Source organism: Taudactylus pleione, unplaced genomic scaffold, assembly GCF_031769625.1.
Source record: "Taudactylus pleione unplaced genomic scaffold, aTauple2 ptg000384l, whole genome shotgun sequence".
Lineage (NCBI taxonomy): Eukaryota > Metazoa > Chordata > Amphibia > Anura > Myobatrachidae > Taudactylus > Taudactylus pleione.
In genome coordinates this window covers 1,134,602-1,278,780 of record NW_028284785.1, presented here as the reverse complement: position 1 = coordinate 1,278,780, position 144,179 = coordinate 1,134,602, and the positions used below count along the sequence as shown (strand labels likewise).

General features: G+C 42.3%; 1 protein-coding gene across 1 annotated transcript; it reads left to right on the top strand.

The window, feature by feature from the left end:
- Positions 1–83,303: 83,303 nt before the first annotated feature.
- On the top strand, positions 83,304–140,683 carry LOC148507789 (cell adhesion molecule CEACAM1-like). The gene is made up of 9 exons (XM_088445583.1): positions 83,304–83,367; positions 84,902–85,204; positions 105,245–105,529; positions 125,671–125,946; positions 126,924–127,166; positions 129,332–129,670; positions 133,550–133,553; positions 133,838–133,962; positions 140,625–140,683. The coding sequence occupies exons 1-9, from the start codon at positions 83,304–83,306 to the stop codon at positions 140,681–140,683; spliced, it is 1,698 nt and encodes a 565-aa protein (XP_088301709.1).
- The last annotated feature ends 3,496 nt before the right edge of the window (positions 140,684–144,179 follow it).

The window sequence follows — 144,179 nt, the reverse complement described above, 5'->3', positions numbered from 1 at the left end:
GCCATTGTACCCACTGTTGACTTAACCACAGATGTGGACAAGCTGAACAGAGCAAACGCAAGATTTAAGGTTTAAGTAATACATTGTATCTTTCTTCCCAATGGACACAGATCTGAAGAGATGCAAAGAGCTGTTGGTAAGCAAATTGTCAGCTCAAGTGACACATGATGCAGCGATGGCTTCTCCTTCAGTTTCTCCAGCAAGTGCATCTGCTGAGGAAAAACTAAACTTTCCCAAAAGACCCACTGGTGGTGCAGATGAGTCAACACAACTAAGTTTTGACATCAGGTCAGGGCTAAAGGAATTGCCTACAATTAAATTGAATTAATGAGACCTCTACCATGACTCCATCTGATACGGTCACCATTCAAAGAATGATTGAGGATTATTTTACATTTTTTAATGATAGCATCCAAATGGGCATGTCAGACAGTCCTCAAAGTGTGGAACAGATGATATCCATCAAAATGAACTACAAATTCTATGCCAATTACATCCAAAAATTACAGAGGCACCTGTAATGATGGATTCCATTGGGGACTAATTAATATTGTAATATTGTGTGAAGATGATGTACACACTGATGAGGGTGAGGAATTGGATGATGATGACGACAACATCTTGCCTCTGCAAAGCCAGTTTGTGCATGTAGAGATCATTGCCAGCAATGTTAGCTGCCAATTGGTAGCTTGTTTTGTGGTGCCTAAACAAACCAATCACCTCATGATTGATATTGTTGAGGAAGAAGTTGCTGGTAAAGATGGCAGGTGCTTGGAACTAGCAGAGAGAGGGAGCTAGCTGACTCTGGACTGCTTGTTGGTACTTTTTTTTAGCCAAAGTTTCTGAATTTTGAAAAACTTTTTGGATGGATGCGCTGCAGATGACATAACGCGGAGGAGATTCCTAGATGGTTAAGGTTCCTACCTCTACTTACTCTGTCTTTACAAACGGTACAGATGTCTTGACAATTGTTGTATGGATTTGGTTAGAAATAATTCCACACATAAGAAGTGGATTTTTTTGTCTTGTGCCCAGGTATGACAATGGGCTTTTCATTATCATGGGCAACAACTGTTTCTTCCACTGGTGCCTGATTTACACAAACAACATCCTCATCAACAACATCCTTATTAGCGTCAGCTACACAAATATCCTGCTCATCCTGGTGCACTTCCACAGAAGCATCCTCAATTTCTATATCAGCATGTTCACTTGTGCTTACATCATCAGAAGAGGCAGAAACACCAGTCATAAATAAAGGCCAAGGCCATAGCCATAGCCTTTCCTTGCCACTTCATGCGGTGAAAGGCATATTGTCAATTGTATGTCTTTCTGCAGCTAACTTTCCCTTTGATGTTTTTTTCTTTACCACTATAAAAGATTAGTTCTTGATATCCTGACTTAAGCCATGTTTGCCCTTGGGCATCGGCTTTAGTAGATGATGCACTGGCAGCAGCTCCAGCACTAGTATGTGGTTCCTGTTCTCCTCTCAACTGCTAGTTCTCCATATCAACAAACACAAATAAAGTGGGGTATGGCACACACATCAATTTGTACCAATTTTAAATATTACACTGCCGTGTCAATGACCTACAGTGTCACACGATTTTTTATGAATAAGAAAAGAATAAACACACTGTGCTGCCACTTACAGCATCACAAGATTATTTATGAATAAGAATAACACACTGTGCTACTACACTTACAGTGTTACAAGATTATTTATGAATAAAAAAAGAATAACACACTGCGCTGCCACTTACAGTGTCATTAGATTATGGGGTCTATTTACTAAGCAGTGTTAGAAGAAGTGAAAAGCGAAGAGTGAAAAGTGATAAGGTGCCAGCCAATCAGCTCCTAACTGCCATCTCACAGGCTATGTTTGAAAAATGACAGTTGGGAGCTGATTGGCTGGCACCTTATCACTTTTCACTCTTCACTTTTCACTTCTCCTAACACTGCTTAGTAAATAGACCCCTATATATGAATAAAAATAACACACTGCACTACCACTTACAGTGTCACAAGATTATTTATGAATAAGAAAAGAATAACACACTGCCCTGCCACTTACAGTGTCATAAGATTAAATATGAATAAAAATAACGCATTGTGCTACCACTTACAGTGTCACAAGATATTTTTTATGAATAAGAAAAGAATAATACACTGCGCTGCTACTTATAGTGTCACAAGATTATTTTATGAATAAGAAAAGAATAACACACTGCGCTGCCACTTACAGTGATGTCATTATGTTTTATAAATAACACATGTTATTTAGCACTTTGTTGTGGTCTTGCAGTCAGCATGTAGACTAATAATTTATTCACGATTGAGGAAAGAAGTGAAAAGTTGAATATTAGACTGCTACCACTTACAGTGCCACAAGATTATTTATGAGTAAAACACTGCACTACCACTTACAGTGTCACAATATTTTTTATGAATAAGAATAACACACTGCGCTATGACTTATAGTGTCACAATATGTGGACAATAAACTGCTTCTGGAGGGCACACACACAAAAAAACAGCACTTTTATTTTTTTTGACACTGGGGGAAGAGCAACACAACACAGTTCCCTTGAGGAACAACACAGACAGCACCCCTTCTTTATGGACAACAAAGCACCCCTGCCGAGTGCGGACAGACCACCTGCAGTGCAGAGTCACAAATGCATGGACAATAAACTGCGGTCTGGCCAGCAGTGTCACTAAACAATAATAGTGCAGCTAAGTTGCTGATGCACACACACAAAAAACACTGGGGAAGAGCGCCCCTAATTGACAGAGCACCCCCCTGGACAACACAGCACCCCTTTATAGACTTCAGCCCTAGCCTGATGGACAGGACAACAACACAGCAGCAGACACAGTTCATTGACAGGACAAGTGACACAGCAGCTGCAGCACCCACTGAAGGAAGACCCATTTTATATAGTGCAGCCTAAGCCCCTTTAGGGACAACACAGCAGCAGCCTTCAGCTCGAGACCCCGACTGGACACACACACTGAGTGACTGGCAGTGACTGACCACATCTGCTAGCTTCTCTCTCTGCAGCCAGAGTGAAAATGGTGCTGATCGCAGGGACCTTTACATAATCCAAAACCCACAACAATCTGACAGCGGGAGGAGGACATTTTGCCTCATTTTGAGACCTGGGTCACGCGGGAAACCTCGGGTGGGTCCCAGTGTATACGGATGGCAATGTTAATAAAACACAGGCAACGCTAGTATTGTATTAGCCAACGTTTCAGAGCTAGAAGCTCTTTTATCAAGACATGGACACATATAACTGACAAAGCATATAAATACCTGAGTGAGCAACTACGGTGTCTGTCCAATTCCCACCCTCACTCCCACCTGCAGCCCGGTGATGTCATCAGCCTTAGCGAAACTAAGCACACAGGACTTTTCAATGGGGGACATGGTCACGGTGGTGTAACCCATCACCATAGTGACTGTAAACAGCAATATACATAGGAAGCAAGGCAAAATACAATAAGCAGTATATAGAATAAAATATCAAAATTACATGGCAATGTATGTTGGACTGAACTGCATGTAATCTGAAGCTAATGAGGCACATTCATTGCCAACTATACCAAGCAGCAACACAGCTGAGACCCCGAGTGCAAAACACGATCCTGCACAGAAATCGATACCAAAACACTCAAATACATGTCAATAGACAATCGAACCAACCCGTGAGTACTTTCAATAGACAGGTATACAACTCATGTATTACTAAGAATCGTGTTTCAAAACACAATAGAACATGGAGCAGAATAGAATAAATCAATAGACATGTGTGTGACTATGTAAATAAAGGGGTAAAACTTTGAAAAAAATTGGCGTGGGGTCCCCCCTCCCCCAAATACATAACCAGCCCTGGACCTCTGAGCCTGTTCTGGTACTGGAAATTCAGGGGAAAATTGGCATTGGGTTCCCGCATGTTTCCAGTAATAGCAAGGGCTAGCTGGCAACTTTTAGTCTGGGGGCAGACACAAGTAAGTGGTCTGAATTTTCTACCAGCACATTGCAATGGAGAAAGACACGTGATAGTAACCTCTGTAGGTGTAGTTTGTCTAATGTTGGTGTGCTTTAAATAGCCAATGAAATATATAAAAAATTGTTATGTCAAAGAGTTATAAACAAATACACCTACCAGCCCCATCTGATAAAACTGAGACTATTCTAGTGACCCCTACAAAATGCACACAGCACTCTAGTGACGGATATACAGTACAATGCAGGAACTATTGTAGGTACCAATATACAATACACATGGATCATTCTCGTGACCCATATACAGTATGTAGACAAAAGTGATTGAACATCCCCATGCAAGCAAAATGGTGCTGTGGGTCTGTTTCAGCTGGTTTGAAGTTCTGAGAAGTATATAGATAGTCTCAATAACTCTGTGTTCCCTACATTATGGCAGTTCTATAGAAATAAATGTTTTTATCAGAACGACAATGCCACCTGTCATGTTTCCAGGGCGATGCTGGACTGGTATACAGGAAATTAGGTAACCCGGATAGACTGGCCAGCTCAGAGTCCAGATCTTAATCCCATTGAGAACCTCTGGGGCAAATTGGACCAACAGGTGCGTTCTAGGCTGACTCAACCTTTTTCAGTGCCACAGTTGGTCACTGTACTTAAGGCAGAATGGCAAAACATACCTCATGGAACTTGTGGACAGTTACCAAGAAGGGTGTCTGCAGTAATCACTGCACCTACAAGTACTGACGTTATTAAAATCTCATTGACCTATTTGCTGTCAGTGGTCCTGATTCAGCAAGGAACACAAAGGAGAGAACGCATGCAATCGATTAATTCGCACTGCGCATGCATATGCATTGCACTGTGCGTGTGCAAACTAGCCTGTGTGATCGGGTTATGGTACCCAGACTACACGCAGTGTGCATGCAGACTCTTCCAAAATAGATTGACATTTAGTGTCGTTTGTGGGTGGTGACGTGGGGGTGGTCAGGCGAACGCAGGCATTATAAAGCCATTATAGGGGGCGTGCATAATTAAGGCAGTATGGCGACGTACGCAGACATACCGTAAGCTGTACACAGGAATCGGACAAAATCCTACGGCAGGTCAGGTCAACCACTATTGTGTGTATGAGTCCGATGGTTCTCGATGTTATGCTATCTTGCATAATGATCAGGCTGTGAGTAAAGGGAGATGGGCGGCTTAACATGGGGCCGGGCATGTGCATCTTGTGTTGCGGTCTCCATGCGTATGCATTGATTAGCATATTCTCGCAGTGGATGAGTGTGTGCGTCTGCATCCGTGCGTTCCTTGCTGAATCAGGCCCAGTGTCCAATCACTGTTGTCCAATCACATAGTGTACAATACAGGGACCATTCCCATGATCGATATACAATACAGGGACCATTCTAGTCACTGATATGCAATATAGGGGACATTCTAGTGACCGGTATAGAATACAGGAACCATTTTAGTGACCAATTTATAATACAGGGATGATTCTAGGGAATCAGTATGTAATACGGCCGGCCGCTGCCTAAACCTAAGTCCCCCGGGGGGTGCCTAACCCTAAGTCCCCCCCGGGAGTGCCTAACCCTAACCCTCCCTTCCCCTAGCCTAACTCTAACCTCCCGGGGGGGTGCCTAACCGTAAGTCCCCCCCCCGGGAGCCCTAAACCTAAACGGCTGTCCGCTCGCGGCACCCGGCGTCGGTGAAATGAGCAGCATCTACATCTAGACGCTGGTCATTTCACCCTCGCCGGGATATGACAGTCGGGAAGCCGGCTGTCGGTATAATGTCAGCCGGCTTCCCGATTGCATCCCGATTCTAGTGACCAATATATAATACAGAGACTATTAACAGTAACAGCTATATAATACAGAGACTATTCTAGTAACAGGTATATAATACAGAGATTATTCTAGTGACTGGTATACAATACAGGGACTATTCCAGTAATCAGTATACAAGGAGTTAGCAGCAGTCACCCAACTCCGCCAGCCAGTAAGCAGTGTAATTACTCTCACCATATATGGCAGGTGACGTGGGAGAGGATCGGATACCGAGGTTCAGGCAGGGGTGAAGCTAGGCTTTCCCTCACCCAGGGCAAAGACTTGGCTTGGTGTGCCCCTTCTTTGTAGATAGAAGTCACTCTTGGCTAGTTTTGATACAACTGTCAATATACTGAAATGTATGTAGGACTAAGGAAAAAAAAACATTTTTAGTCCCATTATATTAAGATGCAATGACAGTCATACCATACAGAGAGTATCGGAGTGATCGCTTTATAATACAGAGACCATCAGTGACCGCCATATAATGTAGAAGGAATTGCATTGCTAGCCATATAATACAAAGACCATCTCAATGACTGCCATATAATACAGAGAGCATTGCAGTTACTGCAACATAAAACAGAGAGCGTTGCAGTGATTTCCATATAATGCAAAGCATTGCAGTGACTGCCATATAATGAAGAGACCCTCAGGGCCATTGATAAAATACATGGAGCATCGGAGTGACCTCCATATAACGCAGAGAGCATTGCAGTGACCACCATATAATGCTGAAAGCATCACAAAGACCACCATATAATGCAGGCAGTGTCGCAGTTCCCACCATATAATGCAGAGACCATCAGTGACCACTATAAAATACAGAGATCATTGCACTAACCACCATATAATGCAGAGACATCAGTGCCCTCCATATAGAACTGGTTCTAGACCAAGTAGAGCCCTGGGGGGAAAGTTCCTTTTCTGCCCCTCTTGAAAGAAAAAACTCCATATTGTTTTTTAGTGTGTATGAAATAAAAATACCATACCTATATGGTGGTTTCTATGCAAAGGGGGAATCTCTGAAGAATTGATCCTCCCTGGGCAGATGGTGTTTTCAATCGGTATTCACTATTCATGTAGGAAATCCCATAGTCTGCAAGATGAATGTTTGTGTAGAAATATAACAAATTTTATCATCATAGAACAGAGGTTCAACCACACCTCCTGTGCCCCCTCCAGCCTTATGCTCCCTGTGTCTCTCCACTCTCATGCTCCATGTGTTACTTCCAGCCTCATGCTTCCTGTTTTACTTACAGCCGTGTGCCCCCTGCATCGCCTACTGACCTCTGTGTCATTTCAGCTACATGCCCCCTGTGTCACCTCCTGCCCCCTGTGTCTTTCCATCTACATCCTCGCCTGGTGTATCTTTAGTAGCCTCACTCCCCATCTGTTTTTCCAGTAGCCTCATCCCCCTCTCCAGCAGCCTCATCACTCCCCCTGTGTAACAACAGCAGCTTCATCTCCATTGTGACTCTATAGCAGACTCCATACACTCCCCACTCTCCCTACATTTCTACAGCAAGCCTCATCCCCCTCCCCATGTCTCTCTGGATCCAGCTTCCCACATGTCACTCCAGCCTCCCATGTGTCAATCCAGCTCCCTACTGTGTCACTACAATTCCTCACTGCCAGTCCAGTCCCCCATGTGTCACTCCAGCTCCCCCTGTCACTCTGCTCCCCAATGTAACTCCAGCTTTCCATTGTCACTCCAGCCCCACATGTATCACTCCAGTTCCCCAATGTGGCTTCAGCATTCCATGTGGGACTTCAGCTCCCCCTGTGTCACTCTAGCTCCCCCTGTGTCACTCTAGCTCCCCCTGTGCCACTCCAGCTCCCCAATGTCACTCCAGCTCCCCTCTGTGTCATTCCAACTCCCTTCATGTCACTCCAGCTACCCATTGTCACTCCAGCCCCCCAGGTGTTGCTCCTGCTCCCACCTTTGCAACGCCAGCTCCCCAATGTCACTCCAGCCTCCCATGTGTCACTCCAGCTCCCCAAAGTAACTCTAACCCCCATGTGTTACTCCAGTTCCCCAATGTCACTCCAGTGCTACATCTTTACAGTAAAACTAGTTGCTTGTATAGGATGATTCTCATTACTTATTGTTTTACAATGTGTAACAAAGAACCATTGAGCACTAAAGAGAGTGCCTACATTCTGAGGGGGTAGTCTAGTTGTTCTATTTGGTAAAACAAGATATAATGCACAGCTATTGTATATTGTACAACAGCATATAAAAGCATGAGGTCACAAGCAGAGTGTTTTGGTTCCCAAAATTCTGAGCATTATATTGTAATTTGTGATGTAATAATTCCAAGTATGTTGTTCTTTGTGCAATGTGATCTTTGTGTTGTCATTACCAGTGCCGATTTCTGAGGTGATCTTGACCAGTAACACATTGCTGGTCTAGCCAGGAATGGATTCAGTTGCCCTATACTGTTCAACTCGTGGTACAAATGTCAGCTTCTCCTGGAGCCTACATGGGGCAGCACTGTCTCTTGACACTCGATACCATCTCAACAAGAATAACTCCACCCTCATTATCAGCCCTGTCTCAGCTAATGAAAAATCTAGAATTTTGCCTTGTACAGTGATTTATGGATTCTCTGAACTGTATTACTACAGTGTTTGCTGTTTGGTAACTGCATACTTATATGCACACACTACTCTATACAATTATGCATTAATTATAAAAAAAAAGGATTCTCCGCTGAAAGATGGTTAGATCCATATATTTTACTTTAAATTAATCATGTATATGACACTATACTGTGATTAGACCTACCCTTACTCACCCTTACAGGGAGAGATAATGTGTAGATTGGGAGATTGGGAGAGGTTAAGGTAATTATCACAGCTATTATACAATTGGGTAACACCTTAGAACCATTAATAAAGGATTTAGGCCCTCATTCAGAGCCGTACGCTCTGAGCAGAGCGCACGCTCTGAATGAGGGCCGGGCACCATTTTCATGGAGCGTCCTCCTGGACGCTCGTATAGCTGTGGGTCACCACCCACAGGCTATACGAGCGTGCATTTTGATGGCCGCGATGGTCGAGACCATCGCGACCATCGAAATTGCGAGCCGGAGCCTGCGGTTGAGGTTTTCAACCGCAAGCTCCGGAGTGATTTTGGCTCTATCAGAGCCAAAATCACTCCCACTGACATCACTAGTGATGTCAGTGGGCCGGCTTCTGACGGGAGGCGTTCCCGTGGGAACGCCCCCGTCAGGGAGGCACGCCCCCGGCACGCCCACCAAAGGGGGCGTGCTGTCAATCAACATTGACAGCACGCCCCCTTTGATCGGACACAACGAGCGAAGGACTTTCCTTCGCTCGTCGCGTCTGGCGCATGCGCACGACGGAGCTCCCTCCGTCGTGCGCATGCTCAGTGCATAACATCGACCCACTTGCGAGCGGACAGCCGCTCGCGAGTGGGTCTGAATCAGGCCCTTAATTCAGTAATAGAGGATATCCCTTTTGGTGCAAATAACATTTATAATAAATTTATAAGTGGAATTAAAAGTACAAAACAATTCCTGTCATGGACAAACGTAATATTAAAACATAAAACTTTGTCATTGTTTACAGACAGTAAATTGATAATATATAAAAAAATTAATATTTAAAAAATGCAGCATCAGAAAAATAACATCAGGCATACAATCAAAATAATTAAAACAATTAACCATAAAATGAACAAAATAGATCACTTCTAGGAGTATACTGGACACGTTTCCTGGCACCTGGCAGCTTCCTAAAGCAACAATGGGAAAAAAAGGGGGGAGAGAAGGGAAATCACCGCACTGTTCAAATTTAAGAGAGGTAAGTGGAGTCAAAATAGATGTCTGATTTGCAAAATGTAGGTACCTAAATTGTATGCCTGAACATCGAAATTTGGTGGTGCTACCTAGAGTAAAATATAATCTAGAAAAAGAAATGTTTGGTTGTAAAGCAACCAAACGAAAGTACTCTATTATGGTGCACTCCTATGTATAATCTAAAGAAGACAATTAAAACCTAACTTTTAATAAGTCAAATAATAAAATAAATTGTATATCAGACAAATATATAAAGTGAACACAAGAGATACGGCATTGAGTACCAGGCCGTATGAAGTGAACACACTAATATTCAAAATTCTGAGTTATCTCCACCATGGGTTAAATCAGACGAAAGTATTAATATACACATAACACAATAACAACATGAAACATGTAAAATATTAAAAGATACCAGGATAATATAGGCGCTTGTAGTACACTTGATGCAAATGTCCCTGCCCTAGGGAGATAAGTGCATCAGGGCAAAATGCAAAAGTTTATAGGTGTACCTAATAAAACGTATAGGATTATCTTGTCCAATATGTAAATATATATTTTAGATTTTTCTGAGTAATGTTCAATTCCTAGTATACTTAGATTACCCTGTGTTTTTTTCCCTATCTGATCTATACTCTCCCTGGGGTTTTCATACTAGCCTATTAATCCTCTCATTATTTTGTCCTATACCACAGGGTAAGACAAATAACAGCAGAGATTAAGGCTTATGAAGGGAACCTCAGTTGGCTGTTGTTTCTAGGGTTGAATGCTATATCAGATCTCTCACTTTTTCTCCAATACTAATAGCAAGAGAATAAGAAGCAGAGTCTGTCAGCAACTTAATATCACTCCCGACATTTTTCTTTGCACTTATCTCCCTAGGGCAGGTACATTTGCATCAAGTGGACTACAAGCGCCTATATTATCCTGGTGTCTTTTAATATTTTACATGTTTCATGTTGTTATTATGTTATGTGTATATTAATACTTTTGTCTGATTTAACCCATGGTGGAGATAACTCAGAGTTTTGAATATTAGTGTGTTCACTTCATACGGCCTGGTACTCAATGTCGTATCTCTTGTGTTCACTTTATATATTTGTCTGATATACAATTTATTTTATTATTTGACTTATTAAAAGTTAGGTTTTAATTGTCTTCTTTAGATTATACATAGAAGTGGCCCATAATAGAGTACTTTCGTTTGGTTGCTTTACAACCAAACATTTCTTTTTCTAGCTTCCTAAAGCAGTAAGAAAATAATGAGTTCAGTCCTCAGGATATAAAGGCTTAGGGGTAAATTTACTAGGAATCTATCCATCCAAGTTGCCATTCACGGCGAGTTTGCCCTGCTTTAAAAAACACGGGTGAAAACACAATTGTAAATGGAGCAAACTTGGGTCAAAATAAAAGTTAAAAATAGACCCCCTCCTGAGATGAGTGTTTAGCAGAAGCATGCACAGATAAGTGTGATCTGTGTATGCTTCTGAATGTAATAAAGGTATTAAATGGTTACATTTAAAATAAAGTTAAGTGGGGTTAATCCTCCCTAAGCATAACCAGCAAGGGCTCCCTGTGCCAGTCCTGGCTCAGGAAATACAGGAAATAATATATGGGGGGTCCCCTGTATTTTCATGAACCAGCACCTGGCTCTTTGAGTTGGTCTTGTTTCAGAAAATATGGGGCAAAAAATGTGAAAGGGATCCCCCATATTTCCATGAACCAGCATCAGACTCAACTCGCTGGGGGACAATGCTACAGCCAGCCAGGGGATATGCACGGATCTCACCGATATATGCATATGCTAAACATGTTACAGACAGGCAGATCTATTCAGTTCAGTAAAATACGACTGAACTCTCATATGATCAAACACAATTGCATACATCATCGGAAAAACATGATTTAATAAAACACGATTCTTAGTAAATTAGAGTGTTTGATTGGAAAAAAATGTCCCATGTCCATGTGATGTCGGTCGTGTTTCATCTCAGACCAGGCATGATTCTTAGTAAATTTACCCCTTAGAGTTATATGAATAATTGAAACATTCAGAGTAGGAGAAAACGGATAGCCAAACTTTATGAAATGTTAAAAAAGTTATGCAGAACTCATATAGTGATGCAGAATAAATTATAATTCATAGGATATTAAAGTTAAAATATTACTTATAAATTGAAATGAGAATAAATGGGTTTATTGAAGTATCATGAAAGCTAGTGAATGATGACACATACTACTAGAACTGCTAAGCAACTGCCAAATGAACCAAAGTCATGTGTTTTTAATCACCCCATTAGCAGGAAAAAGTGACTATGCACTATTATAAGCCCTCTCACAGGCGTTTCAATCAAAAGATGGTCGTCTTAGTGATGAAAAGTAATGTGTTATCTCATGTAGAAATGTGCGCAGACCCCTGTTTTTTATTTGTGGTTTTGACAAAACCACCCTCAAGTGTATTGGTTCGGTTTTGGAGTTCTTTAAAAATTTGATAAAAACTGTTAAAATGTTGTAACTTGGACTTGTTTTTGTTCCTATATTATTATTAACATCAATAACATTCATTTCCAGTCAATTTTGACCAATTGTGGCACCTGAAATCACAAGGTAGTGACTTACATGCAAACAAAAACACACAAGAACCGGTTTTTAGATCTGAGATCCAACTTGCAGGAAGACCAAGCCGGGACTCAGTTCTACTTGAAACCCTCAAAGTGATCCAAGCTGGGACTCAGTACGACTCAAAACCCACAAAGTTCAGCTGTGTTCGGTTTTCAGAAAAACCGAACTGCTCATCTCTACTATCATGCTTTCACAAACGGCACTAAGGAATTTATGAACATTTTGCATAAATTAGATAAACACAGATAAATTGGATAATAAAGGGATATAAAAAGTGAATAAGAATTTATATTAGGTAAAAGGTGAAACTTAGAAAAAAAAGATATGATTCTTGAGAAGAAACATAAAATAGATATAAAAAATACAGATAAAAAATAATCACAGAAAATTAGTGTGACAGTGTAAAAAAAAATAATTAATTAGACGTAGACATAAGTAAAAAAACCAGAATAAATATAGATGTCATCAGACCTTAAATTCAGAAGTGAAGTAATATATAGATATATATTTTTAGAATATTATATTATATATTACTAAAATATAATATTTTAAAAAGTCGGACGCAACTTGGCCAGATCTGTCTTTCCATGAAATAGGATGTTTCAGGGCAGGAACTGGACGGTGGCAAAGCAATCACGTGGAACTACCCTGACTTGTGGGAGTGCCATGGGCATGAACCAAACTCTCTGTGTAAGTTAGAGTTGTGCGTACGGGGAAGGGAAGTCGGTTTCAGACAGATTTGTTGCATTTAGTATGGGCCTGGAGATGATGGTTGAGGCTACTGGTGTAAAATCAAAGGACAACACTGGTTTCCACATGAACCTCCTCAGTTGAACAGATACTGGCATTAGCATAAAGCAGTAAAACGGCTGCCGGCAACTCCTACCACTTTGTGTGCAACTCAGAATCAGCCCTGTAATGCATTTACTAAAGAGCTGCAATTGCATGTACAGTATACAGTATATATAACGTTACATCTGTTACAAGAAACATGTAATATACTGTATATGCCCGGTCCACTCCAGGCATAGGTCACATACAATTACCTATATTTTTAACCTTTGTTTTGTTTGTGAAATACCCATTCACTATAAGGCTTCAAAAAACATTTTAAAAAACTTCTCTAATACAGAAAGTACGGCTCTCCAGTTTGTGTATAAGAACAACATCTACAAAAATAGCTAAAATACACACAAAAGCTTAATGACTGCACAAACGGGCACTCAGAATGCCGAGGCTGGAATCACGACTCCTGTCAGAATCCCGGCGATAGCATCCCAACCGCCGACATCCCGACAGTAAGTATTGGTGTTAGAGTTAGGGGTTAGGGTTAGGCACTAGGGGGAGGGTTAGGGTTTGGCACCGGGAGGAGGGTTAGGTTTAAGCTGCATGGGAGGGAGATTAGGTTTAGACACTGGGATAGAGTGTTAGTCTGTGGAGAGGGAGGGTTAGGGTTCGGGGTAGAAGAAGGAGTGTATACTTACCTTCTTCTGTTGGGATTGTGACCCTGTCTGAACGCCAGGATCTCAAGCACCGGCATCCGGTATCCAACTCGCACAAACAATTAAGAGTGCAACTGTGGGCATTGTATTTGCAATCATCCAATCAGAAGTGGTGCGCTAGTGCTGGTGGCCATTATCCTTATCATCATAATGTTGAATCTTATCTCAACCCACAAATGATGCAGCTTTCCAAGGCTCATATGTGTCTCTGTGCTGGTATGCATTTGTTAGCCACTGAATGGACATGCCCTTACTGCTCATCCTACTGGACATGCCCTTACTGTACTCTGCTCACACTACTTCGGAATGCCCCTTCCCTCCCCCGTCCATCCTCTAAAGACACAGCCAGGAATAATTGCCATGCTCACACAATTCTGCATTGAAATTTTACCTGTTTTGCAAACTGGCCCAGGTCTCAGTTTGGGTGATCCCCAAAGTGGCAAAATAAAATCATAATAAGATTTCCAGTCCCAAAAAGAAAATAACAAATTCAGAGATAAATCCATCATTCATAGGATATGATTTTTCAAGAAATGTTTATTTTTCATCAAAATTGCACAAACAAGGATTGCAGATTTCATTGTTCGAATTGTTGCTTCTTTCAGCAGAATAAGTAATTTTGTCTTAATTATAAAATGCTGTCAAATAAATATTAATTCCTGTTTTAATTAAAAACAAAATGAAAAATAATTTTTTGACTTACTGTTCTCATTCTCATATTTATTTTATAATACAGTGGCTGCTCCTGGTGGACTGAATTGTGGTGAGATAGCCGGTATCGCGATAGGAGTGCTCGCTGGGGTCACCATCATTGGAATCGTTGTGTTCTTCATAGTAAAGAAAAGTATGTATATGTGGCTTTGTGGATTGTTTATAATATACCTCTGCTTCTTCATGCTATTATTATATACACTGTGACAAGATCTCCTGAAGTCAATGGCTGCATTGTCATGCAGCAGCCAAGTAGTAGTACACCAGTCCGGGACCTTAGTACCAGTAACGGCTGCTGGCTTTATTAGCAGCACGTAAAAGGAAATCCTGGCATGTCCGGCTGTAACTATACAAAAGTATTCTCTCTCTCAGAGTGGAAATACCTAATTTCCCTCTCGCACAACAGTAACCTTACATTCAATAATCACAGTGGTTCTCAAGAGGTCTCTGATCTGTTTCCCAAGCAGTGAGAGACTGACCACAGAGACTGAAACACCTTTTATCAGTCTATCAAAGGTGGCAGGTGGTCTGGCAATCAAGACTGCTAATCTACCAGACAGAAGCTAAAAACCTTTGGCATATATTTCTCTCCTTGACAATCTTTGCAGTGTTTTTGTCACAATATATATATATATAGGCACACACACACACACATAAGTAAGCCACACGGCACCGGCTGGTATATACAGTAACTATGCACAAATATCCTTAATGTGTTTCCCCACTTTAAAACAGTCTCAACAGCTTCTACCTTCTGATGAAGCTGCTGAGACTGTTCTAAGGTTGGGAAACACGTTAACGATATTTGTCCCTGGGCAATAAGCATAGGAGGGCCTTATGGACATATGTTTGGACTCCCCAGAGTAAGCTGCAGAGCAGGATTTTACCAGCAGCCAGGACGTGCCCATTTCATCTCATGCCTGTAAACCATATCTGGACAGATATCAGGACAGATAAGTAATATACAGCTGTTTCTTATTCAGTTTTATAATAGATTACCAGGCCAGGAATGTCTAAGAAAGACATACAGAAATCTGTGAGCTAACAATAAGTCTAATGACTGCATGCATCCATTCTCAGGTTTCTCAGGACAGCCTAACTAACATTTGCACATGTTGCTGGTGATCAATGTAATCAACTACAAACTAGGGATGTGCAGGCTCGGTTCTACTCGGTTCCGTTCGGTACAAACATAAAGCTGCCACTGATTCTACTGCCACTGTCTCCCACATCTCATGTGTTTGCAATTGTGTTGGCTGCTTTTTGTGCTCTTGTGGCTGTATCTAAAATGTAGTGTAAGATTTAAGGAGTTGTTCCAAGTCACTGAAGTCTGTTCCATAAAGAAAGATAGCTGTGTTAAGGTGGCCATACACGTCACGATATATGTGCTATATCATGCAGTGTGTGGGCAGGATATCGTACCTGATATCGTTTGGTGCGCTCATGGGGGATCGTAAATCGCATCCCCAGATCTTCCTGCAGGTTCATATGATCTGGGATGCAATGTATGATCCCATTCAGATGGTGGAGGGGGGAGCCGGCATATCGTGCGGTCAGCGGGGACCACGCGATTGTCAGTGGGGACAGCACGATCCATCTGCCGATGGATTGGCAGTCGCCCTATACGGTGCACCACCATTAAAGTTGTCTCTATCACTCACATGAAATTCCTTATGTTGGGGGCTGCACCTTATTTAAAAACTAGCTGTCTGGGACTGTTCTCATGGGTATTTTGCCAACCAATGATGTTTGCAATAATCTTACTTAACTTTGGGCCTGATTCAGAGCCGCTCGTAAGCGGCCGCTCGTTCACACTGAGCGATGTTCGCACAACTGTGCATGCGTACGGTTTGTAATATGCATGCGCGAACCAGTCAGTGCGGCCGAAAATCGTTTGTTCGCTATATAGCGAATGCCTGCTACTTTGAGTGACAGGATGAGGCGTATGTTGGTGGTAACAGGGGAAGGTGCTTGAAAACGGGGAGTGGAATTCAGAACACAGGCGTGCTTAAAGGTCAAAACAGGCGTTTTAAGGGTGTGCATAATTAAAACAGCAGCGTCATTGACCACGTCACCTGGTTGTTTTATAGTCAGAACTGCTCGCAATATAGTGGTAGGAAAAACCAACCACAAGAATAGCGAGCAGTTCATACGCTGTTCGATGTACTCGATTAATCTAATAAATAGCGGACATGACGTATGGTGCGAGCGGCAAGGGGGCGTATTTTTCAAAATTTCGACCGCAAGTTTTGTTCGCTCGTTCAGACTTAGAGGCGTGAACAGACCGCAATGAGCGAACGGTTCATTTGAATAGCCACCCCTTGTTTTTGAACGAACGACCGCAAATAGCGAGCGGCTCTGAATGAGGTCCTTTGTCTTTCTTAAAAGCAAGTAAGTTGTTCCTGTGATTTGCAACTTGCTAATTGAATTTAGTCTGCCAGTCCTGGAATTGGTCAATAACCTTTGTGGCAGCAATTTTGCTGGTCTATTTTACTTCCCAGTTCTATTCCTCAAAAACAATGAGCAGATCCATTAAACATTCATTAAGGATAGCGGGCCATTTTTGACAAAAATCTGGGTTTAGGAGACCAACAGTTAGAATATTGGAAATCCTAAAGCCTCTAGGTATAAACCGTGTCTTATAATGGTCAGACAGAGAAATGGCATGTATATCAAAGTCAATTTTGTGTTTCTTCAAGTGAGTTAGGTCTAAATACAGATGATTCTTGCCAGCAGAAGAAAGAGAACAGGGGTTGATGATATGCCGAGTTTATAGTTGAAAGGTATAATAAGGACTATGATCTAAATGTATTTGTTTCATTTATATTATGGCATATGTAGCAGTTTTTAACCTATTTTTTTCTTTATAATTTTTCAGATACAGTATTTTACTTGATCATGTAGTGAATGTGGTTATATAACAATTTTTTGTTGTTGCTTGTTTTGATGACATTATGATGGATTCCATGGTAATAATTATTTTGAATTACTTATATTTACATATTCAGTTGCCCTTAAAGTATTTTATTTATACAGGAAACAATATACTATTCTATGTTCTCAATATGTCTCCATCATAAAAAAATACAGTACAGTATGTAAATATGTAATGTATTTTATTTTATTACTTAAACATTCATGAACTTGATATGTTCTTTTTATGTTTGTTACAAAATGTTGTATAATGTTTGGCTCAATAATGGGTGCACTATAAACATTGCCATTAGTGCTAGAATTTCAAGAGTCAGACATTGAGATAGACTGTAAAGATGACGTATGATTCATCTAATAATTTTCAGTATATACCAGAATAAAACAATGTTCTATTCTCACTGCATTTGTTATTTTGCTTGGTAATACGAAGCTACAGTACTAAAATAAAAGGAACTATTGAAACTAAGAAGTCTGGTGACATCTCCTAAGGAAGTGAATGATACATTTAAGAATGAATTAAAGTAACTTTAGTGGCAGGCCAAATGTCTCCCTTTCACAGAATTATACTGTTAATAATAATATATTGATCCAATAATCCACTCATTACAGAACTGAAGGTGTCATGTAAAAAGTTTGGGTTGAATCAATGCAGAGATCCTACTCTAGCTCAGCCAGAGAAAATATAAAGATTGTAAATGGAAAGCAAAGTCCAAGCTGATAAATCATTTTATAATATGGCTGTGTATGTTGTATATAGTTAATTACATAGAGACAAAATCATTACAGAACTTTCTGTACCTCAGTCCTATAGCTATATGGTTCTTGTAAAGGTGTATAAGGATGTACTTGGTAGGCATTTAGGTCATGTTAAAACCAAAGAACGAATCCTATAAACGATTTAGTGTTATACAGGAATATACAAAATTATATTAATACCATTCATATTGGCAATTTACAGCCAATGCCCCACACTTTTATAGCCTGTTGGTTCTCTTACCTATTGTAGAGTGAATTTAGCTTGTCTGCACAATCACAATTTCCAATGTCCCAAGTGTGAGATGTACGGTACACAGTGATTGTTTTACTTTATTACTATCGTATCAGAGACTTTATACAGTAGTGTCTCTACACTCCTAATTAGTAGACACTTTTTCAATACTTGAGATATAGAGTGTTACTGTTTACAGTCAGATATACTTATATTATGATATAGAACTATATTACTGATAATTAGAACAGATTTATCTCTGATACATAATGACTTCAAATATGATATGTATTAGAGGTTTTTTAATTACAGCTATCCTTAGCTAAATACAAACACTACATGTGCATTTTGTTATTATCCCCATCTTAATTACCCCTTATGGATATTTTATATATGATTTATCTATATTCAATAAAAGAGTATTTATTATTATTATTATTATTATTATTATTATTATTACTACTACTATTAATAATAATAATAATAATTATTATTATTATTATTATTATTATTATTGTTATTATTATAATACTAATTAATAAGTGTTTTCCATACATTCTTTCTATGGTTCTAGTATTGCACCACTAAGTAATTAATTATAATTATAGAACATAAACAGTGAGTTTAATTCCAATCAGGGTTATAATTATTGAACCATGTAGGGAAACCCATGGGAAAGCGATCTCTGAGATGGTCAAGAGGATATTTGAACTTCAATATATCTTATTGTGAATGGTTTAGCCCTAAGGTATTAATTCCAAAGCCTGATAGATCGTTGCCATTTTGCAATAATTTCTGTATGTTAAATGACGTCTCTAAATTTGATGCCTATTAGGTATACAACCACAAATTATAAAAACATACAGAACACATGACTCTTAGTTTTTTTTTTTAATTATACTTTTGCTTTTTTATAGATGTCCCAAAAATTACTCCTTCTGAGAATAAAGATATCCCACCTGGACACATATATGAAAATACTTTCAAAGGAGCAAAGGTACAATGTACTGTACAGTATGCATGTAACATAAGATAATAATTAAATAGTTTAGTAGCATCAGCTGAGTACAGTAAGAGCATCTTCATGTGAATTTAAATTAGATCTTGAAACAGATGCATAAGCTCCTTCCAGGAGACAAATCTCCTGAGGGCCTCATCCACCCAGTGCAGAATACAAACTGATAATTATGATGATGAATGGCAGCCTCTTCTGATTGGCTGCCTGTATCTGTACCCACCCACTGATAATATATAAATCAGGTGATAGTCACCTGTACTGATTAATTACTCAAGTATTATTATTCTCCCTCTGGTTTCTGTATACGAGTTTGTCACTTCCATTTAAATTATTATATTGTACCTATTTAAACTTATTTTTTTTATTCAACATGTCTAATACATACAGATGGAGAGAAGAAACTCTGCAAACCAAAATCCACATTATGAGGTAAGGATTAGCACTTTACTATGATGATAATGATAATATAGGTGCAGGGTGTTACCTGACAAACTAATTCATCCTAGAAGCTTTGAAGGTTGTACTTACTGTATCTTTCCAGTCTGCTGTGAGGTAGCGAATCTTAAATGTTTATCAAAGACCTCCATTAAATAATTGTCCATATGCATATACTATATTCATCTGTGTTATATTCTTTTATCAACATCAATTATCTCCAATTTAATCAAATTTGACAACAATTTAATTACATGTAAATATTTCAAATTAAAAAAAATCAATATTATTGTGTTTTTATATTTAACTCCATCATCACCAGATATTGCAATTTGTAGGTTACATATATAGCAAACCTGTTACGTACTGTATAGAAAATAAACTTCTGAGTATGCATAGAAATATTCTGCATTTTAAGGCCTTGTACTATCTAAGCTTAAATATTGCTGAAAGCTTTAATAACCTGATAGCAATATTTCAATAAGTAATCCACATTGCTAAAGCAAAGTTTTTGCAATAAAGATTTAATAACAAATAATGTACACCTCATTCAAATAACTCCTCGCGCTACTGTTCTAGAACTGTACGTGTGTTTGTATGTAATTACTGTTCCTGTTTTATCTGCAGAGTATAATACCCACAAGCGGAGACTTGTACAGCACAATGATCAATGTTCCTTCAAAACAAAAATGACACCAGTATGTATCAAACATATAACTCTTGTTGGTCTTGTTACATTTTGGTAACCTTATTACTTCCCATCAATACCCCTGGCAGTACTTGACCTTAGGACAATGGAAATAATAGTGTGTCTCCAAATTTTTATTTTATTTTTTAAGAAATGTTGTTTTTGTACAGACGTGTCCTCATACACCATTGCCGGAGTCCATCCAGACAGCCCCTCTCAGTGCGTCAAGTCCCACGAGACTCGGCCTCGCCGAGCATCTTATTCGCATAAAATGTGCATCTTATTCGCACTAATAAACAACTTGATGTGAAAAAACTATTTTGCTAGATCCGACTGATTGATTTAATCTGCGACAATTGTACATCTGTGTGTAAATGCGTCTGAATCTGTATAGGAAGTGCTGGGATGCAGCGGTCGCAGTATTTTTCATGCCAAGTTCTGTTGTACTTCATCTGCTACTTTGTCCGTGTTTAAAATGAATTCCTGCACAGTTAAAGTCACAGCCTGGCGTCTCTAGTACAGCTTGAGCGATACATTGCTGTGTCTTTGATTCAAATAAGATGCAGATTTAAAGAAAAAGTCGCTGCACTACACCAGGCAGCTCATGCTGTATGGCGTATTGAGGCTTGGGAGCTCATTCAGAGCCGCTCGCAAGCGGCTGCTCGCTCGTTCGTGGGCGATAGTAAGCGACCGCGCATGCATACGATTCGTTCTGCGCGAACTACTCAGAGCAATCGGAATCCTCTTGCTCGCCATTTGTGGGTGGTAACAGGGGCAGGACTCTAATAACGGGGGAGTGGAGGTGCAAACGCAGGCGTGCCTGAGTGTTTCAACGCCGTTTCAGAGGCGTGCATAATTAACAGCCAGTGTCATAGCACACGTAACATGCCTGTTTTTAACACTGAAGTCCTCGCAGTGCTTGCGGTAGGGTATGGCAACTACAAGTGCTGCGATCGCTTCCGATGGTCCTCGATGTACCAATGTTTTAATACACTTCCTGGAGATGACGTACGCTAGTGGGCGTCTCTACATAAGCTAAAGGGCGTCTATAGAGACAAAGTGATCGCTCGCCAAAACAAAGTGGGCATGTTTATGCCTTTCCAAGTGAGCGCCTGCCATGCCGTCACATAGCCGAATTTGTATACGCTGGGTGCGAGCGATCGCATCTAGCGAGCGGGTCTGAATCAGGTCCTTCGTGTATAAGAACATATCTGTATCATTCGGATTCGCAAAAATAAATCTATTAGCTGTCTAGCTACTGTATCTAGTAATGTTCCATGATCCAATTAAACTCATTGAGCTTATAGTGTTAATTTAATTGAACAAAGGAAAGGGAAACTTTTGTTAGTGTTAATTGGCAATTAATCATTTCTCTGTCCCCCTCTCCTATTGCCTTGTGTGCAACCTTGTCCTCATATGATGGCTTGACCTACTCTGGCCTGTTTGTTAGTAACATCCCCCTTTGATCAAACAACACTAACCATCATAACATGATGTATATTCTGTAGTAATTTATGACTGTCTCCAAATTATTAATGCAATTAATTCACTGCTATAAGCATCTAATTGAGGCACGTATGTTCTCCTGCAGCGCCATTGAAAGAGAAGAGCCGCGTTGCCTGAAGAGCAACAAAATAAGGAAAGTGTGAGGACTGTTGGGAGACAGAAGGGGGGTGGATGGAGATACCGACGGGGGTCTGACTGGAGAGACAGATGGGGGTCTGGCAGGAAAGACAGAAGATGAGCTGGCTGGGGTGATAGAAGGGGGTGTGGTTGGAGACAGAAGGGAGGCTGGCTGGAGATACAGAAGAGGGGCTGGCTGGGGAGACATAAGGGGGGTTGATTGCAGACACAGAAGGGAGACTGGCTGGGGAGACAGAAGGAGGGCTGGCTAGAGACAGAAGAGGGGGCTGGCTGGGGAGACAGAAGGTGGTCTGGCTAGAGATACATAAAAGGGTCTAAACCAAATAAATTTCATCATAAAAAAAGCTAACAGGGGTCATAGAAATGTGTAGTTGTTCTGTGTATTGGTGTTTCTTCCAGCACGTACAGACCCTGACACGCCGGGATTAGCAGCCATAGCGGTGAGCTCATTGAAATATCTGCCTGTCAGCTGACTTGCGGTTAGACGTCCCATGTTTGCAGTTGATCGGAGGTGTTAATGGTCAGTGTGCGTCACATACACCGGACGCCAGCAGAAGTCTCCTACACCGGCCTGCTAAGCACACAAGCCGTGTCACATAGACGGACATACTGCAACTCTAGCTGACTCTGCACACTAATTATTGGTGAGCTCCTAACAAAACATTAAGTATATACAGAGGCTATACACAGCAATTGTGTTCCCAGCGCTTAAGAATTGGGTCCTATTTAAATACACATACTGGAAGTTATTACCATAATTAACTGACTGTCTCAAGCTAATAAAAAAATTCTAATAAGACTTTTTGCATCTTTCTAAAATATAAAGGTTTTTATCCACGTGAAATTACATTTGCCAAAATAAAAGGTCGGACTTTGTGCATTTAGCATCACATCCTAGCTATTATGCTATTCAAAACAAACGAGTATATTTTGAAATGTTACAATTGGTTATGTTACATCTACATACTATTGTGTTATTGTGCTAATGGAACTTAATGTTGTTACATTTATTGAAAGTTGGTCTTTTCTTGATTTTATGGATATATATATTACTGAATAAATACTTTTTATGAATATACGAACACACCAGCGCAGAATTTTATTTATTTGGTTTAGTGTCATATAAAATAGATATTTCTTGAATATGGGTGAAAACTTGTGTACCTTGGATGTACAGTAGTATTAAGGGGACCATCAAGGAGATGCAGGGGTGCTCACTGATTTACCTGTGGTCTGATTGCCTGGGTCAGTCATGGAGCCAGATCAGGACTGAATGACAAGATATCACTAGATATTTATGCAGACCAGACCTATTATATAATCAACAAGCTAGCTCAATCTGCAGGCAGTTTATGGAGTTGGCTATACATTCTGTTCTCCCATGCATCTGCATTATTGATAGACATCCACAATAATTAGCACGTTCTGTCTCACTGTATCGCCCTGATGTGCCATGTTTCTTTACAAATACACACGTGAAGGATCAGTGTAATCACAGTGGCAGCAAAATGTAATAGAACAAGCCAATATGGGCATGCAGCACCCTTACATGGAACATCAGGATAGGCATAAGTGCAGCCTTCTGGTATATTTTGAATGCCCATGGCAGATTCTATTTTCATACTTACAGTATCTGCTCTTACTGCTGTGACTGATGCAGAGTTTGATCACTTGCCTGACATGTCCAATGTTTGTTGTGCACCCCTGATTTTCATCTATAATGTAGCTACTATTGTGTTATGATTTTGTACATTTGTACCTTCTGTCCCTAGTCCAACCTATTGGACAATGGCAAGTGAGGGTATTCCATATAAAAATGGAAACTATGATTATACTAAAATTTAATTATTAATATTATTACCAGTTATTTATATAGTGAACATATATTCTACAACACTTTATAGAGAATATTTCTTTTATTCTTTTAACGGAAACCGTTTTGAACCTTCCAGTTGCCTTTCGGCAGTAAAACGCGTTTCTAGGTGCACTTCACCCAATAATGAAAGCATGAAAAAGTGACATATGTAATAAAGTCAGTCCTGACATCCACTCACACATAATTTAACACATGGCTAAACTGCAAAGAAAGTTAGTCTCAAGGTCACCTCTAGATCCAAAATTTCGAGATGCTCAAAAAAGAGGCATGGCCTGGGGGCTGTTTGCTTGGAGGTATCTTGGTTTCAGAGGTCTTCCAATATTTCAAACACATTAATCCATTCTATGTCAGTTTGAATTTTTGAATAAGTTCGGAACACAATGTGAGATGATCTAGATTTCAAATCTCCCAGCAGTCAGAAACATCACAGAAATAATTAGATCCATGTGCAGGAGGCTGTCTCAGTGAAATACATAAAAGGTCTTTTTCTGTGTGTGATTTTGTTTCTTGGATGTTTTCATACTTTATGTGTTACTTTATATAACTACTAGCTTAAGTACCCAGAGTTTCCCATGTTTAAATCTTCAAGTTATTAAGTTAGGCATCCCAGACCAATTGTCATCCCACTGTGAAGTTTTCATCCAAATCCATCCAATGGAAGGCCCAGAACAGGCTCCCCAGGTCAAAGTTCTGCCCAGTGTACACCAATGGGAGGTCCAACTGAGACCTCAACCCCCTAGTATGTCTTCTGGGATCCATTGTTACCACTCTGTGAAGTGTTCATCCAAATCCATCCAGTGGAAGGCTCAGGACAGGCTCTCAGGGTCAAAGTTCTGCCCAGCATACACCAACGGGAGGTCTGACTAGGACCCTAACCCACCTTAAACCTGGCCAGGATCCAACTGGACCACCTCGCATTGGTTTCATTCCAATCGGTGCAGGGGTGTCCGAATGCATAACTGGACGGACAAACAGACCAATTAATTTTATTTAACTATAACAATAATTCCTTATTGCTGCAGGATTTGAAAAAAAACAGTGGATACAATAATTATATTGTATATTCTACACATGGTTACACCTGATCCTTTTATTTGCTTACTACATCATTGAATTTTAGATCTTGTGGATAAAAGTATAAAAACAAAATGGCACCAAACCACTTCTTGCTATAGAGAGCAAAGGATTCAGCAGAACATTTTCATTTGACTCATGAAGAGCAGGCTGGGCCTCTAAACTCTTCAGTGCTAGTTTATCTAAACTAATATTGACATTTATCCTCCCTCAAATCAGGGAACAAATATTGTGGTTATGAGCCATGGAATTCTTGCAATTCATGGGTTACTCAAACAGCCACCATACTGTTTAAAGTGATTGCAATTGCAAGTCGCTCTACAGTGTGTTGGGAAACCTGATCAAATGAACCATTATTTGCATCTGTAACCAACAAATGGTGTAGCCACAAGGGGGAGTCTCTTGAATTTGCTAATTGTGGGGGTGGAACTTTGCTTTTAAAATAGTATTATATTTGGATTTTCCTCTAACAAAGAGTACTATATAAATTACCTCTGTTACTCTCACTATAACAAAGAGTACTGTATAAATGACCTCTGTTACTCTCACTCTAACAAAGAGTACTATATAAATGACCTCTGTTACTCTCACTCTAACAAAGAGTACTATATAAATGACCTCTGTTACTCTCACTCTAACAAAGAGTACTATATAAATTACCTCTGTTACTCTCACTATAACAAAGAGTACTGTATAAATGACCTCTGTTACTCTCACTCTAACAAAGAGTACTATATAAATGACCTCTGTTACTCTCAATATAACAAGGAATACTATATAAATTACTTCTGCTACTCTAACTATAGCAAAGAGTACTGTATAAATGACCTCTGTTACTCTCACTCTAACAAAGAGTACTATATAAATGACCTCTGTTACTCTCACTCTAACAAAGAGTACTATATAAATTACCTCTGTTACTCTCAATATAACAAAAAATACTATATAAATTACTTCTGCTACTCTAACTATAGCAAAGAGTACTATATAAATGACCTCTGTTACTCTCACTATAACAAAGAATACTATATAAATTACTTCTGCTACTCTAACTATAGCAAAGAGTACTATATAAATTACTTATGCTACTCTAACTATAGCAAAGAGTACTATATAAATTACTTCTGCTACTCTAACTATAGCAAAGAGTACTATATAAATTACCTCTGTTACTCTCAATATAACAAAAAATACTATATAAATTACTTCTGCTACTCTAACTATAGCAAAGAGTACTATATAAATTACTTATGCTACTCTAACTATAGCAAAGAGTACTATATAAATTACTTCTGCTACTCTAACTATAGCAAAGAGTACTATATAAATGACCTCTGTTACTCTCACTATAACAAAGAATACTATATAAATTACTTCTGCTACTCTAACTATAGCAAAGAGTACTATATAAATTACCTCTGTTACTCTCAATATAACAAAGAGTACTATATAAATGACCTCTGTTACTCTCAATATAACAAAGAGTACTATATAAATGACCTCTGTTACTCTCACTCTAACAAAGAGTACTATATAAATTACTTCTGCTACTCTAACTATAGCAAAGAGTACTATATAAATGACTTCTGCTACTCTAACTATAGCAAAGAGTACTATATAAATTACTTCTGCTACTCTAACTATAGCAAAGAATACTATATAAATTACCTCTGTTACTCTCAATATAACAAAGAGTACTATATAAATGACCTCTGTTACTCTCAATATAACAAAGAGTACTATATAAATGACCTCTGTTACTCTCACTCTAACAAAGAGTACTATATAAATTACCTCTGTTACTCTCAATATAACAAAAAATACTATATAAATTACTTCTGCTACTCTAACTATAGCAAAGAGTACTATATAAATGACCTCTGTTACTCTCACTATAACAAAGAATACTATATAAATTACTTCTGCTACTCTAACTATAGCAAAGAGTACTATATAAATTACTTCTGCTACTCTAACTATAGCAAAGAGTACTATATAAATTACTTCTGCTACTCTAACTATAGCAAAGAGTACTATATAAATGACCTCTGTTACTCTCACTATAACAAAGAATACTATATAAATTACTTCTGCTACTCTAACTATAGCAAAGAGTACTATATAAATTACCTCTGTTACTCTCAATATAACAAAGAGTACTATATAAATGACCTCTGTTACTCTCAATATAACAAAGAGTACTATATAAATGACCTCTGTTACTCTCAATATAACAAAGAGTACTATATAAATGACCTCTGTTACTCTCACTCTAACAAAGAGTACTATATAAATTACTTCTGCTACTCTAACTATAGCAAAGAGTACTATATAAATGACTTCTGCTACTCTAACTATAGCAAAGAGTACTATATAAATTACTTCTGCTACTCTAACTATAGCAAAGAATACTATATAAATTACCTCTGTTACTCTCAATATAACAAAGAGTACTATATAAATGACCTCTGTTACTCTCAATATAACAAAGAGTACTATATAAATGACCTCTGTTACTCTCACTCTAACAAAGAGTACTATATAAATTACCTCTGTTACTCTCAATATAACAAAAAATACTATATAAATTACTTCTGCTACTCTAACTATAGCAAAGAGTACTATATAAATGACCTCTGTTACTCTCACTATAACAAAGAATACTATATAAATTACTTCTGCTACTCTAACTATAGCAAAGAGTACTATATAAATTACTTCTGCTACTCTAACTATAGCAAAGAGTACTATATAAATTACTTCTGCTACTCTAACTATAGCAAAGAGTACTATATAAATGACCTCTGTTACTCTCACTATAACAAAGAATACTATATAAATTACTTCTGCTACTCTAACTATAGCAAAGAGTACTATATAAATTACCTCTGTTACTCTCAATATAACAAAGAGTACTATATAAATGACCTCTGTTACTCTCAATATAACAAAGAGTACTATATAAATGACCTCTGTTACTCTCACTCTAACAAAGAGTACTATATAAATTACTTCTGCTACTCTAACTATAGCAAAGAGTACTATATAAATGACTTCTGCTACTCTAACTATAGCAAAGAGTACTATATAAATTACTTCTGCTACTCTAACTATAGCAAAGAATACTATATAAATTACCTCTGTTACTCTCAATATAACAAAGAGTACTATATAAATGACCTCTGTTACTCTCAATATAACAAAGAGTACTATATAAATGACCTCTGTTACTCTCACTCTAACAAAGAGTACTATATAAATTACCTCTGTTACTCTCAATATAACAAAAAATACTATATAAATTACTTCTGCTACTCTAACTATAGCAAAGAGTACTATATAAATGACCTCTGTTACTCTCACTATAACAAAGAATACTATATAAATTACTTCTGCTACTCTAACTATAGCAAAGAGTACTATATAAATTACTTCTGCTACTCTAACTATAGCAAAGAGTACTATATAAATTACTTCTGCTACTCTAACTATAGCAAAGAGTACTATATAAATGACCTCTGTTACTCTCACTATAACAAAGAATACTATATAAATTACTTCTGCTACTCTAACTATAGCAAAGAGTACTATATAAATTACCTCTGTTACTCTCAATATAACAAAGAGTACTATATAAATGACCTCTGTTACTCTCAATATAACAAAGAGTACTATATAAATGACCTCTGTTACTCTCACTCTAACAAAGAGTACTATATAAATTACTTCTGCTACTCTAACTATAGCAAAGAGTACTATATAAATGACTTCTGCTACTCTAACTATAGCAAAGAGTACTATATAAATTACTTCTGCTACTCTAACTATAGCAAAGAATACTATATAAATTACCTCTGTTACTCTCAATATAACAAAGAGTACTATATAAATGACCTCTGTTACTCTCAATATAACAAAGAGTACTATATAAATGACCTCTGTTACTCTCACTCTAACAAAGAGTACTATATAAATTACCTCTGTTACTCTCAATATAACAAAAAATACTATATAAATTACTTCTGCTACTCTAACTATAGCAAAGAGTACTATATAAATGACCTCTGTTACTCTCACTATAACAAAGAATACTATATAAATTACTTCTGCTACTCTAACTATAGCAAAGAGTACTATATAAATTACTTCTGCTACTCTAACTATAGCAAAGAGTACTATATAAATTACTTCTGCTACTCTAACTATAGCAAAGAGTACTATATAAATGACCTCTGTTACTCTCACTATAACAAAGAATACTATATAAATTACTTCTGCTACTCTAACTATAGCAAAGAGTACTATATAAATTACCTCTGTTACTCTCAATATAACAAAGAGTACTATATAAATGACCTCTGTTACTCTCAATATAACAAAGAGTACTATATAAATGACCTCTGTTACTCTCACTCTAACAAAGAGTACTATATAAATTACTTCTGCTACTCTAACTATAGCAAAGAGTACTATATAAATGACTTCTGCTACTCTAACTATAGCAAAGAGTACTATATAAATTACTTCTGCTACTCTAACTATAGCAAAGAATACTATATAAATTACCTCTGTTACTCTCAATATAACAAAGAGTACTATATAAATGACCTCTGTTACTCTCAATATAACAAAGAGTACTATATAAATGACCTCTGTTACTCTCACTCTAACAAAGAGTACTATATAAATTACCTCTGTTACTCTCAATATAACAAAAAATACTATATAAATTACTTCTGCTACTCTAACTATAGCAAAGAGTACTATATAAATGACCTCTGTTACTCTCACTATAACAAAGAATACTATATAAATTACTTCTGCTACTCTAACTATAGCAAAGAGTACTATATAAATTACTTCTGCTACTCTAACTATAGCAAAGAGTACTATATAAATTACTTCTGCTACTCTAACTATAGCAAAGAGTACTATATAAATGACCTCTGTTACTCTCACTATAACAAAGAATACTATATAAATTACTTCTGCTACTCTAACTATAGCAAAGAGTACTATATAAATTACCTCTGTTACTCTCAATATAACAAAGAGTACTATATAAATGACCTCTGTTACTCTCAATATAACAAAGAGTACTATATAAATGACCTCTGTTACTCTCACTCTAACAAAGAGTACTATATAAATTACTTCTGCTACTCTAACTATAGCAAAGAGTACTATATAAATGACTTCTGCTACTCTAACTATAGCAAAGAGTACTATATAAATTACTTCTGCTACTCTAACTATAGCAAAGAATACTATATAAATTACCTCTGTTACTCTCAATATAACAAAGAGTACTATATAAATGACCTCTGTTACTCTCAATATAACAAAGAGTACTATATAAATGACCTCTGTTACTCTCACTCTAACAAAGAGTACTATATAAATTACCTCTGTTACTCTCAATATAACAAAAAATACTATATAAATTACTTCTGCTACTCTAACTATAGCAAAGAGTACTATATAAATGACCTCTGTTACTCTCACTATAACAAAGAATACTATATAAATTACTTCTGCTACTCTAACTATAGCAAAGAGTACTATATAAATTACTTCTGCTACTCTAACTATAGCAAAGAGTACTATATAAATTACTTCTGCTACTCTAACTATAGCAAAGAGTACTATATAAATGACCTCTGTTACTCTCACTATAACAAAGAATACTATATAAATTACTTCTGCTACTCTAACTATAGCAAAGAGTACTATATAAATTACCTCTGTTACTCTCAATATAACAAAGAGTACTATATAAATGACCTCTGTTACTCTCAATATAACAAAGAGTACTATATAAATGACCTCTGTTACTCTAACTATAGCAAAGAGTACTATATAAATTACTTCTGCTACTCTAACTATAGCAAAGAATACTATATAAATTACCTCTGTTACTCTCAATATAACAAAGAGTACTATATAAATGACCTCTGTTACTCTCAATATAACAAAGAGTACTATATAAATGACCTCTGTTACTCTCACTCTAACAAAGAGTACTATATAAATTACCTCTGTTACTCTCAATATAACAAAAAATACTATATAAATTACTTCTGCTACTCTAACTATAGCAAAGAGTACTATATAAATGACCTCTGTTACTCTCACTATAACAAAGAATACTATATAAATTACTTCTGCTACTCTAACTATAGCAAAGAGTACTATATAAATTACTTCTGCTACTCTAACTATAGCAAAGAGTACTATATAAATTACTTCTGCTACTCTAACTATAGCAAAGAGTACTATATAAATGACCTCTGTTACTCTCACTATAACAAAGAATACTATATAAATTACTTCTGCTACTCTAACTATAGCAAAGAGTACTATATAAATTACCTCTGTTACTCTCAATATAACAAAGAGTACTATATAAATGACCTCTGTTACTCTCAATATAACAAAGAGTACTATATAAATGACCTCTGTTACTCTCACTCTAACAAAGAGTACTATATAAATTACTTCTGCTACTCTAACTATAGCAAAGAGTACTATATAAATGACTTCTGCTACTCTAACTATAGCAAAGAGTACTATATAAATTACTTCTGCTACTCTAACTATAGCAAAGAATACTATATAAATTACCTCTGTTACTCTCAATATAACAAAGAGTACTATATAAATGACCTCTGTTACTCTCAATATAACAAAGAGTACTATATAAATGACCTCTGTTACTCTCACTCTAACAAAGAGTACTATATAAATTACCTCTGTTACTCTCAATATAACAAAAAATACTATATAAATTACTTCTGCTACTCTAACTATAGCAAAGAGTACTATATAAATGACCTCTGTTACTCTCACTATAACAAAGAATACTATATAAATTACTTCTGCTACTCTAACTATAGCAAAGAGTACTATATAAATTACTTCTGCTACTCTAACTATAGCAAAGAGTACTATATAAATTACTTCTGCTACTCTAACTATAGCAAAGAGTACTATATAAATGACCTCTGTTACTCTCACTATAACAAAGAATACTATATAAATTACTTCTGCTACTCTAACTATAGCAAAGAGTACTATATAAATTACCTCTGTTACTCTCAATATAACAAAGAGTACTATATAAATGACCTCTGTTACTCTCAATATAACAAAGAGTACTATATAAATGACCTCTGTTACTCTCACTCTAACAAAGAGTACTATATAAATTACTTCTGCTACTCTAACTATAGCAAAGAGTACTATATAAATGACTTCTGCTACTCTAACTATAGCAAAGAGTACTATATAAATTACTTCTGCTACTCTAACTATAGCAAAGAATACTATATAAATTACCTCTGTTACTCTCAATATAACAAAGAGTACTATATAAATGACCTCTGTTACTCTCAATATAACAAAGAGTACTATATAAATGACCTCTGTTACTCTCACTCTAACAAAGAGTACTATATAAATTACCTCTGTTACTCTCAATATAACAAAAAATACTATATAAATTACTTCTGCTACTCTAACTATAGCAAAGAGTACTATATAAATGACCTCTGTTACTCTCACTATAACAAAGAATACTATATAAATTACTTCTGCTACTCTAACTATAGCAAAGAGTACTATATAAATTACTTCTGCTACTCTAACTATAGCAAAGAGTACTATATAAATTACTTCTGCTACTCTAACTATAGCAAAGAGTACTATATAAATGACCTCTGTTACTCTCACTATAACAAAGAATACTATATAAATTACTTCTGCTACTCTAACTATAGCAAAGAGTACTATATAAATTACCTCTGTTACTCTCAATATAACAAAGAGTACTATATAAATGACCTCTGTTACTCTCAATATAACAAAGAGTACTATATAAATGACCTCTGTTACTCTAACTATAGCAAAGAGTACTATATAAATTACTTCTGCTACTCTAACTATAGCAAAGAATACTATATAAATTACCTCTGTTACTCTCAATATAACAAAGAGTACTATATAAATGACCTCTGTTACTCTCAATATAACAAAGAGTACTATATAAATGACCTCTGTTACTCTCACTCTAACAAAGAGTACTATATAAATTACCTCTGTTACTCTCAATATAACAAAAAATACTATATAAATTACTTCTGCTACTCTAACTATAGCAAAGAGTACTATATAAATGACCTCTGTTACTCTCACTATAACAAAGAATACTATATAAATTACTTCTGCTACTCTAACTATAGCAAAGAGTACTATATAAATTACTTCTGCTACTCTAACTATAGCAAAGAGTACTATATAAATTACTTCTGCTACTCTAACTATAGCAAAGAGTACTATATAAATGACCTCTGTTACTCTCACTATAACAAAGAATACTATATAAATTACTTCTGCTACTCTAACTATAGCAAAGAGTACTATATAAATTACCTCTGTTACTCTCAATATAACAAAGAGTACTATATAAATGACCTCTGTTACTCTCAATATAACAAAGAGTACTATATAAATGACCTCTGTTACTCTCACTCTAACAAAGAGTACTATATAAATTACTTCTGCTACTCTAACTATAGCAAAGAGTACTATATAAATGACTTCTGCTACTCTAACTATAGCAAAGAGTACTATATAAATTACTTCTGCTACTCTAACTATAGCAAAGAATACTATATAAATTACCTCTGTTACTCTCAATATAACAAAGAGTACTATATAAATGACCTCTGTTACTCTCAATATAACAAAGAGTACTATATAAATGACCTCTGTTACTCTCACTCTAACAAAGAGTACTATATAAATTACCTCTGTTACTCTCAATATAACAAAAAATACTATATAAATTACTTCTGCTACTCTAACTATAGCAAAGAGTACTATATAAATGACCTCTGTTACTCTCACTATAACAAAGAATACTATATAAATTACTTCTGCTACTCTAACTATAGCAAAGAGTACTATATAAATTACTTCTGCTACTCTAACTATAGCAAAGAGTACTATATAAATTACTTCTGCTACTCTAACTATAGCAAAGAGTACTATATAAATGACCTCTGTTACTCTCACTATAACAAAGAATACTATATAAATTACTTCTGCTACTCTAACTATAGCAAAGAGTACTATATAAATTACCTCTGTTACTCTCAATATAACAAAGAGTACTATATAAATGACCTCTGTTACTCTCAATATAACAAAGAGTACTATATAAATGACCTCTGTTACTCTTACCTATTATACATTTCACTCAAAGAACTACTGTAGTTTTACAGATCTTAGAAACTTGTATATATAAAAACAATTACCTAAAAAAAGCTGTCAAATAAAAAAATAAAAATAAACAATAATTGTTGCTGTGAGATGCAATGGTTGTCAACTAATCGTGTAAGTTTTGCACAAAAGATAATATTTTATCTGAGACATGTGTCAGATGGAACGGATATGAAGTCCCATATCCCAACGTCGGCAGCCTGAAAGGAGATTATCACGACGGGGCAGGTAAGTACCCTATCCCTACCCCTCTCTCCCCCTCTACCCCTCCCTTAGTGGTTACTAACCCTAACCTCCCCCCTCGTGCCCCCCTTATTGCACCCTAAACCCACCAGGGTGGGTGCCTAACTCTAACCTCACCCTGGAGGTTCCTAGCCCTAACCATCCACCGCTAGTGGTGCGTAACCCTAACCCCCCCTCCCAAACCCTAACCCCGCTACGCTCCCTAAACCTAACCCTCCCCCCCCCACAGCTAACACTAAGAGCGCCCTGGACTTACCTCATTCAGGCTGGCATCCCTCGGCACTCTGGCGTCGGGATTAAGATAGGCATCTGTACTTCGGTGCCTATCTTAAGTCCCTTGTCGGTTTTCGGATGTCGGTATTGAGACTCATAACTACATCCCGTGTTGTATTAAGTGATGTTGCCCATAGCAACCAATCAGATTCCAGGTATTATCTTCTAGAAGTTGCTCGATAAATGAGAAGTAGAATCTGATTGGTGCTATGGGCAACATCACTTCTTAAATAGATTTCCCATCTTAGTAAATTTACCCCAAGGTGTTGAGCATGGATGTCAGAAATATGAATAGCCAAATATGGATTGGAGTTAAAATTACAGCATTCAAGATTAGTTTCACTTCAATCGTCTTTATTCAAGTTATCACGATTAAATGTAACCAATGATTGGAAACTATGGACATACTGACCAATCAGGATACAAAAATGTAATGTATTCATGCCATGTATGTTATTGTATTATCCCTTTTCCTTCCTTTTTCGTATGACATTTGATGCCATATAAAATACTTTCCTGGGTTTTTGGAACCCAGAATCATTTCTGATCTCTCATTGCATTGAATGACTTGAGCACTGTACTGATAAATGTATTACCGCTTACAATATTTTGGCACAGTACACTCATTAATATTGGTAAGAACAGATAGAGAAGACTTATAGTACTTGATTATTTGTTCATCTTGCATAGTCAAAGGACAAATGGGAAGCCGCTCCTGGATGTATCCCTGCAAGCTGAAAAAGTATTTAGGTTGTTTAAGTCTGGCAAGTGCCCTCTCTATCTACTCTTATACATTCTGCACTATGTTATATCACCACTTATAGGGGTATTCAATATGGGTGCGATAACATCGTTTTTTGCGTTAATATCGCACTTTTTAACTTTTATTGCATTAATATCACTGGTTTTAGATTTACACCGTATTCAATTTCAAAGACTTATCGCAGTTTTGAAGTCTTTGATAAAAAACGGTGATAACTTTTCACCATTGAATAGGGGTCGAACAAAAGTGCAGAATTGGGGTTTAGGGGTGCAGGCTTTAAAAAAATAGCCTGCACCCCTGAGATTGACATTTAACAAAGAACTGTCAAAAAAAGTAAAAAAAAAAATAGGGACACCCCAAAAAGTTAATTTAAAAATTGGGGTGCAAAAAAAAAATGGGAAAAAATTGTTAAACAATAGGCAAATAGGTTCAGGGCTATTCTGCATGTATGTGGCAGGTGTTTTGAAGAATAGAATTATAGCGGCTGGTGCACAAATGCAGAATTTTTAAAAACTTACTTTAGGGACATCAAAATATGCTAGTACCCATTTTCATGTACCCCAAATTTGATGGGACCACTTAAAAAAACGAAAAAAATAACCTAAGTGCTCTTCTGCATCACTTCTTCAATGTCGGGAAAAAAACACCTGCTGCGGCTATTTAAATCCCCGGCTTTCAATTAAAGGCTAAAACGGGGGTACCCATAGTGTTCCCCCATGTTTTTACAACTTTAGGGGGGGTCTTACAATTATTTGAAGGAAAAATTCATAACTTTCCGCAAATCCAACTTCGGAGTTTCCCGTTTTTGTTGATTTGATATTGAATACGGGGATAAGCGCGAGCGCGCACCAGACTTAACGCAGGAAAAAACTCCGATATGAAATGTTAACTTCGGCAGTGAAGTTAACGTTTCATATTGAATACCCCTCTAAGTAGCATGTCCTGTTACCCTTATATAGCAAAGTGGCCACTTACAGCACAATAAATCTTTCATTAGAAAATCAATTATCTCAAGATGTATCATATATAGTACAAGAAAAACATTAAACAGAATATAGCGCCGTCCTGTACAAAGTATAATTAAAGAGCTCCCTGGCTGTACACCCCAACCCTTTGGCTAGCCCTATGAGCTTCTAAGATCTTAATAAAATTCCCCTCCTCTTTTTAATGATCTAACTTTCTTGCCGACCTATCCAATAACCCCTCTTTTATGACATAGCTTATCTTTCTCATTGAACACAGAAAAAAAGAGAAATTTGCCCTCCAGCACACTGCAGCAAAAACAATACTTAAATCCTACATAATAATAGAGATTTAGAGGTATTGGTTACACATATTTGCAAATATATGAATAAGCGCCAGGCCAATCGTCAAGGCTCCTCTATACTGGCGTCCCTAATATTAAGGGGCTTCTCGGACGTGAGCCCCTTAATATTAGGGACGCCAGTATAGAGGAGCCTTGACGATTGGCCTGGCGCTTATTCATATATTTGCAAATATGTGTAACCAATACCTCTATATCTCTATTATTATGTAGGATTTAAGTATTGTTTTTGCTGCAGTGTGCTGGAGGGCAAATCTCTCTTTTTTTCTGTGTTCAGAGTAAACCCCGCCCTTTACAAGCACCTGTGTTATGCAATTAAGCTGATCTGAGCAACTACCATTTTTCTTTGTAACTTTCTCATTGAACGTAGTTATATTAGGTGGCAACCTATGCTCCCAATACGACCCTTCCCCACTCCGCACCACTACTTTTGCCTCTTTTCAATATCACTTGTTAACTGTTATTGTTGAAATTTAGATACCGAATTTGATTCTTTGTTTGAATGCATCCATGCTCTGTATCTGACTGTTCTTCGTTTTTGATAATAAATTAAAAAGTGAGCATAGTAATTGGAATAGCCCTCACGTGGACAAAGTCCCCCTTTGTGTATGGTGTCCCAACTGGATTAAGCCAGATAAACAAATCTTCTTCTCAGCGGATGGATTGGAATAAAGGCAAAAATATAGAAGAAACATAATTAACATTTTTAATTGTTATTACTATTGGTCCATTTATGCAACTGCAAGTGCATCTTCACTATACAGACCACATTCTGCCTTGCATTAGCAATATTCCCTGATCTTATCCTAATGAAACCAAATAATTGCAAGCGATACAGAGAAACTGGTACGATGTTTACCAAGGCTAAATTATTTTTTGTTGTTTTGTGTCAAAAATTAAAAATAAATTGAGCCCCTGCTCACCAGTATTGTGTGGGCTACAAATTATCTTAATGTTCTTTTCTCTCTCGGCTGATCTATCAATGGTGACTCCACCCAAGTCTTGTGATTCCCCCCTTATCCTTTCTATTGTATCTCTATCATTCAAGTGGACCTGAGAACACTCCAACTGGTAAGTAAATAGTATAAGTAAATAGAATTCTAGTATTACCCTCTTTACCTTTGGGGTTCTCTCTGTCATCTGGCCTTCTCTGTAGCAGTAGTTGGACACATTAAAAACACACCTAGATGTACAGATTATTTTGTGTGACTGGATCTCTCCTTCTGTGTCCACTTAGAATATAACAAAAAGTTAACTTATCACATCCAGTTAGTAACAACTATTCATTTAGCATGATGATTCACTAAGTAAAGGGGCCTATCCATTACCCAACTTTGTGATCAATCCGACCAAAACCAGGAGGTTTTGGTCAAATTGTTCACAAAGTCGGGAAATGGATAGTTGGCAACGACCAGCGATGTGCGTGCACGCTGCATCCTTGCCATCCCCGACTGTCTACTGAACATGCCCGTCAACCATCAGGTTCGGCATGTTCAGGGATAGGAGGTCGGGCTCCTTCACTGAATGATGTTCACTGAACGCCGTTCAGTGCGGGGACCACACCTCGCCAACCTGAAGGTGTGAACGCTAGACATTCAGACTTTCAGGTCACCTAATGCATAGGCACCTTAACACTTTTTACAGAAACACAAGTAACAATTTCTGATCTACCTGAATAACAACACAGTAGGATCAGTTTCCTTTAGAAAAATATGAATAAGTATATTTTTTATAATAAGGCTTTCGGACTGGTTACACTATATACTTCTGTGCACAAAGTGAGATCACCTTTTACTATTTATTGCCTGTACAGGAGCTTCTACAATTAAGCTATGGCTCCGCACAGTACCAACACATTAATTTACTTACTGTACAGAATATAAGATTAAGTTTGTTATATGTCCCACAGATGCACACATTAATTCACAACACTCAAACTAGGCTATCTACCTATCCATATTACTTAGTTATATCTGATATTGCAATGTTAATAGTTCTTTCTACCTTATACCCATGGCCATACTCTCGTTGGTGCACATACTCCGTAATGAACCCAAATGTTCATAATAAACTAGTAATCCTCTAATAAATAAACAATACGCCAATTACACTGTCTTATTCTAGCTTTGGCTAATAACAATAAGCCTGCGGCTTGTGTCAGTCAAGAAATAATGATGATGCTGTCTATGTGAAGTGATGGAATGGGGCATGCTTAAGCTTAGTATAGTGGAATGGGGCAAGGTATAAGCTTAGTATAGTGCTCTCATGTATCTGGCTGTTTGTTCTCTGATTGACAGTCCTAAGGTGCCTAGACTGTAAGGACCCTCTCTTCCTCTACTGTAGGCTTCATCAGTAACTGTAGTTGTTAACCACCCAGGGTCTTCCTCAGGCACAGCAGTGGGCATGACCCCGCAGTTGCATCCTCTGTGTTCCACTGTTACCTCAGACTTCTGCCCGCACTCTGGCAGCCAATTCAGCACGTTCCTTGGATCTTCCTCCCGTGGGGTCACCAGGCCTTCTCCCTCACACATCTCTGTTAAAGCTGTGGGTTTCACTAGTTCTGGAGCCTGTCACTGAGACCATTACCTAAGGAACTTCTCTTACTTTTCCCTCACCAGATGTAGGGGAGCCAGCAGGACTCTGGACCTCATTCAGAGTCGGTCGTTGCGGCCGCACGGTCGTACACAGCCGATGTTCGCTAAACTGCGCATGCGTAAAGTTCGCAATGTGCGTGCGCAAACTAGCTGCTACGATCAGAAATTTCTCTCTCCTTGAACACAGCCAGGTCGGTAGTTTGAGTGACAGAGTGAACCGTTTGTGGGTGGTAACAGGGGAAGGTGCTTGAAAACGGCAGAGTGGAGATCCGAATGCAGGCGTGCCTAATTATGCGAATGGCGTTTAATGGGAGTGCATAATTAACAAAGTAGTGTCATGGCACAAGTGACATGGGAGGTTTGAACACTGACTTGATCGTAGTGCTTAAGAGAGGGTATGGTCAACCTTAAGCTCTACGACCAGTTCCGATGGTTCCCGATGGTCGTGATTAATCCTTATATCCCAGGAGATGACGTGTGTGGTGAACGAGAAGGGGGCATGATGTAGTCTTACGATCGCTTCTTACCCTCGGTCGTTCAGCTAACGATCTCATCTTAGGACCGCAACTTGTGATCGCTTCATTTGCATATCCAGCCCCTTTCCCCTACGACCATGCGGCCGCAACGACCGACTCTGAATGAGGTCCACTGTCTGTCCAGTCAGGTACCTCAGACCAACTGTCACTCTCCTTGCCTCAGTACTATACTGTATATATCTCCTCTTGGGTTGCCATGGAAACCTTCAAATCACCCCACAGCATAATGGACAATCCTAAATTAACCCCCTCACTGCTGCCTAGTTCTTGGTATGTGGGGCTTCTGGAGAGCTGTAGAAGGCTGATAGCTGCTGTCAGTTACATGTATAGTGCCCCCTCAGGTACTCCAGGCACTGCTTCAGTATATATTAAAGTTCAGTTCCTCTCTTCCCCTACCTACATAAAAAAGTATTTTTCCTAGTGCCTATTAGTTATTAATACTGCATTTATAATAAAATACATCTATAATTATTATTTACCACACTAAAATCCATTTATTTTACATATATCAAAGATAACCACTGCAAAAAGAGGGTTACATATGCCAACATGGTTGTTATCATAGGCGAAACTGGGGGTTGGTCCGTTACATACAGGTGCAGTATCCTCTAGGCTTGCTATATTTAAAATATAAAAATCCGGCACACATTTGCGGGGATCCCGCTAGCGCAGGCAAGCTGCACAATATCCTATTAAATAAACCCCATAATATGGGAATTATATTGCTGTGTAGGCAAAATACATAATGTACATAGAATTTGGTCGGATTTGGACATTTAAAGCACTTTTAACGATCACAATTTACCCTCCTCTCTCCCCGGCGGCCGGCAGTTGACTGACTGAGGTCCGCCTTTCTAACTTTGCATTTAAGTCCTCAGGGCTGGCAAAAGGTTTCATAGCACACTACGATAAGTGTAAGCTTACTGTTCCCCCCCACCCCAAAATATACACCACACAGCCCCTAATGTGAAAGTCCACAGGTGGCGTCTTATAAATTCCATAGCTGCCACCTGCATTAAGTACAATATGGATGTGTCTTTCATGCACATCCTTAATTTTAGTAATAGGTGGACTCAGTGGTGCCCTCCAGACCTCAGTGCCCTAATCAAGTGCCTAAAGCTGCGTAATGGTAGAGCCGGCCCTGTAAGTCCTACAGTCAGCGTTAATCATGGAGTTGCTCATTTAGAGGTCAGTGGTAGTGATCCCGCTAGACTGCGGGCAGGGCAGGGGGTGCTAAGGGTGCCGGCGTGTCCTTGTGACATGCCTCCAATTCATCACACTTGGTGGCATACTGAGCACTTAAGTGCTGGGCTTCCCCCAAGCTCTCCCTTCACAGTGAATAGATGTCGCGTGCATGCACACGGCATCTATTCACCCGACGGTGATCGGTAGTAGTGATGGATTTTCAAAGATGGCACATTTTGTTCCTCTATCAGGTTTACCCACAGCTAAGGAGTTAGCAAAACTTTTTGTTTCCAATATTTTGTGGTTGCATGGGATCCCGAGTAACTTAATTTCAGATTGAGGAAAGCAGTTTGTTGCCAGTTTTTGGAGGTGTTTATTGCTGGGAGTTATTTTGAGTTTTTCTTCTGCATATCATCCCCAGACTAATGGACAGACAAAGTGGGTTAACCAGACACTGGAACAATTTTTGAGGTTTTATTTGTCACAACATTAAAATAATTTGTCAACTTTATTACCCTGGGCCAAGTTTGCACATAATATATTCAGGGATTATGCTGTTTTTCTATAAATATGGATTTAATCCTAACATTTTCTCATTTGCATTACCTGCTTCTCACTTTGGCAGAATATGGAAAAATACCCAAATGGCCCTCTGAAGAGCTATGGAACATACTGTAGGGCGATTAATAAACATAGAAGATCTTGTAGAAATAGGTTTGTGCCACAAGATGGCGCTGGATATACAAATAAAAAGAAAATAGATACTTATTCCTTTTTCAAGAGAAACTTAACACAGTTCCCTGTTTTGTAGATTTTCAGGAAGTCATGCTGAACTCCATACGGTAAATAAGAAAAAACACATAATACAAAAAATCTCTTAAAACAATAGTAAATCTGAATTCAGTCCATAAAATTGTTGTGCAAAATGAAGATCTGGATGTATTCAATAAGTGCGTACCAAAACTCATGTGCCAAGATGTGAGTATATGCTTATCTGGGTATCTTTAACTTTCCAATAGATCCACTCAACAGATGAAAAATGAGTGAAAGAAGGTACTCCATACCTAACTTACATCCAGCATATGCTGTAGGTGCTCATAAAGGTTTCTTTGTATATATTCAGATCCCCCATCAGCTTTTTATCACACAAATATTCATCCTCATAATATAAAAGAGAGGAATAGTGTATGTAGCCAAAAAGGTATCGTTTATTACAAAAAAACAACGACACACAACATAAACATTAAAAGATGACAACCTGGTATAATTTGGCAGGTAAGTCCGGAATGTACTTTCTCCTCCAGTGTCAATCGTCCAACAGTATCACAGCAAGCACCATACCAACGCGTTTCGATCCCTCTGTGTGGATCTTTTTCAAGGTGTGTGGGGCTATGCTGTAATCAAATGCTTAAATACCCCTTTCAATAAATCAATTAATCAGTCCTAAAAAAACCCTCCAGATGTATTTATCCATATGCTCCCATCAGTAAAAAAGCCAATGTTATATAATCCACATTCCTGGGTTGCTTTTTCTGTATAAGGTTGTATCCGGCAGTGATGCTTCCAGCGACCACGTTGCCGAGGTGACGCCTGCCGCCTTCTGCTCCGTCTCGTACAATGGATACGTGTCTGGCACACCTCCGGAACTACCGCCTCCTGTTTCTGTGCGCCTCGGAAGTCAGAGAGCGTCGCACAGTCCGAGACCTCCCGAAAAACCGGAAGTGACGTCCAAAGTCCACAATCAACTTCCGGTCAATAGCGGAGAAAATCAATAGTGGGTTTAGGTGTCCTTAAGTGAGAGTGTCCATAATGGAGACTTATGGAACACCAAATTTGCCTATAAATAACAAATGGATCTATAAATAATATGACATAAATATATCAGCATAAGAGACCTATAATGTATATTAAAAAAAACTAAAAACATACATCATGATTAAACGCTATAAAAGTCCCTTTTAAAATAATAAAAACCTTAAGTTACATATTTATAAAAAACATTTTATAAAAACCATTTAAACTCAAAGTCTTGATTGAGACCACTAGGAGCCAAGGTTTTATATTTATAGATCATCTTCATTTCTTCCTTGGCTATAACCGTTATATTATCATTGGATCTGGCGGATCCTTTAATAAGTTTTAACCCGTAAAAATTTTTTATGTCATCTGTGGAACATCGATGTGCCATTTTAAAATGAGCTGACAAGGAGTGGGATTCTAACCCTTTTTTAAAATTACGGAGATGTTCTCCGATGCAAATTTTAAGATTTCTTGTAGTATGCCCTGTATAAAATAGACCACAATGGCATTCAATGGCGTAGATTAAATTTTTTGAGTTACATGTAATGAAATCTGAGATCTCAAAAGTTTGACCATTAATCTTAATAGTTGTAACCTTTTTCTCTTTCCCAAGTTTTTTAACATTTCTACAACCTAAACATAATCCGCATCTATGAAAACCCTCTTATTTAGGGATGCATAAGGGTTTATCAGATTGCAAATGGGCACTTCTGACTAGTTTAGTCCTCAAATTAGGTGCTTTTCTATACATATGGACTGGTTTAAATGGAATGGTACTTCCCAAAATCGGATCCCTTTGTAAAATCGACCAGTGTTTTTTAAAAACCTTTTTGATTTCCCTATGTTTGTTACAAGTCCAGTCCAGGACTTGTCTCCTGTCAGTATTCCCCCTACTCCTGACCATGCTTCTAGGTTGCTGGTTGCTAGGAGACCCAGACGTCAGAGGATTTCACATGTTTCCTCCTAGTGTTGCCTGACTGGCAGCTGATCCTATTTGAACTTCCTGGACTGTCGCCGCCCTGTCGGCCATAGAGTTTTCATGTGGAACTTTTGGTTATGCAAGCTGCTCTCTGTGCATCCAGACTTCCAGCTATATTTTCTACATGCTGCGTTTATTCTGCTCACCAGCTTTTAAGTGACCCAAGTACACTGGGTCCAAGCAACGCTGTCTCCAGGGCCCTCCAGGCCATACAGCTATCCTGCTTCTATACCATGTTTCAAGTAATGCTGTCTTCAGGCCCCTCCAGGCCATACAGCTATCCCGCTTCTATACCACGGTACAAGCATCGCTGTCTACAGAGCCTCCAGGTCATACAGCTATCCTGCTTCTATACCATGGTTCAAGCATTACTGTCTACAGAGCCTCCAGGCCATACAGCTATCCTGCTTCTATACCACGGTTCCAGCATCGCTGTCTACAGAGCCCTCCAGGCCATACAGCTATCCTGCTTCTATACCATGGTTCAAGCATCGCTGTCTACTAAGCCCTCTAGGCCATACAGCTATCCTGCTTCTATACCACGTTTCAAGCATCACTGTCTACAGAGCCCTGCAGGCTATACAGCTATCCTGCTTCTTTACCACGGTTCAAGCATTGCTGTCTACAGAGCCTCCAGGCCATACAGCTATTCTGCTTCTATACCACGGTTCAAGCATCGCTGTCTGCTGAGCCCTCCAGGCCATACTGCAATCCTGCTTCTATACCAGGTTTCAAGCTCCGGTGTCTACTAGGCCCTTCTGGCCATACAGCAATCCTGCTTCAACACCACGTTTCAAACACCACTGTCTACTAGGCCCTCCTGGCCATACAGCAATCCTGCTTCTACACCAGGTTTCAAGCATCGCTGTCTGCTAGGCCCTCCAGGCCATACTGCAATCCTGCTTCTATACCAGGTTTCAAGCATCGCTGTCTGCTAGGCCCTCCAGGCCATCCAGCAATCCTGCTTCTTCATCACGTTTCAAGCATTGCTGTCTACTAGGCCTCCTGGCCATTTAACAACTTTAGTTTGGACTGTAAACCTACAGTATATTCTATTGACTGTCCTATGGTTTCAGCTCCTTATTGCACCATTGACATGTTGTGTTTTCACTGGTCCATCATATAATTTATTTAGTAAACTGCCATGATTTAAGTATACTTCTTGTGTTTGTTCTTCGATGTGCCACGTATCTCCAACACCTCCATCTCTGTCCTAGCAATTGCTAGAGGATCGTAACAATGTTGGGAATTAAAATCTGTAAAAAAAGCCCACTGAAATTTGTCGTCCTTAGTTTTTCTAGGTTTAGTCATTAGTAGTTTGTTTCTGTCCATTTCAGCTCTTATTTTAAGGCCTTCTAAAACATTCTCTTCTTTGTAGCCACTCTCCAGAAAAGCCTCTTTCATCTTATTGGCTTGCTCATTAAAAACATCCAGCTTAGAGCAATTCCTCCTTATTCTTTTGAACTGTCCCCCTGGTATGGAGGTGAGCCACTGAGAATGGTGACAGCTTCCAGCTTGTATATACGAGAGTGAGTCAGTCGGTTTCTGATAAGTTTTAGTTAAAAACTTCCCTTTTTCCACATATACCGTGACATCTAAAAAATTAATACTTTCTGTTTGAATATCAAAAGTTAATTTGATATTACGGTCATTACCATTAAGTCTGGTACAGAAACTTTCCAAAAGTGCTCTCTCCCCTTGCCAAACAAAAAATATATCATCAATATATCGACACCAGAGCACTAGGTTTGCCCCTTGAGGGTTATGGTTCCAGATATTTAAATCTTCCCACACTCCCATAAAAATATTTGCATAACTAGGGGCAAACCTAGTGCCCATAGCGGTTCCAACTTCTTGTAGATAAAAATCGTCTTTAAAAAGGAAATAATTATGTTTTAAAATGAAGTTAATACCTTTCATTAAAAAATCCTGTAATTCTCCATCGATATCTGAGCTTTGTAGTGTTAATTTTCCATCCTCTATCCCTTGATCGTGATTAATTATGGTATAGAGTGAACTTACATCAGCACTAACCATAATGTAATCTTTTTTCCAATGTAATTTCTCGATTTTATTAAGAAATCTCTAGAGTCCTTGAGATGAGTTTTATTAAGCAACACCAGAGGTTGTAAATAAAAATCGATAAACTCAGACAAATTTGCAGTAATTGAGCCGATTAAAGATACAATGGGTCTACCCGGGGGGTGAATTGGGTCTTTGTGAACTTTTGGTAATATGTAAACCACTGGGACTACAGGTTTTTCTGTAGCCAAAAATTTGGATTCCATATTATTTAGAATCCCCTTTTCCATATACAAATCCACTGAAGATTTCAACTCCTTTAGGAAGCTACTAGTAGGATTTTTCCTAAGTTTTTTATAAGTATGAACATCATTAAGTTGCCTTAACACCTCATTCTCATAGTCCTTAGTGTCCATCAAAACGATACTACCCCCCTTATCTGCAGGCTTTATGATCATTTGTGTATTTTTACTAAGTTCTGTAAGAGCCACTCTTTCACCATAATTCAAATTAAATTAGATTTTTTGGGAATTAGTTTCTTTTAAATCCTCTAGCACTTGTGTGGAAAATGTGTTGATGAAACTTCCCTTTACATGAGAGGGGAAAAAAATTGATTTTGGACGAAATCTAGACTTAAAGTCAGGTTCGTTCACTTGGTCCAAAACTCCATATTCTTTCATAAGAAATTTTTAATTTTTTGTTAGTTTTCTTATGTACTTTTGTATATCCATGAAAAAGGCAAAATCAACATAGAAGATCTTGTAGAAATAGGTTTGTGCCACAAGATGGCGCTGGATATACAAATAAAAAGAAAATAGATACTTATTCCTTTTTCAAGAGAAACTTAACACAGTCCCCTGTTTTGTAGATTTTCAGGAAGTCATGCTGAACTCCATACGGTACATAAGAAAAAACACATAATACAAAAAATCTCTTAAAACAATAGTAAATCTGAATTCAGTCCATAAAATTTCTGTGCAAAATGAAGATCTGGATGTATTCAATAAGCGCGTACCAAAACTCACATGCCAAGATGTGAGTATATGCTTATCTGGGTATCTTTAATTTTCCAATAGATCCACTTAGATGAAAAATGAGTGAAAGAAGGTACTCTGTCCCTAACTTACATCCAGCATATGCTGTAGGTGCTCATAAAGGTTTCTTTGTATATATTCAGATCCCCCATCAGCTTTTTATCACACAAATATTCATCCTCATAATATAAAAGAGAGGAATAGTGTATGTAGCCAAAAAGGTATCGTTTATTACAAAAAAACCAACGACACACAACATAAACATTAAAAGATGACAACCTGGTATAATTTGGCAGTAGAGTCCGGAATGTACTTTCTCCTCCAGTGTCAATCGTCCAACAGTATCACAGCAAGCACCATACCAACGCGTTTCGATCCCTCTGTGTGGATCTTTTTCAAGGTGTGTGGGGCTATGCTGTAATCAAATGCTTAAATACCCCTTTCAATAAATCAATTAATCAGTCCTAAAAAAAACCCTCCAGATGTATTTATCCATATGCTCCCATCAGTAAAAAAGCCAATGTTATATAATCCACATTCCTGGGTTGCTTTTTCTGTATAAGGTTGTATCCGGCAGTGATGCTTCCGGCGACCACGTTGCTGAGGTGACGCCTGCCGCCTTCTGCTCCGTCTCGTACAATGGATACGTGTCTGGCACACCTCCAGAACTACCGCCTCCTGTTTCTGTGCGCCTCGGAAGTCAGAGAGCGTTGCACAGTCCGAGACCACCCGAAAAACCGGAAGTGACGGCCAAAGTCCACAATCAACTTCCGGTCAATAGCGGAGAAAATCAATAGTGGGTTTAGGTGTCCTTAAGTGAGAGTGTCCATATTGGAGACTTATGGAACACCAAATTTGCCTATAAATAACAAATGGATCTATAAATAATATGACATAAATATATCAGCATAAGAGATCTATAATGTATATATAAAAAAAAAACTAAAAACATACATCATGATTAAACGCTATAAAAGTCCCTATTAAAGTAATAAAAACCTTAAGTTACATATTTATAAAAAACATTTTATAAAAAACATTCAATCTCAAAGTCTTGATTGAGACCACTAGGAGCCAAGGTTTTATATTTATAGATCATCTTCATTTCTTCCTCGGCTATAACCGTTATATTATCATTGGATCTGGCGGATCCTTTAATAAGTTTTAACCCGTAAAATTTTTTATGTCATCTGTGGAACATCGATGTGCCATTTTAAAATGAGCTGACAAGGAGTGGGATTCTAACCCTTTTTTAAAATTACGGAGATGTTCTCCGATGCAAATTTTAAGATTTCTCGTAGTACGCCCTGTATAAAATAGACCACAATGGCATTCAATGGCGTAGATTAAATTTTTTGAGTTACATGTAATAAAATCTGAGATCTCAAAAGTTTGACCATTAATCTTAATAGTTGTAACCTTTTTCTCTTTCCCAAGTTTTTTAACATTTCTACAACCTAAACATAATCCGCATCTATGAAAACCCTCTGATTTAGGGATGCATAAGGGTTTATCAGATTTCAAATGGGCACTTCTGATTAGTTTAGTCCTCAAATTAGGTGCTTTTCTATACATATGGACTGGTTTAGATGGAATGGTACTTCCCAAAATCAGATCCCTTTGTAAAATTGACCAGTGTTTTTTAAAAACCTTTTCGATTTCCCTATGTTGGGAATTAAAATCTGTTATAAAAGCCCACTGAAATTTGTCATCCGGGATAGAATCCCACTCCTTGTCAGCTCATTTTAAAATGGCACATCGATGTTCCACAGATGACATAGAAAATTTTTAGAGTTAAAAATTATTAAAGGATCCGCCAGATCCAATGATAATATAACGGTAATAGCCAAGGAAGAAATGAAGATGATCTATAAATATAAAACCTTGGCTCCTAGTGGTCTCAATCAAGACTTTGAGTTTAAATGGTTTTTATAAAATGGTTTTTATAAATATGTAACTTAAGGTTTTTATTATTTTAAAAGGGACTTTTATAGCGTTTTTTCATGATGTATGATTTTAGTTTTTTTTAATATATACATTATAGATATCTTATGCTGCTATATTTATGTCATATTATTTATAGATCCATTTGTTATTTATAGGCAAATTTGGCGTTCCATAAATCTCCAATATGGACACTCTCACATAAGGACACCTAAACCCACTATTGATTTTCTCCGCTATTGACCGGAAGTTGATTGTGGACTTTGGCCGTCACTTCCGGTTTTTCGGGTGGTCTCGGACTGTGCAACGCTCCCTGACTTCCAAGGCGCACAGAAACAGGAGGCTGTAGTTCTGGAGGTGTGCCAGACACGTGTCCATTGTACGAGATGGAGCAGAAGGCGGCAGGTGTCACCTTGGCAATGTGGTTGCCAGAAGCATCACTGCCGGATACAACCTTATACAGAAAAAGCAACCCGGGAATGTGGATTATATAACATTGGCTTTTTTACTGATGGGAGCATATGGATAAATGCATCTGGAGGTTTTTTTTAGGACATATTAATTGATTTATTGAAAGGGGTATTTAAGCATTTGATTACAGCATAGCTCCACACACCTTGAAAAAGATCCACACAGAGGGATCGAAACGCGTTGGTACGGGGCTTGATGTGATACTGTTGGACGATTGACACTGGAGGAGAAAGTAGATTCCGGACTCTACTGCCAAATTATACCAGGTTGTCATCTTTTAATGTTTATGTTGTGTTTTTTTGTTTTTTTGTAATAAACGATACCTTTTTGGCTACATACACTATTCCTCTCTTTTATATTATGAGGATGAATATTTGTGTGATAAAAAGCTGATGGGGGATCTGAATATATACAAAGAAACCTTTATGAGCACCTACAGCATATGCTGGATGTAAGTTAGGTATGGAGTACCTTCTTTCACTCATTTTTCATCTGTTAAGTGGATCTATTGGAAAGTTAAAGATACCCAGATAAGCATATACTCGCATCTTGGCATGTGAGTTTTGGTACGCACTTATTGAATACATCCAGATCTTCATTTTGCACAGAAATTTTGTGGACTGAATTCAGATTTTGTTTTAAGAGATTTTTTGTATTATGTGTTTTTTCTTGTGTACCGTATGGAGTTCACCATGACTTCCTGAAAATCTACAAAACAGGGGATTGTGTTAAGTTTCTCTTGAAAAAGGAATAAGTATCTATTTTCTTTTTATTTGTATATCCAACGCCATCTTGTGGCACAAGCCTATTTCTGCTATATTACTTGTTAAGAGTTTAGTGAAACTCTTTTTTTGGGGCATACAGGGGCTGCTGGTTTTTGCGCAACAACATATAGCCTTTCTTTCTACATAGAAGATCTTGTGGCTTCAAGGTTGGAGACGGAGTATGGGTGTGTATTTGTGAATTTGAGGCTTAAGCAATGATCTCATAAATTGGGTCTGAGATTTATTGGCCCTTTCAGAATTTGTAAGAAGATTAATCCTTTATGTTTGCGTCTGGATTTGCACCTTCACTCACAATCTCATCACTTACCACTGTTCTCTTTTGAAGCCTGCTTTTAAGTCTAAAGTCTTCCCTTTTATGTTCACGATTAAGCCTGCTACTGTTTATGTTGATGTAGATCAGGAATTTGTGAGGGAGAAGATTTTGGACTCTATGACAATGTAAGGCCATGTTCAGTATTTGGTTCATTGGAGGAAGCATGGACCAGAGGAACAGTCTTGGGTACCACAAGAGATCTTCATGCAAAAATATTGAAGCGTTATTTTTATAGGATGTGTCCTAGAAAACCTGATATTGGGGTCCTTTAACCTCTTCTCAAGGTTAGGGGGGGTAACATCACAAGTGATGTCAGTGGAGAGATTCCGGCTCTGTTAGAGACGAAATCTCTCTGGGGCTTGCGGCCACAAGATCCTACCACAAGGGTCACGTTGCAAGCCCGATGGTCGTGATGGTCTTGACCATCACGACCATCATCATGGCCGCTCATTATAGCTGTGGGTGGTAACCCACAGCTATGCGAGCGGCCAGGAGACCGGTCCAAAATTTTTAAAAAACAGCCCTGATTCAGAGCGAGCGCTCTTTCAGAGCATCCGGCTCTGAATCAGGGCCATAGGCTACATTTTGAAATACATATCATATTGTTTGATTTCAAAAACATCATCTTAGGAGTTGTTGTTAGAATTTAAAATCTCAAATCAAATTGCAAACTACAAAAACAAAAAATACTTTTATTTGATAAAATAATTAACTAATTTTTTTAAATGTAAAATGTTATTTTTGAAGGACAAATTCTGTGGTGTACAACAAACGTATCCATGGACAGTTCAGCCAGCCCAGGGGTCCAAAAAAGTCTCAAGGTGAGGTGTATCTCAGGAGCAAGTGGCATAAATACTGTGGTGGAGCTGTCATTACTCGTTTTCTGGTTAACAAGAAAAAACTACCGCACAGGTTTAATTTGACCAACAGCCTGTAAGAGCATGTTTATAATGTATGAAATTTATGTATTTATGTATGGTTTATACCACAGGGTGTGTGCTACCTACTACCTACATATATGTAAAATTAAAAGAGAAAGGAGTAGTGTCTTGGTGCACAAATTGAATATTATCAAAATAAATAAAAAATAACTTTTATTAAATATTTATTAAAAAATTATAATAGACGGTTCCCCTCCGGGAGTTGTGGAATTAGAAAAATATAAAAAAAATAGATCAGAGAATGAAATTGAAAGAATGAAAAGTATAGATCAGAAACTTATGCCAGGGTTATTCTCACACACTCACAAGACCTTCTAGGATATCAATGATTCTGGGTACTAACTTTAATAGAACTTTATCACAGCATTGTATGAAAGCAGGTCTGTCATTTGATACATTCTATTTACTGACAAAGTCAACAAACTTATCTAGGCTTTACTATCAAACTTCTGAGGTATTCCACTATCTAAATTTTGGCATGTGATATACCTGATTGCTTATGATTATTAGACTGGAACAGATCCTTGACTTTTGATGAGAGATTGAATACACAGGAAGAGTCAAATGCTCCAATTTCTAACAATTATAATAGACTCACATGTGTATTTTCATAATCTTTGTTAGGGGGTTCTTTCTTTATCCCTCCTTGTGTGTTTACTTGCTTTGTTCTATTTGTACCTGCAGGCAATTGCCAGCTTAAACCCAATATAAGTAAATCTATTTTTCATTAAATAACATCAAGTTATAAGTAATATATATATATATATATATATATATATATATATATATATATGAACTCGCACCGGGTTTACCAGAATTATATACCTTTTAAATCATTTGGATTATTTGGATAATAACACTGCACACAATATGTGATAAAGTAAAGTGTTTTTATATTCATCGAATCAATCCTCATAAAACAGTATTAATTAAATCAATGCCTGTTAAAATACAATATAAATTATACAAAGATGAGAGAGAAATAGAGGAGAGAGAATAAGAGAGAGAGTGAGAGAGACCAAATGTAAAATGGCTTCTGAGAGAGCATATTCAAAATGGCTGCTGAGAAGGCATGGTGAGAGTGTGTGGGGGTTGGTATGGCCCATGTCCTATTGTCCAAACACCATGGTCACTAGACAGAAACTAAATTTTGAATGTCATAAAACTCACATAATGTTGTGACTCTGTAAATCATATATCCATTAATGATCATAATTATAATAACTATGACAACACCACAACTGGGTAGAATTATAACTATGATAACAAGACTAGTAATTCACAACTTCCATTGAATCAAGCACATGGTTCAATGGGGAAAAGGGGGAGCACATGGAATTTCCTTTGTTCACACAACATGGCGGCAGCCATCTTTAACAAAACTACATACTACCTTCCACACGGTTATTACTTATACCAAACCTCTTTGAACTATACAATCCCAAAACTATGACAGTATATAACTTCACAATATTATCATAATATGGCTAGTAATCCACAACTCTTATGGAACTACAATTATTATCTGATTTTAACCTGGAATATACACATTCCATAGACTACAATATTTCCACCAGATTCCATTATATAATATTTTAGAAAGTATAAACTTCTAAACAGTGTACATAACTTATAGGCTTATTACAATATAATTCACCACTACCGAATTACGGATTCCTTCATCACCAGCTGATATCAAACAATTATATATTCTGCAGATTGCAATATTTCACCCAATTTCCATCTTAATCCTAACTACACAATGTTACAGCCAGACCACAGGAATACAACACACACTAAACCTATCTTTCTCAGACAGTGCTATTGTGCAAGCACATGGGAAGGAGGGGGGAAAGAGTATAACTATATAAAACAATATATATATCACAGCCAGCCATATATATAAAACTGATGAACATTTTACTAAATCACTGCAAACTTCATACTTACACTATCTATCCAAGGCATAACCAAAGCATTACAGCTTGATAACCTTGCTGTTATAACCATCACCATGTTACTAACTACAGTAGACATTTATTACCCAATATCATTATGCCATTAATCCATTAATTTATTTCAATCTAATCAAATACTTAGCATTTTTCCAGGAGTACTTAGGCACATTTTGGTCGTCTTGTGAGAGAATACGACCTCTCTCTTCAGTGTCTCTCTGCCAGTGTGTGTGTGAATCCCAGCCTGTGTCTCTATAAGTCACCCATTGTTTGAATCTTACATTAGGCTAATTCACTCACTTAACTACTAACTAGAAATAACCACAAGGACACCTATGTGGAATTAAAAGAGGACACAGCCGAAATGTATTAATCAATTTGTAATTAGAAAGATGGTGGCAGTAAAAAGCAGAGCTCCAAGGCCACAGCCCGACAATTATAGGTGACTAAATAAATAAAAAGGCGGATCCCCGGCCGGCGCAAACTGGCCTGAGGTAGAATCATTCACCATTAATTGGCATAGCATTGGCCCCTCCCTAAGATAAATGACCACTCGCCGCTATCAAAAGGCAAATGCTACCCAGGCACTCTTACGCTATAATAGGCCGCCCAGGAGCACTGCTAACCACCAAAGCTCAGCTCCAAGAGCCGAGCCCCGCCACCCATCAGGAAATAATCGCCCCCCATGGAAGATAGCAATGTTACTAATGCAAGACTCTAGACTTGTGCCCGTGAGATGTATCCCATTGGGCCTATAAAAAACTCCTCTCCTTGTAAGGCAATTGAAGGTGCCAATATAACCATCTGTCCATTAGTGACCGGACTAGATATTACTGCCAGCCAGTGGCGGGCTGGGCCGGGGGGCAGGTGCCATGTGCCCCCCGGGCCGCTCTATTAGCAAGCATCGTGGGCTGCCCACCTCCACCTTGCAATCGGCTGTGGAGGTGGACCAGTGTGCAGCTCAGGGGCTTCCACCGCAGCTGCGTTCCGACTTTGACTTTTGGAGGCAGCCACGGTCACGTGCTGTTCTGGTTTGTACTACAGGGCTATGAACAACAAGGTACCAACCCCGGCCATCCCGTTGGCGTCGCGCATATACGGCGCCGGCCGTACATAACGAGTGGCAACGATGGTAGGGGGAGGAAAGGAGGAGGGAGGGGGGGTCGCAGGGCAGCAGCTATGGGGTATGCTGCTATAGGGTACGCTGCTATGGGGGTATGCTGCTATGTGGTATGCTGCTATGGGGGTATGCTGCTATGTGGTATGATGCTATGGGGGTATGCTGCTATGTGGTATGCTGCTATGGGGTATGCTGCTATGGGGTATGCTGCTATGGGGTACGCTGCTATGGGGTATGCTGCTATGGGGTAAGCTGCTATGGGGTATGCTGCTATGGGGTCACTGCTATGGGGTACGCTGCTATGGGGTAAGCTGCTATGGGGTATGCTGCTATGTGGTATGCTGCTATGTGGTATGCTGCTATGGGGGTATGCTGCTATGGGGTATGCTGCTATGGGGGTATGCTGCTATGGGGGTACGCTGCTATGGGTTATGCTGCTATGGGGGTATGCTGCTATGGGGGTATGCTGCTATGTGGTATGCTGCTATGTGGTAAGCTGCTATGTGGTACGCTGCTATGGGGGTATGCTGCTATGTGGTATGCTGCTATGTGGTATGCTGCTATGTGGTACGCTGCTATGGGGGTATGCTGCTATGTGGTATGCTGCTATGGGGGTATGCTGCTATGTGGTATGCTGCTATGTGGTATGCTGCTATGGGGGTATGCTGCTATGGGGGTATGCTGCTATGTGGTATGCTGCTATGTGGTATGCTGCTATGGGGGTATGCTGCTATGTGGTATGCTACTATGGGGGTATGCTGCTATGTGGTATGCTGCTATGGGGTATGCTGCTATGGGGTAAGCTGCTATGGGGGTACGCTGCTATGGGGTCGCTGCTATGGGGTAAGCTGCTATGGGGTATGCTGCTATGTGGTATGCTGCTATGGGGGTATGCTGCTATGGGGTCGCTGCTATGGGGTATGCTGCTATGGGGTATGCTGCTATGGGGTATGCTGCAATGGGGGTATGTTGCTATGTGGTATGCTGCTATGTGGTATGCTGCTATGGGGTAAGCTGCTATGGGGTATGCTGCTATGGGGTACACTGCTATGTGGTATGCTGCTATGTGGTATGCTGCTATGGGGGTATGCTGCTATGTGGTATGCTACTATGGGGGTATGCTGCTATGTGGTATGCTGCTATGGGGGTATGCTGCTATGTGGTATGCTGCTATGGGGTCGCTGCTATGGGGTATGCTGCTATGGGGTATGCTGCTATGGGGTCGCTGCTATGGGGTATGCTGCTATGGGGTATGCTGCTATGGGGTATGCTGCAATGGGGGTATGTTGCTATGTGGTATGCTGCTATGTGGTATGCTGCTATGGGGTAAGCTGATATGGGGTATGCTGCTATGGGGTATGCTGCTATGTGGTATGCTGCTATGTGGTATGCTGCTATGTGGTATGCTGCTATGGGGGTACGCTGCTATGTGGTACGCTGCTATGGGGTACGCTGCTATGGGGTATGCTGCTAAGGGGTCGCTGCTATGTGGTATGCTGCTATGGGGTATGCTGCTATGGGGTATGCTGCTATGGGGTAAGCTGCTATGGGGTATGCTGCTATGTGGTATGCTGCTATGGGGTAAGCTGCTATGGGGTATGCTACTATGGGGGTATGCTGCTATGTGGTATGCTGCTATGGGGGTATGCTGCTATGTGGTACGCTGCTATGTGGTATGCTGCTATGGGGTATGCTGCTATGGGGGTATGCTGCTATGGGGTAAGCTGCTATGGGGTATGCTGCTATGGGGGTACGCTGCTATGGGGTACGCTGCTATGGGATATGCTGCTATGGGGTATGCTGCTATGGGGTCGCTGCAATGGGGTACGCTGCTATGGGGTATGCTGCTATGGGGTATGCTGCTATGGGGTCGCTGCTATGGGGTACGCTGCTATGGGGTCGCAGGGCATCAACAGCGCCGGTTAATTGTTCAGTCTATGAGTGACACGGCCACCCTGCTGCTATTGGTCGTGTCACCCTGGACCCCTCCCCCAGACCCAACAGTTTTATTTTGTGCCCAAATAAAAATAAGTGTTGTGTTGCAAAAATGGGAGTCTTATTTTTAATAAGAGGCTCCCATCATTAGTGATTTAAAAAGAAATAAGCGGCCCTACAGCTTTGGGACTACACATCCCAACATGCCCTGCCACAGTTACAAGACTCCTGACAAGGCATGCTGGGATGTGTAGTTTACCAGCAGCTAAAAGGCAGCTTATTATAGCCCACGCCTGGTAGGACATGGGACTGATAAATAGGCAAGGCCATTGAAAGTCCACCCTTGGCTGCACCCTGAGTATGAAAGGAAGTGGAGGGAAAAATAAGCAGGAGAAGAGCTGAAGGAAAGAAGGAGAAGAACCCAGTTAAAATAAAAGAAAGTAGAGAGAGAAAATTAGAGAAAAACAAAGAATAAATAAAGGTAAGTTTATGTTTACTATGGATTTTATGCTCTTATTTTTCTTTTGAAAAAAAAAAATGGTGGTAGGGAGTTCCTGTATGTAATATTTCTCTCTCTACATTGACCTTTGGGGAATATGTACAAGGTGCTGCTAAGTGACAAATGTGCTTTAACCAGCGCTATTTTACACTTATACTTTTGTATGTTAGCAGCGCTGTTTAAAATAGCGCTGCTAATATACATAAGTGTAAGTGTAAAATAGCGCTGCTAACATACATAAGTGTACTTGTAAAATAGCGCTGCTAACATACATAAGTGTACGTGTAAAATAGCGCTGCTAACATACATAAGTGTACGTGTAAAATAGCGCTGCTAACATACATAAGTGTAAGTGTAAAATAGCGCTGCTAACATACATAAGTGTACATGTAAAATAGCGCTGCTAATATACATAAGTGTAAGTGTAAAATAGCGCTGCTAACATACATAAGTGTACTTGTAAAATAGCGCTGCTAACATACATAAGTGTAAGTGCAAAATAGCACTGCTAACATACATAAGTGTACGTGTAAAATAGCACTGCTAATATACATAAGTGTAAGTGTAAAATAGCGCTGCTAACATACATAAGTGTACTTGTAAAATAGCGCTGCTAACATACATAAGTGTACGTGTAAAATAGCACTGCTAACATACATAAGTGTAAGTGTAAAATAGCGCTGCTAACATACATAAGTGTACGTGTAAAATAGCACTGCTAATATACATAAGTGTAAGTGTAAAATAGCGCGGCTAATATACATAAGTGTAAGTGTAAAATAGCGCTGCTAACATACATAAGTGTACGTGTAAAATAGCACTGCTAATATACATAAGTGTAAGTGTAAAATAGCGCTGCTAATATACATAAGTGTACGTGTAAAATAGCACTGCTAACATACATAAGTGTACGTGTAAAATAGCACTGCTAACATACATAAGTGTACTTGTGAAATAGCGCTGCTAACATACATAAGTTTACGTGTAAAATAGCACTGCTAACATACATAAGTGTAAGTGTAAAATAGCGCTGCTAACATACATAAGTGTACTTGTAAAATAGCACTGCTAACATACATAAGTGTACTTGTAAAATAGCGCTGCTAACATACATAAGTGTACGTGTAAAATAGCACTGCTAACATACATAAGTGTACGTGTAAAATAGCGCTGCTAACAGACATAAGTGTACGTGTAAAATAGCGCTGCTAACATACATAAGTGTACGTGTAAAATAGCACTGCTAACATACATAAGTGTACGTGTAAAATAGCACTGCTAACATACATAAGTGTAAGTGTAAAATAGCGCTGCTAACATACATAAGTGTAAGTGTAAAATAGCACTGCTAACATACATAAGTGTACGTGTAAAATAGCGCTGCTAACAGACATAAGTGTACGTGTAAAATAGCGCTGCTAACATACATAAGTGTACGTGTAAAATAGCGCTGCTAACATACATAAGTGTACGTGTAAAATAGCGCTGCTAACATACATAAGTGTACGTGTAAAATAGCGCTTCTAACATACATAAGTGTAAGTGTAAAATAGCACTGCTAACATACATAAGTGTAAGTGTAAAATAGCACTGCTAACATACATAAGTGTACTTGTAAAATAGCGCTGCTAACATACATAAGTGTACGTGTAAAATAGCGCTGCTAACATACATAAGTGTACGTGTAAAATAGCGCTGCTAACATACATAAGTGTACGTGTAAAATAGCGCTGCTAATATACATAAGTGTAAGTGTAAAATAGCGCTGCTAACATACATAAGTGTACTTGTAAAATAGCGCTGCTAACATACATAAGTGTACTTGTAAAATAGCGCTGCTAATATACATAAGTGTAAGTGTAAAATAGCGCTGCTAACATACATAAGTGTAAGTGTAAAATAGCGCTGCTAATATACATAAGTGTAAGTGTAAAATAGCGCTGCTAACATACATAAGTGTACGTGTAAAATAGCGCTGCTAATATACATAAGTGTAAGTGTAAAATAGCGCTGCTAACATACATAAGTGTACTTGTAAAATAGCGCTGCTAATATACATAAGTGTACGTGTAAAATAGCACTGCTAACATACATAAGTGTAAGTGTAAAATAGCGCTGCTAACATACATAAGTGTACTTGTAAAATAGCGCTGCTAACATACATAAGTGTACGTGTAAAATAGCGCTGCTAATATACATAAGTGTAAGTGCAAAATAGCGCTGCTAACATACATAAGTGTAAGTGTAAAATAGCACTGCTAATATACATAAGTGTAAGTGTAAAATAGCGCTGCTAACATACATAAGTGTACTTGTAAAATAGCGCTGCTAACATACATAAGTGTACGTGTAAAATAGCACTGCTAATATACATAAGTGTAAGTGCAAAATAGCACTGCTAACATACATAAGTGTACGTGTAAAATAGCACTGCTAACATACATAAGTGTAAGTGTAAAATAGCGCTGCTAACATACATAAGTAATACATAAGTGTAAGTGTAAAATAGCGCTGCTAACATACATAAGTGTACTTGTAAAATAGCGCTGCTAACATACATAAGTGTACGTGTAAAATAGCACTGCTAACATACATAAGTGTACGTGTAAAATAGCACTGCTAACATACATAAGTGTACTTGTGAAATAGCGCTGCTAACATACATAAGTGTACGTGTAAAATAGCGCTGCTAACATACATAAGTGTACTTGTAAAATAGCACTGCTAACATACATAAGTGTACTTGTAAAATAGCGCTGCTAACATACATAAGTGTAAGTGTAAAATAGCGCTGCTAACATACATAAGTGTACTTGTAAAATAGCGCTGCTAACATACATAAGTGTACGTGTAAAATAGCGCTGCTAATATACATAAGTGTAAGTGCAAAATAGCGCTGCTAACATACATAAGTGTAAGTGTAAAATAGCACTGCTAATATACATAAGTGTAAGTGTAAAATAGTGCTGCTAACATACATAAGTGTACTTGTAAAATAGCGCTGCTAACATACATAAGTGTACGTGTAAAATAGCACTGCTAATATACATAAGTGTAAGTGCAAAATAGCACTGCTAACATACATAAGTGTACGTGTAAAATAGCACTGCTAACATACATAAGTGTAAGTGTAAAATAGCGCTGCTAACATACATAAGTGTACTTGTAAAATAGCGCTGCTAACATACATAAGTGTACGTGTAAAATAGCACTGCTAACATACATAAGTGTACGTGTAAAATAGCACTGCTAACATACATAAGTGTACGTGTAAAATAGCACTGCTAACATACATAAGTGTAAGTGTAAAATAGCGCTGCTAACATACATAAGTGTACTTGTAAAATAGCACTGCTAACATACATAAGTGTACTTGTAAAATAGCGCTGCTAACATACATAAGTGTACGTGTAAAATAGCGCTGCTAACATACATAAGTGTATGTGTAAAATAGCGCTGCTAACAGACATAAGTGTACGTGTAAAATAGCGCTGCTAACATACATAAGTGTACGTGTAAAATAGCGCTGCTAACATACATAAGTGTACGTGTAAAATAGCGCTGCTAACATACATAAGTGTACGTGTAAAATAGCACTGCTAACATACATAAGTGTAAGTGTAAAATAGCACTGCTAACATACATAAGTGTAAGTGTAAAATAGCACTGCTAACATACATAAGTGTACTTGTAAAATAGCGCTGCTAACATACATAAGTGTACGTGTAAAATAGCGCTGCTAACATACATAAGTGTACGTGTAAAATAGCGCTGCTAACATACATAAGTGTACGTGTAAAATAGCGCTGCTAACATACATAAGTGTACGTGTAAAATAGCACTGCTAACATACATAAGTGTACGTGTAAAATAGCACTGCTAACATACATAAGTGTAAGTGTAAAATAGCGCTGCTAACATACATAAGTGTAAGTGTAAAATAGCACTGCTAACATACATAAGTGTACGTGTAAAATAGCGCTGCTAACAGACATAAGTGTACGTGTAAAATAGCGCTGCTAACATACATAAGTGTACGTGTAAAATAGCGCTGCTAACATACATAAGTGTACGTGTAAAATAGCGCTGCTAACATACATAAGTGTACGTGTAAAATAGCGCTTCTAACATACATAAGTGTAAGTGTAAAATAGCACTGCTAACATACATAAGTGTAAGTGTAAAATAGCACTGCTAACATACATAAGTGTACTTGTAAAATAGCGCTGCTAACATACATAAGTGTACGTGTAAAATAGCGCTGCTAACATACATAAGTGTACGTGTAAAATAGCGCTGCTAACATACATAAGTGTACGTGTAAAATAGCGCTGCTAATATACATAAGTGTAAGTGTAAAATAGCGCTGCTAACATACATAAGTGTACTTGTAAAATAGCGCTGCTAACATACATAAGTGTACTTGTAAAATAGCGCTGCTAATATACATAAGTGTAAGTGTAAAATAGAGCTGCTAACATACATAAGTGTAAGTGTAAAATAGCGCTGCTAATATACATAAGTGTAAGTGTAAAATAGCGCTGCTAACATACATAAGTGTACGTGTAAAATAGCGCTGCTAATATACATAAGTGTAAGTGTAAAATAGCGCTGCTAACATACATAAGTGTACTTGTAAAATAGCGCTGCTAATATACATAAGTGTACGTGTAAAATAGCATTGCTAACATACATAAGTGTAAGTGTAAAATAGCGCTGCTAACATACATAAGTGTACTTGTAAAATAGCGCTGCTAACATACATAAGTGTACGTGTAAAATAGCGCTGCAAATATACATAAGTGTAAGTGCAAAATAGCGCTGCTAACATACATAAGTGTAAGTGTAAAATAGCACTGCTAATATACATAAGTGTAAGTGTAAAATAGCGCTGCTAACATACATAAGTGTACTTGTAAAATAGCGCTGCTAACATACATAAGTGTACGTGTAAAATAGCACTGCTAATATACATAAGTGTAAGTGCAAAATAGCACTGCTAACATACATAAGTGTACGTGTAAAATAGCACTGCTAACATACATAAGTGTAAGTGTAAAATAGCGCTGCTAACATACATAAGTAATACATAAGTGTAAGTGTAAAATAGCGCTGCTAACATACATAAGTGTACTTGTAAAATAGCGCTGCTAACATACATAAGTGTACGTGTAAAATAGCACTGCTAACATACATAAGTGTACGTGTAAAATAGCACTGCTAACATACATAAGTGTACTTGTGAAATAGCGCTGCTAACATACATAAGTGTACGTGTAAAATAGCGCTGCTAACATACATAAGTGTACTTGTAAAATAGCACTGCTAACATACATAAGTGTACTTGTAAAATAGCGCTGCTAACATACATAAGTGTAAGTGTAAAATAGCGCTGCTAACATACATAAGTGTACTTGTAAAATAGCGCTGCTAACATACATAAGTGTACGTGTAAAATAGCGCTGCTAATATACATAAGTGTAAGTGCAAAATAGCGCTGCTAACATACATAAGTGTAAGTGTAAAATAGCACTGCTAATATACATAAGTGTAAGTGTAAAATAGCGCTGCTAACATACATAAGTGTACTTGTAAAATAGCGCTGCTAACATACATAAGTGTACGTGTAAAATAGCACTGCTAATATACATAAGTGTAAGTGCAAAATAGCACTGCTAACATACATAAGTGTACGTGTAAAATAGCACTGCTAACATACATAAGTGTAAGTGTAAAATAGCGCTGCTAACATACATAAGTGTACTTGTAAAATAGCGCTGCTAACATACATAAGTGTACGTGTAAAATAGCACTGCTAACATACATAAGTGTACGTGTAAAATAGCACTGCTAACATACATAAGTGTACGTGTAAAATAGCACTGCTAACATACATAAGTGTAAGTGTAAAATAGCGCTGCTAACATACATAAGTGTACTTGTAAAATAGCACTGCTAACATACATAAGTGTACTTGTAAAATAGCGCTGCTAACATACATAAGTGTACGTGTAAAATAGCGCTGCTAACATACATAAGTGTACGTGTAAAATAGCGCTGCTAACAGACATAAGTGTACGTGTAAAATAGCGCTGCTAACATACATAAGTGTACGTGTAAAATAGCGCTGCTAACATACATAAGTGTACGTGGAAAATAGCGCTGCTAACATACATAAGTGTACGTGTAAAATAGCACTGCTAACATACATAAGTGTAAGTGTAAAATAGCACTGCTAACATACATAAGTGTAAGTGTAAAATAGCACTGCTAACATACATAAGTTACTTGTAAAATAGCGCTGCTAACATACATAAGTGTACGTGTAAAATAGCGCTGCTAACATACATAAGTGTACGTGTAAAATAGCGCTGCTAACATACATAAGTGTACGTGTAAAATAGCGCTGCTAACAGACATAAGTGTACGTGTAAAATAGCGCTGCTAACATACATAAGTGTACGTGTAAAATAGCGCTGCTAACATACATAAGTGTACGTGTAAAATAACGCTGCTAACATACATAAGTGTACGTGTAAAATAGCGCTGCTAACATACATAAGTGTACGTGTAAAATAGCGCTGCTAACATACATAAGTGTACGTGTAAAATAGCGCTGCTAACTTACATAAGTGTACGTGTAAAATAGCGCTGCTAACATACATAAGTGTACGTGTAAAATAGCGCTGCTAACATACATAAGTGTACGTGTAAAATAGCGCTGCTAACATACATAAGTGTACGTGTAAAATAGCGCTGCTAACATACATAAGTGTACGTGTAAAATAGCGCTGCTAACATACATAAGTGTACGTGTAAAATAGCGCTGCTAACATACATAAGTGTACGTGTAAAATAGCGCTGCTAACATACATAAGTGTACGTGTAAAATAGCGCTGCTAACATACATAAGTGTACGTGTAAAATAGCGCTGCTAACATACATAAGTGTAAGTGTAAAATAGCGCTGCTAACATACATAAGTGTACGTGTAAAATAGCGCTGCTAACATACAAAAGTGTACGTGTAAAATAGCGCTGCTAACATACATAAGTGTACGTGTAAAATAGCGCTGCTAACATACATAAGTGTACGTGTAAAATAGCGCTGCTAACATACATAAGTGTACGTGTAAAATAGCGCTGCTAACATACATAAGTGTACGTGTAAAATAGCGCTGCTAACATACATAAGTGTACGTGTAAAATAGCGCTGCTAACATACATAAGTGTACGTGTAAAATAGCACTGCTAACATACATAAGTGTACGTGTAAAATAACGCTGCTAACATACATAAGTGTACGTGTAAAATAGCGCTGCTAACATACATAAGTGTACGTGTAAAATAGCGCTGCTAACATACATAAGTGTACGTGTAAAATAGCACTGCTGACATACATAAGTGTACGTTTAAAATAGCCTATTTTACACGTACATATATGTATGTTAGCAGCGCTATTGTACACGTACACCTCCATTTAAGGATGCGCCGTTACTTATGGGCCAATGCCTTGGACTTGCCCCCCAGGCTAAAAGTTGCCAGCCAGCCCCTGCTGCCAGTCTACCCTACTGCTGGCCATCTCTAGTATACTATTTGCAGGTCCTTCCTAATAGCAGGTAGAACTGCAATGCAATTGCCAGTACCCTGATCCTTGCCCTCAAATGTACCCCAAATCGGTGTCCCAAATCTGTCTTTCGCTGTCCATAAACGTCTAATAAAGGCTACCTCAGAGCTTGCCCCTAAAACCGAACCACTGAATCTTATTAGTACCTAATAAATACGGGGCCTGAAATGCTAAAGAATGCTCATTAGCCCAATAGATACTTGAAATGTCCTACGACCCACACCCGACATTTAGCATTCCTATAAACCTGCAAAAAAGAGTTCATCACGCCTGGATAGGCTAAATACAATTGATAGAAAAACAGCCTAGCCCAGGGAAGGAAAACAATAGTTGGGTGACCCCATCTGAAGGTGAAAAACAGCAAACCTCTTTGAGGGCAAATCTGAAAAGCCCTTCAAACTCCCTAGCAGCAGTAGGCTTAAGGCCCCTGGGTTTCCCAACAAACTCGCAAGAAGCGCTGCAAACTATGCAACTTATCGCAATGCAGCTATTACCTGTAGTTTGACGACTACCATTGATCTAAATGTTTTAAGGCGTCAACGGAAGCACCTGCAGCTGCCATGCAGATTGCCGCCCCGATCCTGGAAAATGTGTGCTAAACTGATCTAGCGGCAACTCTAAAGCAACAAAAGTTGTGAAAACCCTTGTGAAGTAAAACCTAGATAATGTCATCTGAGTGGCATGGATGAGCCAGCGTGCACTGCCTGGGGGCCATAACCCATTAAACGTACAGCCAAGCTGACTATGATTGGTGAAAGCGTGTGCTTGAGCTGGGATAGAGGGGGTCATTCAGACCCGGTCGTTAGCGCCGATGCGTTCGGACCGGGTCGATGGCCTCCCACAGAGCATGCGCACGACGGCGCCGTCATGCGCATGCGTGAGACCCGCTACGACCGACAGCGCCGGTTGTAGCAGGTCTCGATCCAAAGGGAGCGAGCTGTCAATGTTGATTGACAGCTCGCCCCATTTGGAAGGCGGGCTGGGGGGGTGGCAGCCCAAACGGGGGCGTTCCCATGGGAACGCCTACCGTTTGGGGGCGGCCCCACTGACATCACTAGTGATGTGAGTGGAGAGCTTCCGGCTCTGACAGAGTGAAAGCTCTCCGGGGCTTACGACAAGGGAGACCCTACCCTAGGGTCTCGTTGTAAGCCCCGATGGTCGCGATGGTCAAGACCATCGCGACCATCACCTTAGGCGGTCATAAGGCTGTGGGTGTTAACCCACAGCCTTACCACCGCAAAGGAGGACGTCTTGAAAATTCAAGACGTCCTCCCCTCATTCAGACCGACCGCACGCACTGTGCGACCGGCTCTGAATGAGGTCCAGAGGTCCATCGCCCTTTAGCAAGCTGAACAGTTTAACAATCCATTAGTACGACACAATTATAGATTAAACTGAAAACTTCCTTCTCAAACAACAACCCGTTGATGTCTAACTCATCTTCTTTGAGAACAACCTGCCAATTATAACGATCCCTAAATAAGATAACCACAATGCCAAATTAAAGAGTTGTGCTTCTTAATAAACCAATGCGATACCCGACCCTGTGACTAACGAATCCTTTAAAATTTATAGCTCAATAGGTCTTTGTGAAATCATTTAGAACGAGGTGCTACAACCCTGACCTCTCTCTACCTTATCTAATAACAAACCATCAGCTCACCACCGGCGTACCAAGAAACTTTGCGAAATATGAAAACGCTAGACCTAGCTGCCGACGTGTATGCACCGCGAATGACTTAGCTCGTGCCATTTCCAAATGATTCTAACAGGTATGCATGGAATGGCGAACCTCCATTACCCTCGTAAGCCAAGAAACCTTGCTAAACATTACGAGCTGTCAACTAAATCCTCAGCTTATGCGGAGCCAATGACGTCAAAACAAACTACTTATCTTCCGGCGCTACATCCAGCCGATATTAAGAGGACCATGGTAAGCCGTGTATCTCAGCAAATAAGGGGGAAGCCAGCCCCCGAAACCCAATCCATGTACAACGAGACAAGGACATCTGCTGTCCCGTATTCCACTCCCGGAACGTGACGTGCCCTAAACATCTATGCTCGTGCGCAAACACACAAAGAGGTGAAAAACGCCTAAACAAAAAACGCAAAGCCGGAGGGAACTCAGCCCCGTAAATATTGATAGCATGAACTACACCCAAAATATATCTGCATAATCTAATCTTACTGCTGCCGAGTCTGGTAGCCCAGATTTCGGCTACAACCATGATTGGAAAAAAACTCTAAAAAACAGCATAATGGCAATTATATCTTACCGCATCCATGAAACCTGCCAAATTCTCGGGCACCTCCCCCACTGATAATTCCCCGAAAACTACAGAACTAGAAGCATTCTTAAACAAATGAAGCCTGTAATTGTCCACCGGAGCAGATAGCCAATACTAACTCCGTTGAACTCCCGAAACATTACCAAACAAAAGTGCAGATCCACTCACAAGTCCCGAGACAAGCAAAAAAAGCAAACTGCCAAATCTAACGCAATGTTGACAGATCACCGTTCCGGGTAGGAAAGATGCTGGATAAATCTAAACTTGTCCGTAACCCTCTTAGGTAGAAACCCCAAAGCCGAGGTGCAAAATCCTTTCCCAGGGAAAGACAATAAAAGGGGCCACACATGCTCCCCAAACTAACCTCTGCTACCAAGTTACTTCTAACGACTTCCGGGTGATTGCGCATGGACGTATATATTACGCGTTAAGAGCCAGCAAAAAACCCAACTTAAAAACCCTCTAACACTATGTAATACTCCTTCGCTGCTCGTTTCTTTCACCCCACGACCCGCTCCTGCCCCGCCAATACGGCTATATTACTGGACAATGGCCGTCACCACACAGCATGCATAATTTAATGACTCCCTATTGCACTGAGTATTATTGAACGCATAGCCTTCACCACGACCGGCATTTGAGGTACTTCGACCGGCTGGACAGTGTTGCCTTCGAGCTATCGCGGAATCCACAGTCATGCAGGACTGCCGAGTAACCTTCAACCAAAAAACTCCACGTCCTTGGATCACGAACTGAAACACTGCCTAACCTTCCTGCTTCCTCCTGAAAAATGCATGTACTTCAGCACATCCATGTATTTCATGGCCAGATTTTCCGGTACAACTCACCGCGAATACGAACAAGCCAGCTAACCAACTCATGCATGAATGACGGTAACCGACCCCAAAATTACAAAAATGGCCTTCGCCTGAAACAAACAGAGAGAATGTGCAAACTCCACACAGATCGGACCTTGATGGGCTTCAAACCTAAGCCCTCGGTACTGAGAGGCAGAAATGCTAACCACTATGTCAATTATGCTGCCCATCTATGCCTTTAGCATCCGCCCTACTGGCAAACATGCCCACCAATTTGCCTTATCTAAGCCGCTCCCTGAAACCAGAGTACTTGGGAGCATAACAAATTCAACACTGTCAGGGCTGCCATAACTTTAACCTCAAATCACCATGTAGAGCTGCATTAGCACAATGGAACCCATTCCCCACTGCAACCAGGACCCCAGCTGCTAATTTAGTACTAGGTCTCTTTGGGCTTTTATGCTTACCCTTAATTGTTTGCGCAAACACCCCCTGAACTTACAGGGCCTGCGGTGTATCTGGAAGAATTGCTATACACAGCAAAGTAAAGTAAAACTCTGCATAAAAGAGAACAACATGCTCACGTGATCCAGTGGATGAAGGCCCAGCCCTGACCGGCTGCCCGCTAACGTTTGTCCCTCGCTGCGTGGTGCGCCCACCATGACTTGAGTCGCCTTCTGAACATCCTGGACAGCTGAAGACACTTCCTGTGGAACCTTGGAAGACTCTGAGATGGCAACCTGAGGACTTGAAATAAACACACGAGGAGGAAGCACGGGACGCAAACTCCTTCCGCTGATCAGGATTGTGAGACGGTGGTGGCGGGCAGGGAGTGGTGAGGTGGGGGGGTGTATGTAGCTGCGCTGGCCTGCAGAGCAGCTATAATTGCTGGTGGAACCAGGGGCTAAATGTGAAATGAGGGCAGTCAGGGAAAAACCGGCGGCAGGAGGGGGGGAGGGCTGGTGATGCACTGTTGCTGAGGGATAAGGTGCCCACCGTGTGATCCCTGTTAAGGACTGGTGACTGCTTTGTGCGCATGCAAGGGGCCGTGCTGCGGCCATTGTACGTTCGGGGGGTGGGGGGATGACGCTGTGGTGAGGGGGGGGAGGGCTGGGTATTGGACCCAGGCAGCGCACTAAGCGCCCTAGGGGAAAAAGCCCTTAGAAGAAAAGCTGCGTCTGTCCCCTGGGGCTAAATAATGATGGGGGATTTTAGCTGCTGTGGGGCAGCCTGAATGCCTGTTTATCCTGTTTAACGTTGAGGGAGGGGGGCAGGTTATTCAAAGTAGCCTGGTTGTTGGAACAGCCAGGGTAAAATGGCGCCATGCAGCCATTTTTTGTGGCCTGAAATGGCTGCCGGAATGCTGTGGGCGGGGCCAGTCGGCGCAGTGGAGCGCATAGGGCCTGGGTCGAGGGGATGCTCGATGCCCGGGTGGCTTGCGGGGCCCCCGTGACTGGGGAGGTGGCAAAGGAGGGCCGGAGCGCCCGCACTGGTCTTGCCGGAGAGCACTCCGAAAAGGGGATGACGGCACATCATTGCAGCCTGCTGGATGGCTGGTGCTGCGCCCAGTAGAAGGCGCGGCTGGTGGGAAAAGTGGCAATGGAACGGAGCGGTGGGGGGCCAAACAACAGGGCAGAGCATGGCAAAGGAGGGCCGGAGCGCCCGCACCGGGCTTGCTGGAGAGCGCTCCGAAAGGGGAGGCATGTCATCACGGCCTGCAGGATGGCTGGTGCTGCGCCCAATAAAAGGCACAGCTGGTGCGGTAAGTGGCCATGGAATGGAGCAGTGGGGGGACCAAACAGCGGGGAAGGGGACACCGGGGTTGAAAACATGAGGGGGGGTGTGGGCTGACAGGGCCCGCTTCACTGGATGCACAGGGTGGAAGGACAGGGGAGGTTAGGCTGGAGATGAAAGTGGGATATATATATGTAATAACTAGTACAATGCAGGGGACAGCAAGATGGATTTTAAACAGTGATACTCAGCCTGGTCAGGTTCAAAAACTGGAAAAGAGGAAGATGGCTCCTCTTCCAGACTATTTATAATGAGTAGTAGGGGCCTTGCCCCTTATTACTGCCATAGGCTACAATTTTGATAGGCACATTCCTGGCTACGCCCCCTCCTCTCTTTTAACCCCTGGTGAGCTAGCAATATTCCATCACTAAACAAGGTGCTTATTTCTTATTACTTATTCAAGTATTCGGATCTATTAAGAGTGTCCTCAGTGTGAATGCCATCCTGTGTCTCTGTAAGAGTGTCCTCAGTGTGAATGCCAGCCTGTGTCTCTGTAAGAGTGTCCTCAGTGTGAATGCCATCTAGTGTGTCTGCCAGAGTGTCCTCAGTGTGAATGCCATCCTGAGTCTCTGTAAGAGTGTCCTCAGTGTGAATGCCATCCTGTGTCTCTGTAAGAGTGTCCTCAGTGTGAATGCCATCCTGTGTCTCTGTAAGAGTGTCCTCAGTGTGAATGCCAGCCTGTGTCTCTGTAAGAGTGTCCTCAGTGTGAATGCCATCTTGTGTGTCTGCCAGAGTGTCCTCAGTGTGAATGCCATCCTAAGTCTCTGTAAGAGTGTCCTCAGTGTGAATGCCATCCTGTGTCTCTGTAAGAGTGTCCTCAGTGTGAATGCCAGCCTGTGTCTCTGTAAGAGTGTCCTCAGTGTGCATGCCATCCTGAGTCTCTGTAAGAGTGTCCTCAGTGTGAATGCCATCCTGTGTCTCTGTAAGAGTGTCCTCAGTGTGAATGCCATCTTGTGTGTCTGCCAGAGTGTCCTCAGTGTGAATGCCATCCTGTGTCTCTGTAAGAGTGTCCTCAGTGTGAATGCCATCTTGTGTGTCTGCCAGAGTGTCCTCAGTGTGAATGCCATCCTGTGTCTCTGTAAGAGTGTCCTCAGTGTGAATGCCATCCTGTGTCTCTGTAAGAGTGTCCTCAGTGTGAATGCCATCCTGTGTCTCTGTAAGAGTGTCCTCAGTGTGAATGCCATCTTGTGTCTCTGTAAGAGTGTCCTCAGTGTGAATGCCATCCTGTGTCTCTGTAAGAGTGTCCTCAGTGTGAATGCCATCTTGTGTCTCTGTAAGAGTGTGCCTTGAGTATCTGCTATTTTTCCCATCCAATCACCTGTGAGGAGGCTTAAAGAGGAAAAGGTCTCTTGTCGGGGGTTTGCTGTGAAGTGTGAACACCTTATCGTGTTACAAACAATAGGAACTAGGCCTTTTGTGTTGAGGCTGGCTATAGGGAAACAAATGCTAATAACCCTGACCAACTGGTTTTGGGACCTGACTCTGGGCAAAGGGATTACATTTATATATTATTGATTCTAGTTGTATAAGGATGTAATATTAATTTAGATTTTGTGATTATTAATACATACGCTGTAACAATCTTACATTAGGGATATTATCTGTTACCAAAAAGGGTAGGCTGCAATCTCTATATCTATCCTAAGTTGATCTTACAAATGGTGATAATTAGTGGATAAGTTCTATTACAGTTAGTACCCAGATTCATTGATATCCTAGAAGGCCTTGTGAGTGAGTGTGTGAGAATACACCGGGCATAAGTTTTTAATCTATAATTTTCATTCTTTCAATTTCATTCTCTGATCTATTTTTTTTAATATTCCGCTAATTCCACAACTCCTGGAGGGGAATATAAATAATCATATATTTAATAAAAGTTATTGTTTAATTACTTTTGTAATATTTGATTTGTGCACCAAGACACTATTCCTTTCTCTTTGTCCATTTACATATATATGATTTGTGCCGGTGAGTTTAGTGAACTAAATTGTTGGAGACTGCTCTGTCTGTTATTAACTCATACATCTACAATTTGGTGAATATTCATAAAGTTTATTCATTTTAGTTATTAGCCATACTGTATAAGGAACACACACTGAACAGCAAATTAATTATTATCAAAATAAACATGTGCATAATAAATTTGTCAGCTTTTCTTATCAAGTGAACTTTACTTCCTGCATATACAACACATATATTTATAATCTTCCTCATTGCAATCTTTATAGCTTGAAACCCTGCACAGTCACACACAGTAACAGATACCTGGAGGTTCCCTGATCATTCTCTCTCCACCTCTCTGTCACTAGGACCAGAGAAAATCCAGCTCCATTATACTGCAGAACACAGAGGCCGAATGGGTTTGCTGGTGTGGATCATTATTGTGTCAGCTCTAGGTAAGATGGGAGATGATATCGAGTTATGTCATACTGCAGTAAGATAGCAGGTAAAATGATGCTAAATTCATCTTTGTATGCACCTCCATATACAGTACATCCTGAAAAGTAAAAATGTTCGATAGATAGATAGATAGATAGATAGATAGATAGATAGATAGATAGATAGATAGATAGATAGATATGAGATAGATGAATAGATAGAGAGATCAATAGATAGATGGATCAATATGAGATAGATAGATAGATAGATAGATAGATAGATAGATAGATAGATAAATATGAGATAGATAGATAGATGTACATCATAAAGAGAATATTTTGCTCTTTTCCCCACTTAGAAGATTAGGATGTTTAGTGTAGGCAGGCATGGCGCAGTGTATAGGTGATTTTGGTTATTGGTTGGGTAGAAGACGGCAGAATTGCTTGATAATTTGCTCTTTGTAAAACTATGATATTACATTTCTGTACTTCATAAATGTAAAAAAAAGCTTCATAACATACAGTACATGTTATGTTAATTTGCATGCATGCCCATTATTGGATGGAATTGTGGTTTCTAACTAATAGCTGTGTAAAGTATTGAAATTACAGTAATTTATGGTCTGTGCAGGAATGATTAACAGATACATAGGTTTTATTGGATAAACTCAGCAGTCTCATCAGTGCTGCCAAGGTGAGGCCCGCCTTTCTAAGTTTGCGTTTAAGTCCTCAGGGCTGGCAAAAGGTTTCTCAGCACACTAGGATAAGTTTCAGCCTACTGTTCCCCCCACCCCAAAATATATACACCACACAGCCCTAACGTGAAAGTGCACAGGTGGCATCTTATAAATTCCACAGATGCCACCTGCATTAAGTACAACATGGTTGTCTCTTTTATGCACATCCTTAATTTTAGTGATAGGTGAACTTAGTGGCGCCCTCCAGATCCCAGTGCCCTAGTCAGTTGTCTAAAGCTGCCTAATGGCAGAGCCAGCTCTGTAAGTCCCACAGTCAGCGTTAATCATGGAGTTGCTCATTTAGAGGTCAGTGGTAGTGTTCTTGCTAGACTGCAGGCAGGGCAGTGCGTTGAGGGTGCCAGCATATCCTTGTGACATGCCTTCAATTCGTCACACTTGGGGGCGTTCCGAGCACTTACAGAGGTGCTGGGCTTCCCCCAAGCTCTCCCCTCACAGTGGATAGGTGTTGCGCACATGCACACGGCATCTATTCACCCGACGGTGATCGTCCACCGCAATTTTTGGGACACTTTGGCCCCTAGGTGAGGAAGGCAGGCTGTTCTAGCTGTTCAGGGCACATTTTGCCCTTTTAAAATCATGCAAGGCGTGGCACCACGCTAAAACAGCCTAGCGGGAACACTACAGTGGTCACAAACCAAGCACATTTTCATACAGGTGTGCGACAATACTAAAATGCTTACTTCTCTCAACATAATAGCTCAAAAAATTCCATAAACAACAGTATATAACATGTGCAAGTAGCTCAATACAAGCTATCTCGACGCTGTCTAAAGTACAGAAAAAGCATATTGTGCTAGTGATGCAAGACTTCTGGCCCACACTGTAGATTAAAATATAACAAATAGAACTATAGACAAAACGTGTTTCCTGCAGTACAAATGCAACTTGTAATTCACGCTTAATTAATAACAGGCGTCACAGACACTTAATTAATAACACACGGTCAGATTTTCTGGAAGATATGAACGATAACGATTGTAAAAATCGTTACAGCGTTCATATATCGTTGACATGTTCAGGGCCGGATTATAGGCGGGGCATTAGCGGCGGTCGTCCTGGGGCCCCCACACATAGGGGGCCCCCACACTGTTCCCAGACATGCCACTGCTACAAACATGGAGAACAGCATTTAGCTGTCTCCACTCTGGCCCTCTTCGGCGGCTCAGCTGTTTCATAAACAGTGCAGCCGAGGAGCTTCACTAGTCAGAGCCACTGAAAATCTTCTCTATGCTGAAGCCTCGGCAGCTCGGCTCTGACAGTCAAAATCTCGCGAGATGATGATGATGTCAAGTCTCGTGAGAGTTTGACTGTCAGAAGCCAAGGCTGCAGCACAGGAAAGATTCTCAGTGACTCTTTCATCCTCAGCCTTCCCCCCGCAATGCAGCTCAGACTCAGCGGTGCAGTTATTTTGAGCTGAGCTATATATATATATAAATATATATACTGTGTGTTTATATGTACTGCGGTAGAAGCACTGGAGAAGTCTGGGATTGGATATATGTGTGTCCCAGATTCCTATCATATGTGTTTTAAAGCCCCAGGAAAAGTCTGTTATGCCAAACAGGCTAGAAGTGTCGGCTTTTGGTAAAAGCCGGATAATGGGTCCTAGGGGTGTGGATATGAGAAGAGAAGGGAGGACTCCATCCACAGGCCATTCCAGGTGTTGGGCCTTTCAGTCTGAGAGCAGGATGATTAGTAGTTGCACCTGGAAGTGGCTCAGATAAGCTGTGTTAGGTTTTGATTCAGTGTCTCACATACCCTGGGGAGAAACAGACACTGAGGTTTGTTCAGAGACACTGTGATATTTGCTGTGTTTGTGTTTGTGGTAAGGCAGTAGGCCCTGCCACTTGTAGAGAGGGAATAACTTGTCTAGTTAGTGCCCAGACGGGCTAGGATTTATTTTTATGTTTTCATCGGTGATCTAGCAAGTCTGACCGTGTGTATGCACCATAACTCAGATCTAACAGCCTATTGTAGATTTCATGTGAAAACTTACTTATAGAAGTCTACACACATTTGTGTGCAGAATATTTTTAACACTCAAACTATTATGACAAATGTACTTCACACAGCTTGCACAATTCAGGTTACCACAGTTTTATTTTCAGATTCTCGGACAAGGCTTGACCAAAACCACAGTAGTGTTACAACCATTTACAACTGGTTTACCATGCCTGGGTAATCTGTGCCCACCCACAACACCCTCTGCATCCTGATTTTATTGTAAAACTATCCCAAAAAATGGTGGTACAGGTATTCTTCCTTAGGTTTTAGTAACATCAAATTCTGAACCATCATGGTCAGATCCACTCGGTACAAATTTTTTATTGGAACACCTTGGCTCAAGAAATATGACTTGACGGCTGGCCATTTCTCCACTAAAGATGTCCCGGCTGGTTAAAGAGAAAGAATCCTGGTTGGAACATGGCGCAAATATTTTGCCAATCTAAAACCACAGTTTGACTGTTCCCCAGATTTATACCAGATGTAAATTCCAGAGTGGATGTTGGACCAATTTATAAAGAAGAAGATGGCATCCCAGAAGACTCAGGACCTGATTCAGACCTGCTCACTAAGATGCGATCGCTCGTAGCTGGCCGATATTTGCAATCTGCGCATACATCACAATGCACATGCACGAACCACTGGGAAAGATCGGGAAGCGCTCGCTCGCCCAGCATAGACAGCCCAGTTGAATGAGTAACAGGAGAGGCCATTTGTGGGCGGTAACAGGGGCAGGCCATAGAAACGGGGGAGTGAAGGTTCGAACTCAGGTGTGTCTGAGGTTTCAACGCCGTTTCAGAGGCGTGCGTAATTAACAGGCAGCATCATAGTACCAGTTACCTGGTTGTTTTACACATTGAAGTGATTTTAGTGCTTGCGGCAAGATTAAGTCAACCTCAAGCGCTGCGAGCACACCCGATGGCGCACGATGTACCAATGTTTTCATTAGGGGTGAGCGGGTTCGGATTTCTGAAATCCGAACCCCCCCGAGCCCCCCCGATCCGAGGCCGATCCGAGTCAGACTCGACTTTTCCCGCCTGACTCAGATCTGAAATCGAGGCAAAACGTCATCATCCCGCCTTCCGGGTCTCGCGGGTTTTGGATCCTATATAAGGTACCCGCGTCGGTGCCATTTTCTCACTCGGCTGTGGACAGTGAAGAGGGAGGGTGGTAGTTAGGGCTGGCTGGGCTGTGTAGTGTAGTGTAGTGCAGAGTAGTGTTGTGCTGTGCTGTGCTGTGCTGCTGTTGTCCATAGGGGCTGTGTCCACTACTTCAAAGTCAATAGGGGCTGGCTGTGTTGTGCTGTGCTGCTGTTGTTAATAGGGGCTGTGTCCACTACTTCAAAGTCCATAGGGGCTGGCTGGACTGTGTAGTGCAGTCAGTTCTCCATAGGGGCTGTGTCCACTCCAAAGTCCTGTGCAGTGTCCCAGTCCTAAAGGGGTGCTGTAGTGTTGTCCAGGGGGTGCTCTGTCCATCAGGGGTGCTCCCCCCAAGTGCTAAAAAAATAATATTTTTTCTGTGATTGTGAATTGTGTGCGCAGTAGCCGCAGGTGCATCAACAAAGTAGTGCCAAGCGTGCGCCTGTGTCATAAGTAAAGGGCCGGCTGGCTTGACCGTTAAAGGGTGCTGTAACCCCAAAGTACACTCCAGTCCAACCAAATAAAAAAATATTTTCTGTGTTTGTGAATTGTGTGCGCAGTAGCCGCACGTGCATCAACAAAGTAGTGCCAAGCGTGCGCCTGTGTCATAAGTAAAGGGCCGGCTGGCTTGACCGTTAAATGGTGCTGTAACCCCCAAAATACACTCCAGTCCAAACCAAATAAAAAAATATTTTCTGTTTTTGTGAATTGTGTGCGCAGTAGCCGCACGTGCATCAACAAAGTAGTGCCAAGCGTGCGCCTGTGTCATAAGTAAAGGGCCGGCTGGCTTGTCCGTTAAAGGGTGCTGTAACCCCCAAAGTACACTCCAGTCCAAACCAAATAAAAAAATATTTTCTGTGTTTGTGAATTGTGTGCGCAGTAGCCGCACGTGCATCAACAAAGTAGTGCCAAGCGTGCGCCTGTGTTCCATAAGTAAAGAGCCGGCTGGCTCATTTCTTAAAGGGTGGTGTAACCCACAAAGTGCACTACTCTCCAGCAAAAATAAAAATTTATTTTCTGTGTTTGTGTGCGCCTTAGCCGCATGTATATATCAATATAACATAAATGGAGGACCAAACTTTCTCCGATAAAAATAAAATAGGGAAAGATCAAGAACCACTTCCTCCTAGTGCTGTTGCTGCTGCTGGGAGTTGTTCATCATCCCAGAGAGGAAGTAGGAACACCACTACTTTTACTAAACAATTGACCCTCCAACAGTCCCTAGCGATGAGGATGAAGTACGACAACAGTCATCCTGAAGCAAAACGTATAACCGAGGCCTTGACTGCTATGTTGGTGTTAGACGTGCGTCCGGTATCCGCCATTAGTGCAGTGGGATTTAGACAATTGATGGAGGTAGTGTGTCCCCGGTTCCAAATCCCGTCTAGATTCCACCTGCATCCTCAAAGCAGCAGCGACAAGCATGCGTCTGTCTGTTAAAGGGTGGTGTAACCCTCAAAGAGCGCTCCACAAACAATAAAAATATTCTTCTTTTTTTTTCTGTCTTTGTGAATTGTGTGGGCTGTAGCCGCACTTGCATCCTCAAAGCAGCAGCGACAAGCGTGCGTCTGTCTGTTAAAGGGTGGTGTAACCCTCAAAGTGCGCTCCACAAACAATAAAAAAATTCTTATTTTTTTTTCTGTCTTTGTGAATTGTGTGGGCTGTAGCCGCACTTGCATCCTCAAAGCAGCAGCGACAAGCGTGCGTCTGTCTGTTAAAGGGTGGTGTAACCCTCAAAGTGCGCTCCACAAACAATAAAAATATTCTTCTTTTTTTTTCTGTCTTTGTGAAATGTGTGGGCTGTAGCCGCACCTGCATCCTTAAAGCAGCAGCGACAAGCGTGCGTCTGTCTGTTAAAGGGTGGTGTAACCCTCAAAGAGCGCTCCACAAACAATAAAAATATTCTTCTTTTTTTTCCTGTCTTTGTGAATTGTGTGGGCTGTAGCCACACTTGCATCCTCAAAGCAGCAGCGACAAGCGTGCGTCTATCTGTTAAAGGGTGGTGTAACCCTCAAAGTGCGCTCCACAAACAATAAAAAAATTCTTATTTTTTTTTCTGTCTTTGTGAAATGTATGGGCTGTAGCCGCACCTGCATCCTTAAAGCAGCAGCGACAAGCGTGCGTCTGTCTGTTAAAGGGTGGTGTAACCCTCAAAGTGCGCTCCACAAACAATAAAAAATTCTTCTTTTTATTTTCTGTCTTTGTGAATTGTGTGGGCTGTAGCCGCACTTGCATCCTCAAAGCAGCAGCGACAAGCGTGCGTCTGTCTGTTAAAGGGTGGTGTAACCCTCAAAGTGCTCCAAAAAATAAAAAACTATTTTTTTATGTGTATGTGACTTGTGTGCGATGTAGCCGCACGTGCATCAACACAGTAGCAGCGTCAAGCGTGCGCCTGTGTCATAAGTCAAGGGCCGGTTTGGACATCTGGTCCGGACTGAAGGACGTGCCAACAATTTCTGACAAGTCTACTGTCACTGCATATGATACTGTCCTCAAAGCAGCAGTGACAAGCGTGCGTCTGCCTGTTAAAGGGTGGTGTAACCCTCAAAGTGCGCTCCACAAACAATAAAAAAATTCTTCTTTTTTTCTGTCTTTGTGAATTGTGTGGGCTGTAGCCGCACTTGCATCCTCAAAGCAGCAGCGACAAGCATGCGTCTGTCTGTTAAAGGGTGGTGTAACCCTCAAAGTGCGCTCCACAAACAATAAAAATATTATTTTTTTTTCTCTTTGTGAAATGTGTGGGCTGTAGCCGCACCTGCATCCTTAAAGCAGCAGCGACAAGCGTGGGTCTGTCTGTTAAAGGGTGGTGTAACCCTCAAAGTGCGCTCCACAATCAATAAAAAAATTCTTATTTTTTTTTCTGTCTTTGTGAATTGTGTGGGCTGTAGCTGCACTTGCATCCTCAAAGCAGCAGCGACAAGCGTGCGTCTGTCTGTTAAAGGGTGGTGTAACCCTCAAAGTGCGCTCCACAAACAATAAAAATATTCTTCTTTTTTTTTCTGTCTTTGTGAAATGTGTGGGCTGTAGCCGCACCTGCATCCTTAAAGCAGCAGCGACAAGCGTGTGTCTGTCTATTAAAGGATTACATCGATGACAACATCCAAGTAGGCATGTCAGACAGTCCGTACCTGTATTGGCAGGAAAAAGAAGCAATTTGGAGGTCCTTGTACAAACTGGCTCTATTTTACCTGAGTTGCCCCCCCTCCAGTGTGTACTCCGAAAGAGTGTTTAGTGCAGCCGGGAACCTTGTCAGCGAAAGGCGTAGGAGGTTGCTTCCACAAAATGTGGAGATGATGTTCATAAAATGAATTATCAACTCTTCCAGGGAGACCAGCCTCCTGAACGTACAGAGGGACCTGTGGTTGTGGATTCCAGCGGGGACGAATTAATACTCTGTGAGGATGAGGATGTACACAACACTGAAGAGGGTGAGGAATCGGTGGATGAGGAGGATGAGGACGACATCTTGCCTCCGTAGAGCCAATTTGTGCAGGGACAGAATAATTGCCAGCCTGTTTTGTGGGGCCCAAACGAACCAATCACTTCAGCCACAGTCGTGTGGTCAGACCCTGGCGCTGAAATGTGGCTGAAACACTATTGTTAGGTGTGAGGTGTTCAGAATAGACTGGAAATGAGTGGAAATTAAGGTTATTGAGGTTAATAATAGCATAGGAGCAGAAAAACACACAAATTCTGTGATTTTAGCTGTTTTTATGCTTTTTTTAAAAAAAAATACAGATCCAAAACACAAAACCCGGAACCCAAAACACGGAAGGGTGGTTTTGGCAAAACCAATCCAGATCCAAAACACGAAGAAAGATCCAGATCCAAAACCAAAACACGAAAAGTGGCCGGTGCACACCCCTAGTTTTCATGCACTTCCAGGAGATGATGTGCGCAAGTGGGTGTTTTATGAATGGCTGGTGGGCGTCTGCATACACAAAGTGATCACACGCCAAGACATAGTGGGTGCACTAATGCCTTGCGGTACAATTGCCTGCCTTGCTGGGCATGCGCTGGATTACCATATGCTGGGAGTGAGCGAAAGCATCTAGCGAGCGGGTCTGAATGAGCTCCTCAGAGTGCAATACCTGATCTATTGAACTGAGGTGATAACTACAGCTGCATCATCTGCCGTATAGTCAGGTTGTTGTTGCTGTATTAGAATGTTCATTTACAATCTCCTTTCCCATGCTGTCTTCTTAAAAGTCAAAGACTTTGGTGCGATTCCCTTCGTCTGTATAAAATTGGACACTGAGAAAAAACTGTTAGATTTTTCCTGTTGGAGGCATCGCTTGCAATTAAGAAAAGGATTGGGTACGCGATCCTGAGGCTAATAATGCCGGCAGTCAGAATTCCAGGAGTGTAATCCCGACAGTGAAAATCCTGATGCATTCTAATGCTTCCCCTAACCCACCTTTCCTGCAGCGTAACCCTCCCCTCACGCAGCCTAACCCTAACCAACCCTCCCCCCCGCAGCCTAACCCTAATCCTCCCCCCAGTGCCTAACACTAACACCTAATCTTAACTCTAATATTCACAATCGGAATCGCAGCTGTCAAGATTTCGGCTGCTGTCGGGATTCCGGCGCTGGGATTCTGTTCGCCGGCATTGTCTGCGCTGGGATGGTGACTACATCCCTTGAGAAAAATGAATCACCAAGTTTTTCATTCACTATTTCCACTGATTGAGGAGCTTTACACATGATAGCGTCAAATTTTGTATATTAACAAGATATTGTGGAAGCAATACTGGAATTTTGGAAGCATCTTTGTGCAGAAACTGGTTGTACTTTCTTGAATCCTAACTAAGTTTTTCAGAGTTTTTGCACGATTTTAAGCTTTAAGTTTGTCCCATTTAATGGGAAATGTAGTTAAAAGTGACATCTTTTCATTGTCGTCACTAGGGACTAACCACATGTAAGATTTCTCAAAGGGACTTTTGATTCTTGAATTGGACCAGACTTATCTTCACTCGTATTACCTCTTTTTGAATCGGAAGCAAAGTGGCTGTATTTTGGGAAGGTCAAAAGCTGGATTTACTACCTTGTGCTAATGCGAGCATCCATACAGCTATTGTGAGGATCCGTTACAGCTTATGCAAGGATCCGTACGGCTAATGCGAGGATCCGTTACAGCTAATGCAAGGATCTGTATGGCTAATGCAAGGATCCGTTACAGCTAATGCAAGGATCCGTACGGCTAATGCAAGGATCCGTACGGCTAATGCGAGGATCCGTTACAGCTAATGATAGGATCCGTTACAGCTAATCCGAGGATCCGTACGGCTAATGCGAGGATCCGTTACAACTAATGTGAGGATCCGTACGGCTAATGCAAGGATCTGTATGGCTAATGTGAGGATCCATTACGGCTATGGCGAGTATCCGTACGGCTAATGCAAGGATCCGTACGGCTAATGCGAGGATCCGTTACAGCTAATGTGAGGATCCGTACGGCTAATGCAAGGATCTGTATGGCTAATGTGAGGATCCGTTACGGCTATGGCGAGGATCCGTACGGCTAATGCAAGGATCCGTACGGCTATTGTGAGGATCCGTTACAGCTTATGCAAGGATCCGTACGGCTAATGCGAGGATCCGTTACAGCTAATGCAAGGATCTGTACGGCTAATGCGAGGATTTGTTACTGCTAATGCAAGGATCCGTACGGCTAATGAGAGGATCCGTACGGCTAATGCGAGGATCCGTTACAGCTAATGCGAGGATCCGTACGGCTAATGCGAGGATCCGTACAGCTAATGCGAGGATCCATACAGCTAATGCGAGTATCCGTTACAGCTAATGCAAGGATCCGTACAGCTAATGCGAGGATCCATACGGCTAATGCGAGGATCCATACATGATTAAAAAAAAATCATACTTACCATATCCTTGGATGGCTGCCTCACTGGTCCATGTAGGCATCCAATGGTCTTCAGAAAATAACAAATTAAAAACTGAAGACAAAGCCATAGCAACTGTACACTCCAATCAGTATTCATTCCTATAGAGTGACCAGGGATAAGCCCTTATTTCAGGTTTGCACTGTACAGTATGTGCAGTGCGTGTCTGTGGGGTTTGCTTTTCTATTTGTTATTTTCCAAAAATCATTGGATGCCTACATGGCACGGTGAGGAGGTCTTCCAGAATTCTAGTCCAGGACTTACCAGTTTGGAGCTGGTTAATGTGAAGGCAGGGGGTCCTCATGCTGTGTGTGTCCTTGCTATGGCATTATTCACCCGACTGATCCAGCCTGGTGCTGGTTATTGGATAATAGGGGGAACCCCCATGCTATTTTTCCCCCTATATCCAGTACCAGCCCAAGGTGAAAGGTCTGGAGCTGGTTATTAATTTGGGGGGAACTCCCGCCATTTATTTATTTTTTTCATTTTTTACCGAAGCAAAACCTGTGATCTGTGAAGTGCTTCTCCCAAACTTGCTTGCCATAGGCAGGTCTGTTGTTTGGGTGGGTTTTCCATTGTTTTTGATCGGGTTTTCTCATTTTGAATGTAAGAATATTGATTGTTGGTCTGATTTTCTAAACAAAAGTTTTGATTTGTAAAAAATAAATTGTGTTATTTAATCCATTAAAATGACAAAGTTCCTTTCATGGAATTGTTTACCTAAGTAGCATTATATACAAACTGCTGGAATAAATAGTAAATAGTAATCAACCAAGTGCTGTCAACAGGGGGAAGTGATTAGTGCTGTATGGTTTGATTCAGAGGTGGACATAATGCTGATATTTGTGCAGTTTGCAGATGTTATTTTGTATTTTTAGTCTGTCGAGCTGGTTTTCCGATGGCGGTTCGCAGTGAGGATTTAGATGCAGAGTGATTGGCAGTCAGGGAGCGTTTATTCGGGTGGCTTGAGAGACGCAGTAACGTTACAAGCATTCTTTGGGTGTGTCGCAAACAGCGACTGTGTCTTTGGGATGCAGCTTCCATGGCCACTGCATTTTAGTTCTGACCAGGGGTGTATCTATAATGGGTGCAAAGTGTGTAGTGCACACGGGCCCTGGGTCCAGGGGGAGCACACCCACTGCACACCCTGCACCCAATTAAATATACTTACCTCTCCGTCGGCCTGGCGATGGCCGCAGATCAGCAGAAATCCCTGGGAAAATGGCCACTGCAGCCATTTTCCCGGTGATTCACGCATGCACTGTCAAGATGTCCCGGGAACTCGGCATGGGAGCCATGTTCCTGGAGAAATGCACAAGCGCATTAGTCTCTAGCACAATGCTGGAGAGGAGGGGGTCCGATTGGAGCCTGCACACGGGCCCACACCTCTGGTTCTGATGAACATTCTGAGCAGCCTTATGGTTGCTCAGTAGTTCAATGGTGCAACCGGTGTGCATCCAAGACTGCATCTTTAAACGCAAACGACAGATCAAAGATGCCGGTAATGGTGGATGCAGCTGTGACCACCTCTTAACCAGGCCGGTAGTGTGGAATCTGCTTGTTAAAAGCTCCTGTGAATTTTTTATGGAAGGATTACTCTATCTCACAGGTTCTCAAACTCGGTCCTCAGGACCCAAAACAGTGCACATTTTACAAGTCTCCACACAGAATCACAAGTGAGATATTAGCGCCACCTGTGGATGTTTTAAAATGTGTCAGTGAGTAATGAATACACCTGTGCACCTGCTGGGTGACCTGCAAAACGAGACCTGTGTGGGGTCCTGAGGACCGAGTTTGAGAACCACTGTTCTATCTGAAGCTCCTCTGTTGAAATTAAGTTTATACTGTACATCCAAACTGGTTTGTGTGTGAGCAGATTTTAAAGAGGTATTAATTGTATAAATATCATCAATGTAACTTTTATTTTAAATGCATAGAAAGTCAATAATCAGTCAAATCAGGGTGTGTTCTTCTAAGTCTCACACAGAAATAGTGTTGAATACTTTAGTGGCACATTTATATTTTAGTTATGGAAGAAAATAATTGTCACTGGAAATAGATGCCCATTTGTGACATCACAAGGTTATAGTATTTTTATCTATTACTATACTACCTAAAGCAGGCGCATTCAACATGTGGCCTTCCAGCCGATGTGGAACTACACATTCCAGCATGTCTTGCTGCAGTTTTGCTAATAGGGCATGCCTCCGCGGTCTCTCACCAAACCGACACACAGCAGCGTGGGCTGGGCTGGGGAGAGAGACTGCTGCCGCTAAGCAGAGGCAATTACTGCTCTCTCACTGCCCATGTTTTAAGTGATGAAAATATAGTCAGTTTAATAGTATAATGTGGTTTAAAAGTTTAATAAGCCCCAAGGGGGATAATTTACTAAAGGTCGGTTTTGAGTTTTGCATTGATTTTCCATCACTTTTCCCAAGCCCTGGGCTTACCAGTTTGGGGCTGGTTAATGTGATGGCAGCGGGACCCCACGCTGTGTGTCCCCTTGCTATGGCATTATCCCCCCAGCTGGTTCAGCCCAGTGCTGGTCTTTGGAATATAGGGGGAACCCCACAATGTTTTTCCACCATATTTTTCAATACCAGCCCAGACTGAGATGTCCGGGGCTGGTCACTAATTTTGGGGGAGTCCCAAGTCATTTTTTTTTTTTTTTTTTAACATTTTTTAACAGTTTGTCCATTTTTTAACCTAATGAAGCCAGTGTGATCTGTGCAGTGCTTGGGTTTGTTGTCATTTTTTTTATTTCTTTTTGCCGTCAGTTTTAAACTTTTAAACTGAAAGATCAAACCTACATCGACTTTGGGTTTCAATTGAAGCTGAAACTCGACAGATGATATTGTCGTCTTTTTTTTTACAGCAACACGATGGCGATGTCTGTTATTTACCGTCTGATTTGGTTTAGAACGAAAAAGTGAACTTTTGTAAAATATACCCCCAAGAATGTATTACTTATCATTCATTTGACCATTTGTTTTGTTGTATTTATTTTGCACTAACACTGACATTGTTCTTTCCAGCTACAACGTGTGCTCTGGCACAATTCAACGCACCTATTGGGGGGTCGGTGTATCTGTTTGGAGGCTCACCTGTTGTGCCGGACCATCAGATAGAGTGGAATGGAAATGGAGCTTTAATTGCAAGACGTCTTCCTTACCAAAATTCAACATACTCTGGGCGATGTACTAATAAAAAATGTGAATTATTCCCTAATGGGACCCTGAGGATAGACCAGCTTTTGAACAGTGATAACTTAACCTTTTCAGTGACACTTCAACTTGGAAGCCAGAAAATCATAGAAGACATCAAACTCAATGTGTACAGTAAGTGTCTACTTCATGCCTAAATATATTTGTATTTTATAAAGAGTTGCAGAACAGAAAAGGGCAGTGATTCAGTTGATCTAATAAATGATTTAGTAGACTGCACCTAACAACTGCTAATACTCAATAAATAAGAGGATACAAATACTTCCAGCTGTAGTTCTGCTGTTCAATGTGACCCAATTAATTACTACTCAATGGTCTACCATACCATAACATTTATTTTCCAGTAGACAATAATTAAATACTGTTGAAAGTTTGTTTCGATATAACTTCTGCGCAGTTTTGACTAATAGTCTCCCATTACCTACTGTGGGTCGACTCAACAGCCTGGAGAGGGAGAAAGGATGGGTGGGGGGGTTACAAGACACGTCAAGATGACATATTTCATCAGGGGATTATTTATCTAGTTCACTATTTCCCACATACTTTTTTAGGGGTTAATTGATAAAACTTTATCATTCCATCACACTGGTACTTCAGTGGGGCACCTATGGTGTACATATTGTATTACATAAGGGCTCCAGTAATTATTGGGTACCTCTGAGGCTCTGCCATCAGTCAAAATGGAGGAGGACCATGTTCTTGTGAGTCCAGGACTGACATATGAATATTTAGGTGAAACACTTTTCACTGCTCTGTGAGTTTGTTCATTTATACAAATGTAGAACAAAACTAATATGTGTCTCTTAAGGAAAGGTTGAGATCCTGGCCCTCAGCTTATGCACCTCTGGTGTAGATAACACTATTGTCATCTCTGAAGCATTTCCATTTAGTTTGCATATGTCATAACTAGAGGTGAGCCTCGGATCCCGGAAGTTCATAGTGGTTTGGATTCCTTGGAATCCGAAACGCTCCATACTTCCGGGATCCGAGGCGATCTGTGCCGCAGCTGGAATCTCCCTGTCTGCCTCAGATCTCCCGCACTGAGAACACCACTAGCACTCCTGCACTGCTGACACCGGCAGCACTCCAGCACTGAGGACACCACCACCACTCTCGCACTGCAAACACCGCCGGCACCCCTGCACTGCCGACATCCACGCACTGAGGACAATGTCGGCACCCTCTGTCACACTAATTGTACCATTGGTGTATCCAACCTGCACTGTATCCGGCCTGCACTGTAACCTGAGCTGTACCCGAACTGCACTGTAACCTGAGCTTTACCCGAACTGCACTGCATCCGACCCACAGTGTATCCAACCCACGCTGTATCCTACATTGTATGCGACCTGCACTGTATCAGACCCACACTGTATCCAAACCACACTGTATCCAACCCGCACTGTATCCGACCCACACTATATCCAACCCACACTATATCCTACACTGTATGCGACCTGTGATGTATCCGACCCGCACTGTATCCAAACCATGCTGTATCCAACCCGCACTGTATCCGACCCACACTATATCCAACCCACACTGTATCCTACACTGTATCCAACCCGCACTGTATCCGACCCACACTATATCCAACCCACACTGTATTCGATCCACACTATATCCAGCCCACACTGTATCCTACACTGTATGCGACCTGCGATGTATATGACCCACGCTGTATTAGACCCACACTGTATCCAACCCACACTGTATCTGACCCACACTGTATTCGACCCACACTGTACCCGATCTGCACTCCATTCAACCCGCAATGTATTCAACCTACACTGTATATGACCCTCACTGTATGCGACCTGCACTGTAACCTGCACTATATCTGACCTGCAGGTACAGAATGCTGTTTTTATGGCTGGGGACATTTTTGGGAGCTGCTCAACTATAAGGATGATTGATCGGGCTTCCCATGGGCACAGAGTGTCAGTCATAAGTGGCCCAGGGCCCCCCAGGAGGACGGTACAGATTGCGTACTGAGAATAGGCATGTTCTGGGTGCATGTGCACTTGTGTAGGGGGCATACACCTTTGCTATTGCTACTTTTCACATGGTTTAGGGTTTTTTTCTTCTATGCTGTTTGTTAACTACTTTGTTAGGGCAGCACAGACAGTGTAATGGTTAGTGTTACTGCCTCACTGTACTGAGGTTTTGGGTTCAATTTCCACCACGGCCATAACTGTGGAGTTTGTATATTCTCCATGTGCTTGCGTGGGTTTCTTCCGGGTACTCCGGTTTGCTCCCACACGGCAAAAATATACAGGTAGGTTAATTGGATCCCCACAAAAAAATAACTAACCCTAGTTTGCGTTCATGTGGTACGGAACATAGATTGTAATCTCTACTGTGGCAGGGACTGATTTGAACTGCTAAAATATTCTCTGTAAAGTGCTGAGGAATATGTGTGCGCTAAATAAATAACTGGTCATAATAAAAATAATAATATTATTATTATTATTATTAACTACTAGATCAATTGTATTTCATACATTCTAAGAAATATCTATGTTGGATTGTTTTCTATTGAAAGTACTTGCGAGTTAATTTGATTGGTTACATTACTAATTTGCAAAACAGTTTTAAACAGAAATAACTGCTGTGTATATGTGCCTCTGCTCTTCTGCTTAGTTTAGCCAGCCAGCCTTTGGCCTGTGTTGGTGAACAATATTGTGAGCTGTAAGGTGATCAAAATTGAGTGGAAATGACTAAAATTAATGTTATTAAGGTTAATAGTACTCTAGGAACAAAAAAAGGCCCAAATTATGTGATTTTAGCTTTTTTTATAAAAATTTTTTAAAAAAAAACAAAACCGGTCCCTGCATTTTGGCAAAACCAGATGAATTAAAACCAAAACCAGCAAAAATGGTCCGGCGCACATCTCTAGTCATAACCAGAACTGTTGAGATGGCCCCTGGTCCCAGTACTGAGGGGGTGTGACCACAGACCGTCTTAAAAAAATGGTGAAAAATAAAATAGTATGTGCAGCACCGCAGCAATTAGTACCACCACCAACCCACCCCCTCTCCTCTCCGCGCCCCTGGCCATAACATAGTCAGTGTCTACTTAAGACTTTTAATTTTACAATTCATTTAGTCATATGCAATTCCTGTTAATTGTTAATAACTTGACTGCATTTCACAAGTTATTGACTTGATTACAGTAAAAAATTTCCATGAATTTCCCTGATAAATAAACCTCTACACCCATTCACTGTGTTTCCTGATAAAGGATAGAGTTTGATCTTGCAGCTGAATTAAAGTTACAGCCATCTGATCCTTATTGTTTAGCTAAACGAAAGACTATAAAAAATAATATAGCACTAACTTTTCCTTATCCATTATCTGAATGTGGAGTAGAGATAGAATTTAAAAGCTTCCTGTCGCAAAGTAGTGCTCTGGCTGCGTATGCTGTCAGCGGGGCTTAATTATGCACGCCCCTGTAACAGCGTTCAAATGCACTGGCACGCCTGCGGTTTCCCGACCACCCTCACTCTGCACCCCCAAATGGACACCTCCTGTCAATCAATCTGCCATTCTTCTAGTTCGCGCAAGGTGCACTGCAATGCGCAGAATGCAAACATCGGCCGGCTGCGTGCGAACAAACCTGAATAAGGCCCTAAATCCAAATTTGCAATTTAGCCTATAAATTGACTGGGAATTCGTGAGGCACAAGACACAGCATTTTACAGAATTTAACAGTTTCCCAAAAGTGTGTTTTTTTGATGTCTCTGTCTTTGTAATTAATTTTAAAATACTATAATTCATGCAATGCTTGGTAAATGCTTTTTCATTTTTTTAGAGAGAAAAATTGACATCACTTTACCTTGTAACAAAGCTGAAGATAATTATTCCAGACCAACTTCCTCAAACTCAGTGTTCCCTTTACAGATATATTTAGTTAAAGCTACTTATATGGCTGTCAATATAAAGCAAAGTGCATATCCTGAGCCAATCAGTTAGGAAGATACTCAAAGGTCAAAGGGTCAATTACTATCAGCAAAATACACACATTCCACTTTTGCAATGTCCTAACAGAACTGTACAAAACCTCCTAAAACACTCCTCATTCCAGCTCAAGTTATGAAGTAAATTTTGAGGAGACATTGGGTCTGATTTTGTAGTAAACGCAAGTTCACTGCTGATCGCAGATTCCAGATTATTGGCAATCTGCACGTACTGTACACAGGACCCAATCTGCGAGTGTGCAGAACGGGTCCTGTGTAGTCGCACGCACGCCTTTAAACGCCTCTGCCCGATTGACAGGCAGAGACATTTAAGGGGCGGTGCAAGGGCGTTTTACGGGAGTGGCTAGCCCAGTATCTGCATGTCCTGGGCTCGCAAGTCAGCCAGTCTGTGTAAGCTGAGGTTTATTCAGCTGGCCAGAGGCTCGGCTGCGTGCAGCTTTGCCGTTCCGATCCTTGCCTAATCAGGCCCTTTGTGACTTGGCTTTATTTAAAACGGTTCACTAATGTAATTTGTGTAGAACAAGATATTAGGGGCACAAGTAATGGAAGATGTACATAGATTGATTTGACTAGTTACCTTAAAATAAAAAATACTATAAGCCAGGTTATTTATTTATTTATTATTTTATTTATTTGTTATTTATATAGCACACACACATTCCGCAGCGCTTTAAAGAGACTATTTGTCCATACGGGATCGCTCAAAATCCCGACGCCGGAAGACCGGCAGCAGTGAAGATCCTGACAGGTAAGTATATTAACTATACCTAACCCTGTCCCCCCCTAACCCTCCTGGGGGGGTGCCTAACCCTAACCTTCCCCGGGGGTGCCTAACCCTAACCCCCCCTTCCCCTAGCCTAGCCTTAACCCTCCCGGGGGGGAGTGCCTGACCCTAAGTTCCCCCTGGGAGCCCCTAAACTAACCCTCCCACCCACTGCTGTCTGCACCCGCTGCTCGGCTTTTCTTCGTTTGGTATGCCGGGCTCCCGGTGTAGGGATAATGATAGGTGTCGGGATTTCGATGCCTATCTTTAGTTCATCCTTTTGGGATTGGGAAGTCGGCGGTCGGCATTTCGACAGTCGGCTTCCTGACTGTATACCGTCCATACACATCAGTCCCTGTCCCAATGGAGCTTACAATCTATGTTCACTACCACATGTACACACACACACATACACACTATGGTTAATTTTTGTTGGGAGCTAATTAACCTACCAGTATATTTTTGGAGTGTGGGAGGAAACCAAAGCACCCGGAGGAAAACCACGCAAGCACAGGGAGAATATACAAACTCCACACAGTTAGGGCCATAGTGGGAATCGAACCCGCAATCTCAGTACCGTGAGGCAGTAATGCTAACCATTACACCGTCTGTGCTGCTAAAGATCAAAATCTATATATACAATAAAGCGAAAATAAATACAACAAAGCTCCAAAGTATTGCTCACTTATAAAGGTGGGTGCTGAGAGGGGGGGGGCGGGTACAGTTTACCCGTGCCCGGGCTTGCTAGAGGGGCCTGGCGGGCCCCGGGTCCGACGTTGCCCCCCTCCCTCACAGCAGCTCAGCACACAGCTGCAGCAGCCGGAGCAGTCTCCTATGGCTGTGGGGGGAAGCGATCACACTGATCACACTGGTACTCTACCAACAGGTGACATAATATAGCGGCATGGTTCCATAAAAGTCTGTGGAAAATGGTCACAATGAGTTGGACATTCTTCTGATAAAGGAGGACCCGAATGGATTAGAGTGAATATAACTATTTGGGAAAGTAGATAATTTTTAAGACCTGTCCTGCCTAAATAAGAAAATGGCAAATGGTCCCAACCTCTAATATCATCCTGTAATTGTTTAATGGCCAGGCCAGTATTCAGAGTATATAATTTAGCCATATTCTTAGGTAGATGGATGCCTAAATATAGCATGCCTTTATGCATCCATTGGAAGGACTAGGCTGAAAGACAGTGCTGATGTGTACCAAGACATATAGCAACAGATTTGGAAGGGTTAATACAGAATCACGAGATGTGGCCATAACTACGTCCCCTAAATCTCCTAAATACAACAAAAGGTCATCAGCGAATGCAGAGACTTTAATCTCACTGCAACATGATGATGTGTAGGGTTAAGAAGGTGACAAGGGTTAGTGAGATTGTAGGTAGCTGTTAGTGTAGGAATGGATTTCCTGGGGCAGGAGACCGCATCTAGCGGAGTTGAAAATCGGTCTATCAGCCAGCCTGCCACAACATTAAAGTCACTGTGCATGATAATATTTGCACAATGAAGTAGAAGTTGAGTAATACAGTAGATTGGAAAAAAGAGTCTATATCAGTTTTTGCAGCAAATATATTCACTATAGTATAATGGACTTGAAAGATATCAACCACCAAGATAATACATCTGCCATTGTGATCAATTTGTTGATCTACAGTACTATAGCATTGAGGAGATAGCAATAGAAGAGAATGGCCACATCTCAAAATTTGGAGTGATATAGGGCATAGATGCAAGAGTCAATTCAAGGGGCTCTGAGTATTGAGGAAAAAGTGACCAATGATTCTCCTGTAGGAATACAATATATGGTCAAAATCTCTTAACATTTGAAATCGCCTTCCTGCATTTCACTGGTGCCAACTGACCACCAACATTCCAAGAAACAACCTTCCGGTAGACTGGGTGTCTATCAGAGGCAGCGAGAATAGACTGAGAAGATGACATGGTTATCACATAATACCTGCCAAGACCCTGCAGACATTGGTCAAGGAAGAAAAAGGTGAAAATAATAAAAGAAAGAAATACACGCCACTTAGAAAAAGTAGAATTGTCCTTCAAAGATGGAATAGAGGAAAACTGATAACTAGGGGAGGCAGGCCAGCTAAAGTGAAAGTAACACAAAGGTACAAAGTACAAAGGAAATAGCATAAAGGGAAAATGTTGCTTTATCAAGATAAACAAAGCATAACACAGATACACGTAAAATACATAAAATATTGTCTTGCTTCGAACCAACATTTTCATACATTTTCTAAATCATAATAAACTGAGGCTGGCTCTGTCCAAGTGGAGCACATCGAGCCAAAAACTCATACAATGAAACAATTAGAACAAACCCAAGAAAATTAATAAAGGAGAATAAAAGTAATAAGTAAATAAAAAAAATAATTCAAAATAAATAAAAAAAAACCTAGTGAAGAATTAGTAAATAAAAATGTACAGGGGATCCCACATTAGGGAGAAAGGGTAGTGTCTTGGAGTTATCCATGACTCCTTCCTCTCCTTCAAGCCACACATTCAGTACATTTTGCAGTCCTGCCATTTACATCGCAGAAGTATCTCCAGGTTCTGACAATTTTACACCCTAGAGGCAATTAAGACCCGCATCCACTTTCTAGTCCTCTCTAGACTAGAGTACTGTAACCTCCTCTTGTCGGGCCTCTCTGTCTCTCTACTCCAATCTGTCCTCAATGCTGCTGCCCAGGTCGTCTTCCTCTCCACACATACTGTATCTGCCTCCGCTCTCCTACAGGCACTACACTGGCTCCCCTTCCCCATCAAAACCCAATTTAAATACATGCACTCACAGCCCTCACCCAATTCTCTTCTATTTACAGCTCTAACCTCATCTCCCTTTATACACCCACCCACTTTGCTTTACAAATGATTGCCAACTCTTCTCCCAACTGATTATTTCTCTCCACTCCCACCTCCAAGAGTTTGCCTGTGCTTCTCCCTGCCACTGGAACTTTCTCACTCTCTTTAGCAGACTCTCCAACTCTCTAAAAAGCTTCATACAGGCTCTAAAGACCCACTTCTATATCAAAACATTTGAACTCTCATCCTAACCCATGCTCCTTGCTCATCCTAAATCCATGCTCCTTGCTTACTGGGTCTGATTCAGAAATGTACACAAACCTGATGGTTTGCATACATCTCCGACGGTTCTGGGTCTGCGCAGGCGCAGTGCATGTGCAGAACGGGTTATGCGCATGTGCAGAATGAGTCAAGCATACTCATTTGCAAACCCCCCCTTAGCCACAGCATGATTGACAAGCTGCAGCATGTGGGGGCAGGGTGGGGGCATGTGCAGATTGGGTCATGCATGCTCATTCATAGACCCCCCCCTTTACTTTTTGCGAAGGGCACCAGTTTGGATATTCTAAAAACTGATAATCCTGTTGATTGGTTGTTCAAGATTGAGAGCAGTGTGAACTTATTTAATGCCAATTTAATTGTGTTTAAAAAGAACAAATATAATAGTGTAAAAGAGGACTACAAAAAGTTACGTTTACAGTTGTTTGCATGGAGGAGAATCAAGAACTGGTTGGAGGGGTGGTAATAGATTTAGGAGAATTGTGTTGATAAATTATTTTCTGATATTGACACACATACGTCAGCTAGTGACTCTGATCACTCCCAAACGTGGCCCCCTTTTTTAAAGATGTTGGTGACCAGGAGCAAACGCAAAGATTTAAAAGGTAAAGGCCCTGTAAAAGGGGAGCTAGTAGAAGTTTCCACAAGTGCAAATATGGGAACAAAGAACATAAGGAAGTAGTTATTTTTAATTAATTTATCAATCCTCTCAATCTACTTCAGCAGAAATGGCAGTTTTATCAAAGGGCCTTTCCTTTGTTAAAATTTACAAACAACATGCCTTTGGTTTGCGGTTGAACTGTATCGTTTTCATCATTCCCTCAAACTGAAAGACCATTTTGCTAAACATAAACAGACATCTGTTATTGATGAGAGCTTTAAACCTAAAAGTACCTTTGATCCTCCAGTCTCCAAGGCATTGATAAAAACTTTTATCAAATTGGTAAAACATGATACTTTATCAATTATTAATAATCAAAAAGTTTCTTATTTTAATCTAACTAAATGAAAATCAGGCACTTAACTCTTTAAAAAACTGAGATCATTATGCATCCTTCTGACAAAGAGGGCAATATAGTCCTCTTGAATAGACTGGATTACAGTATATACAGGAATTTAAGAGGCAGCTGTCAGATGACAAGTGTTATAAGGTACTTACTTATCCTACATATGTGTATAAAAAAGAAATTGATGCCATTAGACTAGGTCTTTTGAATGATTGGATTGATAAGATGACTGCACAATTCCTTACACAAACACATCCAAGGATTATACCACTCATTTATATGTTTCCTAAAGTGCACAAGATACTAATCAAGCCCCTTGGGAGGCCCATAATATCATCTTGTGATTCTTTATACCAACCTTTGTCCAAATATATTCATTTCTGGTTGCAGCCTGCAGTCCAGAACACAGATTTTATTAACAAACTTGATGCTTTGGACCTTTTACCTGAACACAGCTTACTTTTTACATTGAATATGAAGTTTATATCTGAACAATGAACATTTTGACGGCAATGAACCTGACAGGAGTTTGATTATTGATAGTCCACACTACAAGTTTCCTAATGTTGAGTTTTTGTTACTTCTAATTGATATTGTTTTGTGTAAGATTTATTTCTATTTAAACATTCTTTGTTTCTGCTGTTTCTGCAGAGGGACTGCGATGGGGTCTAACATGGCCCCACTTTATGCAAATTTATTTCATGCATATGTATGAAAAGTAGAGATGTGCGCTGACCCTCGTGTTTTTGTTTTGGATCTCCCCTGGTTGTGGATCTGAATCTGGTTTTGGATTTTTTTCCTTGATTTGTTTTCGTTTTGATTTTGGATCTGGATCTTTTTCTTAAAAAATTAAAAAAACAGCTAAAATCACATAAAATGGGTCTTTTTTTGTTCCTACAGTATTAATAACCTCAATAACATTTATTTCCACTCGTTCTAGTAAATTTTGGTTACCTCATAGCTCACAATATTGATTTTTTTTTCATCTAGTTAAAGGGCCAAAAGGTTGCATCCAGCTTGCTGGCTCAAAACTGATTAATATAATTATTAATAGAGTTGAGGACTGTGCAAAGATGATGGTTGGGATACCCTTGAGAATTGAAGGCACGGGCCTTCATAGAGGGCAAGGAAGTTGAAGGCCTTGCATTATCAAGATAACTTCTGGAGGCAGCTACAACATGTGGTTCTTGGCCTTGCTCTCCTGTCATGTGACAGCCCTCGATATTTTTTGCGGTCTTGAAGCAGTGTCACAAGCACCAATAGTGCAGCCAAGGTGTGGTTACAAAATTCACACACGTGCAGTTGTGCGCACACAGAAAAAAAATATACAAAAGACACTATTTTTTGGGAGGGGGTCCAGAACTTGGGCCCAGAGCACAGATTGGTGATGACTGGAGTTGGGCAGCACTAGGTTGCGTTGCTGTATCTTGTGTGGCTAAGCCTAACATGCACACACACAGAAAATAAATAGACAAAAGACACTATGTTTGGGGGGGTGGTTTCGGGTCCAGAACTTGGACCTAGAGCACAGATTGATGATGACTGGAGTCGGGCAGCACTAGGTTGCAACTTGCATTGCTGGCTGGATCTTGTGCGGTACTGCGGTTAAGCCTAACATGCACGCACACACAGACACTTTTATTTTTTTGTTTTTAGCATGACTGGAGTTGGGCTGGATCTTGTGCGGTACTGCAGTTAAGCCTAACACGCACGCACATACACACACACATACACACAGCAAAATATAAATGACACTTTGATTGAATTTTTTTTTTATTATATATATTTTTTTTGGAGTCCAGAACTTGGGCCCAGATGGACACAGCACAAGCCCAGATGTATGTGCAGTTCTACACCAGCCCACATGGACACAGCACAAATGAAAAACAGCAGCCCAGAACACAGCTGATAGCACAGATGGATCAGCAGACAGCACAGTGACAGTGACAGCACCATGACCAGAGACCAGAATGGATCAGCAGTCACCAGCCCAGGACACAGCAGATAGCACCAGCACCTCTCCCAGCCCTACACTACCCACCCTCCCTGTTCAGTCTCCATAGCCGGAGTGAAATGGCGTCCATTGCGTGGTCCCTTATATACTACAGTGATCATAGAGATGAAAGCTCGTGAACCACAAGATTTAATCTCTATGGTTTTGCCTCGATTTGAGAGATCCGAGTAAGGCGGGAAACTCTGAGCCTGCTTGGATCCGACTCGGTTATGCTAAATTCGGGTGGGTTCGGATCTCTGGAATCTGAACCCGCTCATCTCTAATGAAAAGCAGCATATTAGAGTTTATTTATTTTTATGTTCACTACATTAATGACTTTTTGTGGCGTGGGCTGAAGGTGTTGAACTCTTGACACTGAGAACTGATTATCCACTAAAATCTTTAGAAAAGTAACAGACAAAAATACCTTAGCAATGGCAGACAGCTTCCATCCTGCATCTCTGAAATGAGAACTGCCTGTCTCACAATTGCTGAGAGCATTGCAGATTGCATCTGATCCTCCTGATTTACCTTAAGCTCTACCAGAGATGGGCAATAGATCAGGAACATGAAATGAATGAATGAGGCAATTGCTAAGTGAATGTCTATCAATTGTAAACATGTCCCTTGTAATAAGGAGAGAAACAATAAAGAGAACCAGATGGTCTTTACCTCCAAGTACTCCATTGCTTCCAGACACATATGTAATACAGTACTACAGCCCGGGCACATACAGTATTACAGTCTGATGAGGTAATTAGGCCTCTTTGCCAAGAGAGACCACTGTTCTGTTATAAAAGAAGTAGTAATATCAAAGATGTGGTTGCTAAATCAGATATAGGACCCATCAGGACCAAAAGTTGTTTACAACCGTAGAATGGAGTTTTAGAATGTCATGGGTGTGTCAGCTGTCAGTTTTTACACCCTGGTAACTCCTTCATTGATCCTAACAAGGTTACCCGATATGTCATCCAACATCAATTAGATTGTGACAGTAGTTTTGTTGTTTACCTGCAACCTACTATATGTTGGTAAGACTATGCGAGCTCTAAACGATAAGATTGCAGTGCTTCGCTTATCTATTAAGAAAGCCCTTATTTCAGTGCAATTAAATACATCACCTGTTGTGAGACACTTTGCGTTGCACAAACATGCCATTAATGACTTCCAATGTCTGCCTATTGATTGCATCCCCACCCTTAGACGTGGTGGAGATCATAACAAGCTGCTTTTGCAGAGAGTGTTTTTGGATTGTCTGAACACTGTTGTACCCAATGGGCACAATGAGAGTCAATATCTAAACTGCTATCTGTGATTTTTTTTATTTCCATACCAGTGCCCTCCTTCAATATAAACATTTACTGTTTTCAAATATTTATTTTTTATGAATTGTGTGTAGGTTTATTCTGCTTAAACACCATCAATACCTACTTTTTGTACTTTAGCACTATTATCTAGCCTGTGAATTTTAAGAACACTGGCATCAATTAGGTTATTTGGACCATCAAATATGTTATGCTTTTCTTCGGTTGCCTTGTTACCACCATGGCACTTCCGGTCCCAGGAACCGCAGCTATACCCATTGTCACTGTTTTTGTATACACCGGTTGCTGAGGTGGTCAATGTCCGCTCTTTGTATTGGTTGTTTGGTTACCACAGAGATACTCTCGGTTTCCGGAGCCACAGCTATCTATATTGCTAGGGTAGTGGATAGATACCCTTCCGTAGATGTACCCTGACATCATCAGTTACTGTCCAACATCATTCCCTACTATCCACGAGGACATAGAGGGGGAATATAATCTTGCCCAAAGCGTGGCGAGCGAACAAGTTTCTTCATTTGGTGGCCTTTATGGGCAAGGAATCGCACTTCATCCCTCGATCCACGTCATTTCCAGGTACACATACTGAAGGGGATCTATACACCACAATATTGCTAGTGTGTCTATATGTGCTGGCAGCTTAGGTAAACCAATGATGTTACGTCCACCCGGACGGTCAGCGGTTTCTGGCATTTCAGTATTGTTGTCATGCCAATGTGATGCTACTTCTGGCCATGGATTTCCCGGTCTTGGTGCTGATAGCGCGACTTTGCAGGTGAGTAGGATTCTCTTTTATTTGGGCAGGTATACACTGTATATGGTGTTTAAGGTTGTCCTGTCATTAGACCATGAGGAAGGTGCGGTGGTTGCATCGAAACAACTGTCAGGCTGAGGGCTGATTAATTAATCTGAGGATGATGGACTGATTGTATTTGACCACCCTAACTACTGTTTGCTAAGTATTCATTGTATTGATGGCATCATACTCCTGTTTGTAAATCTTTTTCTGCATAAACTTGAATGCAAAGGCTTTTTGTTGACTTCTGCCAATACATTATGTGCCCTGCACTCCTGTGACTGAGTAGTGTAGTGTGTGCAGCTAGATTTGCACTGCATATTTAACTGTGCATGTTCTATGCAATATGCTGAGCAACTCATTTGTACAGATTTTTCTGTTTTTAAATTGTATTTAATAAATATTTTATTTTAGTCACCATACCTTTGTAATTGGCTTTATTGAGTGGATAGAGGCCCTGATTCAGAGCCGGATGCTCTGACAGAGCACTCGCTCTGAATCAGGGCTGTCCTTCTTGTTTTTTCAGAGCGGCCTCCCGGCCGCTCTCATAGCTGTGGGTGACCACCCACAGCTATAGCGAGTGGCCAGGAAGATGGTTGCGATGGTCAAGACCATCGCAACCATCGGGCTTGCGACGAGACCTTTGTGGTAGGGTCTCGTTGCCGCAAGCCCCAGAGAGCATTCGCCTCTAACATAGCTGAAAGCACTCCCACTGACATCACTTGTGATGTCAGTGGGGATGGCCCCAGATGGTAGGCGTTCCCATGGGCCATGGGCATGCGCACTGGGCCACGATCGACCCGCTTGCTAGCGCATAGCGCTCGCGAGCGGGTCTGAATCAGGCCCACATTGCGATGGTGGCACTGGAAACCCCCAATTGTTTGATGAATTGTTTATGAATATATTTGATGTTTTCTTTAGGCACAATTGCACTTTGGAATCATAGGTTCACACAAGGTTGCACCTTATTATTATTTAATAAAATAATTGTTTATTTATTAATATATATATATTTTTTTAAACACTACACCTAGTATAGGCACCTACTCTTAAATGTATAAAACTTTTTTCCTCCCCAAAAAAATAATTGTGGTCATAGTTTTGGTCATATAATATAGTTTTGGTTATATTATGTAAATACTGTAGGATCTATTTAACTCTTATTCAGTATGACTTTATCAACAAGTCTGTTAATTAGAGATGTGTGCCCGAACATTTGGTTCTAATTAGTCATCCAGTTTTGGTTTTGCCAAAACGCCATGACTGGTTTGGGTTTTGGATTTAGAGTAATACTGTAGAGTCCTAGACTATTATTAACCTCAATAACATTCATTTACAGTCATTCCCACCCAATTTTGACCACCTCACAGCTCACAATATTGTTCACCAATATAGGCCAAGGGCTGGCTGGCTAAACTAAGCAACGGAGAAGTGGCACAAATACATGGCAGTTATTTCTGTTTAAAAATGCTTTGCAAAGTATTAATGTATTAGCAATAAACAATCAAACTAACTCACAAGTACTTTCAATAGAATATAATTTCTCTAACGTAGAAGTAGTAGCAGTGCTCGAAGTGTGCCGGTATACAACGGTATGTTATACCGGCACTGACCAGCCAGCCGCCGAGAGGCATATGGAGAAGGCAACGGCGCTGCTTTCTCCATATGCTGGGCACCCGCTGTGTTACCAGCAGGCGCCTGGCGGATGGCTCCCTCCATGCAGCTGGAGGACGTAGCTCACAGCTGAGCTCCACCTTCCGGCTCCCGCAGAGGGTCATGACGTCTCTCCCTCTCCCACAGTGCAGAGTGAGGAGCTGTCGGATGGTGGCTGGTGCAGAAGCGGGGCTTCAGGTGAGTATGTATTTGTGTGTTTCTGTCAGTGTGTGTTTATGTGTGAGGGGCTCTACTACAAGGGATACGACTAGGCACTACAAGGGGCACTACTACTACTACTGTGGGCACTACTACTACTGTGGGCACTACAACTACCACTGTGGGCACTAATACTATGGGCACTACTACAAGAGGCACTACTACTACTACTGTGGGCACTAATACTATGGGCACTACAAGGGACACTACTATTACTACTGTGGGCACTACTACTGTGGGCACTACTACTACTACTGTGGGCACTAATACTATGGGCACTACAAGGGACACTACTACTAAGGGCACTACTACTGAGGACACTACTACTATGGGCACTACTACTACTGTGGGCACTACTACTGTAAGCACTACTACAAGGGGCACTATTATTGTGGCCAATGTATTGGGGGCACCATTACTCTTGTGGGCAATGAATAGGGGGCACTACTACAAGGGCACTACTACTGTGGGCAATATAAAGGGGGCACTATTACAAGAGGCACTACTACTTGGGGCAATGTATAGTGGGCACTACTACTATTGTGGGCAATGTATAGGGGGCACTACTAGAAAGGGCACTACTACTGTGGGCAATGTATAAAGGGAACTACTACTAAGGGCAATGTATAGAGGGCACTAATACAAGGAGCTCTACTACTGTGGGCAATGTATAAAGGGCACTACTACTGTTGGCAATGTATAAAGGGAACTACTACTGTGGGCATTTTATAGGGGGCACTACTATCATGGGCATTGCATAGGGAGCACTACTACTGTGTGCATTGTATAAGGGCACATCTACTGTGGGCATAGCATAAAGGACATTACTACTGTGGGCATTGTATAGGGGGCACTACTATTGGCATAATGTGTATAAGTGGCATATGTGTATAAGTGCTCTGAATCAAGGCCGTCCCTGCTCCTTTTTGGAGCGGCCTCCTGGCCGCTCGCATAGCTGTGGGTGACCACCCACAGTTATAGTGAGCGGCCAAAATGATGGTCGCGATGGTCAAGACCATCGGGCTTGCGATGAGCCCCCGCTGTAGGGTCTCGCTGCCGCAAGCCCTGGAGTGCTTTTGGCTCTATCAGAGCCAAAATCACTCCCACTGACATCACTAGTGATGTCAGTGGGGCCGGCCCCAGACGGTAGGTGTTCCCATGGGAACGCCTCCGTCTGGACAGCCAAGCCCCCAGCACGCCCACCAAAGGGGGTGTGCTGTCAATCACCATCGACAGCACGCCCCCTTTGGTGCGAGACCTACAACGACGGCTTGGCCAGTTGTTATTCCGGTCTCACGCATGCGCACGACGGAGCTGCCTCCGTCGTGCGCATGCGCACTTGGGCAACATTGACCCGCTCGCGAGCGCTCAGCGCTCGCGAGCGGGTCTGAATCAGGCCCACAGTGTAGGTTACAGCGCAGGTCGTATACAGTGCAGGACGGATACAGTGCGGGTTAGATACAGTGCAGGATATAGTGTGGTTCGAGTACAGTGCGGGATGGGTACAGTGCAGGTCGGATACAGAGCGGGTCGGATACAGTGCAGGTCGGATACAGAGTGGATTACAGTACAGGACAAATACAGTGCAGGTTGGATACACCGTGACAGAGGGTGCCGGCGTTGTCCTCAGTGCGGGGGTACCGGCGGTGTCAGCAGTGCAGGGTGGTGGCATTGTCGGCAGTGCGGGAGTGCCGATAGTGCCCTCAGTGTGGGAGTGCTGGCGGTGTCAGCAGTGCAGGGGTGCCGTCGGTGTCTTCAGTACGGAGGTGTCGGCAGTGTGGGGCTGCCGGCGGTGTTATCTGTGCTGGGATGCCAGTGGTGTCGGCGGTGGGGGGGTGGGGTGCCAGTTGTCTCGACATTGCAGAGCCAGCTGCAGTGTCTTAAAAAAGGAGAAGGTCTGTATGACCTACAAGGATTGTGGAGCACTCTTATAGCCAATAAAAATATAGTGTTGCATAAAACATAACCTTTATCACTTCAAAGAAACATTTAAATTGACTTACAGCAAAAATCTGAGACAAAAAGTTCAAGGTGTGGATGATACATAAAAGTGGAATGAGGGCTCATCCCTCTTGGGGCGGCGAAATATGACAAACAATTATTTCTTGAAACATATAAACAATTACAGACAAAAACACATATAACAAAAGGACAATTTCTTAAAATACACCCAGGATCAAAATAATACAAACTTTTTATCACTGCATCAAGAAAAAATTTTGCTCTGTGTTACTAGCACTCCATGTAGTTGAAAACGTCAGTTGCACCATGTATTACCATATAGTAAAGAAGGATGAAAGTCAGGGAATTGAAGAACACTAAGTTCTGCTGCTCCCCATCTTACCTGAGGCATAGGGTGGGGAGTGAGAGACCAGTGGACCTGATTCAGCCAGGATCGCAGTTGCAAACCGGGAGGAGGTCGCAGGCTGGGATCACCATCGTGACCATCCGTTGTTGATGGTCACAATGGTGGACGGTGCTGGGCGGCCTCAGCTTACTCAGGCTGGCCGGCTTGCAAGCCCAGCAGACTGCGTACGTCCACACAGTCCCTGGGCTGGCCACTCCCAAAAAAGGGGACGTGAACCCCCCGTTTCCCGGGAACTCCAGCCAATCCCGCCCCCACACCTTCCATTAAATGCCTCTGTCAATCCGAGGCATTCAAGGGCTAGCATGCGTCTATGCAGGACCCATTTTGCACACTCGCAGAATGGGTCCTGCGCAGGCGCAGATTAATCGTGAATCAGCGTTCAGCAATGCACTTTCGTGCCCTACTGAATCAGACCAAATATCGTCTCCCTGTTACAGTCGTTAGTTTCTACATTTTATTGTCTTGCCTAAAAGGTATAGTACAACAAATGAGGGGACTACAGGACTGTAGACAGGAAACGATAGGAGTATAAAGGTAAGGAGAATCAAAAATCACAAAGTACCGCTTGGTTTAATATAGGATAATTCTGTTTTATTGGTACATGTTGTTCCAAGACTAGAAGATGCTGTTTTAGATACCTATATGATATACTATTTATTTTATATTGTTTATAGCACAGTAAACATTCTTAGTTAGAAAAGTGCAAATGTGTATAAATTATAGCAGCAGACAACAGTAAACAATCAGTATTCGGTAATTAGCAGCTCCAAGAGGGATGAGCATTCAGTACACTTTTATGTATCATCCACACCTTGAACCTTTTGTTTCAGATGTTTGGCCCTCATTCAGAGCCGTACGCTCTGAGCAGAGCGCACGCTCTGAATGAGGGCCGCCCTCCATAAAAATGGAGCGTCCTCCTGGACGCTCGTATAGCTGTGGGTCACCACCCACAGCCTATACGAGCGTGCAGTTTGATGGCCGCGATGGTCTTGACCATCGCGACCATCGAAACTGCGAGCCGGAGCCTGCGGTTGAGGTTTTCAACCGCAAGCCCCGAAGTGATTTTGGCTCTATCAGAGCCAAAATCACTCCCACTGACATCACTAGTGATGTCAGTGGGCCGGCTTCTGACGGGAGGTGTTCCCGTGGGAACGCCCCGTCAGGGAGGCACGCCCACCAAAGGGGGCGTGCTGTCAATCAACATCGACAGCACGCCCCCTTTGATCAGACACAACGAGCGAAGGAAAGTCCTTCGCTCGTCGCGTCTGGCGCATGCGCACGACGGAGCTCCCACCGTCGTGCGCATGCGCAGAGCACAACATCGACCCACTGGCGAGCGGACAGCCGCTTGCGAGTGGGTCTGAATCAGGCCCTTTGTTCTGTAAGTCAATTAAAATGTTTCTTTGAAGTAATAAAGGTTATGTTTTATGCAATACTATATTCTTATTGGCCATAAGAGTGCTCCACTATAGAGTCCTTGTAGGTCATACAGACCTCCTTTTTGAAACTACAGTACTGTCTTTTACGCTGAGTCGCACCACCGCGATTTCCAGATATATCCAAATTGTTTAAAGAACAGAGGAAATACGTGGAGACAGCATTCCCTACTTAAATATTCTAACTTTTTCGATATGCAAATAGTAGTTCTGTCTGTGCGGTGGGTTTCTTCCTTCTCTTTCTTCCTTTTCCCTTATTTAATATTAGGCTGCGGTGTCGGCAGTGCAGAAGTGCTGGTAGTGTTCTCAGCACGAGGGTGCCAGCAGTGTAAAAGTGCCGGCAGTGTCCTCAGTGCAGGAGTGCTGGTGGTGTAGGAAGTGGGGGGTGCCGACGGTGTTCTTAGTGAGGAGTTGCCTGCGGTGTTGGCAGTGCAGAGGTGCTGGCAGTGTACTCCGTGAGTTGCCGGCGGTGTCAGCTGGCAGTGTTCTCCGTGAGGAGTTGCTGGCAGTGTCGGCAGTGCGGAGGTAGCATCTGTATTCTCAGTGCAGGAGTGCTGGTGGTGTCAGCAGTGCAGGAGTGCCGGTAGTGTTCTCAACGCGGGGGTGCCAGCGGTGTTGGCAGTGCTGCGGTGTCCTCAGTGAGGAGGTGCCAGTGGTGTCGGCATTGCGGGGGTGCCAGCAGTGTTCTCCATGAGGAGTTGGCGGCAGTGTCGGCAGTGCAGGGTGCCGGCGGTGTTCTATGTGCAGGAGTTGCCGGTGGTGTCAGCAATGCTGGGGTGCCAGCACTGTGGGGATGCCTGCGGTGTCAACACTGCGGGTGGCGGTGTCCTTGGTGAGGGCCGCCATCTTGCGTCCATCTTCCCCATTAAAGTCTATGGGGAAGCACTGATTGGCTGAGAGCCGTGACAGTTGGCTCTCTCAGAGAATCAGCGGTCAGCCCATTGATTTCAATGGGACATTTTAAATTGGCGCCAGTGCCAAAACCGCAAGATCCGACAGCTAGGGATCCGAGGCAGGCAGGTAGATCGGAGCTGCGGCTCGGATCGCCTCGGATCCCGGAAGTTTGGGTGTGTTCAGATTCCAAGGAATCCGAACCGCTCATCTCTACTGTTAATATAATTATACCGAATCGAATTTAAAGAGCTCTTATTTACAATTTGATCAATTACAAAATCAACAATTTTGGGGACATTTTTGGAAAACAATATTAGCCAGTTAAGTGGTTAATGAGGGTGAAGGTTAATGAAGGTGAAGTTGTGTGTACATAGGATGGTTTTTGGCTTCCCTGGCAACATAGAATGTAATAGGTACTGTATATAGTCAAGTAATAAAAAATATTTCTAGGACAGTTTTGAAACCTATATTACAATTAGATATAGATATAAATATTGCACAATATTATGCATTATTATAAATGGGAGCTTACAAAGTTCCATACTCAATAAGGAGCTAATACACTTGGTTTCACATGCCCATTAATTTGCTACATTGTACTTTTTCTTTCGGTCCTCAGGTCTGCTCCTTACACCAACTCTGCTTCTCTCCTCCTCGATCCGCCCGGTGAATGGTACCACCCTGAACCTGAGATGTAATGCAGGAAGCCAGACTGTCCACCAAATCTATTTCTATCGCAATGAACAGATCATGTTGTGCAATGCGGCCCATCTGACCTGCAATGCATCCAGTGCATATCTTTACTTCAATCCCATTATGGACATCGATAGCGGAAGTTACAGTTGTGTCATCCAGAATCCAGTAAGCGCAAACAGCAGTGCTCTTGTAAGCTTGAATGTTGCAGGTGAGAACAAAAGCAGAACCATTTGAATATGCTGATATAAAGTCACAGGGCCTGAAGATGCTACCTTTCCCCACAATTGTGTCCAAGGGCCTGATTAAGAGATGTACACAAACCCAAATGGACAGACAGCGCAGGCGCAATTTGAATATGGCGCCGGTCGCGGGCAAATCGGAGCTTGCGGACAGGAGCCGCCACAATCAGGAGCCGCCACTGGCTGCCGGACTGCCTGCTCTGATTGCCTCGCGACCGTGTGCGCTGTCTCTCCATGTCTGCCTGCCGGTGCGCCAGCTGTACTCAGCTGGTGGGCCGGCACCAAATCAACACCACTGCCAACCGGGCCCCACTCAGGGGCCTTGACAGGACCGGACCACCTTTTGTGCATGACTGGGTGCAGGGGGAGCAGAGGCAGCTCGGGCACCATAGCAGCTTCAGCCCTTGCACCCACGGTAGTTACGCCACTGTTTGCATGCATGTGAGCACACAGCGGGGTCCTTATCAGGATGAATATAATGGGGTTATAGGCGAGGATAATGTACACAAATAAAGGCTGCAGGTGGATTTCAGGGTCCAGTCTTCAACCCGGACAGCGCCGGGTATCCCAGCTAGTTAAGTTATAAAGCCTAGTGCAATAGTTGTGAAATTCCCTAACAGTTCATGTTTTCCAGACCACCTGCCCATCCATTCAGTGGGCGTATTATAGGGGTGACACGGACGTGTCATTGCAAGCTACTGCATTCCAACACACAGCCGCAGACATAGGTGGCCATGGTCAGACGGAGATACTGCACCTGCCATAGGGCTGTTGCAAGTTTTAATGGTGCGACCGATGGTGGCATATAAGGATGGACCTTTTGTGGAAGGCAAAGTGTCGTGACCACTTTCATGGTGTATCTCAGCCTGTGACTGCAATCCCGTACGCAGTAAGAACAGCTCCGGCATCCAGCAACGGCTGCAATTCTGCGCAACCATAGGGTTACTCAGAAGTCAGATAATCGACTGATCTGCGTCCCATTATGCGTCAATCGCTTGGATTTTTGAAGCTGACAGTGGATGTCTCAATACAAATCTCTGTATCAATCCCAGTGCTTACTGATCCCCAGAGTCTTCCTCTCAGGATAGCTTGGCTGTCAAACATCTAAAGGGGAAAATGCTGTTAAACCCCCGAAACAGGGGTTTTATCGTATTTTCCATATGTACTAAGCATCAGAATGCAATGCATTCCGGTGCTTTGTGCCGGTGGGTAACGCCACCTTCAGGTGGCATTACCCAATAGAAGTCTAGGAGCTTCTTACTGTGACGCTTACTGAGAGGCATCCAATCGGAACCCTCCTATTAACCCCCCGCATCCTTCTACACATGCACAGAAGGACACCAGGGGGACTTCTGGGTGTTAAAGGACAGCTTATCGGGAGAGCTGTCCTTTGCAATGTAAATCGCATTTCTAGGTACATACCGCGGTAATCAATTGCGGTATGTACCTGAAGAAAGGTGGGATGTACCGCATTGCGGATGCTATGCTTAGTACATCCCGCCCAAAAGGTAGGTCAATCTTTAAAGGAATGATAACATCAGTTTAAATGGCAATTACCAAAGGTAACTTGAATGGTAACTATAACTATCTGACAGATAGAAGGTACTCTAGTCTTACTCAAAGGCACTTTCTGTCAGGATGATACTCTCAAATAGGCCTTTCACCGGGACTGATGTCTACCAAATGGTGGTCAATCAAGTAGGCATGTATTTATATTTACCAATTAAGTGTGATGGAGATGGACCCATATACATTCTATGTGGACTATGGAAACTACACAGTTGACATTCCAAGAGGTCCATTCTTGTCAATAATCTAGCCCCACAGCCTTGTGTAGGGGTCAGGCAGAACTCCAACAGCTGGTAGCCCCAGGAAAGAGGAGTGGGTGGGGTTCAATGTCTGTTTTTATTAAATTATTTATAAACATGTTAATAAACAAAGCACCGGGCATAGGGACTGATTCATTACAGATGGCGGGCACCGGGCATGGGGACTGATTCATTGCAGGTGGTGGGCATTGGGCATGGGATTGATTCATTACAGGTGGTAGGCATCTGGCATGGGGAATGATTCATAACAGATGACGAATGCGCCTGCAAATGTCTTTCCTTACTGAAGGGTCACATTAATAGCATTGGCCTTTGGAAGAGAAGTGTGTTTTTTACTGCACTCCGAACAATGTAATAAATCTTCACACACAAAGTGTGACTTCACTGTTTACCAAATATAAGGAAGTGCTTTACAGAACATGTTGCATATATCCATGATATTTATGATCTATTGATCACTAAGAGGAACAAGTATTCACGCTGGATGGATCAAAAAAGAACAAGCTACATTTGTAACACCCAGATGAGGGTATACGGTTCTAGGACTGTTGTGTTGAGGTGATTCCTTACCGAATAACACTGTCTCCGGATTACCTTGGGTTCTTGAACTCGTCCGAAAGGAAAGTATTAGATACAGACAATAAGAAGCACTCACAAAAAGTATGTATTAAATAACACTGAAATATTAAAAGACAATTCTGCACATTAACCCTACATTAAACATTTACAATATATAGGCATTGACACTCTTTAAAACGAATAAAGTACACTCTGATCCATTTCTTTTATTAACACTGGAACTCAGGAACTTCTGTCTCGGCTGATGAGAAAAGGGGTTAAGCATTAGGCATACAATAAGGAAATGCTAACGTATATCAACAATAATGGATTAATAAATTGCTCTATTATTTTGTGCACAAATTAAACTAGTGTTCAGTTACTCCGGCATGCCATCAACTAACTAGGGATGTACAATGCACTTTAAGTCTGGCCAGACCTTTTTTCGGTGGTGCACGTTAAAGCTTGTTTAAACCAGAAGGAAGGATTGCCTCCAAATTTTTACTTTACTATGCTGGAGCTAGTGGTTAAGGTTGTTCTGTTGCTTGTAAGATGCTAGCCCGGGCCTGTGCTGACGCTGAAGATACTCTATTTATGCAAGGTCCTGCACTGATGCTTTTTAAACAGTTACTTGCCGCTGTTATTAATGTTCACAATGTAATCCTCTCTGACTTCTCTAATATTGACAACTTGCCTGGGTACAATGTTTGACGCAACACTATCACTGCGGTAACTAAGCAACTGTAGCTGTTTAAGCCCAATTAGAGTTAGTTATAATTATTCAATCGCAATCTCTCCTGGCTAGTTTCCCTGCACCTGCATTAGGATTTCTCTGGTTGTATTTCAGTCAGCATGTCCTCTACTTAGCAACATATGATCCTAGCAGAAGTATTACCAGTACTGGCATTGTAGTTTTATACTAGCACTGCTGATAACTGTTGTACCTGATCTCTACTAGGTTATAGTAGGGGTTAATTTTAATATTATGAGTTCAGTCTGTAAACCCCAAACTAAACACTGGGGTAACTACAGTGTGTTAGCAACAATGGGAAACTGTGTTCCTCTATTTAATGGGCGCTAGAGTCACTGAGTGTCTGTCTGTGGGGATTGCAGTTGCTTTCTTACCCCTCCAGTATATTGGCTCCCAACCTTCAGCTCCTCTACATGCTCCGTCTGTCCAGCTCTGCCCAGGCTGCCACTCAGACTCCCAGCTCCAGTACCAGGAACAGCTCCCGCTCCTCCTAGCCAGCCCATGGCTATCAGTCACTTTGAGGGGGGAAGGCTGGTGGGTAGACCCTGCTGATGCTGCTTCCTCCCGGCAGTGTCCCTTGCAGTTCTCTGGCTACTCCGCACCTGGCTCTCCTTCTGGTGGCGATGACCCTCACCACCCAGCCTCCGGTAAGTGCGGCGCTCCTCACCCTGTCCTCTGGTGAGAAACGCTCTGTTCTCCCCCTCAGGTTAAACCAGCAGTCACGTGCGGGTCTGCTTCCCGCCGACCGCATGAGCCGCTCTATTTACAGGCCACTTCTGTAAGTCTAAGGGGGGGAAGGATTCCCCTCTGTAGCAGCTGGACTGTCCTGTATTTGGCCACGTGCCCACTGACTCTCTGTGTCCAGAGTGGGCAGCAGGCTCCATTGTCTCTCCATGGGGGGGGGCACACACAAATAAACAGGGCACATTTATCTAGAGGCACTGTATATAAACCTATCAAACAGCACATGAATTTAATAAGCAAGGCACATACATGTATATATGTCTGGCATACTTTATACTAAACCTGTGTACATATAGGAACTGGCCAATAAACTTTCAGGGGTACCACACATTTATGGGCCATCCAGTGTTTGAAGGAAGTACAGTGAGTACAGATAAATAGTGATCATCAAATGCATACCTCCCAAAAATCCCGATTTTGGCAAGACAGTCCTGCTTTTCGTCCATAGTGTCCTGCAATGGGGTATTGGGAGGCACCCCTCACCCGCTGCTCTGCTTAGCAAGTGGAGAATAGATACCACGAGCATGCACATGGCCTCTATTTACTGGAGTGAGGGAATGGAGGCATGCCCTGTCGGTCCCGGAGCACTGGACAGGCCTCCAGCATGACGAAAATTGGGGCATGTCTCTCGAGGACTGCATTCCCCATGAGACCAGGCCATTGCAGTAAGGCCATGGCCACTTTTACCGAGTACGAGCACTGTGTGGTCTGTGCATTTGCAATGAAGTTTGTAAACAGACATACATTGATGCAACATTGGTCACACCACCACCATTTGCGCTAGCCTAGGGCCTACTGTTGCTACTCTCCTCAAAACCAACAAAACGTGGCCTCTGAAGCATTGTATTTGCAATTGTGAAGGCAGTAGGGCAGTCCCCTAACATGCCTATGAAACACCCACTTTTTGCGATCAATTTACGTAAGCTCCCAGTCTCCACCCTGATACTCCAAGGATACACAATTCTCTTCTGAAATGTTAGCAATTCCATTCGCAACTTCAAATGGCATAGGGTACTTGGGTTCATGCGTGCGCAGTACAGGATTTCTGAACCTTTTGCGCATGTGCACTAGTAAAATATTGCTCAACAGCAGGAACATCATCATAGTGTCCATTTCTGAATAGGGGCCTAAGAGTTCACGGGTCTTGTGTGCTATGTGCCACCCCCATACCTCTTACAATGAGCCTGCCCATGCGGCGCCCCAATTCCCTATGCTCATAATGCTGTGCCATGTTTCCAGTGATAAATTTGTAAAGATGGCGCATATGCAGAAGAGAGCAAAGACTGGCACAGTACCAGAGTCTTTGTTAGCTTCTGTGTGGTGCCATCTTTTTGGATATTGTTGGTAGAGAGGGCTCTGTGCGCTCTCTTTCCTTTAGCCTCCAGGCAATAGGACCCAGAGCAGCAGGAGGTGCAACCTCTGACCAGCCAACATGCGCTACTGCACATGCACAGTTCTCCACGCATCTTTCTCCTTACAGCGTCCTGTGGATAGAACATGCCCCTGAGTGTCTCCACATAATGGAGACTGCATACAAGCGTCCTGAGACCCCAAATAGCACTGTGTCACCACCGTTATTTATATTAGCCATCCAGCTGTCACCACTGCATAAGTGTCATAGTGTGTGCACATAGGTGCACCACAAGTACTAGCAATAATCTATATGCTCCTAGCTGCAACTGGATATTCTTGCACTTGCAACCTGTACCGGCTGCATACTGTTTGTCCCTGTTTTTTCCTGCACCTATTTCTACTGGTTAAGAAACCATTTCCTGGTTAAGTTTATCTGCCCTGTGGACTGACTCCAACGGATACCAGTGCTACCTACAACCATAAGAGAATCGGCCAATAAATATTTAATTAGAAAGATGGCTCCACAGGATGAGCATAGGAAACCAGGACTCCCTATAGGCAGGCATAGTGTTTGGTCCTGGGTGCAGTGTCCCCCTGGACCTATGGGCTCATGTGCCTTGCATAACCGAAACTCATGATAGATATGCCACGGATATAATAGCACTCTGGTTTCTTTAGATGTATAGAAGAACAGAGACTGGTCTGTGACTAGCTATGTCTGTTGGCCATGGATGGCGATCCACATCCCAAATTTAAGCTAATCTATAACATATTTATAAAATATTTAAATTTAGTACTTATTTAGAGTCATTTACCAAGAGCAATGCTCAAAACAATTGTCCCCTGTCTGTATGTTGCAGTATGTCATGCGCAAACACCACTGTGCCCACCTACAACATGCATAGATATGACCAATAAAATCTGTTGGTCCAGCATTGTGTATCTATCTGTGCTTTCAAACAGCAGAGTTCTAGTACACTTGTGCAATGTAATGCTTAATAACGTATTGTTTTTCTATTTGGCAACATGTGAGGAAGTCTGTGGACATAACTCATATTTTTGCATAATGTCAATTCACTAGGAAACAGTAGGCTTATTTCAGAGATGGGCACAGTTGCATTTGCTATAGCAGCCACTGTTGGTCCAGCGGGTGTGAAAATATGCAAATACTAATCACAGTCTTCCCCTTGTGCACCAGCGTGCGAGGCAAAGTACAAGCGCTGAGATGTCCACTTCCCAGCATCCATGCAACTGGTGATTGTAAACACTCCATCATCTGCCCGCTCCATCTCAGGCTATTCCTCTGAAGCAGTTGCGGATTTTACCTAGGGGCTGCATCCGCCCCAGGCACGCCATTGCACACCTTGATTAGCGCATGCCTGGTAACGGTTGCTAAAAAAAAAAAAAGTTCAACAGCGTAACCATCTACAATGCAGCCATCTCTGAATCAGGCCCAGTGACATCATTGAGGCCTGGGACCACATGAGTGCATATCTAAAATCGCACTCATATGGATGTGTCCCTATTTGCGTGCTTATTTACAACAGAAGGAGGGAAAGAATTGTCCTTTATGGATGCACTTATATTAAAATATAACTTTTATTATTGGCTTATTAAAAATCCATAAATTCAAAATTTAAACAGTTAAATATAAAAGAGAGTATATGTGTGTTTAAAAAGAGAAATTAGTGTAATGAAAATTAATCGGGCCGTTCCGGGGTCTTATAGTTACCTAATAATGTTTGTAACTTGGTGTGATACTGATGTTCTTACTGACTTTACTGAACAATAAATGAATCCCCCAAATACCAACGTGTGAATCTCTATTCTTCAAAGTATTTGTTCATGGGACCATGGTACAAATCGCATCTGAAATATTACATTCAGTGGTAATGAAGGTATCTTGTGTGGAGAAAATATACAAGAACTATGGACACAAAGGGGCAAATGTGATAGGGTGAGCAGTTAGAAAATGTGAGTTTAGCAGTAACCTCTCACGAAAACTCAAAACTCAAAAAACTGTCACGATTTAAACTCTCATCCAGATGTTTTCTCATTTTGAAGATAAAACTCGACCAATGTGAGAGGTTACTGCTAAACTCTTATATTTTTTAAAATCTCACCCTATTCCATTTGTTCCACACTAGTGATTATAATGAGGGTTACTTTGTATCCTTAACCTCCTAAACTGAAACACATCCCTATATTCATTTGTTATCAGGTAAATATCTCCCTGAGAAGAGAATCTCCACATCTATACTTCATCCACCAGTTGTGAGGAGCTCAACTCATTCTGAGTTATGAGACTCTATTAATTATATTATGATTTGTGATACATGTAAAGAAAGCAGCACTGACTTTTGTAATAGACAACGGATTTTCATAATTGAATAATACATTTCCTATGATTTGCAATATGTATATGATTCTAATATAAGATAACTTGTAATTACATTTAGCCATGAGTAAGGATTGAGCTCCTCACAACTGGTGGATGAAGTATAGATGTGGAGACTCTTTTCTCAGGGAGATATTTACCTGATAACAAATGAATATAGGGATGAGTTTCAGTTTGGGAGGTTAAGGATACAATTTAACCCTCATTATAACCACTAGTGTGGAACTTCAATTTGAACACTTTGGGACATATACAATTGGGCGCAAGGTTTAGCAAGGTTAAAAACCTCACGCCCAGTTTTGGATTACCGCGAGTATACGTACTCCTGATACCCACTGTATCCAATTAAAAAAAGTGGTTGTGCGAATTTCAGAGCTGAAAACCCTGCAGCGTGTAAAAAAAAAAAAGACCCTTACCTGCCCGGAGGTCTTCGGTGGTTTCTGTGGCTGCTGGTGACCTCCGGGCAGGTAAGGGTCATCTTGTCACTGGGGAGGGGTCTGCTGGGAGTCCTGGGGGCTGCTGGGAGGCACCGGGGGCTGCAGGGAGGCACAAGGGCCGCTGGTAGATGTAGTTCTCTTACACTGTGGGGGTCACACTCATACACACACACACTCACTCATACACACGTACAAACACTCTCACACACTGACACACTCACTCTGCTGCAGGAGACCAGCTCCAGACACTTGATGCAGAAGACACCGCTTCGGAAGGTAAGTCATCAAGGACTAATTACTGTAAGCTAATTGTAAACTTCCATATGTTAATTAATCCTCGGGGGGGGGGGGGTGCCGTCGGGGCCCCAGAGCAAGTCCCGCTGATTTTTCCTAAAATTAATGATTTTAGGAAATATCAGACTTGCTCTGGAGGTGCGAGAAAAAATCCTCCCAGTGCTCAAAACCTAAAAAGCCCGCACCTAATTGAATAGCAAAAATCCCGCACTTACAGGAATAACCCAGCAGGATTTTTGCTATTCTCATACCTAATTGAATATGCCCCTTCGTGTCCACTCTATACTTGTATATTTTCTCCACACAACATACCTTCATTACCACTGAATGTAATATTTCAGATGCGATTTGTACCATAGTCCCAAGAACAGATACTTTGAAGAACAGAGATTCATACATTGGTATTTGGGGAATTCATTTACAGAATGAGTCTCCCGTATCCAAATATTCCGAAATACAGAATTTTATTTAGCATGACTGAGATAGTAAAACCTTTGCTTTATGATGGTTCAATGTACAAAAACTTTGCTTAAGGTATAAAATGATTACAAATATTCTATCAAATTACCTTCAGGCCGTGTGTATAAGGTGTATATAATACATACATGCATTCTGTGTTTAGATTTGGGTCCCATTCCCAAGATCTCTCATTATGGTATGCAAATATTCCGATATCCAAAATACCCCTGGTCCCAAGCATTTTGGATATGGGAGGCTCAACCTGTATTGTTAAGTAAGTCTGTTTATCATCTGGAAAACTCAAGAACATCAGTATCAGGCAACGTTACAAACATTATCAGGACACATATGAGTTCCAAGCAGCCCGGTTGATTTTTTATCACACTAATATCTCTCTTTAAACAGACATATGGCACGTATTCAATTTGAGGCGAAAAGTCCAGACTTTTCGCCTTCTGGACTTTTCGCCTTCTTCGCATGTTTTCCAGGTGGAAAAGTATCGCGCTCGTGCCTGCTATTCCCCGTATTCAATTCCAAAGTAGGTCGAAATCGGGAACTGGCGAAACTTTGAACAGCAATGAAATACGGGAATTTTCGGGAAATAATTGTAGGACCCCCCTAAAGATGTCCAGACCTGGGGGATCACTATGGGTACCCCCATTTTTGCCTGGAAAAGAAAGTCAGGTTTTTAAATAGCCGCGGCAGGTGTTTTTTTCCCAACATTGAAGAAGTGTTGCAAAAGAGCGCTTAGCTTTTTTTTTTTTTTTTTTTAAATGTTCCCATCAAATTTGGGGTACATGAAAATGGGTACTAGCATATTTATAAGTCCCTAAACTAATTTTTACAAAATTCTGCAAAAAAGCACCTGCCGCTAATAGCCTATTCTAGAAACCATCAGCCGCATACTTGCAGAATACCCATGACCCTATTTCACTATTTTTAAACACTGTTCCCCTATTTTTTTTTTTTACCCCCAAAATAATTTTTTTGCGGGTGTCCCTATTTTTATTTTTAATTTTTTTTTGCTCATTTCTTTTTAAGGGGACATTCCCAAGGGTGCAGGCTATTTTTTTTAAGCCTGCACCCCTAAACCCCAATTCTGCACTTTTTTTCGCCTGCTAAAGGCTGGCGAATATTTATCCCCGTTTTTTTACATTGACTTTTCGCACCGGCGAAAAGTCAATGTAATTGAATATGGGGATAATTGAAATAGGCGAAAATGACGTCATCGACGATAAATTATCGCCGATTCCGACATTTTGCCTCTAAATGAATACGGACCATATACTCTCTTTTATATTTCACTGTTTCAATTTTGCGTATGACTGCTCATGGGCTGCCTAGTGCATCTGCTTTTACAATTTATGCCATTTGAAAATGTGCATCATTAAATAGGTAAAAACATTACTTTACTGCCTTGTCTAATAACATTCCAGTGCCGCCCCTTCACTAATTATGACTTGTCTGTAAATCTTCACAATCACTGCTATGTTTAGCCTTACTTATGGGATAAATTGGGTGTGATAAGATCTGCCAACACCATAATGTCGACACTGGCAAAATGTTGACATTTTTGAAAATATCTACAGTCGGCACACATATATTAGCCTAATCCTAACCCTAACCGTAATTGCATGCGTTGACATTGTGACTGGCGACATTATGTCAGTGTCAACATTGCAAACATGTAAACATACTGTTTAGATATATTTAGACTAGGGGTGAGCGGGTTCGGATTTCTGAAATCCGAACCCCCCCGAGCCCCCCCGATCCGAGTCCAATCCGAGTCAGGCTCGACTTTTCCCGCCTGACTCGGATCTGAAATCGAGGCAAAACGTCATCATCCCGCCTTCCGAGTCTCGCGGGTTTTGGATCCTATATAATGTACCCGCGTCGGCGCCATTTTCTCACTCGGCTGTGGACAGTGAAGAGAGAGGGTGGGAGTTAGGGCTGGCTGGGCTGTGTAGTGTAGTGTAGTGTAGTGCAGAGTAGTGTTGTGCTGTGCTGTGCTGCGCTGCGCTGTGCTGCTGTTGTCCACTACTTCAAAGTCCATAGGGGCTGGCTGTGTTGTGCTGTGCTGCTGTTGTTAATAGGGGCTGTGTCCACTACTTCAAAGTCCATAGGGGCTGGCTGGACTGTGTTGTGCAGTCAGTTCTCCATAGGGGCTGTGTCCACTCCAAAGTCCTGTGCAGTGTCCCAGTCCTAAAGGGGTGCTGTAGTGTTGTCCAGGGGGTGCACTGTCCATCAGGGGTGCTCCCCCCAAGTGCTAAAAAAATTATATATTTTCTGTGTTTGTGAATTGTGTGCGCAGTAGCCGCACGTGCATCAACAAAGTAGTGCCAAGCGTGCGCCTGTGTCATAAGTAAAGGGCCGGCTGGCTTGACCGTTAAAGGGTGCTGTAACCCCCAAAGTACACTCCAGTCCAAACCAAAAAAAAAATAATTTTCTGTGTTTGTGAATTGTGTGCGCAGTAGCCGCACGTGCATCAACAAAGTAGTGCCAAGCGTGCGCCTGTGTCATAAGTAAAGGGCCGGCTGGCTTGACCGTTAAAGGGTGCTGTAACCCCCAAAGTACACTCCAGTCCAAACAAAAAAAAAAATTATTTTCTGTGTTTGTGAATTGTGTGCGCAGTAGCCGCACGTGCATCAACAAAGTAGTGCCAAGCGTGCGCCTGTGTCATAAGTAAAGGGCCGGCTGGCTTGACCGTTAAGGGTGCTGTAACCCCCGAAAGTACACTCCAGTCCAAACCAAAAAAAATATTATTTTCTGTGTTTCTGAATTGTGTGCGCAGTAGCCGCACGTGCATCAACAAAGTAGTGCCAAGCGTGCGCCTGTGTCATAAGTAAAGGGCCGGCTGGCTTGACCGTTAAAGGGTGCTGTAACCCCCAAAGTACACTCCAGTCCAAACCAAAAAAAAAATTATTTTCTGTGTTTGTGAATTGTGTGCGCAGTAGCCGCACGTGCATCAACAAAGTAGTGCCAAGCGTGCGCCTGTGTCATAAGAAAAGGGCCGGCTGGCTTGACCGTTAAAGGGTGCTGTAACCCCCGAAAGTACACTCCAGTCCAAACCAAAAAAAAAATTATTTTCTGTGTTTGTGAATTGTGTGCGCAGTAGCCGCACGTGCATCAACAAAGTAGTGCCAAGCGTGCGCCTGTGTCATAAGTAAAGGGCCAGCTGGCTTGACCGTTAAGGGTGCTGTAACCCCCGAAAGTACACTCCAGTCCAAACCAAAAAAAAAATTATTTTCTGTGTTTGTGAATTGTGTGCGCAGTAGGCGCACGTGCATCAACAAAGTAGTGCCAAGCGTGCGCCTGTGTCATAAGTAAAGGGCCGGCTGGCTTGACCATTAAGGGTGCTGTAACCCCCGAAAGTACACTCCAGTCCAAACCCAAAAAAAAATTATTTTCTGTGTTTGTGAATTGTGTGCGCAGTAGCCGCACGTGCATCAACAAAGTAGTGCCAAGCGTGCGCCTGTGTCATAAGTAAAGGGCCGGCTGGCTTGACCGTTAAAGGGTGCTGTAACCCCCAAAGTACACTCCAGTCCAAACCAAAAAAACAATTATTTTCTGTGTTTGTGAATTGTGTGCGCAGTAGCCGCACGTGCATCAACAAAGTAGTGCCAAGCGTGCGCCTGTGTCATAAGTAAAAAGCCGGCTAGCTTGACCGTTAAAGGGTGCTGTAACCCCCGAAAGTACACTCCAGTCCAAACCAAAAAATAAATTATTTTCTGTGTTTGTGAATTGTGTGCGCAGTAGCCGCACGTGCATCAACAAAGTAGTGCCAAGCGTGCGTCTGTGTCATAAGTAAAGGGCCGGCTGGCTTGACCGTTAAGGGTGCTGTAACCCCCGAAAGTACACTCCAGTCCAAACCAAAAAAAAAATTATTTTCTGTGTTTAGCCGCACGTATATATCAAATTGATATAACATAAATGGAGGACCAAACTTTCTCCGATAAAAATAAAATAGAGAAAGATCAAGAACCACTTCCTCCTAGTGCTGAAGCTGCTGCCACTAGTCATGACATAGACAATAACATGCCATCAACGTCGTCTGCCAAGGCCGATGCCCAATGTCATAGTAGAGGGCACATACAATCCCAAATGGCAAAGTTCAGGAAAATGACCTTGAAAAAGACATTTAAATCAGCTGAAGAGAAACGTAAACTTGCCAATATGCCATTTACGACACGGAGTGGCAAGGAACGGCTAAGGTCAATCCCTAGTATGTTCATGACTAGTGGTTCAGCTTCACATGACGATGGAAGCCCTCCTCCCACTAAAAAAATCAAAAGAGTTAAGCTGGCAAAAGCACAGCGAAGAACTGTGCTTTCTAAGAAGATATCACAAATCCCCAAGGAGAGTCCAAGTGTGGTGGTGGTTGCCAAGCCTGACCTTCCCAGCACTGGACGGGAAGAGGTGGCTCTTTCCACCATTTGCACCCCCCCTGCAAGTGCTGAAAGGAGCACCCACAGTCCACTTGCTGATATGCAAATTGAAGATGTCACTGTTGAAGTACAACAGGATGAGGATACTGGTGTAGCTGGCGCTGAGGAGGAAGTTGGCGAGGAGGATTCTGATGGTGATGTGGTTTGTTTAAATCAGGCTCCGGGGGAGACAGTTGTTGTCCGTGGGATGAAAAACCCCATCACGGTCATGCCTGGGCAGAAGACCAAACATTCCACCTCTTTGGTCTGGCAATATTTCTATCCAAATCCGGACAACAACTGTCTTGCCATATGTACCATATGTAAAGGTGAAATAAGTAGGGGTAGGGACGTCAACCACCTAGGAACATCCTCCCTTATACGGCACCTGCAGCGCGTTCATAAAAAGTTACTGTCAAGTTCAGAAACTTTGGCTAAGACCGTAAGCAGTCCAGGGACACCTAAATCCCGTTGTCCTGTTGTATCCAAGCGCCTGCAAACCACACAGTCAACTCCCTCCTTGTCAATTTCCTCCTTAGTCAGGATCGGAAGTAGTCCTGCAGGCCATGTCACTGGCATGACTGACTCTCCTATCCGGGATTCCTCCGGAGGATCCTGCATTGCTACGCCTACTGCTGCCGCTGCTGCTGTTGCTGCTGCTGGGAGTCGTTCATCATCCCAGAGAGGAAGTAGGAACACCACTACTTTTACTAAACAATTGACCCTCCAACAGTCCTTAGCGAGGAGGATGAAGTACGACAGCAGTCATCCTGAAGCAAAACGTATAACTGAGGCCTTGACTGCTATGTTGGTGTTAGACGTGCGTCCGGTATCCGCCATTAGTGCAGTGGGATTTAGACAATTGATGGAGGTGTCCCCGGTTCCAAATCCCGTCTAGATTCACTTCACTAGGCAGGCGATACCGAGACTGTACAGAAACGTCAGAAAAAGTGTCCTCAGTGTCCTGAAAAATGCAGTTGTACACAATGTCCACTTAACCACGGACATGTGGACAAGTGGAACAGGGCAGACTAAGGACTATATGACTGTGACAGCCCACTGGGTAGATGTATCACCTTACGCAGCAACAGCAGCAGCGTCACCAGTAGCAGCATCTCAGAAACGCCAGCTCATTACAAGGCAGGCTACGTTGTGTATCACTGGTTTCAGTAAGAGGCACACCGCCGACAACCTCTTAGAGAAACTGAGGGAAATCATCGCCCAGTGGCTTACCCCACTTAGACTCTCCTGGGGATTTGTGATATCTGACAACGCCACCAATATTGTGCGGGCATTACATCTGGGCAAATTCCAGCACGTCCCATGTTTTGCTCACACAATAAACTTGGTGGTGCAGAATTTTCTGAAAAGCGACAGGGGCGTGCAGGAGACGCTTTGGGTGGCCCGAAAAATTTCTGGCCACTTTCGCCATTCAGCGACTGCGTGCCGAAGACTGGAGTGCCAGCAAACACTCTTGAACCTGCCCCGCCATCACCTGAAGCAAGAGGTTGTGACGCGGTGGAACTCAACCCTCTATATGCTTCAGAGGATGGAGGAGCAGCAAAAGGCCATACAAGCCTATACATCCACCTATGACATAGGCAAAGGAGGGGGTATGCACCTGACTCAAGCGCAGTGGAGAATGATTTCCGTGTTGTGCAAGGTTCTCCAGCCCTTCGAACTTGCCACACGTGAAGTCAGTTCAGACACTGCCAGCTTGAGTCAGGTCATTCCCCTCATCAGGCTTTTGCAGAAGCAGCTGGAGAAAGTGAAGGAGGAGCTAAGACGGAGCGATTCCGCTCGGCATGTGGGACTTGTGGATGAAGCCCTTCATTCGCTTTGCCAGGATTCCAGGGTGGTCAATCTGTTGAAATCAGACCACTACATTTTGGCCACCGTGCTCGATCCTAGGTTTAAAGCCTATGTGGTGTCTCTCTTTCCGGCCGACACAAGCCTGCAGAGGTGCAAAGACCTGCTGGTGAACACACTGTCAGCTGAAGCGGAACGTGACACGTCAACGGCTCCTTCTTTATTTTCTCTCGCAACTGGGGCTGCCAGGAAAAAACTTAGGTATCCTAAGCAACCGGTGGCGGTGATGCAGGGCAGGCAGGACCAAGTTTGGACATCTGGTCCGGACTGAAGGACCTGGCAACAATTTCTGACATGTCTACTGTCACTGCATATGATACTGTCACCATTGACAAAATGGTGGAGGATTACATCGGTGACAGCATCCAAGTAGGCATGTCAGACAGTCCATACCTGTACTGGCAGGAAAAAGAGGCAATTTGGAGGCCCCTGTACAAACTGGCTCTATTTTACCTGAGTTGCCCCCCCTCCAGTGTGTACTCCGAAAGAGTGTTTAGTGCAGCCGGGAACCTTGTCAGCGAAAGGCGTAGGAGGTTGCTTCCACAGAATGTGGAGAAGATGATGTTCATCAAAATGAATTATCAGCTCTTCCAGGGAGACCAGCCTCCAGAAGGTACAGAGGGACCTGTGGTGGTGGATTCAAGTGGGGACGAGTTAATACTTTGTGAGGATGAGGATGTACACACTGAAGAGGGTGAGGAATCGGTGGATGAGGAGGATGAGGATGACATCTTGCCTCCGTAGAGCCAGTTTGTGCAGGGACACATTAATTGCCAGCTTGTTTTGTGGGGGCCCAAACGAACCAATCATTTCAGCCACAGTTGTGTGGCAGACCCTGGCGCTGAAATGATTGATTTGTTAAAGTGTGCATGTCCTGTTTATACAACATAAGGGTGGGTGGGAGGGCCCAAGGACAATTCCATCTTGCATCTCTTTTTTTTCTTTGCATTATGTACAGTTTGGGGCCTAGTTTTTCTAACTGCCATCCTGTCTGCCACTGCAGTGTCACTCCTAGATGGGTCACGTGTTTGTGCCGCCCACTCGTGTCGCTTAGCATAGTCATCCAGCTACCTCGGTGCAACCTTTTGGACATAAAAACACTATTGTGAGGTGTGAGGTGTTCAGAATAGACTGGAAATGAGTGGAAATTAAGGTTATTGAGGTTAATAATAGCATAGGAGCAGAAAAACCTACAAATTCTGTGATTTTAGCTGTTTTTATGCTTTTTTAAAAAAAAATACAGATCCAAAACACAAAACCCAGAACCCAAAACACGGAAGGGTGGTTTTGGCAAAACCAATCCAGATCCAAAACACGAAGAAAGATCCAGATCCAAAACCAAAACACAAAACACGAAAAGTGGCCGGCGCACACCCCTAATTTAGACCATGTGGACATTCTGTTATCTACATTCTGACCACATCACATTACATTAATCATGAGAGTGAAGGGACACCAGAAATGTATATATAAATATAAAGTGCATACAATTTGAGTATTTACTTGATGTATGACATGCTAGCTTACATGTCTGTGAGACTCCGAAATTCAGGGGTGTTCTCCCATGCTCCAGAGAAAGGAGACAGCCCTTCCATGTCTTTATTATTATTATACTTTATTTTTATGGTCCCACAAGGGTTCAGCAGCGCATTAAAACTTAGCAAAACAAGAAAACAGTGACTTACAGTACAAGACAATGCAGGTCAAGGACATGGTTTATAAACATTGCTGCATCTGTGATCATAACACTCAAATAAGTAGCAAGGTGGCAGCAGCCAAAGGTTAGGTACCATTGTAGGGAATATAATATAGTGTAAGTAAGGGAAAGGAGAAGCACATGAGGGCTCTGCTCATTAGAGCTTACAATCTAAAGGGGAGGGGCAGACAGACAGGAGGGACACAGTTGGAGTAGACAGGGAGGAAGGAGCAAGAAGCAGTGCATTTAGTGGAGAGCTGGATGGCTTTGATGAAGAAGTAAGTTATGAGAACCCTCTTGAAGTTTAGTAGAGAGGTGGAGAGTCTGATAGGGAGAGGGAGAAAGTTCCAGAGGTAGGGAGCAACACGGGCAAATCTTGGAGGCAGGAGTGGAAGGAAGTAGTCAGTTAGCAAGAGAGGCGGCAGGCATTTGTTGAGCGAATAGGGTGGGCTGGATTGTGTTGGGAGATAAAGTAAGATATGTAAATGGGAGAGTATTGGGTGAGGGCTTTGTAAGTGAGTGTGAGAAGCTTGAATTGGGATCTGAATGAGAAGGGGAGCCAGTGTAAGGCTTGCAGGAGAGTGGAGGCAGTTGTAGTACAATTGGTTAGGAAGATGAGTTGGGCAGCAGAATTGTGGAATGTACACTGTAGATGGATGAACAGCTCTTATGACTAGTAGCTATGGGGGTAAGTGATTAGCTCATGCAAATAAATCAAATTATATAAAATTTGATTTTATGTGTGAGCTCATCACCTACCCCATTGATTAATTTCATAGCTACTAGTCATAAGCACTGTTCATCCATCTATTGTGTATTTTCTATATTGGGAGGTTGACACCCTCCATTTGAACTAGCTGCTGACTGACAGCGCCGTACTGATCTTTTCTTTTTTCATATTCAGCATTGTGGAATGATTGGAGTGGAGAAAGGTGGGAGTCAGGGAGGCCAGATAGGAGGAGGTTACAGTAGTCTAATCTCGGGATGACTTGTGAATGGAAGAGGGTCATAGTCATATTTCTGAGATGAAAATGACAGGACTGCAAAAGGTACTGAGGAGCTCATTCAGAGTCGGTCGTGAGCGCTGAGCGCTCATGACCGACTCGATGTTGCCCCACAGCGCATGCGCACGACGGTGCCGGCTCCGTCGTGCGCATGCGTGAGACCCGGCTAACGACGGGTGCTCCGTCGTTAGGGGTCTCGTTGCAGACGGGGCGAGCTGTCGATGTTGAGTGACAGCTCGCCCCGTTTGCTGGGTGGGCCGGGGGCGTGCCTGGCCAAACGGAGGCGTTCCAGTAGGAATGCTAGTCGTTTGGGGGCGGCCCCACTGACATCATCAGTGATGTCAGTGGGGAGCTTCCTGCTTGATCAGAGCAGGAAGCTCCCTGGGGCTTAAGGTTGACGAGACCCTACCTTAGGGTCTCGTCGTAAGCCCCGATGATCGCGATGGTCAAGACCATCGCGACCATCACCCTTGTCGGTCATTAGAGCTGTGGGTGTTAACCCACAGCCTAACGACCGACATGGAGGTGGCCGTTCAGGATGCAAGCGGCCGCCCTGATTCAGAGCGACCACTTGCATCCTACGACCGCCTCTGAATGAGGCCCTGAATGTGTAGTTTAAAGGTGCGGGAGGAGTCATGGAAATTGTGGGAGGTGAGGTTATATGGGAGGGTGGGAAAAACAGCTCAGTCTTGGACATGTTACATTTAAGAAAGTGCTGCGACATCCACCTCAAAGAGATACAGTTAGAGATATGAGTGAGGAGAGAGGAGGAGAGATAGATCTGAGTGTCATCAGCATAGCGATGATATTGGAGGTCAAAAGAGCTGATGAGCTCCCCTAGAGAAGACGTAAAGAGGAAGAATGGGAGAGACCAGTGATGTGGGCTGGCCAGGACTATGATGATGCAAGTTGCAGGGGGTGTGGCACCATGGGTGTAAGTTCATACCAGGTGCTCAGAGGCAAAAAAATCAACAGCCCCCCCGAGTGGCTCCAACTTCTGCATGCACCGATGTCTGTCGGCACATAAGCAGTAGCTCAGCTGAGGGGACAAAGGAGGAAGTAATGTGCCAGTAATCCTGGCAGTTGTCGACAATCTCCAGCTACTAACCCCCAGTTTTCTTTAGCCTCATCTCCCCATCTGTCTCTACAGTCTCATTCCCCCATGTTTCTGCAGCTCCACCCTCCAGTGTCACTCCAGAAATCCAGACCCCAGTGTCTCTCCAGCACCCCAATGTTTCTCCAGCTTTAGCCATCCCTCTACTCTCTTTCCAGCCCCAATGTATCTCCAGCTTCAGCAAGCCCCCTTCAGGCTCTTGAGCCCTCCAGTGTCTCTTCAGCTCCAGCCAGCCTGCTTCTGTTTCTCCAGCCCTCCAGTGTCTCCTCAGCTCGACAGCCCCTTCTGTCTTAAAAGTCCCCAAGCATCTCTCATGTTTCTCCAGCCCCCAGTGTCTCCATTTGTCTCTCCATCTACAGCCAGAACCTTCTGTCTCTCCAGCCCTCCATTGTCTTTTCAGCTCCAGTCAGCACCCTTCTATCTCTCCAGCCCACCAGTGTCTCTCCAGCTACAGTCAGCCCCTTCTGTCTCTAAAGCCCACGGTGTCTCTCCAGCTACAGTTAGCCCCCTTCAGTCTTTAAAGCCCCACAGTGTCTCTACTGTTTCAGCCATCCCCTTCTGTCTCTCCAGACCACCAATGTCTCTCCTGCTCCATCCAGCCACCTTCAATCCAGTGTCCCTCCAGATCCAGCTAGCCCCAGTGTCTCTCCAGCTCTAGCCCCTTCATCCCTTCAGCTACAGAGTTTGGGGCGGTAATGGGAGGGTAACTAAGCAAATGCAGGCGTGTTGGGACTGTTTAACCTTTATGTCATGGGTGCACATAAATTAGCCACTGCAATCTCCTTCACAGCATGAGAGCTCTCTGCATGTCAGAAGAGACGCAGTGTTTAAGACAAGTCAGAATTGACTTAGAGACTGCATGGCTGCCTGATCTGCATCGGTGTTCCTGATATTTACGCTGGTGCTCATCACCAGATGGATATGAGAAGGCGTCCCTCTGCTCGTGTAAGCTTAGGAAGATATTAGCATATTTTCACTATTGCATTCCATGAGAGACTGCAGCTGTGATTGACTTTGGTTAAATCTTGGGATCAGGCCCACTGTGTTACAGTACACTTTTTCCTGTTCACCACTTTTCATACATATCTCTACAGTGTAATAATGATAAATTATTGTGTGCTACAAAGACTATCTGTGTCTTGGCTGAGCCTCATGTTCTGTCCTGTGCTCCGATTTACAGTAAGGGTTTCGGAAGTGACACTTCGCAATAATGCTACACGCCCTGTCACTGTGGAGAGAGATTCAGTGGCTCTGACATGCTCATCGTACGGCACTGAAGTCAGCTACTACTGGACACTGATGGGGTCACCGCTGCCTGAGAATTCCCGATATCTCCTCACTAACAATAACTCCACCCTTGTTATCAGACCCGTCTCAAGGAGTGATCAGGGCTCCTTCATCTGTACAGTCAGGAACTATTTGAACAGTGAAAGCAGCAATGCCTTGAACCTAACATGTAAGTGCTGTTCAACATTTCCAGGTACTTAAATCTAGATCTAAAGAACATGTGGTTGTGTAGAGCTGGCACAACAGGCACCATTATGTTGGGCAATCAGCACTGGCAAACTTAGTAACTGAGACTGGGTATGCAGAATGTGACACAAGTTTTGTGTGATAAATGTAGCAATGGTGCCAATATCAGAAACAAACCAGAAGGTAAAAAAGAAAAACTATTATTATTATCACAAAAGTAGAGGTATGACTGACTCATGGTAGAACATCTGGGTTATTATTTGCAAGCCATTGCCTCCTATCGTCAGGGTCCTTGGAGACGGACCAGGCTCCAGATAGGGTGTAGTTGGGTTTGGTACAGGATACCAGTACTCTGAATCACGGTGGTCAGAGTCCCAACGACAGTATCCCGACAGGGTTAGGATACCGAGACCTGTCAGTAGGTATCCTAACCCTAACCTTCCCTCCCTGCACACTAATGCACATTCAGTGGCGGACTTTACCTAAAGTCATTCACCATCCCAGTGACTTCCTGGCTTCCCATTGGTAGCACTTTCTGCTAATCACATGCTGGAGAGTCCCTGGTGGAGGTGTTTTCTTCCCCTAGTACTACAAATCCATGCTTCAGTAGCAGACAGCGATTCCAATGGGAAGCCTCTCCCGTGCTATCATGGCAGCCCTACTCGGCTCTAGGGGCTGTAGCCGATGCAGACCCTAGAAGCTGACTTGTTGATTTCTGCACATTTGCAGGCCAGACCCCCCGACGTACCCAGGTAGAAACTGCTGCTGCCTGGGTACATTTCTAGAAACATTCGAAGATGCTCCCAGTTCAAACAATAAAACCATTCTGCATAGGACGCACCCATAAACATGTAAAAAGATCTCCAAAGCCCCATGAAGCTGCACTGGCTAGAAGTTTGCATTGCACTGTCCGTTCATAAATGACCTGAAGTGTGTAACCATATTGTATTGCAATTACAGGGTCTCCAGATGGGAACATTGGGTGTGGTGCACAGCGTTTAGGTCAAAGTGTCCAGTTTTCCTGCTTATGGCCTGGGGGTTACCCACCTGCTCTAGTACAAATGTTGTACCATAACCTCAACCTGATTGGCGTTGATGAAGTCATCACTGAAGTGCCATCTAACCAGATTTCTTATGGAACACAGATGTCCTGTAACGGAAAGCACGAGGAAATTACAGATGAAATCTGTTCACTGGTGATTGGTAAGAGGTCGATCCAGGGACCACATAAAACCATGAGAGCTCCAGGGGAAGCTGTAAAACACACTGATTTAATAACATGGTGCATTGTGCACAAATGGGCTATAATGCAGGGCGACCAACCAGGCATTATTTATGCTGCAGTTTAGAAGAGGAACACAAATGTCTAATTGTTTTTGGTTTGTGGAAGGTTTATGCACATAACATCTTTTTGTTCAAAGGGCCTTCTGACTTCAGATAACTTGGCCTGGTTTGTACAAACCCTCTTGCAACTTTAAATCATACTTGCCTACACTCCCAGAAGTCATAGGTGGCTCCCGATTTTTCGGGTAGACCCCGCGCCCCTGGAAGTGTAGGCAGATCTCCCGCATCCTGCCCACTTCCTAGTGAACTAGTGAACCGGGCAGGATGGGGATATTTGATGGGCAATTTGCATGTCTGTAGGGAGGTGGCGGGGCTAAGTTATCCAAATCAAGTCTTTAGCCCCGCCCCCTACGAGTGGACCCATGAATCGAGGACTTTTCCATGGAAGGGGTGGGGCCTAATTATGACATCAGCCTGGCCCCACCCCCCGAACAGGCAAGTAGAAACAGCTCTCCGGGCTACTCCCGAAAAGTATTTTCACAGAGTCGGTAAGAATGTTTTAAATACTGTAAATACATTGTTGTGTCTGTGAAATTTTATTCTATGTTTTTCACCAAAGTCTTTTTAGAATCTAGAGAGAGGGCCAGATTCACTACGGATTGCTATTGCGATTGCAGCTGCAATTACGCACGCAGTTCGGCTGCGAAAATATGCTAATGTCTGCAACCGCTCACCCGGCATAAAGACGACCACTACCACTTTCGCACATCCGAAAGACCTCGCAATCCTGCGTATACATCGGTAACATTGAGTAACATCGGAATCTCTCGCAGAATTACAGCAGGTACTTGAGCTACCTATATCCCGTCTCAGTGGCTAATTTATGCACGCGCAGGAATCGCCGTTGAAATGGACCGCCATGCCTGCGTTTCTCCAAACACTCCCCCAAAACCACCCCCAAATGCTGATGTCCCGTCCCTCGATCTGCAATGGCTGCGTAAGTGATCACAGTGCGATCGCAATGCTAACTCACGCATGCGCAGTACGCACCATCGGCCAATCTGCGTACGCTGTTGCAATTGCGATCCAAGGTCAATAAGGCCCAGAGTTGTTTATTTGCATTGCAACTGGATATAACTTGTATCTACAGTATTCTGTGCATTGAATACATTTGTATCCACAGGATAGTTCTGAGTCTTATTCAAGTGCCAACATAATAAACCAGTCTGTCCAAAAGATAGAAGGTGCTGATGAATACACAGACAGGAAACATAGGGGGCAAACCAATTAGGTGCAAGTTGGCTTGTGCGAGCAGATCTCACAGCGAACTCGCAATGCGAATTGCAATTGCAATCCAATTCCAAACTCGCATTTTCTTTTCAAACTAAATTCACATTTCCCCCCACTTTTTCGGGAGTTTAGGCACCCCAAATTGAGTTCTTTTTTTTAGATGAAAAATAATTGATTTTTTTTTTTTAAATTTCATTTTTTTGGAAAAAAATTAGTGGCCTCAAATTACCACAAAATCCCCTCTTTTTCTACTTTTTTTTGTAATTTTTCGTTTAATTAGTTTGAAATGAAACAAAAAAAGTTTGCTTTTTATAAAAAAAATGTTATTTTAAAAAAATGCACAAATGCACAAATCAGCAATTCGACACCATTTAGAACGTCCAATACTTACCTTATGCCCTTTAACAGCCCTCGATAAGATTCTGCTAACAAAGTTGTCACTTTTTTGGGGTCCAGGATGGTTTCCCCTGTCTTTCCTGCCGTTCTCCCAAGTCACATGTTATAGAAAATTTGCACACCTTCGCCACGAGTAGCCCAAATAGGCATTTCTAATCGGACCTCGCATTTCTCGGGAGCGCACATTCATGCTAAGTTTGTGAGTTTCATAAAACAAACTCGCACCTAATTGGATTTCCCCCATAAAGATAAAGCAGTGTTACAGGAGGACAGGAATAATCTACGGTAATTAAGTTTTTGCGAAACCTCTATAATAAATCCCATAGAATTTTCTTGCAGCCCTTTACAATAAGTTTGTTTGGGACTTGTTCACTTCCGGTTATTCTTTCATTTCTCAGATATTCCACAGTCTGCTGGGTTCATCAATGACAGCCCTAAGTCGGGCACTGTGGGAAGCAATGTCTTCCTTTCAGTTACTCTAAACAGTGGTAGAAGTGGACGGAATCTTCAGTCGGCTTTGACACAAATCTTCCCTGCAAAATTCTCATGGTTTCGACTCGACCCAAACCCCTCCGAACTCTTAACAGGAGGAAATGTCTCCATTATTTCCAATGACTACTCATCGTTTCTGGCTCTGAACTACATGACTGTGGAGCTGGCTGGTCGTTATATGTGCAAGGCCGAAAATCCCATGGGAAGCAACGAATTCACATTCATACTCAATGTGACAGCAGAAGGTGATACATCTACATATACAACTTCCCTCATACTAATGCTGGATAGTGTAACCTATATATACTTAGGAATAGTAACATAGGTAAAACAGCAGACAGAATGAATCCCTGCATACAGATATAGGAGTAGTCAGTAAACCATAACAATAAAAGACACTATGGGCTCAATTCAATTGAAAGCGAATTAAATAGCGCCAGGAGGGAGCTCCCGGAAGTCACTCAATTCTGCGAGCTGTTATGTCAGAGAATGCCCGTTCTCCCACCCGTCGTGCCTTAATCAGGGTGTTTAGTCGTGAGAATGGGCATTCCCAGCGCGATGCTGTTTCTGCCGCTCTAAGGGCAGAGAACAGCATTGCGCCTGTACTTTTGTCGGATTTCTCCTAGCACCCCTGGAGGGGTGCGAGAAGAAATCCTTAACAGCGCGCAGAATTGAATAGCTCCGGGAACTCCCTCCCGGCGCTATTTAATTTGTGTTCAATTGAATCGAGCCCTATGATGGATACTGTATTTACTGACAAGCTGTAATTGTGTAGTAGTAACCCATATCAACCAATTAGCACTTATCTTTACAAAGCTACTGCATGTTAGACATTGATATCAAATGTCTGATTGGCTGCTGTGAGTAACTGCTGTTTTGTACTGTGTTAACCAATAACCACCTATGGGCCGTATTCAATTTGAGGCGAAAACCCGTTATCACGTCATTTTCGCCTATTGTCATTATCCCCGTATTCAATTACAAAGGCTTTTCGCCTGTGCGTAAAGTCAATGTAAAAAAACGGGGATAAGTTTTCTCCAGCCTTTAGCTGGCGAAAAAGAGTGCAGAATTGGGGTTTAGGGGTGCACGCTTAAAAAAATAGCCTGCATCCCTGGAAATGCCCCCTAAGAACAATGTGTGTAAAAAAAGTTTTTAAAAAAAAATAGGGACACCCCAAAAAAATATTTAAAATTTTGGGGTTAAAAATAAATAAATAGGGAAAACACTTGTAAAATAGATACATTCAATCCAGAGGGGTTCCCAGGTATGCGGCAGGTGTTTTCTTCATTGCGGGTAGTAGCGGCAGGTACATTTTTGAAGAAATTTTAAAAATCATTTTAGGGACTTAAAAATATGCTTGCACCCATTTTCATGTACCCCAAATTTGATGTGCATAGTTACTTTTCCCAAAAAAAATCCTAAATACTATTCTGCATCACCTTCTTCAAAGCCGCATTTATGCACCTGCCGCGGCTATTTAAAAACCTGACTTCCCTTCAGCAGGCAAAAACGGGGGTACCCATAGTGATCCCCCATGTCTGGACATATTTAGGGGGGCCAAGGATGATTTCCCAAAAATTCCCATTTTTTTTGCCACTTCAAGTTCCGCTGGATCCCGTTTTCGCATCCTTTCTAATTGAATACGGGGAATATCGGGCACGTGCGCGATACTTTTCCGCCTTGAAAACAGGCGAAGGAGGTGAAAAGTCCAGCAGATTGAAGACGGGCCTATGTCTGAGACCTTGGCTGTTATTATCATGTGGGCATCTCAGATAGTCATAAATAGAAACAGAATACATACGACCGTACTTTACTGCAGTCAAAGAGTCTGATTCAGAGGTGGACGCTATTGCCAGGGATGCCAAGAGGGTGGGGGAGCGGGTACTAATTGCCCAGGCATGTTGGAGGGGTCAGCTGCTAAGGGATACATTATTCCCGTTTGCAGTGCTGCTGCAGCCCTTTGCATCCTCCGACGACCCCCTGTGCAACTGCCGGCGCTGTGAAAACTATGGTTCATTTTTTAGGGGGCATGGCCATGCCACCCCAGCTTTGGCCACACCCCTCTCAGTACCCAGGCTCATGGCCACTCTCAACGGCCCTGGCTATTGCTGCTGCGACTGGGTAATTTTATGCTTCCTACTGAGACCCCCACTGGCTGTGGCGCTAATCCACAGCTATGCGTATCACACCAATGGGCATTGCACCAGCCATGTGGAGACACAGAATGTCCGTCCAGACATGGCTGCCAGGATCAGTGCAACTGCGGCAAACTCCCCTGTTACCACCCGGAAATGCCAGTATGCAGTCGGGAAGCCGGCGGACCTAATCCAGACAGCCGGCTTCCCGACTGCTTTATCCCGGCGAGGGTTAAATGACAGGCGTCTAAATCTAGACGCCTGTCATTTTACTGACGCCGGGAGACCGGCGCCCCGGCATCCCGATTGAAGGGATGCCGGGTGCCACAGTGGACAGTCACAGGGGGGGGGAGGTTTAGGTTTAGGGCACCCGGGGGGGACTTAGGGTTAGGCACCCCCCAGGAGGTTAGGGTTAGGCTAGGGGGAGGGAGGGTTAGCCACCCACGGGGGCTACTTAGGTTTAGGCGGCGGGGAGGGGGGGGTTAGGTTTAGGCACTTAGAGGGGGGATTAGGGTTAGGCATCCTAAAGGGAGGGTTAGGGTTAGGGGGTTAGAAATAGGTTAGTAAATACTTACCTTCAACAATCAGGAATTCCTCCTCTACAGGGATGCCGCTGTTGGGATTTCAACCGCCGGGCAGGGGTCCGGCGGTAAATCATACAGATTCCGAAATGCCCACTGAATTGCCTCTCTTTGCATCCAAATTCAATTTGCATCTTTTGATGGTAACCATTGGGACGCGTGCGCAGTGCGGCTCGAGTGCATGTAAGACTGAAAATGATGCTTGGATCCGACATCGCCACCGTGTCCACCTGTGTATCAGGACTCATTTATAGTCAGGAGAGGGGGGCAACCAGAAGGTCTGCAAGTATGCTCCTCCTGCAGCATTAGCGTATATGCACAGATCAGCTGCGTCCAAAACAAAGCCGCTGTGTGCATAAGCGTACAGCGTACAGCTCCAAATCAGGCCCATGGTCTACAAGTGTATGTTAGAAAATGCAGCCTCCCTGGAGGATAATGAATGAGGATATGTTTTATTTACACATATTTAAACCTGTGAAGGAAAGGAGTTGGCATTGGTGGTCAGAGCCATAACTAGACTTTTTGGTGCCCTGTGCCAGAGAGAACATTGGTGCCCCTCCCCCATTTTTTAAATAGGGACATAAGAGAGTGCACCTGAAAAAGGGCCATGGCCTCACGGGGAAGGGCCAGGGAAGAGATAGGAGAGGTCAGGAGATACTGGGGATAAAATAAGAGGAAGCTACAAGTGAGAATGATAATAAACAGGAACACTGACAGGCCCAAACAGCGCCCCCTGCCCTGCGGTGCCCTGTGCCGTGGCACTGTCACACTACCTTAGTTACAGCCCTGTTGGTGGTCATTCTAGTATCTGAGTATGCTCCTGAAATGGCTTAATTTTCAGGCTGTGCACAAATGACTCAAAACAATTATGATTATATATCCATTTACAGATCAACAAATGAGGCATAACCACTGATTTTATTTTTTATGAATGTCCCCCATTTAACAATGAAGCATAACCCCTTTATCGCTTGCTAAAGGGGTTATGCCAGCTTTCTGGATTTAACAAACAGCGGTAATCTAGGATTACCTAGATGGCGAGAGCGATGCGGTACCCATTGCCGGCAATAGAGACCCGGAGGTGCCTTTCCAGCTTCAGCAAAGCCTTCCAGGCACTGCCGGGTCCCCGTGTCATGCACATGCGCAGATAGACCGGCGCGCATGCGCATAACACCGGAGCCCATCGCTGGCAGCGTTAGGCTGCCGGCAGCCCAGCGGAGGAGCTCGCCAAGGACCTGGACTTCACGTGACCTCGCCGGAGGGGTAAGTATTGGTAAGTACCAGTGAATTTTTCGTTGGTATCCCAGTGACACTAAACGAAATATTCTGTTGGTATTTGCCTTCGTTGTTAAATGGGGGCCATTGTATTCTTATTTACTGATGTGAGTGTGATAATTATTCCATATAGAACTGTTTTGAGTACACCCAAACAAGTTAATCTCAAGTATAGATATAAGCATATAAAAAAATGTATTTCATTAAAACACTCTTCCGCTTTGTATATGTACCATTGTGTAAAATATTTTATAAATTTTTTCCATATTAGTGCCCTCATGTGGTCCCACAACTGCCCACTAGAGGGCACTAGTACGCGTAGAGTATAAAATACCTTCCTCACTTGTCTTCTTTAGAAAGCTTGATACATATCCCAGCTAAGTACCATCTCTCTGATCAATTTAGCTGTGCCTGATGACAGTCTCTCAGCGGGTGCCATAGCCGGTATTGTCATTGGCTCCGTCGCTGTTGTGGCACTGATCGCTTTCACCATCGCCCTTGTTTTCTACATAAAAGATGGTCGTAAACAAAAAAGCAACAAAAGGGGTAAGAAAATAAGGAAATATTTTTTTGCTGTGAGCTGTTTTTTATGCATATGTATCCGACAAATCAAAAGACTCAGTGAGCATGGTTGATACAGTCATTTGTGGGCTTATGTCTGGTGCATTACGTATGTGTGGAGTTGCAGGTTCAGCATATTATGGGTGTGGGTGCAAGTTGGTATGTAGCATGTGTGGATGAAGATGACTGGTATGGGTACAGTATAACGAGTTTGGCATAATCTGTTACAATAGTATGGACCCAGTTGCTAAAATAGGTGTGCAATACAATATGGATGGCCGTATGGCTGTTACAATGTGTGAGGGCACATGGATGGTATATTGGGGGGGGTTTCACAGAATGGTAAATAGTGCTTGTTAGAATTTCTGGTATATTAAATGCTGGTTGTTTTACATGCCGTACCCATACCTGCTAATGTGTATAGACCCATACACGGAGACAGGGCTTCAGTCAGAAATTATGGGGCCTGGGACTGCCAAAATCGCAGCCCCTTCCCCACAGACACTCACCTTAATTACCACACTCTTATTCCTATTCTGTTCTAGCTGCTCCCCAGTCCTCACATGCCGCGGCTCCTCTATTTATTCAGTGCCGTTGAGCGGCATGACGTTATGACATCCCATCACGTCGGGTAACAAGAAATACTTTATTGTACAGGACAGGTGAGACATAGGTATGAGGCGTAGCGGGAGGGTGGTCCTCTGTGTCTGGGTGATAAATTACCCACGAGTCACTTCTATTGTGCAGCAGCGGGGGCAGTAGTGGGCGGCGTGCTGGTAGGAGCGGGTTCCCCCTGGCTGGGCCTGTCACTCACAAACAATATAATAGTAGTAGCGGGCGGGTGACTGTACCCCAAGTGTCAGGTCGCTGCTTTGTTAGGAGGCGGAGCGAGAGGGCATCTCTGGGCTTATGCGTCGGCAGTGGCAGGGGTTAGGAGCGGGCGGGCCCCCCGAGTGTCCGGGCCCGGGACTCCAGTCCCAGCCAGTGTCCCCCTGATGGCGGCCCTGCCAGGAAATGTACTTAGCTCTGGAAAGTAATAAATTGGAAAATGATAAACTACCAGCCACTCAGCTCCTAACTGTCATGTTACAGGCTGTGTGTGAAAAATGACAGTTAGGAGCTGATTGGTTGGTATTTTAACACTCTCCACTTGATCACTTTTCAAAGCTTAGTACATCTGCCCCATAGTGTTTTTATCTTCAGCATATTACATTTTGCGTCACAGTGTGCTGGATCCTTACCTACAGGCCAGATTTCTAACAATCAGTATTTGTTTGGGTCTGATGTTTCAAGTGGGAGATACTATGATGCTATTATGGGGAATATTAGCAAATAATATTTGCGGTGCATAGGGTGTTTTCGATGGGTACTCGCTAATATTACGGATGCTCCGAATGTATGAAGGAGGGACCGCAGTTATCTGCCTCAGTCCCTCCATCAGCAGCCACAGCCCCTGTAGGTTTCTGAAATGGCGCTAGTCACTTTAGCTTATGGGCTACACTCCTGAAAAATTGCAGAGAAAAGCGGCAATAAAAAAATTATAAACTGACAAAAAAGATGTATAAGAACATTATTTACATAACTTCAGAAATAAGGATGTAAAACATTAATGATTCCCTGGATTTAAATGACTACTGTCCTTCAAGTTGAACTATTCTTTAAATGACAGGTACAATATTTTACAACAGGGCCTGTTCTAGACCAATAAGAGCCCAGGGTGAAAAGTCCTTAGATTGTTTTTGTGTGTACTAAATAAAATACACTATATGATGATCTTCCCTTGGTGTGCTTTACACAGACTGTGGTTGCCGTTTTAAATTTTCACCTGCAACCCGCCAGGAAGCAGCGGCTTAAAAAGCTGCTGCTTCATAAATAAATCAAAGTGTCTTCAGTCTTCAGTCAGTGGCCCTGATTCAGAGCCGGACGCTCTGACAGAGCGCTCGTTCTGAATCAGGGCGTTTTTTTTTTTTTTTTCAGAACGGCCTCCTGGCCGCTCACATAGCTGTGGGTGACCATCCACAGCTATAGCGAGCGGCCATGATGATGGTCGCGATGGTCACGACCATCGGGCTTGCGACGAGACCCTTGTGGTAGGGTCTTGTGGCCGCAAGCACCAGAGAGCTTTCGGCTCTCACAGAGCTAGAAACTCTCCCACTGACATCACTTGTGATGTCAGTGGGTCCACCCCCAAACGGCAGGCGTTCCTTCGGGAACGCCTCAGTTTGGCCAGTCACACCCCTACCAAAGGGGGCGAGCTGTCACTCACCATCGACAGCTGGCCCCCTTTGTTGCGAGACCCGGAGCAATGGAGTTCCCGTCGCTATCCGGGTCTCGCGCATGCGCACGACGGAGCCGGCTCCGTCGTGCGCATGTGCTCTGGGCCACCTTGGACCCGGTTGCGAGCGCTCAGCGCTTGCGACCGGGTCTGAATCAGGCCCCGTATTCACTATTTATCTAGGATATCACATGATCTAGAAGATGCCTGTTTGTGAAGGAATATAACCAATGTATTCATCATCTTACAACACAGGGTCAACAAGACTCGTACCCCCTAGGTCACCTCGTGCCCCATGTCCTCTTCAGCCTCCTGCCCCCTGTGTCTCTCCAGCCTCCTGTCTGTGTCTCTCCAGCCTCCTGTCCCCTTTCATTCCAGCCTCCTGTGACTCCAGCCCTGTCTTTCCAGCCTCCAGCCCCATCACTTCAGCCTCCTGTCACTCCAGCCCCATCTTTCCAGCCTCCAGTTCCATCACGTGGGTCTTCTGTCTCTCCAGCCCCCTGCCCCCTTCGACTCCAGCCTCCTGTCACTCCAGCCTCCTGTCCATTGTCACTCCAGTCCTTCCTATTGTCACTACAACCTCCTGTATCACCTCAAGAGACAACTCCCTTGCCAACCCCCACCCAGACCCCTCCAACTCACCTTCTTTTTTGACAGCCTGCTGCATGATTCTTTTCATGCTCCCGGGTCTTTCACAGCAGTGCTGCATGGAGGAAAGACATGGGGCTGCATGTGGTTGGCCGACCGTAATCTGATGGTGTGGCAGAGCGATAACCCTGCCAGCCCACCCTGTGAGCTGCCTTTGCTTTACAATCATACTTGAGATATGATTGTTCTTACAATTTTACTGATGATTTAAATTCCCAACGAACAAGTAGACTCATGCATATACACTATGCAAACCATGATCCTCATCTCACCATTTGCTGAAAAGATTGTGACTCCGTACACACTCTATAGATATCTGGTTACACTGTTGGAGGAGCATTAGCGTGAAGTTGGGTACACACTTTTTCAATTGCAGGCTGATCGGGTAAAACTGTCCTGATCAGCAGTGCAGTCTGTCCCCAGTGTGACCCCTGTCAGCTGCCTGTGAGCTGCGTACACTCTGTGCAGACATAGCACAGTGTGTACGGGCTTCTAGGGGATCGGGAGATCGAACCTATAAATATTAAACAGTACATAAGAATAAGATGCGACTTCCCGATCCCGACCGCTGCAGGAGTGTTAAATCCCGTTTATTGGCTAATGCTCCTGCATCGGGACAGAGTACACACCTATACAATCCAACGGCCGTTCTCTCGATTTTGGACGAACGGCCCGATAATTGTATAGGTGTGTACCCAGCTTAACTATTGGACAAAATGGTTGGTAGTGCCAGTGCCGTTGAGAGATCAACTGGACCAGGGTACTGAGGGTGTGTTGAGCATCAAACATAGATTTGTTGCATAAAAATAGAAACATTTTCTTGGCTTGCACGGCCATTCGGTTCCCAAAAGCTATAACTGCCCAATTCTGCTCCCTTTCCTCGCTAAAACAAATTCCCTCATGGAGAGATCATGAGGGAGGTTTCAACAACCACATGGAGGGGAAAGTATGTCGTGGTCCCATTACAGGTATTGCAGACCCCATCGGTCCAACAAATAGTACATGCAGGGTAAGTACCCTTTGTGGCGCCATTTAAATAAAGAATAATAAGTAGAACATTTTTTCAAAGTTCAGCCTTCCACTCCCTAATTACCAACTCTTTCAAAGATATAAGCATTTACCTTTTCTGCTAAAACAATGTTTAATTTATTCTTCTATTTGACATATCAATGATGAGAGTGTGGTGAATGTTTTTGTTGCAGGTTGCAATTATGTGTGTGCAGTATTTTATTACAGTACTTACATTATACCTACAAATGTGCTTCTCTGCTAAAGTGCCACAGGCAGTGCGAATGCCTCCCAATAAAGGTATAAGGTTGATATCCGATCTTCCCTAGTTCTAGGATGTTTTAAAATTGAAGCCCTTTTGTCAAGTGGAACAGTCTACCGTAACAGATTTTAAAAGATCGGTGTATGAGCCTTATTTTGCCAAATCAAAATTTGACATTAGACTGATGTATCCGATTGCAGCCAATACAAGATTTGCTTTGGAGACTTAAAATAATGCTCTTTGTGTACCCTGCGCCTGATTCAGTAAGGATCGCTAATGCAACTGCGTACGCAGATCGACCGATCGTTAGCCATTGCGCTTGCGCATAAGCCACACTGCGTGCGCACTGCAATCGCACTGCGATTACGGACGCACAGAGGAAGCCATCGCAGAGAGAATGACAGGCTGTGAGCGTTTGGGGGTGGTGACGGGCGAGTGGTCATAAAAACGCAGGCATACGTTTGAACGCCGTTGCATGGGCGTGCATAAATTAGCCACTGCGATTGCATAAGCAGCTGGAGTACTCTCTGTGTGCAACGAGACTTGCAGTTTCTGCGACAGGTCAGACCTGCTGTATATGTGCGTGACTGGCCGATGTGCCTCGATGGTACCGATGTTTATGCCGGTAAGCGACGTCATACGCATGTGAGAAGGCAGCAAGGGCCGGCTGTGTTTTGGCAGGCACTAGCATATTTCCGCCGCTGCTCTCCAGCCGCCATCACATTAGCGATCCTTACTGAATCAGGCCCTCTGTTATAGAAGACTGGTGTCTGTAGTATATAGAGGTAATCCTCAAAACTAGAGACGCTCAAAATTGTTTCAAAATCGTTCTGAAATCTGTGTGAAGTTTAAAAAAAATTGCTCTAATCCTCAAACTTTAGAATCTGTAGTAATGTTTTTTTTTCTTTCAACTAAATTGTTTTGACCATGCTTGAGCTGTTTTAATCCTAAATGTCCACATTATATCATTCAAATTCAAACACGGTAATGTTTGATGCTCAAAGTGCATCATAAGACTTTTTTTTAAAGAATTCTTCGAAATGTACTGTACACATTTCATCTCCTGCAGGCAGAAAAGGCCACATTTCAGAGTTTATTTAAACTTCTGTGAATTCTATGCTGGGTACACACTGGACAATCAATTGATCGGCCAATATATCGTGCCCCCGTCGGCCAGTGTGTACAGACGATATGTCTGTGAACGAGGTCGTTCATAGACATATCGCATTGGCTGTGCTGCACAGCCGATCGCCCGTACACAGGGGCGCCGAGAGGGGGGGGAGCCGCGAGCGGGTACTAATTACCCGGGTCCGGCACCGCTCCCCATCCCTCTTAGGCCACAGCAGCCCAGCACACGCTGCTGTGTGCTGGGCTGCACTGGGAGACTGTCCGAGGCTGCTAAAGCAGCAGCCGGAGAGTCTCCTATGCCAAAGGGGGGAGCGATCACGCTGATCGTGCCCCCCATTGGCTGTGCACCAGGCTGAGGGGCACACAGCGCCCCCCTCCCCAGCGCCGCAAATGGGTTTTAAGGGGGTGTGGCCACGAGGTCCGCAATTAGGCCACGCCCCCTGCCCGCCCCCAGGCCAGCCCGACCCGCTGCAGCATGCAGATGATGGTCATTCAGTGTGTATGAACGACCATCTGCAGACATATCGCTGTAGTGTGTACCCACCTTAAACTAGAAAACTTCAGTACAAACTTCTAATTTGAACTTCAAGCCTTAATTTTGAATCCCAATAAAATCTTACCAATTATAAAATTCACAACATTTGTGGGTAAATTTAAAAAAATTTTCCTTTATTTTTGAGATTATTTTTACTAAGAATTTAAGGTCATGGGGGGTGATTCAGCCGCGGACGAATTTGCTATCGCAGCTGCTAACATATTAGCAGCTGCGATAGCACTAATACGGTAATACATCCAGAGGCATCACGCATCCTGCATGCATTACTGATCAGAGCTGTGCCCAAGGATGCAGCAATGGATCATAATTGGATCCCATCACAGGGCTGATTGACCATGGGGGTCACACAAGCTGGCCGCCGCAGTTGAGTAAAAATAGGCCAGGAAATCTCCATCAGCTGACGGAGATCCTGGCCTCTCCACTCCCCCCACGACGACACGCCTACGTTTTGGCCGCCGCCCCCTCCCCGCCCAGAAACGGCAGCAGACTGTCAATCACTGAAAGTCTGGCTGCCGGACTGCATTGCTGATTGCAGACCCGTTTTGCACATGCGCAGATTACCGATAATCGGGCTTCTGCGATCAGCAGTGCACGCTCAGGCCCATAGAGCCATATCGGGATGACTGAATTTCAAACTGCCTTGACTGAATAATCTGTGAATACGTTATTGAGTAACATACACTTTGTCTTCTTCAGATAATAATTTTTCTCCTAAGAACCAAGAAACCCCTGCTCCAGCAAATATCCCTAATCCATATATTAATATGCAGGAAAGGCCAGAAATGACACCAAGAACTACTTCTGCACAGGTACTTTATGTTTCCAGTGAAGCAGTATTGTCCTCCTTGAATGTCTAGTTATTCACATACAGAAGTACCAATGTACAGCACAGTACGGTCTGTTCCAATGTACAGCACAGTACGGACTGTTCCAATGTACAGCACAGTACGGACTGTTCCAATGTACAGCACAGTACGGTCTTTTCCAATGTACAGCACAGTACGGTCTGTTCCAATGTACAGCACAGTACGGTCTGTTCCAATGTACAGCACAGTACGGTCTGTTCCAATGTACAGCACAGTACGGTCTGTTCCAATGTACAGCACAGTACGGTCTGTTCCAATGTACAGCACAGTACGGTCTGTTCCAATGTACAGCACAGTACGGACTGTTCCAATGTACAGCACAGTACGGACTGTTCCAATGTACAGCACAGTACGGTCTGTTCCAATGTACAGCACAGTACGGTCTTTTCCAATGTACAGCACAGTACGGTCTTTTCCAATGTACAGCACAGTACGGACTGTTCCAATGTACAGCACAGTACGGTCTGTTCCAATGTACAGCACAGTACGGTCTGTTCCAATGTACAGCACAGTACGGTCTGTTCCAATGTACAGCACAGTACGGTCTGTTCCAATGTACAGCACAGTACGGTCTGTTCCAATGTACAGCACAATACGGACTGTTCCAATGTACAGCACAGTACGGTCTGTTCCAATGTACAGCACAGTACGGTCTGTTCCAATGTACAGCACAGTACGGTCTTTTCCAATGTACAGCACAGTACGGTCTTTTCCAATGTACAGCACAGTACGGTCTGTTCCAATGTACAGCACAGTACGGTCTGTTCCAATGTACAGCACAGTACGGTCTTTTCCAATGTACAGCACAGTACGGACTGTTCCAATGTACAGCACAGTACGGTCTGTTCCAATGTACAGCACAGTACGGTCTGTTCCAATGTACAGCACAGTACGGTCTGTTCCAATGTACAGCACAGTACGGTCTTTTCCAATGTACAGCACAGTACGGTCTTTTCCAATGTACAGCACAGTACGGTCTGTTCCAATGTACAGCACAGTACGGTCTGTTCCAATGTACAGCACAGTACGGTCTGTTCCAATGTACAGCACAGTACGGTCTGTTCCAATGTACAGCACAGTACGGTCTGTTCCAATGTACAGCACAGTACGGTCTGTTCCAATGTACAGCACAGTACGGTCTGTTCCAATGTACAGCACAGTACGGACTGTTCCAATGTACAGCACAGTACGGTCTGTTCCAATGTACAGCACAGTACGGTCTGTTCCAATGTACAGCACAGTACGGTCTTTTCCAATGTACAGCACAGTACGGTCTTTTCCAATGTACAGCACAGTACGGACTGTTCCAATGTACAGCACAGTACGGTCTGTTCCAATGTACAGCACAGTACGGTCTGTTCCAATGTACAGCACAGTACGGTCTGTTCCAATGTACAGCACAGTACGGTCTGTTCCAATGTACAGCACAGTACGGTCTGTTCCAATGTACAGCACAGTACGGTCTGTTCCAATGTACAGCACAGTACGGTCTGTTCCAATGTACAGCACAGTACGGTCTGTTCCAATGTACAGCACAGTACGGTCTGTTCCAATGTACAGCACAGTACGGTCTGTTCCAATGTACAGCACAGTACGGACTGTTCCAATGTACAGCACAGTACGGTCTGTTCCAATGTACAGCACAGTACGGTCTGTTCCAATGTACAGCACAGTACGGTCTTTTCCAATGTACAGCACAGTACGGTCTTTTCCAATGTACAGCACAGTACGGTCTGTTCCAATGTACAGCACAGTACGGTCTGTTCCAATGTACAGCACAGTACGGTCTGTTCCAATGTACAGCACAGTACGGTCTGTTCCAATGTACAGCACAGTACGGTCTTTTCCAATGTACAGCACAGTACGGTCTGTTCCAATGTACAGCACAGTACGGTCTGTTCCAATGTACAGCACAGTACGGTCTGTTCCAATGTACAGCACAGTACGGTCTGTTCCAATGTACAGCACAGTACGGTCTGTTCCAATGTACAGCACAGTACGGACTGTTCCAATGTACAGCACAGTACGGACTGTTCCAATGTACAGCACAGTACGGTCTTTTCCAATGTACAGCACAGTACGGACTGTTCCAATGTACAGCACAGTACGGTCTGTTCCAATGTACAGCACAGTACGGTCTGTTCCAATGTACAGCACAGTACGGTCTGTTCCAATGTACAGCACAGTACGGTCTGTTCCAATGTACAGCACAGTACGGTCTGTTCCAATGTACAGCACAGTACGGTCTGTTCCAATGTACAGCACAGTACGGTCTGTTCCAATGTACAGCACAGTACGGTCTTTTCCAATGTACAGCACAGTACGGTCTGTTCCAATGTACAGCACAGTACGGTCTGTTCCAATGTACAGCACAGTACGGTCTGTTCCAATGTACAGCACAGTACGGTCTGTTCCAATGTACAGCACAGTACGGTCTGTTCCAATGTACAGCACAGTACGGTCTGTTCCAATGTACAGCACAGTACGGTCTGTTCCAATGTACAGCACAGTACGGTCTTTTCCAATGTACAGCACAGTACGGTCTGTTCCAATGTACAGCACAGTACGGTCTGTTCCAATGTACAGCACAGTACGGTCTTTTCCAATGTACAGCACAGTACGGTCTGTTCCAATGTACAGCACAGTACGGTCTGTTCCAATGTACAGCACAGTACGGTCTGTTCCAATGTACAGCACAGTACGGTCTTTTCCAATGTACAGCACAGTACGGTCTGTTCCAATGTACAGCACAGTACGGTCTGTTCCAATGTACAGCACAGTACGGTCTGTTCCAATGTACAGCACAGTACGGTCTGTTCCAATGTACAGCACAGTACGGTCTGTTCCAATGTACAGCACAGTACGGTCTGTTCCAATGTACAGCACAGTACGGTCTTTTCCAATGTACAGCACAGTACGGTCTGTTCCAATGTACAGCACAGTACGGTCTGTTCCAATGTACAGCACAGTACGGTCTGTTCCAATGTACAGCACAGTACGGTCTGTTCCAATGTACAGCACAGTACGGTCTGTTCCAATGTACAGCACAGTACGGTCTGTTCCAATGTACAGCACAGTACGGTCTGTTCCAATGTACAGCACAGTACGGTCTGTTCCAATGTACAGCACAGTACGGTCTGTTCCAATGTACAGCACAGTACGGTCTGTTCCAATGTACAGCACAGTACGGTCTGTTAATAATAATAACCCTGCAAAATATGTTCAATTATGTTTTATGTGGAAATCACCATGAGCCCTATTTAACAATATTATTTATTTTAGTATCTCATGCATTTACTAAAGGGCAATTGGGTAAAATTCTACTCCTAACTCTAATTATCACATATTGTTAGTAAGCAGATCGCATTTCCCATAATTGTAATGGGAAATGTGATCTGCTCAGATTTACTAAAAATAGATTGTGAAAAAATACCGGAGGAAGCCCTGTGATAATAACAC

Coding starts and splice junctions, on each gene's coding strand:
- LOC148507789 (XM_088445583.1), top strand. CDS start 83,304: ATGGTGCAACCGGTGTGCATCCAAGACTGCATCTTTAAACGCAAACGA. Junction 105,530..125,670: donor TGTAAGCTTGAATGTTGCAG/GTGAGAACAAAA, acceptor TCCGATTTACAG/TAAGGGTTTCGGAAGTGACA. Junction 125,947..126,923: donor CAATGCCTTGAACCTAACAT/GTAAGTGCTGTT, acceptor TTGCAATTACAG/GGTCTCCAGATGGGAACATT.